General features: G+C 34.9%; 12 protein-coding genes across 16 annotated transcripts in view; 5 read left to right on the top strand and 7 right to left on the bottom strand.

Annotated features, from left to right (window-relative positions):
- Positions 1 to 10,416: 10,416 nt before the first annotated feature.
- On the top strand, positions 10,417 to 13,137 carry LOC109180076 (probable pectate lyase 18). The gene is made up of 4 exons (XM_019329576.1): positions 10,417 to 10,618; positions 11,224 to 11,967; positions 12,279 to 12,417; positions 12,522 to 13,137. Exons 1-4 carry the CDS (start codon positions 10,500 to 10,502, stop codon positions 12,741 to 12,743), a joined length of 1,224 nt encoding a protein of 407 aa, XP_019185121.1. The 5' UTR covers positions 10,417 to 10,499; the 3' UTR covers positions 12,744 to 13,137.
- Positions 13,138 to 20,407: 7,270 nt separating this feature from the next.
- LOC109180077 (11-beta-hydroxysteroid dehydrogenase 1B-like) lies at positions 20,408 to 22,085 on the top strand. Its single transcript, XM_019329577.1, has 6 exons — positions 20,408 to 20,628; positions 20,738 to 20,930; positions 21,003 to 21,088; positions 21,170 to 21,301; positions 21,408 to 21,575; positions 21,789 to 22,085. The coding sequence occupies exons 1-6, from the start codon at positions 20,446 to 20,448 to the stop codon at positions 22,077 to 22,079; spliced, it is 1,053 nt and encodes a 350-aa protein (XP_019185122.1). The 5' UTR covers positions 20,408 to 20,445; the 3' UTR covers positions 22,080 to 22,085.
- Positions 22,086 to 22,486: 401 nt separating this feature from the next.
- LOC109180010 lies at positions 22,487 to 27,854 on the bottom strand. Its single transcript, XM_019329495.1, has 3 exons — positions 27,687 to 27,854; positions 27,338 to 27,548; positions 22,487 to 27,255 (listed from the first exon to the last, which is right to left on the bottom strand). Exons 1-3 carry the CDS (start codon positions 27,852 to 27,854, stop codon positions 22,487 to 22,489), a joined length of 5,148 nt encoding a protein of 1,715 aa, XP_019185040.1.
- A 3,322-nt stretch (positions 27,855 to 31,176) lies between these two features.
- On the top strand, positions 31,177 to 33,511 carry LOC109179999 (pentatricopeptide repeat-containing protein At3g48250, chloroplastic). The gene has a single exon (XM_019329479.1). The coding sequence runs from the start codon at positions 31,251 to 31,253 to the stop codon at positions 33,150 to 33,152; it is 1,902 nt and encodes a 633-aa protein (XP_019185024.1). The 5' UTR covers positions 31,177 to 31,250; the 3' UTR covers positions 33,153 to 33,511.
- A 1,649-nt stretch (positions 33,512 to 35,160) lies between these two features.
- LOC109180064 (protein NBR1 homolog) lies at positions 35,161 to 70,464 on the bottom strand. 3 transcript variants are annotated; one of them, XM_019329563.1, is made up of 8 exons: positions 39,426 to 39,918; positions 37,709 to 38,426; positions 37,141 to 37,414; positions 36,909 to 37,035; positions 36,575 to 36,826; positions 36,282 to 36,431; positions 35,556 to 36,173; positions 35,161 to 35,470 (listed from the first exon to the last, which is right to left on the bottom strand). In XM_019329563.1, exons 1-8 carry the CDS (start codon positions 39,447 to 39,449, stop codon positions 35,375 to 35,377), a joined length of 2,259 nt encoding a protein of 752 aa, XP_019185108.1. In that variant the 5' UTR covers positions 39,450 to 39,918; the 3' UTR covers positions 35,161 to 35,374. The 3 variants fall into 3 exon arrangements, with proteins under 3 accessions (XP_019185108.1, XP_019185106.1, XP_019185105.1); XM_019329561.1 differs by lacking the exon at positions 39,426 to 39,918 and adding an exon at positions 70,405 to 70,464 and having other exon boundaries at positions 37,141 to 38,426; XM_019329560.1 differs by having other exon boundaries at positions 37,141 to 38,426.
- Positions 70,465 to 72,638: 2,174 nt separating this feature from the next.
- On the bottom strand, positions 72,639 to 75,805 carry LOC109180075 (plant intracellular Ras-group-related LRR protein 1-like). The gene is made up of 3 exons (XM_019329575.1): positions 74,918 to 75,805; positions 73,719 to 73,885; positions 72,639 to 73,610 (listed from the first exon to the last, which is right to left on the bottom strand). The coding sequence occupies exons 1-3, from the start codon at positions 75,788 to 75,790 to the stop codon at positions 72,959 to 72,961; spliced, it is 1,692 nt and encodes a 563-aa protein (XP_019185120.1). The 5' UTR covers positions 75,791 to 75,805; the 3' UTR covers positions 72,639 to 72,958.
- A 3,842-nt stretch (positions 75,806 to 79,647) lies between these two features.
- On the bottom strand, positions 79,648 to 84,365 carry LOC109180004 (C2 and GRAM domain-containing protein At5g50170). Its single transcript, XM_019329486.1, has 8 exons — positions 84,004 to 84,365; positions 81,907 to 83,298; positions 81,552 to 81,835; positions 81,325 to 81,441; positions 80,991 to 81,253; positions 80,724 to 80,898; positions 80,060 to 80,332; positions 79,648 to 79,949 (listed from the first exon to the last, which is right to left on the bottom strand). The coding sequence occupies exons 1-8, from the start codon at positions 84,350 to 84,352 to the stop codon at positions 79,755 to 79,757; spliced, it is 3,048 nt and encodes a 1,015-aa protein (XP_019185031.1). The 5' UTR covers positions 84,353 to 84,365; the 3' UTR covers positions 79,648 to 79,754.
- A 3,775-nt stretch (positions 84,366 to 88,140) lies between these two features.
- LOC109180005 lies at positions 88,141 to 90,875 on the bottom strand. Of its 2 annotated transcripts, XR_002054036.1 has the most exons (3): positions 90,651 to 90,875; positions 88,290 to 88,509; positions 88,141 to 88,257 (listed from the first exon to the last, which is right to left on the bottom strand). XR_002054036.1 is itself a non-coding variant. In XM_019329487.1 (2 exons), exons 1-2 carry the CDS (start codon positions 90,792 to 90,794, stop codon positions 88,351 to 88,353), a joined length of 303 nt encoding a protein of 100 aa, XP_019185032.1. In that variant the 5' UTR covers positions 90,795 to 90,875; the 3' UTR covers positions 88,147 to 88,350. The 2 variants fall into 2 exon arrangements, 1 of the variants encoding a protein (XP_019185032.1); XM_019329487.1 differs by having other exon boundaries at positions 88,147 to 88,509.
- Positions 90,876 to 95,895: 5,020 nt separating this feature from the next.
- Positions 95,896 to 96,718, bottom strand: LOC109180044 (early nodulin-like protein 2). Its single transcript, XM_019329529.1, has 2 exons — positions 96,461 to 96,718; positions 95,896 to 96,337 (listed from the first exon to the last, which is right to left on the bottom strand). Exons 1-2 carry the CDS (start codon positions 96,645 to 96,647, stop codon positions 95,985 to 95,987), a joined length of 540 nt encoding a protein of 179 aa, XP_019185074.1. The 5' UTR covers positions 96,648 to 96,718; the 3' UTR covers positions 95,896 to 95,984.
- Positions 96,719 to 104,416: 7,698 nt separating this feature from the next.
- LOC109180065 (DEAD-box ATP-dependent RNA helicase 20) lies at positions 104,417 to 111,394 on the top strand. 2 transcript variants are annotated; one of them, XM_019329564.1, is made up of 10 exons: positions 104,417 to 104,676; positions 104,838 to 105,340; positions 105,430 to 105,609; positions 105,712 to 105,873; positions 105,991 to 106,145; positions 106,689 to 106,781; positions 106,900 to 106,985; positions 108,070 to 108,296; positions 110,682 to 110,915; positions 111,027 to 111,394. In XM_019329564.1, the coding sequence occupies exons 1-10, from the start codon at positions 104,615 to 104,617 to the stop codon at positions 111,128 to 111,130; spliced, it is 1,806 nt and encodes a 601-aa protein (XP_019185109.1). In that variant the 5' UTR covers positions 104,417 to 104,614; the 3' UTR covers positions 111,131 to 111,394. The 2 variants fall into 2 exon arrangements, with proteins under 2 accessions (XP_019185109.1, XP_019185110.1); XM_019329565.1 differs by having other exon boundaries at positions 104,423 to 104,676; positions 111,033 to 111,394.
- Positions 111,395 to 117,307: 5,913 nt separating this feature from the next.
- On the top strand, positions 117,308 to 117,967 carry LOC109180074 (60S ribosomal protein L27a-3-like). Its single transcript, XM_019329574.1, has one exon. The coding sequence runs from the start codon at positions 117,344 to 117,346 to the stop codon at positions 117,788 to 117,790; it is 447 nt and encodes a 148-aa protein (XP_019185119.1). The 5' UTR covers positions 117,308 to 117,343; the 3' UTR covers positions 117,791 to 117,967.
- Positions 117,968 to 125,826: 7,859 nt separating this feature from the next.
- Positions 125,827 to 127,448, bottom strand: part of LOC109180073 (transcription factor MYB86-like) — an 8,179-nt gene continuing 6,557 nt past the window's right edge. Inside the window, exons 3-4 of the mRNA XM_019329572.1 lie at positions 126,957 to 127,086; positions 125,827 to 126,659 (exon numbers count right to left, since the gene is read on the bottom strand). Coding sequence (XP_019185117.1) covers positions 126,011 to 126,659; positions 126,957 to 127,086 — 779 coding nt within the window. The 3' untranslated portion in view covers positions 125,827 to 126,010. The remainder of the gene's footprint in view (positions 126,660 to 126,956; positions 127,087 to 127,448) is intronic.

Raw genomic sequence — 127,448 nt, 5'->3', positions numbered from 1 at the left:
GATGATTATGTTTTCCATTTAGAAAACAGTTTTTAAGAGTTATTTTCAGTTTTCAAAATGGAAAATTGTGCTAGTAAACATGTTTTCTGTCCTCCAATTCTCTAGTTTTCCAGAAAATTGCAAAAAATTTTCTGTTAGTAAACGGGTCCTTAGGGTTTCTCTAATCTCTCTCGTCTTTGGTTTTCGAATGCTCAAATTTCTACACGGTCGCAGCCTCCGCGAAGCAAGTGGATCGGAGGCGGCGTCCGCGCGATCATCTTCCCCTGCCGCCATCTCCACCGCAGACAGCATCCGCCTTCACCGTCTTCTCTTCAATTCTCTTCCTTCGCCACTGGTTATGCCTTGACCCACCCTTCCTTCTCCACTGCTACTGGTTGTTACTCCGTTATTATCGCATTGTAATTTCCCTTTGCTTTGTTTTACTGGTTTAATTTTGTTTGTAGTTTCTGTGTTTTTCCTCTCATTGTTTTAACAAGTTTCTTCCTCTCGTTTACTTGGCGAGTTCTTTTTCATAAAGCGTGAAACGATAAAACTGGTCATGACGTATGCGAATCTCATCTTGGGTGACAAACATGACATATGATGAAAAAGAGACTCCGATCCTCTGAACTATGATATGCAGTTCAGCTCGATGGAGATATTGTCAATGGATAGCAGAATGTAAATAGATACTCAGGTGGTGTGCAAGACTATTCAACTAGTGTCAGTCTTGGGTACGTTTGAGCAAACCATTAAAGAAGCTTTAAGTTCGTCCAAAGAATTCAGCTTCAAATTTGTGAAAGAGTCTGCAAATCAAGTTTTCTGTAGCATTGCTAGGGATGTTGTTTCTATGTCTGACTGTAAGGAATGTTTGACCATTCCATCGATCTTTATTGTAAACGTTTTAGCCTATGATTAATGAATTAGCTTCTTTATTTAAAAAAAAAATAATTTAGGAAATTAAACAGATAAAATAAGTCATCAAACTATACTATATTGTGCAATTAGATCTTTATCTTTAAAAAACTTAAGAATAAGGCCGGGTCAAATAGGTCACTCAACTGCACACCAAACTGCAATTAAGTCATCGCACTAAGAAAAGGCAATTAGGTCCTTGAACAATGCAAACTCATGTAAATTAGACCTAAAATTACATGTTTACCTGAAAGTTTGCTGGTGTGGCAGTTACCGATTTTAAAAATATTTTTAAACTAATTTTAAATAAAATAATTAATTAAATTTTATATATATATAAAAAAAAAAAAACCGAAGAGTTAATTAATGAAATGATCCATTGACTATAGCAAAATTACAAATTTGGTCCTAAGTAAACGATGTCTGACGACTAAACAAACAGAAGACCAAATTGATTAAGATTTTTAAAATTGAGTGACTTAATTAGATAAAAAAAATAGTCAATGACTAAATTGATAATTTTATTATAGTCAAGGGACTATTTAATTAAGTCTATTCCGACAAATGTTGGTGTAGAGTATTGGGATGGTTAAATTCCAAAAAAAATAAAAAATAAAAAATAAAAAAACATTGTGGTGAATTGAGGAGTAGAGCGACGGAATGATGAAGCGGGCAAGGGGCGGCCAAGTCAGCAACAATGGATTTGGGTGCTGTCGGTTTGTTGTGGTCGTAGGATGGAGTCACGGCGCAGTTAGCGGCCGAGGAAAAAAACAATGATTTGAGAGAATTGGGAGGAGATTTAGGAGAGAATTGAATTGATATATCCAAGACAAAAATGGGGGCAAAGTGTTGGACCCCATCAACTTTGATTTCTTGGGCAAAAGCATGTGCAGGCGTCATGAGATCAGAGAAACATGTCATTATCTTCATAATTCAATGAAGCATAGTAGCTAGTGTGTGATGATTAATTAGACTTTGAGGTGATCTTATAATCGACCTAAGAAATGCATGCTTGCTTGCTTGTTTAGCTTAGCTTCATCCCGGGCCAGCTACCTTCACATGCATAATACTAAATTCTTGACTGCGACTCCTCGCTCGCAGTCCGGTCAAATTCCGTTTTTGAAGCTTCCCTGGCAACCAATTGTCCTACTACCTTCCACTTCAATGTTAAATTAGTTGTTAATTAATGTTGATCTTAATTAGTCAAGTGGGAGCTGGATATAGATGGTGATGAGGAATATTCCCCTAGCTAACCTACATGTACGTATCACATACTTCTTTGGTACCTGGTTGGCTTTTCGAGAGGAATTAGTCTTGACCATAACCAACTTTGAAGCTGACAAACCTGACCTAAGCTAGGGAACGAGCAAAGGCGGGCTTTGTAGCCAAATAGTCTTCGCCTGCCTGAAGCCTGAAGGTTCCGCCCCAACCATTTCAGCTTGGAACGAGCTGTCCGATCTTCTCCACTTAGAAAGTTAAGTCTTTCTCCCCTTAATTAGTCCAATTCGTTCACGGCAGAAACGAGAGCATCAGGAATCTTAGTCCACGTGGCATGGAGGGAATCAACAAAGTTCCCGATCTTCCCCTATGTATGGATCACACATGTCGCGCATGCCGAGCTTTGGACACGTGTTCCCTTCACCCCCTATAAATACTACATTAAATACTAGAGACAGGGACTTTTGGCATTTCCCATATAACCATTGTCTGGTTGGGACCCTATGATCCACTGTCACTTTTCTTGAGTTCAGTAGCTTAAACCAACAAGCAGAAGATTAAAGGATCCACCTACGATTCGACTTATTAGCTGTGCATATTTGTGATCCTATCCGTATTTAAATTACCACATCAGATAGATACAAAAACATTTTTTTTAAATAATATATATTGTATTAGCTAGTTTCCATAGATTTTAAAAGTTGAAGATTGGACTTAATTGAGATGTTTAGCATATAAAGTTATAAGTTTGCATTGTTATTAAATCATAAAGTGAAGTTTCGTTATTGAGATGAAAGTAGAAAAAATATGAATAGTTTTTAGGAGAGAATAAAATAGAATGGGAATAATATTTCATTTGTTAGCTAGCTAAACGAAAAGATATAAGATTACAAAATAAATGATATTTTAGTGATTTAAATTTTAAGAATAGAAAAAACAATTGTCATATATATATATATATATATATATATATATATACCAACATTATCTATATTAAGAATATATACCTGTATTTGGGTAGCATGTACTATGTTGGAATAAGGCTCAAATTAAGCACTGAACGTAACCTGAAAATGCAATTAAACCACAAAACGAAAAAAAGTGCAATTAAGCCATTGAACACTCCAAAAACATGCAATTTCACTGAACACTCCAAACGTATGCAATTTCACCGGATAGCAGGTTACCTGCTTACGTGGCAGCTGAGTTGTCATTTTAAATAATTTTTAATATTTAAAAAAAATCAAAAAAAAATTAAATAAAAATAAATAAATAAAAAAAACAGTGGCCACCCCGGCCGTCCTTTTTTTTTTTTTTTTTTTTTTTAAATTTAAAATTTATTATTAAAATTTATTAAAAATTATTTAAAATATTAAAAATGTCAACTCAGCTGCCACGTAAGCAGGTAACCTGCTAAAATTGATGGTAACCTGCTATCAGGTGAAATTGCATACATTTGGAGTGTTCAGTGGTCTAATTGCACTTTTTTTTTTTTTTTTTTTTTTTTCATTCAGTGGCCTAATTGCATTTTCAGGTTACGTTCAGGGGCCAATTTGAACCTTATTCCTACTATGTTTTATACGGGAACTAATTCCATTTTTGATCCTAGATTTATAGGTGACAGTTTACTTTTAGTCCCATTTTATTAGAACATTCATATTTGGTCCTAGTATTATTATGGCATGGGCCATTATATTTTTGGTACTCTATTAACAAAATAGTTTTAATGCCGTTAAATAAAAAGTCATTTCGGTATTCAATTACGGATTTTTTTAAAAATAAACATAAAAATATAATGGGATCAACTTGATCACTTTGTATAAAAATGATCAAAATGTCTTTGCATTTAGGACCAAATGTGGATGTCTTTTTATATGTTTTTTTTTTTTTTGGTCAACTGGTACCAAGTTGCTCCTATATGTGAGAGGTGGTGGGTTCGAACTTTGGTGGAGGCGATTATAGTGATATTTGATTTGATGTAGTAGTTTGTATATGTAAGTATCCTCTTCCCTTATAATAAAATATATATACATATATAATTATTTAGTAAATGGCAATGGCCCTACGTTGCTTGTTTCTCAAGGGTAAATGGAGATATGATTGCCAAAAAAAAAAAGAAAAAAAAAAAGAGGTAAATGGAGACAGTAGAAAAGCTAGAGGTCCCATGCAATCCAGTAACTTTATTCAGTGTTTGCCAATTCAATGATATCTTAAAAAGTAAATTTATTTCATTAAATATCATGTGTAAATTGTCCTTTTCATTTTTTTTATTTTTTATTTTTATGTTTGTGTCCACAATCAATGAGAGTTAAATTTGTAATCTTGTAATTACAAATAACCCGGCGAAACTCACTACTGGAAATTATTGAATTTCCGACCACCTGAAAGTGATCTTAAATCAAGTTGAAAGCAAAAAGTGGTCGGAAATAGCAACAAGGATTTTTTCGGATACCAAAAGTGGTCAGAACAAGACTTTCGACTTGATTTAAGATCACTTTCAGGTGGTCGGAAATGTCAGAATTTCCAGTAGTGATACAAAGTGGTTCTCCCAAATTAAATATAAGAGGTCATGCGTTTGAGTCTCCTTAGACTAACCAATCCAATAGTTATGCTGTGGAAACGTGTTCATCATGCGCATGGTGAACACATGGGTAGATCCATAATTTCTATACTGTAGATTCATAAATTTTTATATTTTTTTTTGAAAACGTAGATTCATAATTTTGTTTTTCATTTGTTGTTAACGGGATAGATCCATAATTTCTAAGCTGTAGATTCATAATTTCTATACTGTAGATTCATAATTTTCATACTGTAGATTCATAATTTATGTACTGTAGATTCATAATTTCTGTAACAACAAATGAAAAACAAAATTATGAATCTACGTTTTCAAAAAAAAAAAAATATGAATCTACAGTATAGAAATTATGGATCTACCCCTGTGCTCAGCATGCACATGGTGAACACGTTTTCACAGCATAATTTGCGTAACCAATCTGGTTGGGCTTCTCCTTTGATTAATTAATTATCTATAAATTTTAATAATTTACTTATAAATTTTTTCGTTAATAAATTTTATTTTTTTTGTATTGTAATTTAAAAGTTTTTTGGGGTATAAATTACTATAATTAAACACATTTCGTAATACAAGAAGGGTATATTAAGTTAAAATAGAAAAACAAATACTAGACTACATACATATACATATACATATACATATACATTGTATATACATAAAATAAATAAATAAATATGTCCCTATCTTTTACAAAACAAAATAGAAATTACAAGACATTTTAGTTATATTAAATGGTTTAAAAGATTAAAAAAATAAAATTATTTGAAAATTGTCCCTTATTTGCTCTGTTAATTATAGATTATAGCAGCACTAAAGGTAATAAAACTAAAATATATTATGTCGCTATTTAGTAATAACCCATAAATCACATAGGAAAAGTAAATAGCACTATGAAGAGTTTGTGCAATGGGCTCGAGCATGATGATTTTGAATAATAATCAATTACGTAACTTTTAAGTACGAGAATTATATTACACCTAGTTGACCATTCATTTCAGGATAATAGATGAATTTTTAAGTTTTAACACACACTTGTTGTATTTAAAATATAAATAAATAAATGATTTATAAAGCCTTTATTGAGAAGTGGCACATGCAGCTAGTGTCGGTGTTAATCTTGTTCTAATTTGCTTTCTAGAAACTAATAATAGCACACATTTATAGCTAATCAAACTATGGAAGGACTAAATGATCATTTCCATGCTAACATAGACAATACAGATTGATTGGCATGATGAGTGCCAAAGTAGAATGCATGATATTTTGCCTTTAAAAAAAAAAAACAATTAATTAAGTAGCATGTAATATGTGTACTACTTATATTTTGATTACTTGTAAATTAGTTGGGAACAAATTCTACTTTTAATTGTTGATTATTTTGGCATTGTTAGTTTGTTACTTCCAAGCCTTTTTTTAAAAAAAAAATAAAATTATTTTTATATATTTTTGACTTGTATTTGATTGTCACAATTAATCTACTATTTTAATTTTTTTTATCATTTAATAAAAGACTACCTATAATATGATTAATCTAGCGTAAGTAGAAAACTTAATGTATCAAAAAAAAAAAAAAAAAAAAAAAAAAAAAAGATACATGCAGCCTGGATGGTCAGCAATCATAACACACAGTGCCACGCGGAAAATACTACATGTATTACACCTCTTACTCCTAATTTATACTCCATTTCACAATTTTTTGATGTAGACATTTTTTTTGGACTCACATTGATGAAAATATTATATCATTATTTTTGCCACATCATGGAGTAAAAGTGAAGGAGTAGAATTTGAGAGTACATGTAGTAGAACTCGTGCCACGCACACACAATCAGATATATTATGCTTAGCTGGAATATGTAGGAACCGTTGGTAGGAAAACAAATAATAATCAAATAAAATTGACTATTATTTTTTGGAAAGAAGGGAAGAAAGATGAAGAAATTTGGCTAGTGTTTGGTGTTGGGTTTTTGCAAGAGTCAAGTGAGCACTCTTTCCTTAAAACCTTATTTGCCACCTCCCAAAGATGCTAGGAGCGTTGTGGCCTAGGCTTCCCAAGATACGGCTATGAATACAGGAGGCTAAAGAAGGAGAAACGAGCTCGGGCCTTTTTCAGTCTCTACTAGTTGGAATTTGATTTGTACACCCACACCCCCCCCCCCCCCCCGCGCGAGAGAGCCTCTATGCTATACAATTCTACAAGCTTCAAAAGAGCTCTTGTATATAAGGGGGGAAAATCTTCATTCCAAAGCAATGTGGGACAAAAGCTCACTTTTTCCCTTCATTTTCCAACTTAAATGGGTCTACTTTGAAAATCAATATCTCATTCACCCATTATCCGTTTTGAGCGTACAATATATCGATCTCTTCGTCTCACTACGAAGAATCCGAATCCACTTTGACCCGATCCAAATTGAAAGTGGACCTCACTGATAATTGTACCACAAAATAGTCACTTAACATGTCATTTTATGCCATTTTAAGCTATTTTTTCCAACAGAATATAATGGAGTTTAGAAATATATCCCTCCCTTTAATTTGCATGATATGATGCCATGCATTCATGGGGTTGCCCTTTCAACGATATCGCGCGTGTATGTTTCGGTTTTGAGTTTTGAGACAATAGCAAGCTAAGCTGTCCTTAGCTTGTTATATATGTACGACTTCTTCTATCTCTAGAAATTAAACAGCTAAGGCCATGATTAGTAGACCTGGTCATGCTCCAATTTAATCATATTAATTAAGGTTTGAATTAGAAGGACTATGATTAAGGTTTATGTTTCTATTTTGGCGAACTTAATTAGAATTGCTAATATAACGCTTTGAATCATTAAGAAAACCAAAATTGAAGTTTAAAATTTCAAAAAGATAAGTAGATAACTTAATATTGACAAAACTAAGTGCAAGCCCTTTTTTAAAAATATATTGTAATAATTTAAAAATTAAATACAAAATTCAATTTTAAATAATGAAATTTAACTTTTTATATTTTAATCTTTTATTTAAAATAATAATATAAATGATTAGTTGTATTTAAAAAAAAATTGTTTAAAAAAAAAAGATTGGTTAACCAATGATTCATGAACCAAAACCGTTGATTATTTAACCGTATAGTTACGGTTCTTGGCAACAATGAATTGCATTACACCCAAGTCTAACGTTTAGTTTTTTTTTCTTGACTCTATTTCAAGTTAGTATTTGTTTTATACTTTCTTTATCTATTATAGCTCAAAGAGTTAATACCCCACCACCGGAGTTTAATCTTATGACTTTCTTTCAATGAGAGTCATAAATGTACCATCCGAGCACAATGTGCTTGTCATTTTTATTTTTATTTTAAAAATTTCAATTTTCACAGTTTTCTTCATTTCCATTTTGCATCATAAAAACATAAAATATGCCTATTAGCATTTATTTTTCGTACCATTTTTCAAGGTAGAAAATATGAAATTATTTGAAATTCAATTGTTTTCTTGATATTAACACACAAATATTAGTTATTAATGATCGAATTAATTGTCAAGTATCTTATAATTTGATGACGTTACTCTTGCTTTCTATAAGAAATGTCTCAAGTTCAAGAATATCACATCCCAAGTTTGATATTCATTTTCTCCCTCCCACTCTTGGAGTCTCAGTTCTTTCTCTCTTAATTTATTTTCCCAACTTGAAGTTAGTACAAACAATAACATACTAATTACTACTTTAATTGAGATAGACATAATAGAAATAAGAAGGTAATAATATAATAAAGTAGGTGTATTTGGTAAATAGCTGTTAGCTGATTGTATTAGTGAGTTTGATTAATTTTAAATTAACTGATAACTGATTAATACAAAATGACTTTATCAAAAAACTGTTTTGTGCAGTTTTTTGTTTGTTACAAAAAGTTAATTAATCAAATACTTATATTAGTTGTTTAACCAAATTAAACAACTGATAATAGTTAAATAAGTTAAAATTGGTTGATAAACTAACTATGCTACTAACAACGTGGGAGTATTTTTCATTATTCAAAAATTTTTACAATACATTAATGAGTGTGGAGGAAGTGGGAGTGTATTTTATTGTCGGATTTGCCCCAAAAGTATGGAAAACAAGTTTGAGTTATAAGCCTTATATTCTCCCATCCATCAATGCTTTTGGGAATGCTAACACTCCTGAATTGCAACAAAATGCATGCGGCAAAAGCTACGCTCAAGGATATCTGTCCAAGATGACATAATTAAATAATCAAATTAAAATAATACAGCAAAAATCATGAGAGAAAAGTAAACATTTTGTTTTATTTACAATCAATTTATACTATTGTATTGTTCTAAGTATTTGTGTATAGTAAAGTATAATTCCTTATGCGTAGAATATATATATATATTATAACTAGATCAAATCATATTATATGATGAGTCATATAATTACAAATTGTAACTTGTAAAAAAATATGAACATAAAAAGTTTTATTCCGAGGCCAGTATAAAATTTCAAAAGTGTTTGCTGCTCGTGATTTTTTAACTAGGTATAGTTTTGACTATTAAAATCAAGTTGCTATCATGCCTTATTTGAAAAAGTTCTCCTAATGCTCATTACTCCCATCATTTATGGCATACTTGGTTGGTATATACAATTTGTGCTAACCTCAAGTTTTCACACGGCTTAACCCCAATCACCCCCTCAAATGTATAACGCAAAATATAAAATAAATATAAGAGCCAATAATAGAACGCACATTAGAAACTACTCTCCTTTTTAAATATGATTGTTCAAAGTTTTTTTTTTTTTTTTTTTTTTTTTTTTTCTAAGAGCATCTCCAACCTATTTAACACCAAAAATCTCTACCAAATGTCATATCAAAGAGAATATTCTCTACACCAAATTTTATTCATCTCCAACCAAATGTCACATCAAATGTTATTCAACACTAAAATAATATGATTTCTCTAATTTTAAATTTTTATTAATTCAAATTTAATTAGTTTAATATAAAATATAATTTGTGATGTAAATAATTCATTTTTAGTAACAACATTTTTATGTTGTTGTTATGTTTTATTTATTTAATTTTTAATAATTTATATTCAATATTAGTCTTGTTTCAATTTTCTTGATGAGATTTTTCAAATGATATAATTTATTTATAATAATATAATATTTACATTTAAGTATATTTAACAAAATATATAAATACATAAAAACAAAATAAAGGATACAAAGGAATTAACAAATTAAAGCATGGGCAAAAAATGGGAATTAAACATATTTTTAGAAAATGCCGTGGATGAACAGTGTCGCGCCATACATCAACGCCAAAAATTTTGACATTTTGCCGCTGAGATGCTGCACGTTGGAGAAGTATGTTTTGTTGCGATGGTGGGATGATGCTAATATTTGCAATTTTGGAGATACCTTAGAGATGTCTTAAGAGATAGAGCTATCCTCACTCGACTGTTAAAAGTTAATCGGTAGTTAGAATTCCTCAGATATATAAAGAAAAAGATAGGCTTTTGCAGTATAGGTAAATAAAAGTCGGTTTATGACTTCACCACCAAGTGCTAGATTTAAGGTAGAAAGCATAAAAAACACATCTTAACTACTGCAGGCTCAACGGCCAAAAACTACCAATAAGGTGGTGATGGAATCTCCGTAAAACATGTAATTACGAAGCAGAAAATGTCCCCACAAATTGCGCCAATGTTGGCCGCCCCTTTTCCCTCTTTAAAAACCCCTCCATCCGCCTCATTCCTTCTATCCCCCACTCTTCTTTCCTCAACATAACATACACTTAGTTTCCTTCTTCAATACAACCATCACAATGAGACAACACACAATGCCAATCCTCCTCTTCTTCTTCTTGTCTTCTCTTCTTCCTGCTTCCCTCGTTGCCGCCTCCGCCGTACATGATCCCGACGCCATTGCTCAACAAGTCCATAGGTATATTACAACGTACTTTTTTTATACACGTATAAGTTCGCGTACATCTTCTTAAAAATGAAACTTTTTCGCCCTGTGTGTCAATCAGACAAAAGAAAGGAAAATGGTGGGTATCAAGTGACTAAAATGCTCCATGTTCCTTTGTTGACAAAATGGGCGCCATTAAGGTGATTAAGGATACAAACTTGTAACCACAAGGTCACGAGTTCAAATCCTAACCTTCTTGATTTGAGCCAGTTAGTTATGAGCAGTCTAACAAACTGGTTTATTTCATTGTGATTCTTTACCGGTTAAGGTCACAAGGTAAAATTTACCCAGTATTACACATCCTCCAGTAGTAGTTGCAACGAGTTGACGTTGTAGACAAGTGTTGCATTTTTAACTAAATGTTTATTAGTATAATGTCGGTTAGTATAGCTAGCAGCCTAGCACATGCAATTCCCTGGCTCTGCCGAAATTTGGATTTATAGTTTGGTGGCGTAATTTGAACGTTAAATATAGGTGGTCGAGGTTGACGTGAGTGGACATATAAGTCAAAATAATGTTTCATTATTGTTATTTATGATTTTTTTTTTACAAAAAAAAAAAAAAAAAAAAAAAAATAGGAGCATCGAAAATGCAACGAGGAGGAACCTGGGCTATCTGTCGTGCGGAACAGGAAATCCGATCGACGACTGCTGGCGCTGCGATCCCAACTGGGAGAAAAACCGGCAGAGGCTCGCCGACTGCGCGATCGGGTTCGGCAAGAACGCCATCGGCGGGAAAGGCGGGAAGATTTACACGGTGACAGAATCCGGCAACGACGACCCGGTGAACCCAAAGCCGGGGACTCTCCGGTACGGCGTCATCCAGGAGGAGCCGCTGTGGATCATCTTCGCTCGCGACATGGTGATCCAGCTGAAGGAGGAGCTGATCATGAACTCCTTCAAGACCATCGACGGGCGCGGCGCCAGCGTCCACATCGCCGGCGGGCCCTGCATCACGGTGCAGTACGTGACGAACGTCATCATCCACGGCGTCCACATCCACGACTGCAAGCAGGGTGGGAACGCCATGGTGAGGTCGTCGCCGACGCACTACGGGTGGCGGACGCTGTCGGACGGCGACGGGGTGTCGATCTTCGGGTCCAGCCATATCTGGGTGGACCACTGTTCGCTGTCCAACTGCCGGGACGGGCTAATCGACGCCATTGAGGGGTCCACCGCCATCACCATTTCCAACAATTTCATGACTCACCATGATAAAGTCATGCTTTTGGGCGCCAGCGATTCCTACGTCCAAGACAAGAACATGCAGGTCACCATTGCTTTCAACCACTTCGGTGAAGGCCTTGTTCAAAGAATGCCCAGGTAATCATCATACCCAATCCCCTTACTTTAACTTTTTAATTCCTTTCATTTTTTTTTTAGTAATAACACCCTGTAAGTCCGCTAACTGAACCAAACACAAAATAAAACAGATGTAATATCTGTTCATATATATTTTCTAAACGTATTTCTGTGACATCTCATTTGAAAGAGTCCCAGTTATACAGTTCGACCACACAGGTATTTGGCAAATTAAAAATAATATGAATTCAATGTAACTAGTATAACAATAAAAAAATAAATAAACTTTTGAAATTGAATACTTTGTAGTAATTGTTGCTTTCATACGACAGGTGTCGGCACGGGTACTTCCATGTGGTAAACAATGACTACACCCATTGGGAAATGTATGCTATTGGAGGGAGTGCTAACCCAACTATCAACAGTCAAGGCAACAGATTCCTTGCCCCTGATGCCAGGTTTAGCAAAGAGGTGGGCTCACATCTATAATAAACTGTATTTCCTTATACAAGTATAATAGTAGTATTACGGTTCGATGACAGGATACAGAAATTTTAATTTTTGAATTTATATAGGTAACGAAGCATGAGGATGCACCGGAGAGCGAATGGAAGAATTGGAATTGGAGAACAGAAGGCGACTTAATGTTGAACGGTGCGTTTTTCACGACATCGGGTGCAGGGGCCTCGTCGAGTTATGCCAGGGCTTCGAGTTTGAGCGCGAGGCCTTCTTCGGTTGTTAGCTCCCTTACTTCCGGGGCCGGTTCGCTTTCTTGCCGGAAGGGTTCTCGATGCTAACTATTTACAAATTATGATATATACAACATCTTGTTAAAATTAAGTTATGCTAAATATGGGAAATGTTTTTAAATTAGGAATATAATTCAAAAATTAAAGGGAGGGAAAGGAAATAATTAAAGAAGTGAAGTAGTCTAGCTAGCTAGGGATTGACTACATGGATTTTTCATTCAATTCCCTCCAATTTTTCACTTTTGTTATTTTAATTTTGTTCTGTTATTTGACTTGATCTGGTTGGGAAGTACAACCTCTGCACGCTGCTCAAGTGCTCTGGCTTTATTGTTAGCTGCATGCACAGTTTCAATTCTTATTGGATTCTGAGAAAGCATGTCCAGAAGTGTTGAGATATATACATTTTGTTTTATCATCAATATATATGTTTTATTTTAAACTCTCCCACTCTCTCTCTCTCTCTGTCTTTTTATCTGTTTGTGTATTTGTGCGTGTGTGGTCATCAAGAAATTGGGAAAGAATGAAAGGGTTCAATGGAAACAACAAAATACAAAAACAGTGGGATCAAGACAAAGGTAAAGACTAAAGGTAAGACATGCACATAATTTAATTTACCTACCAAAAAAGCAATAATCTATAGTGATGATGATAGGGTAAGCTCAACAACCTATGCAATTCAAACTAGAGTTAAATGTAGGACAGGTAACTCAATGTTCAATTTATTAGTTGGAAGGATCTTTTCCTTTTTTTTTTTTTTTTTTTTTTTTTTTTTTTTTTTTTTTTTTGGTTATACCACGAACGGTCCAAAGCAGGCTTTAACTATATGATGCATCTTTAAACTCATACTATATTCAAACTAATTTTTTCATACGAAGGGTTCAAACTTTCTATTAAGGGGGCGTTTGGTTCAGGTTATATAACATAACCAAGGGAATGTGACATTCCAAAGCTCACATTCCGGTGTTTCCTCCACATAGGATTTTGAAGGGAATGTGATTCCCTTCAAAATCTTAGGTAATGTAAGATAACCTTGGTTATGTTAGTTTATTATATATATATATATATATATATATATATATATATATATATATATATATATATATATATATATATATATATATAATTATTTTTGTAATTATATATATTTTTTATTTTTATTATGTTATGTTAGCATATAAAATAATTTTATTTCTCAAGTTCAAGATTTTAGTTAATATTTTAAAATCATGTAATTATATATGATACCGTTATCTTATTTATTTATTTTAATTTTTAAATTTATTAAAATATATGGAAATATGTTAAGAATATTATAGTGTGTATAAAAGATAACCCTAAACCAAACATCATTATATTACATACCCCAACTTTAACCAAACACGGAAATCTAACATTCCCAGTAATCTAACATTCCCAGCAATCTAACATTCCCTAAGGTAATCTGATATTCCGTGAACCAAACGACCCCTTAGAGTAAAATGAAAGTGTATATTAATTCACAGAAACACATTACAACATAGGGTTTAAATAGGGAAGGTTCTAACAGTTTTGCACCAAAACTACAAGAGGGAAAGTATGACAGACTAGACTAAATTAACTAAAATAAATAAATATAATAAAATATATAAAGACATTATGCTTAAAAGATGAGCTAGAGTGCACGGTCACACACATCAACCAAACTGATTATTTTTACTTCCTATTTAATGTGAAAGTAGTGGGTTTTATCTAAAATAAATAAATAAAGATTATCACATGTAATAAATTTTACAGTGCATATCCCTTTCAGTTTAAATTGATATGATGTCCTACTCGGATCATTCTCAATATATAATTCTAATTGACAAATTGAAAACATGTGGTCAAATTAAAAAAATCAATAATATTTATCACTCTATATATAAGTCTATAATAAATACTGTAAATTCTCTTTGAATATGAAATCAAAATATTTCTTTTATACATTTACTGCTCTAATTCATAAAGGAAAAAATTGAAAATATATCTTTTTTTTTTTTTTCTATTCAAGATAACTTCCCTGGTGTTGAGAAAATAGTTTGCTTAATGAGCCTTCAATTCTCTCGTGAAAGCTTTTCGAAATGCTTCTTCTTCTCCTAAATACTGTCTACTGAACCATTGAATTAAGTTTATGCGGACAATTTTTCGAAATGCTAAAACTATTGAATTGCAACGAACTCAACAAAATGCATGCAGGAAAACTGGAAAAGGTACGCTCAAGGGCATTGAAAAAGAGATTGTGGATCTTGAATGCAAGCAATTTCCTAATGGTTCCTACTTAATTTTAATTTCAATTATTAGTCTGGATTAGAAACAAGATCTATGCTAGAAATAATAAAGAACAAGAAAAAGAAATGTAAAAAGAACCAGACAACAATAATTATTCACGAGAGCTACACTCCTACGTCTGCGGAGCCACTCACGTAAGCCTAATCCACTAGATGATCAACAAGGAATACAAGGGGAGAGTTCAAATACACACTACGATACACACTACTACTCCAGCGTACTCTTCATCATCTCAGCCATCTTCAACACAGCCAAGGTGTCTTCAACAAGCTGATATAATAATAGAAATAACTAGAGGAGGACTTGAAGAGAATTCGATAGATATATTATATTTCCTTAAATCTTCAATTTGATAGAAAATCCAAGATAGCTATTTATAGGAATGAATTGGAACTTCTTTGTCAGAAAATGTGCAGCCACCAAATCCTCAAGAGAAGCTGCACCACATGATTTAGATCACCACTAAATAGCATCTGAAGATTAGATAACCACTTTTGAAAGAGTTTTCACCCGTTCTGGAGCGCATCCTGATTGTGATCCAGAGCCTAACAACTATTTTATTTGACAACTAATTAAGCCAACAAAGTGGGTCTAGTGTGTAACATTTTTTACACTTGCATCGATCCAATTCAAATACAATAGTAATCATGATAGTGAAGATAATTTTATTTTATTTACATTCAATTTATAATATTGGATCATTCTAAGTATTTGTCAATTACTAAAATATAATTTGTTAAGCATAAAAATTCCTTTAGGGTGTGTTTGGAAACGCAGAAAATGATTTTTGAAAATCATTTTTCGAGTTTTGAGTGTTTGGTAAGTAGGAAAACACTAAAGTCAATGGAAAATGAAGTTGGGTCAATGGAAAATAGAGCCATTTTTATGGAAAATGACTTCCCCTTTTTTTTTTTTAGGGGAAGTCATTTTCCGCTTCATCCTTCTTCTCCGCTTCTTCCTTCTCGACATCACTTCTTCGATTTTGGACATCGCTTCTCGTCATTGAAAAATCAAGGGGAAACACAAATTCTGGATTTCCAAGTCAGAAACCAATTTGGTTTCCGACTTGGAAATCCAAGTCGGCGGAAACCAGAAAATGGCTCTCTAGTTTCCGGTCGGAAACCAGAGAGAGCTTCTCTCTGGTTTCCGACCGGAAACCAGAGAGCAGCTCTCTTTGGTTTCCGGCCGTGGAAACCAGAGAGAAGCTCTCTCTGGTTTCCGGTGGTCGGAAACCAGAGATAACAACGGAAACCAGAGAGTTTTGTACTCTCTGATTTCCGTCATTTTTTGTTTTTGAATTTTTTTAATAAATAATATTATTTGATTTTAAAAATAAATATTATTATTTAAAATATTATTGTAAATTTTATATATTTTAAACAAAATAATTACTTATATAAAATGTGTAATTATACAATTCTACATCATTTCCAGAAAATGAGCCAAACACCAAAAGACAGTTTTCCATTGTGTAACCAAACACCGGAAAGGAAAATGACTTATGGAAAATGAGATTTATGGAAAATGACTCATTTTCCAAAAGTTATTTTCCAGAAGTCATTTTCCTGCTTTCCAAACGGACCCTTAATTTAATAATCTTGATATTTTGAAAGAATATTAATTTTGGCATGAGTTCATTACTTTTAGCTCTCCTGACTATCAAATTGCAGTTAATATTTGAAAGTAACAATCTAAAACCACTTTTATCATAAGTCATTGATCTGTACAACTTGTATAGTCTAGACTTAAATAATATTTTATGAATGTGACTTACCCTAAAAATAAACAAAGCTACATTTTTTTGAAAGGATAACAAAGCTACATAAGTAGTGAACATCGAGAATAAAAAGCTAGGCATAAACTCTTTATGTTTATGAATTTTAATTAAAAGAAATACAATATATATGGTGTATTTCTCTCTTTTCTTATTTTTTCATGGGGAAAATTTTGGTACATATATATACATAAAGGTAAAGCATTTATTATAAATTTAATTTCTCAGAAATTTCACAAAAATTAATTTTAAAAATGTTCAGAACAAGAATATAAAGGCATAAGGTAAATGTGTCTATACAAAAGTTTTTATCCACAACATAAAATGGAAACTTATTTATGTGAGGGAGGGAATAGTACTATTAACAAATAATTTTTTTTTAAATATTTAATCTAATAATTTGGTACAATTGAATACTTAACGAAACGGTAAGATTAAAGGTTGGGTCGAGCATGATTCTGAAACAAGGCTGATATTAGTCTTATAATAATGAGGATATAAGGTGTAAAAAAAAATAAAAAATACATTTGTTAGCATTTTTGACATCCGTTTGTTAGCATTTTTGACATATAAGGTTTAGGTAAGGTTGTTGAATTTGGTTTTGATGGGACAGAAAGTGGAGTAATTAAGTGCTACAATCTTGTTTTAATGGATGCCGTGATATATGGCATTAAATTGGGTGCATATGTATCTTGTGCACCCTCCATACACCATAATAATCAATTAATCTCAAAGCTGGACATATTTGAAAATAATTTTCTAGAAAATTATTTTGTGAATTGTGTTTTCAACAAAATATCACAAATTTCCTCATTCTTTGTTACGTTGTCCCCAAAAAGTTGAATCCTCAACTCTAAGGGCCCGATAAAATATTTGATCTGAGAGGTTATTGTGCACAAAGAGCTTCCTCACTTTGAGATTTTGCTTTTATAGTATCACTGGTGAGACTCAATCCCAAATATTTAATTTGTTCCCAAACTCCACCTTTGTGACCAAGTGAGCTGTCCATGCGGACAAAATTTCCTCATTCTTGACCAACCAAAATCATTAATTAATGACTAACATTTACATGTGGATTGTGTTTTCAGTGTCTTTTAGGTTAACGTCTCATTTCATGTACAGCACAATTAGGTATGATTTTATTTATTTTGAACCATAATTTTTAAAAAAATAATATTTTATATTGTGATATGTATATCACTATATCTCTTGCTTAAACAAACAAAGTAAGCTATTAATGCATGTTTTCTTCTATGTAAGCCTATTAAGGAGACAAGGAATGACATATATTACATACTTGTGATGAATTGTCTTTGGTTGTATTGGTAGGAAATAACACAATAATTCAAAATAGAGGTACACAATATCAATTGGAAAAAACCTTCTTATATTCATTAACATTCTACATATATACATTATTAGTCAAAAGATCTACAGGGCTTAGGCATATATTTTGCTTTTAACAACTTCTATTTCAAATGCACTAATGCCATTTGATGTTGACTACATAAAAAATTATAGAATATTATTTAAATTTGAGGAATTTTTCACCCATTAATTTTTTTTTTTAGAATGAACTCTTTAATTATATTTAAATACGTATTATTATTATTATTATTATTATTATTATTATTATTATTATTATTATTATTATTATTATTAGTGCTCTGATAATTTAGAAACGACCAATAAATTAAAGAACATTGAATTGATAATTGTCAAATGAAACACTTACTATTATGTCAAAAAGTATAGCTATTATTTAATTAAGGTGCATCTTTAATTATTTATATTTACATAATTATTGTACTATCATGATATTTTAATAGCATAATATTGGATTTGGCCATTTAAATTATTTCTGTTCAGTAATCTTTTAATTGTTTGAGCTATTATGTAGCTTACCAAACCCTTGCTATCATTGCTTCTAGCTAATTAAAGTCTCCTCCATCTTTTTTTCTTTTCTTTTATTTTGTTGGACTAAGTTGTACGTAATTTGAACATTTGTCTCAAAAGTACAAAACAAAAAAAATAAAAAGTTATCAAAAATAACCTAACGTCTTGATAACATAAAATCACAAATAATTCTAGAAATCAAAGTAATCTGCAATCAAATAAAGTTAATTATAATGCTCTACATAGACCAGCCAGTCAACCTTACACAAAAAGTGTATTAATGTTTGATCTAAAATTTAAAAGAACTAATTTGTCTTATCAATATCTGGCAGAGACAATTGCACTACTCCTAAGAACATCATCACCCCACAGACCTTCAATCCTAGCAATGACATCATATATATCTTTATGTGATTGAATATATACATTTCATAAGTTAGTAATTACCAATCAACAAAGATGATCCATATGCTTAGTTTCATTAAAACGTACCACATTAATAGCATCATATCCCCTCAACCAAATTTCAGAAGTAGCATATCAAGCATCAACCAGTTACCCATATAAATTTAGTCATCAAAGTCTCCATTCTGGATTTTTATGGGGATGGTATCACCCCTAATTATATTCCACAATTTGGGTTTATCAGTTTAGCCACCCATTATATTTTTCAAGCTCTAATAACAGTAGATAATCCTAATTTCATTATCTATATATGTTCCAACCATGATTCACAAGCTCAAAAAAGTATTCAATTGAGATTGATTAGGATGTCAATTGGGTCAGCCCGCTGAATTTTGGGCTAGTCTTACAAGACTGTTGGACTTATCAGTTTGGGTTACGTTAAATGGTATTTTTTATTTTTTGTTTGGGTTGAGTTGGCCCTAACCCTATACTGTGGGTTGTCGGGCGGACTAAACCATTGAACTAAAACTGAAAAATGAGAGTAGGTATCCACATTCAATGGAGCGGGATGAGTTTTGAAAAAAATCCACTCACGACGTCGACACTCGACAGGTTGGAGGGATATTGATAAACTTATGTTGTGTATGTGTGTGTGTGTATATACACATATCTTCTAGGAAGCCCGCAAGTTGGTCCATGACCCGCACGGGCTAACCCGTGTAGCCAACAATTCGCGGAGGCTAAGGTCGTGAAACCCGTATTTTCGCAAGTAAAAGATTTTAGGTCCTAACCTATCCCATCGCAGGTCGAATTAGGACTAGTCTGCAAATTTATGCCCACTTTGACAACCTTAATTGAGATTGCATGCATCTTTAGATCAGCAAAGTAAAGGTTCATTGGTGAGTGGATCTTTTACTTGTTTTCTTTCATCTCTGAAAAGAAGAACCCTTTCATCTATGTACATAAGTAATATTTAGAAAAGTAAAATAAAATAAGAAATATCTAACAACCCAAATAATAAGTTGATAGAATTAGAGAGTAGAAAAATAGCACAATAGTAATAAAAACTAATTTCATTCTTACATACTGATTCAAATCTATTTTATTACAATATTTTAAAAAAAGAAATGAGAAAAAGCTTCTGCATTTATCTTTAATTTTCTTCCTAACAATTCATATCCATTATCCATTGAAGGGAAATTGATAGTTTTTGCTGGAGTGGCAATGCACAAAGACACGTGGCGTTTAAACCTCAAGCGTTGTTGTAGTATTTAATTGCCACGTGGTCTCCAGTAACAGTAATAAAAGCCCAGCCGGCAGCCCCCCAGTAGCTAGGAGGCCACCGGAGAAACTCCTTAACTCCGATCCATGGAATTGATTCACAAAATACTGAATTTTCTTGCAGCTATCATCACACTAAATGCCCTCATCTTCTTCTCACCGCCCTATCTCATTTTCAAGATTCTTCACTTTGTCTTGCGTTCTGTTTTCCCGGAAAACGTCGCCGGGAAAGTCGTTGTCATCGCCGGAGCGTCGTCTGGCATCGGCGAGGTACGTGGGAACTACTGAAACAGTTCGTTAGTATCTGATGTAGTATTTCTTTACATTATTATTATATTGAGGAATTAAAAAATATATATGAATGTTTTTTGTGTGGAAGCACTTAGCGTACGAATATGCAAGGAGAGGAGCATACTTGGTTCTAGCGGCAAGAAGGGAGAAGAGTCTTGAAGAAGTTGCAGAAAGAGCGAATAGGCTTGGCTCTCCATATGTTATTACCATACGCGCAGACGTTTCTAAAGTAGAAGACTGTCAGCTTCTAATTCATGAAGCCATCAACCACTTTGGTCAATGTAAGATCACACTGGAGACAATTCTTGGCACAGTGGTAAGAGTTTGATCCTAACAATTTTGTTTTGTTTCAGTGAATCATTTGGTGAACAATGCTTCAGTAACACCGCTAAGCATGTTTGAAGATGTGAATGATATCACAAACTTTGCACCTTCAATGGTAATTCCGATCCATGTTAGGATGAAACGTACGTTTATTTAATCAAATGATACTTATTCAAAATCAAATATAATTGTGTAGGACATAAACTTCTGGGGATCAATTTATACAACCTATTTTGCGATTCCTCATTTGAAGAGAAGTAAAGGCAGGATCATTGTGATTGCATCATCTGGGAGTTGGCTAAACGCTCCAAGGCTGAGCTTCTATAATGTATGTTAACTCTTCCATCTCTCTCATATATTCTTCCCATTAATCTGATCTGTGCATATTCTCTCATGGTTTATTTATTATGCTCAAATGGTCTTTGCTATTTTAGGCAAGCAAAGCTGCAGTGGTAAGCTTTTATGAGACCTTAAGAGTAGAACTCCTCCGATCAGATATTGGAATAACCATTGTAACCCCGGGGCTAACTGAATCAGAAATGACCAAAGGAAAATTTCTGGGGAAATCAGGAGAAATGGAAGTTGATCAAGAAATGAGAGATGTAAGCTAAGCTAAGCTAACTCTTCCCCTTTAAATTTAGCTGGATTACATCATGTTTGATTATGAGTATAAATATGTGATTGTTGGGCGGAGGCCAATGAGGGTCAAGTCCCACACCACACCATGTGTTCAGAGGATTATTGAGCAGAGGCCAGTAAAGGAAATAAAGTTAACCATTTGCTACTAGTGATCTAACAGTGATCTTTTCCATAAGGTTGAATTGAGTGTGGTGCCAATAGAACCAGTAGAGAAGTCTGCAAAGGCAATGGTTAACAGTGTATGTCGAGGAGACAACTACTTGACAGAACCCTCATGGATGAGAACCACATTCTATTACAACCAATTTCTCCCAGAAGTAATAGAATGGTTTAGCCGCTGGCTGTTGATCACTAAACCTGGAAAATCACCAACACAAGCGCTGGGCAAGATAATCCTAGACCAGACAGGTTTGAAGACCATTCTGTATCCAGATTCCTTGTTATCCCCTGAAATCAAACTCAACTGAGAAACATACAAGTAGTATTTATAAAATAGTCCATGTAAAACATACGAGTACAAGACAACATAAATTAAAGTCATCAAAAGTGATTGAAAATCTATTTTTCATAAGCCCACATCCTTAGAGCTGTGTCTTCCACAATGATATTTTTAACCACAAAAAGTGCCCAATACATTAACGATAACATCATTTTGATAAGAGAATGCAAAACAAAATATGCAAGCAAACAAGAATATGAGTCGTTGGAGCTTCACTTGCCACCGCACCCCACCACCATTGCGTTGCGAAATCTGATTTTACAAAAATGGAAGGAAATCAGTGCACAAATAACTCTAAAATTTGAGATTATTGAGATTTGAAAATAACAGAAAACATTTAAGGAAGAGAAGAAAACATACCAACCAACCAAGAATCTATTGAGCAGGAAGAACAGAAGACAGAAAGAGTTCATCTTCCTTAAAAACCTGAAGGTTGTTTATCTTCATCAGGAAGCCGATAGCTACTTTATCAAACTTGAAGATGAACCCCAACCTGATGAGTTCAGCAAGCTCACGCAACGCATCTTCTTTCTCCCATAATATCCCCTTTGAAACTTCTTCTGAGTAATACGTAGCATATTCCAGGACACCTTGGTAACCATCCGATTTCTCAATCTCTGCAATGAAAAACTTGGATCTCTCTCTCTCCCACACCATCATTCTCCTTGCCTTAGCGATAAGGATTTTCCCAGACGAGAGTGATAGCCTATACTCCACTGCAATTGCTTCTTTCAGCTTCAGAAAGCTGGTGTTCACGAGCCGCCTCACTAACTCGTGCCTCTTCTCAGCTTCCATCTCCAGAGAAGGCTGAGCTAGGAAACCAAGAATGAGAGTGAACATGGTTTTCCCAATGAAGGTCATATCCGGATTGGCCACTTCCAGCCCCGCACACTCGATTGAAGAAAGTCCCATATTCTGGGCAGATTCTGACAGAGCCCCAACACCAATTTCTGTGTAGATATTGAGAAGCTTGGTTCTGGGCAGGGATGGCAGGCTTGGCTGGGGGTACCAAACAAACAGAGGATCCACACAACTTTGTTCAAAAAGTTCCTTCTTGTAGAGATCGTCGGCTATAAAAACGTCGTTTCTGTCAAGCAACAAAATCCCATCATCATGGACTGAACAAACAGGAAGTTTGGATAGATTCTCTGCAACAAGTTTCTGTGTCTTTGAGCTCCAATGGTTTACTATGAACTCCCAAAAGGCACAGCACTCAGAAGTCAGTAATCTCCTCTCTGCACACTCCCATTCCTTCCAAAGCTTCAAGTAGTGTTCCAGACTAGGATTGCTATTAACTCCCAATCGGCTGAAGAAAACCAGCAATTCATTGCTGTAATACTTGTCTAAGACAAACAAGTGTGAACCAAAAAGATTGGTTTTATCATGGAGAACACAATCCTTAGGACTCACCCACTTTCCAATATTCTCCCCATTGGGAATCCATATCTTTGCACTTTCATCACTGCTATGAACCCAACCGTTATCGTTCAAGTAAGTATATATCCGATTGATAGTGGCACGATTAGAGTGCGCATCAAGGTAATCAGCAACCAAGGAGCAACCTTCTTTCGCATCAACCACTACCCCCAAAGACTCAAGTTCTTTCGTGTATGACAAAAAATCTGGGCTGCCATAAAACTTGTCATCTATAAAGGGTCCATCTTCTTGCTTCAGCCTACCATTCCAACTAGAACCAAATAGCAAACACTGTTTTGGAGATCGGTAACCTGCTTGAGTCTTGATCCACTTATGATCGAGTTTCTCCAAGAGAACAGAGATCAGATACTTGCCAACATCCTCTTGTAAATTCTTTAAGCACAGCAGAAGTGAACACGCAACAGAAGGTGAAATTTCACTAGGATTCTTGGGCAATCGGAGCCCTGCAGGAACAAACTTTGAACCTTTTCTGAAAGTGGTAGAGACACCCATACTATAAAGCTCCGCTTTGTACTCAAGAATGCCCTGGTCGTAATAAGCATCATCAAGAAATGGTAACAGAGAGACAGAAGAAATGGCTTCCCAATCTTTACCAAACAAGATGCACTCTTTGGGTGTACATGCACTACCAAGTCTTGTTCTAAGCCACTTCACCTCTTGAATAACTTCCCCTATATCTTCATATGACTTTAGTAAATTCAAGCAGTTTGCTTTCTTCAACTTCCTGTAGCATTCCAGGAGGGAAAGTGCACTGCTCTTACTCAACGTGCATTTGGATGTCTGCTGTCTAAAAACTTGCGCGAATGACTTACTAACAGCCTCAAACCTAGCCACCACACCCAACATTTGAAGCTCATTCTTGAATGAACTGATTTTACTCCCATAGAACTTCTCGTCAATACAAGGAAAGACATCGAAAACCTGAAGAAGGCAAGCCCAGGTTGGATCTGGTAGGAAACATTCAGCAGGAGATCTGAATCCATTGCTCACAGTCTTTAGGCATCTATTGCCCGCGAGGGCTATGCATAGACTATCAGAAGAACATAATTTTAGGTGACCAATACAGGTTAGTGCCAGGAGAGCTACTTCAGCACTTAGTGAAGTCAAGTTGGCTGAAGGTTTCAAGTTGGAAACAACTAGCTGGAAATGACTTCGATCATAATTAAACCCATAAGTTACACCAAGAAGCTTGAGTTCTTCCTTGTAAGCAAGAATCTCCTGACCATAATGATTTTGATCAAGAAATGGGATGTTGCTGATCTGTGATGCAGCAGCCCATTCCTTATCAAGAAACACAGATTGGCCTGGGGTCTTGTTGCCTTGAGTTGTCTGGACCCAACTCTTATCTTTGATACTGTTGATGAAGTTGTCAGCAGGGAGAAATCTAGATCCCAAATACCTAATGAAATTCAGCATCGAAATGACATCACCTTTTGTCAATGTAGAAGAAGCATACAGAGACATAAAGTGCTTCCCAATAAACTCACTGGCTTCCTTTAGCTCAGACATAACACCAGCAGTTCTCAGAGCTTCTTTATACTCCCCAGAAATCTCATTACCATAAAACTCCCGATCAACTAATGGAATATCAACAGGCAAAGATCTATTCTGCAAATGATCTCCCCAGGACGAGGAAGGTAAGAAGGATTGTGATGGGGGCCTGTAGCCAGGATTACCACATACACGCACTCTAAGCCAGCTTCCTTCCCTTATGCATTTCAAGAATCTCTCCGGAATCTCTTTCTTTTCCATTTTACCAATCCAACCTAAAAGCAGGAATGCATTATCCCTGGTTAGTGGGGAAGCCATACTGGATAGTGAAGCATCTGGAGGAGGTAAATTCGGAATATCCAAAACACCAGCATAAGTCTTAAGAAATGGAAGGAGCTCTTCTTTCTTGGAAGACACACCAGCATATGTTTGAGCATGCAAATATTCTCCTCCCAGTTCAACATAACCCGCTTTTTTCCATGGATTTGATGAACCAAGAAGCTGCACCCATTTACTTCCATTTGCAGGTACAACAACATGTTTCGTTTTAGTGGCCACCCGCCCATAGTCATCAACAAGCGGCATGTCAACACCAAGCGAACAAATTTGTGTGGCAGACAAATGCTTGTCCTTGAATGAGTGATACAGGAAATGAGCATATGCAAGGACAAGCTTCCGGTCATGAATCAGTGAGTCCCGGATCATAACTGCATAGTCATACACATCTACAGACCTCACACCCACTTTACTGCAAAGCCAATCAAACACTTTCTTCCACTTAGAAGGGCTACTGTGAAGTGCTTTCTGTGTTGATTCAGCAATGAAATATCCCTCAACGCAACGAAACTCCCTATTCCAACTTATCTGCCATGATACTACACCTAAGCCACTGCACAGAAACAGCGTTAGATGATCAGAATTAACGCTACTCAATGCCACATGCAGGTTACTTTCAGTATACTTCAACAATGGTACGTTCAACATACTCGTGTTTGAAAATGAACCCCAGTTGTCAGCAACAAATAACAGAAGTTCCAGGTATAGATCCTCTGAGACACCCAAGACAAGATCAGAACTCTGAATGCACCTCGAATACCACCCGTCTTCTACATACTTTACATCCAAAAACTTCAAAACCTCATTGTACCTTTCCTGATCAAATGCTTGATTTAGAATATATTTTCCGTGGGAAGAGATGTTGAGGAAACTAACCCCCTGATTCCTTGCCTTATCCACCAACGTCCAAAAGGCAGGCTTTAGCCTTCCAACTTGATTTGGTTTTCGAAAAAACTTCTGTGTTGTATATGACTGACAGGGCATAATATCCTCCTGGAGAAGTTTCTCTCTGATTGAGTCTTTGATGGAGTTAAGAGTGGAATATGGAGAACCTTTAAGTGGCAGAAAGTTAAACATATGAACGAGAGTAGAAGTGGGAGCATCTTGGTTGGCTTTAACTAAGGAGGTGAATGCTGCTAAGAAGGCCACAGAAACACATTCGAGAATTCCCTTATTCCATTTGTTATCCAAAAGAATTGCCTCCCTGGACGAGGATAGCAAGAAGTCAGCCTGAATAATGAAGGGGAAGTTGGTGACCATTTCTGTAGGAAGAAAGGCATAAATCCCAGGAGAGATATTTCCACGGTTGAGGCGTTCTCCATAAGGAAACGCAAGGGTGATCGCCCACTCATCAACCTCCATTCTCCTACCAACTCTGCATTCTTGCTTAACGGGGAATCTTTGCCTCCACATATGGTAACTGCACTGTCCATTGCTCCCAGCAGCCTTTTCGTCAGCAGATAAAACCAGCAAGAAAGACTCGGCATCAATGTTTTTCTTCCTCACAAGATCTTTCTCGCTTGAAATGGATACCGCACTAACAGATTTAAGCTTTGGATCCTGGTTTTCTTCCCTGACCGAAAGCGCCCTTATCTTTGAAAGAAACAAGAGAAGCTCAGGATGGATGCTTGAAAGCTGCTGCTTCACCGGCGCCACCTTGTCAGACTTGAGCGGCAAAACCATTGTTGTGGTATGGCGTTTCGTTGAAGAACCATAGATTTGGTTAATCCGTCCAAGAATAGGGTTGCCATCCACCCATTCTGGAACAATAAACCCAATACCGCAATGCTCGCACGGCTCCTCGCTAAATCGAATCTGGTAACCATTACTAAAAATGTATGGCCGAGCAGTGATCAGAAACACGCTCTTGAACCCAATCCCTGAAACACGTACACTGGATCAGAGAACTCTATCCCATACGTTCTTATTCTTATAAATGAATAAATGAATGAATAGCAAAACCTTTCTCGCCAATATAGCCACTCTTGCGTTTGCCTTTCTTAGTGGAACGGCCGACACTACAAATGGATTCAACGTTGTTGCTGGAAAACCCCTTCTCGTTGTTGAATATCAAGAGAGTCGCCTTGGCTCCCGTCTCCGTTATGTCTTTCGACGTGATCACGAATTCCAGACTGGGTTTCACTCCCTCATCGTACTCATTATCTTCAGCATTCTGCACACCATCCATGATCCATCACTTACGTCTTAAGAAATGGACTAATTATTAGCTACTAGCTACAAACTGGCATGAACTACTGAAGAACAAAAACTAAAGGACATTTTAATTAATAGATATAAATATATAATGTACCTGGATGATTTCCATGAGAAAGTGGACATCCTTTGAGTAGAGCTCGGCGGAAAGGTTTTTAACGGCTTGATGTAGGTCCTCTCTGAGAGAGTTTGGGTCTCCTTCAATTGAAAATTTTCTTCTGCGGATATCCTCAATGTGATCCTTCGGACTCATCACCATCGCCATACTGCAAAAAGGATATATGATCGGCGGCCGGAGTAGCTAAAGCTTAGTTGGTGAAGGGCTGATGAGACAGTAGTGTGAAAGAGGCGGAAAATTTATACAGCAATGGAAAGACAGACAGCACTGGAAACTGGAGATTATGGATGTAGAGGAAGCGGGAACCGAAGGGTCTACGTCTATATATCATAACAGTATATTATTCGATGTTTTCTTGGAAAATGAATGATAATCGTAATATTAATTAGTCCTTAGCATTAGATTATATTCAAGACTTAGATCTTGTGGTGAACAGTGAACTGAGTTGCGTACTTGCGTTGGAATTGTATGTATGCACGTTGATGACGACTGACTATCCCACTTTAATTTGCTATATTCAACTCCCAATCTACTCAAAACGTACTCCTATGGATAAGTAATAATATTTTGACAGAAAATATAATTCTATTCCCAACCTTTACTTCCTCTCACAAAATTTCAAGATGATTGAAGATAACTGCAAAATTATGCTCAGTACGCTAAGTAAATTGAGTACAATAACACATAGGCTTATATAATCAGATCATCTTCCGATATGCATACATTGACGATATATATTTAAATGTACCGCTAGAAATTGATAGTCCCGAGTTTCTCATGACACATAATCTATGTCTGATCAATTCTCATAACACAATATCTCAGATCAATTCTCATAACACAATATCTCAATAATAGACTATAGTCTCATGGTTGAATCACATGCCCCGAGTAATTGCTCTGCTCCAGTCCCTATAAGTCTACTGCCCTGTCCATAATTGAACCACACAAGCTGCCTTTATGCTCCCAAGACCCTAATTCATAAAAACTACCACCTTTCCATAGGTAACATGATTACCATAAACAAAACATGAAAGGTTTCCAACCAAACATGATTACAAAAAAGCATAGCTTTGTCCGCATGGACAGCTCACTTAGTCATAAGAGTGAAATTTGAAAAGAATAACCAGGAATCGAGTCTCACCAGTCATGGGAGAAATCTCTCAAGGTGATCGCCCCTTGCTCCTTGTAATATTTTGACAATAAATATTGCCAATACAAGTAAAGGAGTAAAAATATGTTCCCCACACACACACACACACACACACACACACACACACACACACACACACACACACACACACATATATATATATAGTATAACTCTATTTTGACATAGTTTATACTTCAAGTAACTTTTCAATTGATTAAAGAAGTGTTTGAAAAATGACATATCAATCAAAATTTGGTTCGAGAAGTAGATATGCCAAAATGGGTTGAGTTGTATGAATTCCCAACATTATGAGACCAAGCCTGACCCGATTAACCCACGGATTACAACTTAAACAGATCAACCTATATATAACCAATTATTATACCGTGCACCATATTGTGCGCCCTAAAAATCCCATGTTTTGTATGTACATAATTGTATAATAAAATACATATAAACTCCTAACATAATACACATAATCTTAACATAATACATAATATATATAAACTCTTAACGTAATACACATAAACTCTTAACGTAATACACATGAACTCTTAACACGATACACGTATACTCTTAACACGATACACATATACTCTTAACATAATACACATAAACTCTTAATGCGCATAATGCATTGTGCACGATATAATTTGCCATATATAACCACCACCCACCTCACAATTTGTATAAAAACATATTTTGTTGTTGGAATAAGGGTTAAATAGGTCATCGAACTGCACACGATAATGCAATTAGATCATTGAACTCAAAAAAATACAATTGAGTCCCTAAACTAACCTATTTCAAACAATTTGTTCAATTTGCAGGGTTTTCCCCCTTTCTAACAGGTCACCCAATTTAAAATATTTTTTAAAAATAATTTTTTAAAAATAATAATAACGGAACGTCTCCGCCAGTCCGCCAGAGACGAAGATACCCATCCTCGTCTCCGGTTATGGAGACGAAGAAACCCATCGTCGCAAGTTTGGGAGTAATTCGTAAAAGAAAGAGGGATTCCGCACTTTGCAGGTCTATGAGTAAAGAGATGCCAATATTGAAATTACTAAATTGTCTCTATATTTAACACCAATTTGACGGAATAACAAACGGATGACTAAATTGAGCAAAAGCACAAAAGTCTGAGACTACATTGGGTCACCAAAGTTGTTTAAAACGAAATTGAGAAAAACCACTATAGTCAATGACTATTTTGGGTATTAACTATTTTAACTACACTTCAATTTCATTTGATAATATTGTTGTGTTTTTCAGTTCCATTTCTCATACACACTAGTTGCATTATAGCAATCCCAAAGTATCATTTTAATTATACTACAACTTCATTTGACAATATACACTAGTGTATGAATTCTGTTTTGTAGTTTCATTTTCCACACACTAATTTAATTATAATAGTGCTGAAGTATTATTTTAATTACACTCCACGTTTATTTGACAATATATGTTATTGTATGACTCTGGAGTTTAGTTTCATTTTTCACACACACTAGTTTCATTTTTCACACAAACTAGTTTCATTTAACACCATTAAAGTATCATTTTAATTATACTACAATTTCATTTGACAATATACATTGTTGAATTTTTTTTAAAAAAAATATACATTATTGAATGAGCTCTGTTTTTAGTTTCATTTTTCACACACATTAATTTAATTTAACAATATTGAAACATTATTTTAATTCTAATATAGTTTCATTTGACAATCATGATCCTCATAGCACTATAGATCGAGTAGTTATGCTGTGCATCCGTATGCACCATGCATGGTTCACACGGATGCAAAAACGACGTCGTTTTATTAAAAACGCGCGTCTCCCCTTACAAAAAAAAAAATCATGTTCGATTCCCAGCAACAGCATTATGTTGTTCATTCATTCTAGAATTTTAGTTCATAGATTATGGAATTTTAGTTCATTGATTCTGGAACTATAGTTCATCGATTCTGGAATTGTAGTTCATTGATTCTGAAATTTTAGTTCATAGATTCTGAAATTTTAGTTCATTCATTCTGAAATTTTTAATTCATAGATTAGATTCTGAAATTATAGTTCATCGATTATGGAATTATAGTTCATCGATTATGGAATTATAGTTCATCGATTCTGGAGTTTTAGTTCATATGTTGTTGCTGGGAATCGAACCTGAATTTTTTTATAAGGGGAGACGCGCGTTTTTAATAAAACGACGTTGTTTTTGTATCCGTATGCACCATGCAGATGCAGAGCATAATTTGCCCTATAGATCATGGTCACTATATAACAACTGATGACTGAACCCTGTGGGTCTCGAACTCTCGGGTACGGATCCAAATTAACTTTCAAATTAAAACTAAAACCTGGAAAACCCAAGCGCAGCCTCCAGCAATGGCGGCAGCCATGAATCGAGCAAGGAGAACACTGGCTTCCCTTCGAGTCGCAAGCTCTCTCTTTTCTGATCGACCCTTCACAAATCACTCCACTCATACTCAGGTGACTCACTTCTTCCATCCCTCTCCCTCCTATTTCTCTCCATTTCGCACTTCTACAAATATAATATTTAATGCAAACCAAAAGCTCTTCTTTTCGACAATGCACGATTCAGTCATAGAGCTTGTGCTTTCAAATGATTGGTCCGCTAAGTTCGAGAAAACGCTGTCGGAAAGATGTGGCTCTCCGTTGAGCCACGAAGCTGTTATGTATTTGTTAAAAAGGCTCACTAAAGACCCCAAAAAAGCTCAAAAATTCTTCAATTGGGCTGTGAATGCTAATAGGTTTGAACCGAATTCGTCTGTTTATAGCTTGATGCTTAGGATTTGTGCACACAAGGATTCGATGAAGGAGTTTTGGGTAATTGTTAAGGAAATGAGAGAGAAGGGAGTTTGTATTGATGGAGAAACTTACAAATCTATATTTTCTAGCTTCCGCAAGTTGAAAATGGATACTGATGCTGCTGCTTTGGAAAAGTTTCACAAGCTTATGATGAAAGAAAATGGTACTTCTGATTCGGTAAATGAGGTGGTTGCAGTGATTAAGAGTTCAGATTGGGGATACGAGGTGGAGAAAGAATTGTTGAGTAAAAAAATCTTGCTTTCAGATAATTTTATACTTAGGGTTTTAAAGGAACTTAGAGATGGGAGGTGTCCTTTGAAGGCTGTGAAGTTTTTCAAATGGGTTAATGAAAGGCTTGGTTATGATCACAATGGTGTAACGTATAATGGGATTCTTAGGGTTCTTCCCCAAGAAGAATCAATCGAAGAGTTTTGGAGTATGCTGAAGGAGATGAAGACTGCTGGTTATGATATGGATCTTGATACCTATATAAAGGTCTCGAGGACTTTTCAGAAGAATAAGAGGTTTAAAGATGCTGTAGAGCTTTATGAGTATATGATGGATAGCCCTTATAAGCCGTCAACTGGTGAGTGTGCTATACTTTTACGAAGCATTGCAGCTCGTGTTCCTCCCGATCTTGATCTGATATTTAGGGTCGTGAAGAAATACGAGGAAGCTGGGAATTCACTGTCAAAGCCGATTTATGATGTTATTCATAGGTCCATGACTTGCCTGGGGCGATTTGATGAAGCGGAGAAAATCATGGAAGCCATGAGAAATGCAGGGTATGAAGCTGACAACATCACTTACAGCCAACTGATTTATGGACTTTGTAAAGCGAGGAGGCTAGAGGAAGCGTGTGAGGTAATAGATGTAATGGAAGGACAAGGATGCAATCCCGATATTAAGACTTGGACTATTTTGATTCAAGGGCACTGTGAAGCTAATGCAGTCGATAAAGCTTTGCTTTGTTTGGCTAAGATGATGGAGAAAAATCTTGATGTGGACGGTGATCTATTGGATGTATTGATAAATGGTTTTGTGAGTCAGAGAAAAGTAGTCGGTGCTTATGAATTGCTAAAAGAGATGGTGAAGCAGGCTCAGTTGCGACCATGGCAAGCAACATATAAGAACCTGATCGAAAAGCTGTTGGGGGAAATGAAAATGGATGAAGCATTGGATCTACTTGGTATGATGAAGAAGCAGAATTATCCACCTTTTGCAGAACCTTTTTATCGGTATATTTCAAAGCTGGGGACAGTGGAGGATGCAATGGAATTTCTCAAGGCATTGAGTAAGGGATATCCATCTGTTGCAGCTTACCATCATGTTTTGGAATCCTTCTTTGAAGAGGGTAGACACTCCGAGGCAAAGGATCTTCTTTACAAGTGCCCTCACCATATTCGTAAACATCCTAAAATTTGCAGCCTTTTTGGTTCTGCAAAGATCACCAGTTGAAGTGTGCTTGTGACTATTCCCTCAGGTCAAGACAAGAAACTGAAAATTAGGTTCACGGATGAGATTGGTGCATGAGAACACTCTGATTCATGATGGGGGCGAAGCTGTACGAGGTAAAGGCGTAAAGCTGCCAGAGAAGTATTTCATGACACGACTCGTTTGGTATGTAGGTTCATTGAAAAGCTTTGATGAAGTTTTGGAAACTGCAAATTGGTTTTCATCTTTGGTTTAGCTTTTTACTAGAGATGATGTACAAGGAAGGCATAGCAAGCTTTTAGCATCCTTTCATTCAACGCATTAGTTTGGTTGTTGCAGTTTCACTCATAATATGAAAAGAAAATGTTTTACAGGATTGTCAATTTCTTCCCCAAAATGTTGAATCCCCAGGATGATGTAAATTATGATAAATGGTCAACAGACATGGTTAAATATAAATAATTGGTTCATAAATCAAAATGTTTCGCAGAGTTAACCCCGCTTAGGCCATCTCCAACCCATTACACAACATTCTGCACCAAAAGAAATATTCTCAGAATATTTTTACACTAAACTTTTATTCATCTCCAACCCATTACACCAAATTTATTTCTACACAAAAATAATTTGTTTTCTCATCAATTATAACTTTCATTTTTTACTTTAATTTTTTAATATAAAATTTAATTGTAATGCAAATAATATTTTTATTCCACAATAATATAACATATAACAACTATTACATTCAATTTTTAAAATTACCAATCGTTCCCACAAATGCTCAATCAATGCATTACGAAGTGCATAATATCTTTTATTTGTCTATGTCGAGTAAGAAATTCTTGAAATAGAGTAACTTCATCTCTACGTATATCAACTTCAATAGCCGGCGCTTCTCTCCAACGTTGTATATCCGCTTACTCATCACGTTCATCTTCAATTATCATATCGTGCATTATGATGCAAGATGTCATTATATCATGTAATACACGTTTATCCTAAAAACGTGTCGGTCCCTTGACTATTGCAAATTGTGACTGAAAGACCCCAAACGTGCCGGTCCCTTTAATTTTATGAAAATTATGTTTTTAATTTTTAATTAATCTTATATATAATATTAGGCTTGTTTTAATCGTCTTGATGCAATCTTTCAAATGATATAATTTATTTTTAATTATTCAAATTTTATGTTTATGTATTTAACAAAATATGTAAATCTATAAAAACAAAATAGGGATACAAAAAGAATTAATAAAAAAGGCCAAGGGCAAAGTGAGAATAAAAATTTTTAACTCCATTTGGCGCCAAGCTACAGTGAGCGCCATATTTGGCGCGCACTGTAGACAATCGACAAAATGGCACCACTTTTGACGCTTCATTGAGTACTTCAGCGCCAAAAGTAGCACTGTTTGAGGGAGCAGATAACGCTCCCTTGGAGAAGGTCTTATATATAGATTACCACTTTAGGTTCAAACTTGAATTGACCTAAAACAATATTTGAATAATGTACACAAATATACTTATATACCTAATAGCTAAATGGGTGCATTTGACTAGTTGATAACATTAATTGATTGCAAAAAATGTTTGATAAATTAATTATTAGTCGATACTTGATTACATACAAAATGACTTCTTAAAAAAACTGTTTGAAAAAATTACTTTGATCAACTTTTTAAATTTTAACATTTTAAAACAATAAATTGTTACAAAAAGCTAATTAATCAAACTTAGTCAAACAACTAATAATAATCAAATAAATCAAAATTAAATCAAAATTAACTGATTAAATTAACTATGCTACCAATAGGATCACTGCCAACACCCTTAAGCATAATTAGATAAATGCAGCAATGGTGACAGAAATGTATTATTATTATTATTATTATTATTATTATTATTTGAAGAAAAAATTGGTGCATTTTACATTACAACTATGGTGGGTGATATGACTGACAATAAGATCCAAAATATTACACAATCCAACAAATAACAAGCTAGCTGCCCCAACATCATGCAAACTTGCAAAGCATAACAAAGTAATAAAGTTGGTAGTCATTATTATTGGTATGCATTAAAATTTAAAACATCCACTTAGAGTAGCAACACAAGCCATACATAACATGGCTTGCTAACTCAAAACCACATCACATTCAACATATATATATATCACAACTTCTAAGACGCACACACCCAACACCACATAATATTATTATGAGATTGATAGATAGATATACTCGAGAAAACTACTTCTCTCCAGAAATAAGATCCATGACTACTCGCTTTATGCTTCCACCATTCTTCATGAGGAGTTTCTTGTTCACTTCCTTGTCACAAAAGCCCTGAAATTCACAACTCAATATTTTTAGTTCAGTTCAGGTAGAATTCTTCAAGTATAAACAAGTATTCATTCATGCTTTAACCTACCATTTCCTCCAGCTCTTCAAGGATAGGGTCCCACTCAGAAACACCGCAGAGATCATCCACCGACTGCTGTAGATCATACTCATTCATCCTCAATATCTCCTTGTTCAGATCAACCTGTTTGAAACCCATCGCCTCAAGTTCCTTTAGGAGGCTCAACTCCACTTCATTGCTATCTGTCACATCCTCAGAAGGTTTATCCACATTCATATGAGGTGGTGGTGGTGGTCTGGCAGGTGCCACAGCTGGTTCAACATTGGAGAGATCGACAACAGGATACGAAATTGATGAACCCCCGGTGGTTACAGGAGGAGGAGGAGGAAGATGAGGAGCAGGTTGTGCTGTGCTGTCAAGACCGACAAATAAGCTGTCATTTATAGGGAAGTTGACCTCCTGATCCTTCATTGAGTTTGTCCCCTCAACAACTGGCTCAACCAACTCTGCAGATTTGGAAGAGACATTAGGCTCCCTGTGGCTCTCTTCAACCAGTGGTTCTGGATTCACGTTAATCATTTCTGGGATTCCTATGCTGCTGCTGCTTGCGGGAGGGAGATTCAAGTTCAAGCCACGAAGATTTTCAGGCACTGGCTTCTTTACTGGCTCCATTGTGGAAGTAGCAACCTGCATTACAGGATGAATGGTGAAGAGCTTAATACAAAAAAACGATACCAGATATGTGTTCACTAATAGTAGCCATCACATACAAATGATACTGAAAGGCTTTCTAACCTGGATAAGCACCCAAACACGTTGACCAAACTTTTGGCCTGATGGTGAGGCCATCCTCCAGTACGAAACATAACGGCCTGGAAGATTAGGAGCAACGAAATCAACTGCCACATCAAGCTCGTGTTCGACAGGCAAGCCAGCTGCAGTGATCTGGCAACCACAACAAAAAAAAAAAAAAACATTAGTAACAAAATAAATAAACACTTTGATGCAAGAAGACAGGAGCTTAAAATTGGGGTTTAAAAGAAATGGCAGCTTAGTAAAAATCAAATTAAGAAACTAAGACTGCCCACCTCCAGTTCAACAGAAATTGCATCACTTAGTCTATCTCCGCCAATCCACACAAGTTGGGTACCTTGTGGCCAGACAAAATTACCATTGTTCCTCATCCTCCATATTTTGGTAAATTGGGTCAATGGTGCAATTATGGTACCATCCAAAATATTGACATCCTGAATAAAACGGCTGTCAAGTTTAGGTCGACTAGGTTTCACCCCAATTCCCCTAAACATGTGTGGCGGTGCTGTAGATCGCATCCTGGCATGCTGTAGATTGAAGAACAGAATCTAAGAAAGAAGTTTAAGAGATGGAATAACTAAAGAGGGCTTAAGAGAGAGATTGTCATACATGATCACTTAAGCCCCTGAAAGACCAGGGGTGCCGATAGTTTACAGGGCGGTCTATTCTGATGTAGTCTTGTGCACTGCTTCCCGTTTCAGCAAAGCAGATGCTACACAGGTCATAGTCATCTTTTCTGCCATTAAAATAGAAGTATTACAATACAATTGCTTTCTAAATAAATAAATAATAGATGACAAAGTTTATCAATACAAGGTATAGTTGAAGTCAAGTTGCTTACACTTTAGACTTGAACCTAGGGCCAGTTATTGGGTGAACCCCACAACCATCACAACGAACCCCCTTATGGAATATAGTACCATTCCCAACACTGTGGCTATGGCTTCCTTTCGGAGGGACATCAAAGGGAACAGGCAGGGGTGAAAATGGGTTATCGGCTGTGGGCACACCACTGAAAGGACACCCACCCGTAAAACTCAGACGAGGTTGTGGGCCTGAAGACCCAAAATCACCCCGTGACATCTTCCTTAAAGAACCACCAGAACTTGAATCACCTGAGTCCCAAATAGACCACTTCAGATGATCAGAATCTGTAGATACATTCAGATTGAAAGAACCAAATCCAGTACAGTCTCTAGTATTATTGATATTGTTTCCATTAAAAGAGGGAGCACCAGGGTTCGCAATACCAAGAGCCTTTCCAACTAGACTACTATCACCAAATTTCTTACCTCCAACCCTTTTGCCAACATCAGACTTAAACACAGTAGGTTCAGGATCACCTACTGCAGATCCAATCAAAGGTTCATTCAGATTAACAGAGACAGTTTTGGGAACAAAGGCCTCACCTTCAGGTACTTTCGTAGGGTTTGGTCCACTTGTTTTCAAGGATGCCTCACTACTAGGTTTCAAGACCTCATTCACAATGGCTTCCATTTTATTAGCCGTGGTGTCTAGAAACACCTCCGATGGAATATCATCAACCCTTGGACCACACTCAGTCACACCACAAGCATTACCAGAAGGTTGCTCCTGTGAGCCAGATTCATTCTTACTCTGGGTCTCTTGTGGCTGGTTTAGATAGGATAAGCCTACCTTTGAGAATGCCTCAACGAGCTCAGAAAGGACAGGGGGGGCAGATGATGTAGCTTTAGAAGCCAAGTCGGCAGACAGTTTAATGAGTGTTTCACGCACAGGCTCAGGCACTGCCTTTAAAAGTTCAGAAACACCAGCATTCATGTTCTGAGATGTAGGCTGCATGGAAGGAGATCTCAAGGGAGTAGAAGATCCACTGGATCTTGATGAAGGTCTACCACTCCTCTCAGAATTCAGTTTCACTGTAATTCTAAGGGGATCCAGCTCCTGTTTCACAACATCTTTCAAATCTTCATTATCTCCCAGTGTTACCACATCATCATCTTCATCAATATAAGTAAGAGTGATTTGAACATCAGGAGACAAGTTGAAGAGATAAAGTATCTTCTCCCTCAGTTGATCTATGTCAAGAGCAAGCTTCTCATCAACAACACCAGCATTGAAACGCCGGAGTGTCTCTCCATACTTAACCTAAAGTGCATAGTGCATAGGATACAGAACAAATATTACCAATTTAAGTAATTATAATTCATGGGTAAGAATGTCAACAGAGGCAAATACTAGTACTAGAATAAGAACTATGATAAAGCATGCATTAGATGAACCACAAAACTTAACACACAAAAGGCACTAGCCAAGTGAAAGTTTTCAATCAAAGAGGAACAAAGAATCTTTCAATCCATAACATAAAATTACTACTGCCCATAAAATAATCAATTGTTAGGAAAACACTTCATATACACATATATACCCAATAACATCTGCTTCAATTATGAACACCATCAATGAAAAGCCAAGTATCCAGCAAATCAAATCATCAAGGCTCATAAAGCCATTACATCACATGGGATTATGAACTACAACTGCTTCATGGATCAAGTATCACCACAAGTCTACAAGCTAAAAGCAAAAAGACCTTAAACTAAAGAAGAGCACTCTTTCCCTGCCATAGAATGGAAAGCAGGCACTTCATAGTTCATGATCTTCCAAAAAGCCCCTTTATTAAACTTCATTATATCTCTCCTCAGCCTAGGCCTACAAGTATCTCACAACAGCTGATTCACCGATACAAAAATGTGAAGCTATAATTCTTGCTTTTAATTGATTATTATGCACACAGAAACCCAAAACATCACTAATATACTTTTAAAATAGTTAATTAATTCCTGGGGCACAATGAAAAAGAAATCAAATCATCATTAAAAATAAATAAAGCTTAAAAGGTTTTTTTTTTTTTTAAATAAAGAAAATTGGAATGAAGGACAAAAAAAAAAAAAAAAAAAAAAAAAAAACAACGAGAATTATCCTAAGATCAATGAACTTTAAGACCCTACGAGTTTAGCTCAAATAAGTGGCGTATTCAGGAACAAGAAAACAAAAAGACGATTATCGAACACTAAATCAACAACATTAAAAACAATAAAATTAGAACAAATCAAGAAAAATCGGAATCATGGGCAAAAAACAAACCTTGATGACAATTGAAGTGTCCATAGCAACGGTCAGCAAGCTTCAGATTACTCCACTAGACTCCACTCTGATTAGATAGCGTTCCAGGTGAACCGCAAAACAGCAAATATGTAATTTTGTTTTTGTTTTTTTAATAAATTCGGGATGCAAAGAAACCTAAACCTAGAATTTACAAGAATTCTTCAACGAGCAAAGCGATCGAAACGGCGAAGATAAAACAGAAATTGAAAGATTTTACCGCAGACCACGCGTAGCCGTGAGCCGCGCTTCTATCTATACCTAAAACCCTTCTCTCAAATCTCAATACAGACTACTCCGTATCATATATACCTGGTTGTTTGCCGTCTGTTTATATATATATACAATGAAACTTATATTATTGTTGTTGTTGCGAATTTCTTGGTCCCAAAGATAACCACTGCGCTAAGTAATGAAAAAGTCTATCAAGTCTATCCAAGAAATCATCCTGTGTAGGTCAGAACATCTTAATCGATATGGTTTCTACGTAACTCTCTCCCATTGGAAGATGTAGTGGCACAAAAATTAGTCTCCAACATTATATAATAAATTGATAATCAATTGTCAATGACCTGAGTGACAAAAAGTGACTTTTAAATAAGAAGTTATGAAACAAGTGGCTTGTAATTCACTGGTATCGGATTGCTCCCCTAAATAGGAGGTGATGGGTTTGAATTTCGGTTGAGGCAAGTAGTGTGTATATGTAGGATATATCTCCTTCCTTATAAAAAAAAAATAAGAAGTTATGAGTTCAAGCAACTAGGTGTGATATTAACTATTAACTATTTGTACTTTAATAACAAATACTACATTTAGTACTCAAAAAAAAAGGGAAGTGAATAGTGCAATTGGGTCCCCTAAGTGAAAAAATCTGCTTCATTCAAGAAGCCCCCTTAAAATTGTTCCCAGGTTAAATCCATATGGTGTTGACACGTGTCTTTCTTATTTTATTTATTAAAATAAATGTTTTTTATTTATTAAAAATATTATTTATTTGGGATAAGTCTCTGGCCTTGGTGATTAACCAATGGAACGAGATCACAATGGCGTTCCAGCGGAGGTGGAACCCCGAGATCACAATGGCGTTCCAGCGGAGGTGGAACCCAAGAAGCACGCAGCGGATGAGCACGACAGTAGCTATGCCATAGACGAAGTCGGAAGCCGGGTGGTTGAAACTCAACATAGACGGTTGTTGCAAAGGTTTGGGAACAAGAGCGCGATGTGGAGGCATCCTTCGCAACCACTTTGGGGATTGGGTGCGGGGCTTCACGTACAACATCGGCTCTTGCTCAGCGGAATACGCCGAACGATGGGCCCTCTTGCTGGGGTTATGGATGGCAGCAAGATGGGGCGTTCACAAGCTGATCATCGAAAGTCAATCCTTGTGTACTGTCCAAAGCTTTACAGATATGGACAATGGGATTGAGAATGGGTGCAATATTCTGAAATTATGTGTTTGTGAATGCCAGCATTTTCAAGCCTTGGCTATTAAGCAGGTGTCTCGTACCCAGAACCAAGCTGCCGACCGAATCGCCGCGACAGCTCTTTCGCATGACCTGGGGGCAAGAGAGCTGTTGGATATGCCTAGCATTCTAGAAGACGTGATATGGGAGGACAAAGTTGGAGCTAGAGCGAGCAGTACTGTCCAGTACACTTGATCTTTCGGCCTCACTGCCGCTAGCTTTTCTTCACGGGTTTTCCACCCTCTTCTTTTCCAAAAAAAAAAAATAATTAATTAATCAATTAAAATAATAATAATTATTAAAAATATAAAATTTAAACAAAAAACAAAAAAACAAAAAAAAAAAACAAAAAAAAAAAAAAAACCACCAGTTGTCCGCACCGGACAGCCGGTGGTTGTCTTCCTTCTTCATGGACAGCCGTGGCCGACCGGCCACAGCAGTCTAAGGAAGACGGCTACGGTTGTCTTCTCCGGTAGTTTAGTTTTTTTTTTTTTTAATTTTGTTGTCGCCGGAGTTTTTTCGTCGGAAAATATCGCCGGAATTTTTTGACCGGTTATTACAGGTGAAAAACCTGTTATTGGACTTATTTGACTCAAAATAACAAGTTAAAGAGCCTAATTGCACATTTTAAAAGTTGAAGGGCCTAATTGCTCTTTTGCCTATAGTTCAAGGGTCTATTTGACCCTTTTCCCTATTTTTAATTTCTAATAAATAAAAAAATATTTGTTTTAAAAAATAAAACAAAAGGACACGTATCAACACCATATCGATTTAACCTGATAAACAAGTCATATTGGACTTAATTGAACAATTTTACCGGTTTAAAAGACCTGAATGAAGTTTTTTTTACTTAGGGAACCCAATTGCACTATCCACTCGACTTATGGGGCCAATTTGACATTTTTCCTAAAAAAACAAGTTATAGATAAGAGAAATTCTGAATAATTGCTCTGATTTATATACACACAATATTCCTTTAAATATGATAATTATGTAACATGATCAAGTGTTACATCTACTTGTTAGAAAGGTTAACTTTTTGCTCGGCACAAACACTTTCATTGATAATTTTATTATTCTTCCAAAGGCTGAACCCCAACCCTAATTGATAGTTTTATCATGATTCAATTAATTGGGTGATTCATATTTATAATCTTTAATCAATATCAATATTCAATATAATATAATATCAATAAGAAAACTCTAACGCTTTACATATTAAATATAAATTTATTTATCCACAAACACGAACTCAGAAGAGAATCTATTGTGTAGCGCATGAAGAGACTCTTATAGCACGTTTGGTTCACAGAAATATTTGAAGGGAATGAGAATGTTATTCCACAAGAAATGAAATAGGTAAAGAATATAATATGAATTGTATTCTATTGTTTAGTTCATTTTTAAGGAATAGACTTCAGTAATTGTATTTCAGTTTTTTGGTTGATTAAAGGAATAGGTTTTAAAGACATAAATACCCCTATACAAAATAATAATAATAATAATAATATAATTATGATATACTGAATGTTATATATATATATTTATTTATTTATTTATTTATTTATTTATTTACATTATATGCATGTGTGTAAGAGAATAACAACAACAACAATTATTATTATTATTATTATTATTATTATTATTATTATTATTATAAAAATACATATTTATATTGAGTTAATACCTAAAATCGTCCTCGACTATAGTGGTTTTTCTCAATTTCGTCCTAAACGACTTTGGTGACCTAATATTGTCCCAGACTTTTGTGTTTCGCTCAATTTAGTCCTCCATTTGTTATTCCGTCAAATTGGTGTTAAATAAAGGGACAATTCAGTAATGTCAATATTGATCTCTCTTTGATAGCCAAAAAGGGAATCATCATGATGGTCAGAGTACGTGGAGACCTCTATGCTGGTCGAAACCGCAGGAAAATTTCGTTAAACTCAATATTGATGGCTCTGTATGCCTGAATTCGTTCAGGGCCAGCTGCGGAGGAGTCATTAGAAATAGCCTTGGTGAGTGGAAACATGGCTTCTTATACAATATTGGAGGTTGCTCACCGCTAGAGGCCGAGGCATGGGCACTCCTCAAGGGAATACAGCTACTGGTACACTTGGGATACGGGAAAGTGATAATTGAAAGTGATGCTGGCGAGATGGTTAAGTACATGAATAATTCCAGGCCTCCCTCTATTGCAGCTCATAATATCCTGGAGGCCTGTAAGAAAGAATTGCGCTGCTTTGAAGTTTGCCGCATCGCTTCAGTCTTCCGCGAACAAAACCAAGTTGCGGACTACCTTGCTACCCTTGCTAGGAACTCTGCCAATGGCATCCAGCTGCTGCCTAATCCACCAGATGGTGCCTATAGCTTTCTTGAAGATGATATAGAGGGCATACCATCATGGCGCTATGTAAATACTGGCACTGATTCTTTCTTTTGAGTTCTTTGGGTATTCCCCTTCGTAAATAAATTTAAAATATTGATCTCTCTTTACTTTCAACTTGTGAAGTGCGAAATTCCTCTTTCTTGTACGAATTACACCCAGAATTACTCCCGGACCTACAAATCAAATTTTATATTAGCAGTTTTAGGAGTAATTCTGGGAATAATTCGTAAAAAAAAAAAAACAAAAAACAAAAAAAAAGAGATTTCGCAGTTCACATGTCTATGAGTAAAGAGATGCCAATATTAAAATTACTGAATTGTCTATTTATTTAACACCAAATGGACAGAATAACAAATGAGTGACTAAATTGAGCAAAAACACAAAAGTCTGGGACTAAATTGAGCGAAACACAAAAGTCTGGGACGATATTAGGTCACCAAAGTCGTTTAGGACGAAATTGAGAAAAACCACTATAGTCGAGAACGATTTTGGGTATTAACTCTATTTATATTTATATTTGTTTCTCCACTTGTCCCACATCGGTGGGAGAAGTAAGGAATGGAGCCTTGAGGCTCCTATAAAAAGAGACTCCAGGCTCTATAATTTCAATTGCAATGTCCATCCGCTTGGCAAACGAATGGACATGCTACTTAATTTAGGAGTATATAATTTTTATATCTAAAAACATAATAAGCCTCAATTAAATTTATATCATTGATCATTGATTTATGTCTTTTTTTTTTTTGTATGCAATTAAATGTGTACATTTTACTTTAAATATTGTACATTTTAATGTTATTAGACAAAATTACCCTTACATCGTTATAACACTATTAGTTTTTAATTCTAACATTGATAACACATCATTATTACCATACACCTATATCTATCATATCTTTTTTCTATTTTTGATTATCATTTTATTAAAATTATTATATTTTAATTTAATACTTAATTATATTTTAATTAAATTTCTATGAATGATAAATTATATATGTGTGTGTGCAAAATACATATATTATTTGTGTATATATAATTCAAATTATAATTTTTAATTATTTGTATTTATCAATATTTTAATATTAGGCATGAATTTTTGCGCATCGTGCGTACAAAATGCTAGTGTATATATATATATATATATATATATATATATATATATATATATATAAATGTCAATGTCATTTTGAGAAAAGACTTTTCTTTTCTCAAAATATCAATTGCAAACGATGCAAAATATGTGTGTGTATATACACACTAACACACACATACATACAATTTATTTAAATATATATTTATTGATAGATCAAAATTATAATTAATTAAATATATACATTTATATAATACATTATATTTATTAAATATAAATATTAAATAATGTGCAAAGGATATTTTTGGTATTTGTGATATAAAAGCTATTCCTAAGAACATGAGAATAGCTAATATCACCCTTAGAAATAGCTATTCCCCTTGCAAAGTTAATAGCTCATTCATAGGAATATTATTCCAATGGCAAAATGACCAAACCAAACAATGGAATATGTCTATTCCAAGAAATGGTATTCCATTCCTGACTTATTCAATGAACCAAACATGCCATAAAATAATGGTAAGCTAAACTCATCTTTTGCCATTCAAATGCTCCATTTATTCTACATAATAGGTGATTTCTATGTTGTTGATAAGGTAGAAGTTAATTCTCTAGTTATTGAAAGATTGATTGTGCAAAAAGTACATAACAACAATACTGTATTGACAAATTCTCTTTATCAACAAATGTCACCAATTTTAATTTTTTTTTTAAAAAATTATTTGATTGGGTTTCCCTCTAATAGCACACACCTTAACGGGGCATTTGTTTGGAAGGAAGGAATTACGTGGGAAAGGAATTGCAATTTCATGGGGGATGAATGTTGGAAAAAATAGCTTAAAATGGCATAAAATGGCATGTTAAGTGACTATTTTGTGGTACAATTATCAGTGGGGTCCACTTCCGATTTGGGTCGGGTTAAAGTGGATTCGGATTCTTCGTAGTGAGACGAAGAGATCGATATATTGTTTGCTCAAAACGGATAATGGGTGAATGGGATATTGATTCTCAAAGTAGACCCATTTGAGTTGGAAAATGAAGGGAAAAAGTGAGCTTTTGTCCCACATTGCTTTGGAATGAAGATTTTTCCCCCTTATATACAAGAGCTCTTTTGAAGCTTGTAGAATTGTATAGCATATAGGCTCTCTCGCGCGAGGGGGGGGGGGGTGCAAATCAAATTCCAACTAGCAGAGATTGAAAAAGGCTTGCTCGTGTGCGGTGGCACCTGGGGGCACGAATGTCGTTCGAAAATTGGCTGGCCTTGCGGGCTAGTATCATTTTCCAACTGGTATAGCCACTTGGTTCGGCCAGAACCGAACCGAGAGCATTTTCCAACTGGTATAGCCACTGGCCTTGCGGGCTAGTATCATTTTCCAACTGGTATAGCCACTTGGTTCGGCCAGAACCGAACCGAGAGCATTTTCCAACTGGTATAGCCACTTGGTTCGGCCAGAACCGAACCGAGAGCACCTACTCTCGTGCTACAAGAGAGCAAGAGAGGTTGTGGTGCACCGAGAGCACAACTCTAGTGCAACAGAGTCCACGAGAGGTGCAAGGGCCGAAACTGGATGAGGTCGAAAGTTGAGACCGAACCCTGTACGCTAACGGTCTGGAACCCCAAAGTTCTGACTGTTGAGGGGATTGAATTCATCTGTTACGGAATTAATTGTCTATTAATTCCAATTTTGAATTCTGAATTCAATTCCCAGGTAGTGGCCTGCTGTTATAGCTGTTGGAAGGCAGCTTTAATGTCATTTTTAATTGTCATAATAAAGGCTATTGGCTCCTTCAACCCTATATAAGAGAGGGTAGAGGCAGTAGAGTTTTACACACAGTGAGAACAGCAAGAACACTGCACGAAACTTTTATTTTCCAACCTCAAAATTCTGCTTCTACTCCTCTTCTTAGCCATACTGTGTTCATAACCGTGTCTTGCTTGCCGGATTCCTTGTTTGAGTGCTCAAACATTGAATCACTAGCAAGTTTTATCCTGGGAAGCCTAGGCCACAACGCTCCTAGCATCTTTGGGAGGTGGCAAATAAGGTTTTAAGGAAAGAGTGCTCACATGACTCTTGCAAAACCCAACACCAAACACTAGCCAATTTTCTTCATCTTTTCTTCCCTTCTTTCCAGAAAATAATAATCTTATTTTTGATTATTATTTGTGTTTTCTACCAACGGTCCCAACAATGAATTACTGGGAATAAAGTGAGAATTTAAATTTCAGTGTTTGGTTTGCATGAATAAAATTGCTGGGAATTTCAATTTCAATGTTTGGTATACATGGGAATTGAAATGAAATAAGTAGTATAAAGATCAAAATGCTCATTGTTGTCATGCATTAATTTTAGGTTAAAAAGAGGAGGGTAATTTTTTTTTTTATTTTTTTTGGTGGGGGAGGGACATGGGATTTTAATCTATAAAAATGAGGGAATTACAATTCCTTCCAACCAATCTAAGGAGTTTAGTGACCTTTGGAATTAAGTGGGAATGAAATTTAAATTCCATCCAACCAAACGCCCTGTATATGTTTTTAGTTTTTAGTTTCTTTACTCATTTTTATTTTGTTAATTTTTTCATGTGTAAGGAAAAAATCAAGTCAAAAATAGTACGGCTTAAATCAAAGATCACTTTTATTTTTTTATTTTTCTATGTGTAAGAAAAAAAAAAATCAAGTGAAAAATTAGTATAGGTTAAATCAAAGATCACATTTATAGACAACGGAAATTCTATCTATTACATAGTTTTTGTGATAAAGAAAATCTATCTATCTATACTATATATAAAAACAAAATCCTGTAATTTTAACTTCCCGCCCAATTCCTAAAAAATCTCCCTTCCTAATAAAATATATTAATTTCTACTTTCCCATTCGTACACTAATTCTGCGTCAAAATTCTATTCTAATATTATAAAATTGTGTAATACAATTCCTATTATAATATAAACTATATATAAAAACAAAATCCTGCAATTTTAACTTCCCGCCCAATTCCTAAAAAAATCTCTCTTCCTAATAAAATATATTGATTTCTACACTAATTCTGCGTTAAAATTCTATTCTAATATTATAAAATTGTGTAATACAATTCTTATTCTATACATCTATACTATATATAAAAACAAAATCCTGCAATTTTAACTTTCCGTCCAATTCCTAAAAAATCTCTCTTCCTAATAAAATATATTGATTTCTACTTTCCCATTCGTACACTAATTCTACGTTAAAATTATATTCTAATATTATAAAATTGTGTAATACAATTCCTATTCTATACATCTATACTATATATATAAAAAAAAAAAAAAAAAATCCAGCAATTTTAACTTCCCGCCCAATTCCTAAAAAATTTCTCTTCCTAATAAAATATATTGATTTCTACTTTCTCATTCGTACACTAATTCTGCGTTAAAATTCTATTCTAATATTATAAAATTGTGTAATACAATTCCTATTCTATACATCTAAAAATTCTATTCTAATATTATAAAATTGTGTAATACAATTCCTATTCTATACATCTATACTTCTATACTATATATAAAAACAAAATCCTGCAATTTTAACTTCCCGCTCAATTCCTAAAAAATCTCTCTTCCTAATAAAATATATTGATTTCTACTTTCCCATTCGTACACTAATTCTTCTGCGTTAAAATTCTATTCTAATATAATAAAATTGTGTAATACAATTCATATTCTAATCTATACTATATATAAAAATAAAATCCTGCAATTTTAACTTCCCACCTAATTCCTAAAAAATCTTACTTCCTGATAAAATATATTAATTTGTACTTTTCTATTCGTACAAAAATTTTGGATTATTCACAACAAAAAGTATTCTTTTATTTATTTATTTATTATTTCGAGTACGAATATTTTTGTCATATGACTATATATCCTTAATCAACAATTTGAATATAAATTCTTATATAATTTCATAATCCAACCAAACAATTATATTCCTATTTAATTTATCCTCTATATCATTCCTTTGTAATAATATTCTTATTCTCTCTATTTTGAATTTTAATTCTGTAAACAAAACTCTACGTAAGTGATCGGGATATTTGCATTTATTGTTAATCTATCTATATTTATATATAAAAACAAAATCCTGCAATTTTAACTTCCCGCCCAATTCTTAAAAAATCTCTCTTCCTGAAATATTGATTTCTACTTTACTATTCGTACAATAATTATGGGTTAAAATTCTATTCTAATATTATAAAATACTGTAACACAATTCCTATTGTAATCTATCCATCTATCTATACATCTATACTGTATATAAAAACAAAATCCTGCAATTTTAACTTTCCGCCCAATTCCTAAAAAATCTCTCTTCCTGATAAAATATATTGATATCTACTTTCCTATTCGTACAATAATTCTCGGTTAAAATTCTACTCTAATGTTATAAAAATACTGTAATACAATTCCTATTGTAATCTATCTATCTATCTATACATCTATACTTCTATACTATATATAAAAAACAAAATCCGCAATTTTAATTTCCCGCTCAATTCCTAAAAAATCTCTATTCCTAATAAAATATATTGATTTCAATTTTCCTATTCTTACAATAATTCTGGGTTAAAATTCTATTTTAATATTATAAAATACTGTAATACAATTCTATTGTAATCTATCTATCTATCTATATATCTATACTCTATACTTATATATAAAAACAAAATCCTGCAATTTTAACTTCCCGCCCAATTCCTAAAAAATCTCTCTTCCTGATAAAATATATTGATTTCTACTTTCCTATTCGTACAATAATTCTGGGTTAAAATTCTATTCTAAAATTATAAAATACTGTAATACAATTCCTTTTGTAATCTATCTATCTATCTATACATCTATCTATACTATATATAAAAACAAAATCCTGCAATTTTAACTTCCCGCCATATTCCTAAAAAATCTCTCTTCCTGATAAAATATATTGATATCTACTTTCCTATTCGTACAATAATTCTGGGTTAAAATTCTACTCTAATGTTATAAAAATACTGTAATACAATCCCTATTGTAATCTATCTATCTATCTATCTATCTATATTATATATAAAAGCAAAATTCCGCAATTTTAACATCTTACCCAATTCCTAAAAAATCTCTCTTCCTGAGAAAATATATTGATTTCTACTTTCGTATTCGTACAATAATTCTGGGTTATGGGTTAAAATTCTATTCTAATATTATAAAATACTGTAATACAATTCCTGTTGTAATCAATCTATCTATCTATACATCTATACTATCTATACTATATATAAAAACAAAATCCTGCAATTTTAACTTCCCGCCATATTCCTAAAAAATCTCTCTTCCTGATAAAATATATTGATATCTACTTTCCTATTCGTACAATAATTCTGGGTTAAAATTCTATTCTAATGTTATAAAAATACTGTAATACAATTCCTATTGTAATCTATCTATCTATCTACACATCTATACTATCTATACTATATATAAAAACAAAATCCCGCAATTTTAACTACCCGCCCAATTCCTAAAAAACTCTCTTCCTGATAAAATATATTGATTTCTACTTTCTATTCGTACAATAATTCTCGGTTAAAATTCTATTCTAATATTATAAAATACCGTAATACAATTCCTATTGTAATCTATCTATCTATCTATCTATACATCTATATCTACATTATTATATATAAAAACAAAATCCTGCAATTTTAACTTCCCGCCCAATTTCTAAAAAATCTCTCTCCCTAATAAAATATATTGATTTCTACTTTCCTATTCGTACAAAAATTCTGGGTTAAAATTCTATCCTAATATTATAAAATACTGTAATATAATTCCTATTGTAATCTATCTATCTATCTATCTATACATCTATACTTCTATACTATATATAAAAACAAAATCCTGCAATTTTAACTTCCCGCCCAATTCCCAAAAAATCTCTCTTCCTGATAAAATATATTGATATCTACTTTCCTATTCGTACAATAATTCTGGGTTAAAATTCTATTCTAATATTATAAAATACTGTAATACAATTCCTATTGTGATCTATCTATCTGTCTATCTATACATCTATACTATATATAAAAACAAAATCCTGCAATTTTTACTTCCCGCCCAATTCCTAAAAAATCTTATTTCGTAATAAAATATATTGATTTCTACTTTCCTATTCGTACAAAAATCATGGGTTAAAATTCTATTCTAATATTATAAAATACTGTAATATAATTCCTATGTTAATCTACATATCTATCTATACATCTATCTACTATACTAATAAGCGCCCAAGAGAGTTAGGCCTATAATGGGTAGAAAAAATGGCGGTCACAGATTTTAATCAAATGAATTGCTCAAATTGATTAAAAGATTGATCAGATTTAAATTTTACACTAAAATTTCCTAAAATACCCACACACCATTACTAATTCCGTTAAAATTTTAAGAATTGCCGTTAGTTCACCGTTAACTTAATCATTGATTTCAATAAAAAAAAAAAAGTCTTAGGTTCGAACCTCATCCCAATCAAAGTTGGCATAATTAGTACTCTATTTTACTCTTATTAAATTATATAAATATAAATAATAATTTAGTAGTTACAACAAAAAATAATACATATGCATTTCTTTAATTTAGAATTATGTGTCCACAATACCTTTATTCAAAAAAAAAATTATTCATTATCAATAAATTAAATAAGAGAAATAATTTTATTAGTTATATTGTCTTTATTTTTCTTCAATATAAAAATTCTTTATATTCAAATTTATTAATTGATTATATTCACTACATTGTCCTTACAATGTCTTTATTTAGTGAAAAAAAATTTATTAATTATCAATAAATTAATTAAAAGAAATATTTTCATTAGTTATATTGTCTTTATTTTTCTCAAATGTAAAAATTTTTACATTCAAATTCATCAATTGATTATATTCACTACATTATCTATTATCTTTTTTTGTGCACTATTTTTCTAATTAAATATCAAAGCTATAATACAAAATAATGCTATATATTTATTTACCAAGTATTTTATTAATGCCATGAAAAAATTAAAAAAAATATAATTAATAAAGCCAACCATATTAACTACTTGAGAGATTTTGTGACAAAGAGAGTATTCAAATCACACAACAAATTGAAGTGACAACTACCTCGCAATGTCCTTGTTTGACAATCAGCAGTTAACGATTAGCGTTAGCGGATTATACTAGCGGATTTGACCAGCGAATTTATTTAATTATTAACATTGGGTAGAAAAAATGACCGCCAAATTATTAAATCAAATGAATGGTTCATATTGTTCAGGTTTTAATTTTTTTCTTTTAAGATTTTCTAATTTATCCTTAATTATATGATTATCCATTTAACTTTTCCGTTAATTTACTGTTAGTCTAATTCTAATATTAAAGTCTAATATAGAATTATAACTACATCATTAATCTAATTCTAATATTAAAGTCTTAATAGAACTTAACCACAAATACTAATATCGGAATCTCCTCAAACAATATTAGTATATATTTAATATTTTATGCCCTAATTTTTATTTGTTCTCCCTTATGTCCCGTATTTGGTTTCAACCATACCTATACAATTATTTTATTGACAATTATAATCAATCTTGACTATTTTATCTTGCATTTGTAAACTTAGAATTACCTATTTAACCCGCACGGGCTTAGCTCAATGGTTTAGTGGGTAGTATTTGGGAGAATAAACCAAGGTTTGAACCTCGGCGGCGGCAATGCGGGAATTATGTCCAAAGTGGGCAGATTCCTTGTGCGTATCAGCATTTGGCCCTGTCTGCTGAACCATTGAGTCACCGTGATTTGCAGCTTCCCACAATGCTCGGTCGGGTCGGAGTGTGGGGGGCCCTTGGGGTTGGGGACTCAACCTTTGGGAGAAGAATTACCTATTTAAATACGCAAATTCAACCTTCAATTATCTATGCATGAACAATTTCAATATAATCCTGCCTTAATATACTTTAAAGTACTTATTTAAAAAAAAGCATTGGGCATTATCCCAATCTCGCAATGCGCGTAAAAAACTAGTACTATATATAAAAACAAAATCCTGCAATTTTAACTTCCCGCCCAATTCCTAAAAAATCTCTCTTCCTAATAAAATATATTGATTTTAACTTTCCTATTCGTACAAAAATTCTGGGTTAAAAACAAAAACAACACATATACATTTTGGGTTAATATTTTACAAACCCCCCTAATAATAAATAATAATTTTGTGAGCGGGAAAGACAAAATATAAAATAGTGTAAAATCTCTCTTCCTGATAAAATATATTGATTTCTACTATTTTATAATTTCAGGATTTTGTTATTTTATATTATATATAGTATTAATATAAAATACTGTAATACAATTCTTGTTGTAATCTATCTATCTATCTATACATCTATACTATATATAATAACAAAATCCTTAAATTTTAACCTTCCGCCCAATTCCTAAAAATTCTCTTTTCCAAATAAAATATAATGATTTCTACATTTCCATTCGTACAATAATTCTAGGTAAAAATTCTATTCTAAAATTATAAAATAGTGTAATACAATTCCCTTTGCACAATCTATACTATATATAATAACAAAATCCTGAAATTTTAACTTTCCGCCCAATTCCTAAAAATTTCTCTTTCCCAAATAAAATATAATGATTTCTACCTTCCCATTCGTACACAATAATTCTGGGTAAAAATTCTATTCTAAAATTATAAAATAGTGTAATACAATTCCCTTTGCACAATCTATACTATATATAATAACAAAATCCTGAAATTTTAACTTTCCACCTAATTCCTAAAAATTCTATCTTCCCAATAAAATATATTGATTTCTACTTTACCATTCGTACAATAATTCTGGGTAAAAATTCTATTTTAAAATTATAAAATAGTGTAATACAATTCCCTTTGCACAATCTATACTATATATATAATAACAAAATCCTGAAATTTTAACTTTCCGCCCAATTCCTAAAAATTTCTCTTTTCCAAATAAAATATAATGATTTCTACCTTCCCATTCGTACACAATAATTCTGGGTAAAAATTCTATTCTAAAATTATAAAATATAGTGAAATACAATTCCCTTTACACAATCTATACTATATATAATAACAAAATCCTGAAACTTTAACTTTCCACCTAATTCCTAAAAATTCTATCTTCCCAATAAAATATATTGATTTCTACTTTACCATTCGTACAATAATTCTGGGTAAAAATTCTATTTTAAAATTATAAAATAGTGTAATACAATTCCCTTTGTACAATCTATACTATATATAATAACAAAATCCTGAAATTTTAACTTCCCGCCCAATTCCTAAAAATTCCCTCTTCCCAATAAAATATATTGATTTCTACTTTTCCCTTCGTACAATAATTCAGAGTAAAAATTCTATTCTAAAATTATAAAATATTGTAATACAATTCCCTTTGCACAATCTATACTATATATAATAACGAAATCCTGAAATTTTAACTTTCCGCCCAATTTCTAAAAATTCTCTCTTCCCAATAAAATATATTGATTTCTACTTTCCTATTCGTACAATAATTCTGTGTAAAAATTCTATTCTAAAATTATAAAATAGTGTAATATAATTCCCTTTGCACAATCTATACTGTATATAATAAAAAAATCCTAAAATTTTAACTTACCGCCCAATTCCTAAAAATTCTCTCTTTCCAGCAAAATATATTGATTTCTACTTTCCATTCGTACAATAATTCTGGTTTAAAGTTGTGAAGTGTTAAAAGTTCGGCATGGCATAACTTATGACTCGGTTTTCTGTTTTGGACAAATGTTTTTTTGAAATTGCGTATTTTTTCGAGATCTATCCACTGCAAACTGCCGTAAGCGGTTTGGTCCACCAATTTCTAAAAAAATTGCTTTATTAAATAGTTTCTATGAAAAAACTATGAGAACCTTATGTTTCATTAATGAATTTTTAAATTTTTTAATTAAAAATTGTCCCGTGCATTATTTAATAATCTCTCTTTATAATTGGTCAAATTATTTAATTATGGTAAATTAGGGAATAATTGATGATGGTAATAGAAATTCCAGAAGAATATAGAATTGAAGTATATTTTATTATTGTTATATTATTATTGTGACTCACGGAATACAGTACAAGAATATTTAATTATGGTTATATTATTATTGTGTACCTCACGGTCATTATATACTAACAAAACTTGAAAAGAAACTAATAATAATAATAATAATAATAATAATAATAATAATAATAATAATAATAATAATATAAGTGGTAATAATAATAGTAAGAATATTAACGTAAGAATTATGATATAGAATAAATCGTAATAATTAATAACTATAGTCTTGGATTAAATTTGGAATTGTCAGAAAAGATAAGCGACCTCTGGTGAAGTTAACTCTTAAATAATTATTTATTGATTTAAATATTCTTAATATATTAAAAAAAATTACATTCCGTGCATCGCACGGGTGAAAATACTAGTTAATTATAACAATTGCATTAAATCTGTTGCAGATTTTTCTGGCAAATGCAATTTCTATCAAAAGGTAAAAGTGTATCTCTTCAACATCTATTGTTATTATTATCTACTATACTAATAAGAGCCCAAGAGAGTTAGATCTATAATGGGTACAAAAAATGGCGGTCAAATTTTTTAATCAGATGAATGGCTCAGATTGATCAGATTTTAATTTTTCCTTAAGATTTACTAATTTATCCTTAATGAACATGATTATCCGTTAACTTTTCCGTTAAATATTATATTTTCCGTTATTTTCTGTTAGTTCACTGTTAACTTATTCATTGATTTCAATAAAAAAAAAAACATTGGGCATTGTCCCAATCGCGCAATGCGCGTAAAAAACTAATTATTATATACTAATAAGAGCCAATAAAAATTAGGCCTATAATGTGTAGAAAAAAAATTCGTCAAATTATTAAATGAAATGAATTGTTTAGATTGTTGAGATTTTAATTTTTCCTAAAGCAACCATAAAGTCATGTTGGCAATTAATAACATATATTTTCAAATGAAACTATATTATAATTAAAATAATACTTTAGTATTGATATAATAAAACTAGAGTGTGTGAAAAATTAAACTAAAATATATAGTCATATAATAATATATATTGTCAAATAAACCTAAAATACAATTAAAATGATACCTATTTTATGATTTACGTTGCTATATGAACCATAGTTTGCTGTAAAATTTGCAAATTTGTAGGACTGAAAATAATAAAGGATCCTCACGTAAATCACACTTTACGACATACGGAATTACGGCGTATTTATTATTTTTGTAATTTTTTATTGGATATATATATATATATATATATATATATATATATATATATATATATATATATATATATATAGAGTGCTGTTCATATGTGAACTTGGGATTAAATGTGAATGTGTGCACTTGCATCATCCGTCCATTCTTTTATGATCCACGCTCAAAGATGGGGGTGCATGGCCACTGTGTGCATTTGTCCCATTGGATCAACCCCTGTAGATTGGGTTGTTGTGTTTTACTTCTTCTTTTTTTATTTTTATTTCTATTTTTATTTTTATTTTTATTTTTAAAGGGAATGGTTTTGTTCTTATTTGACTCTTCCTCTCAGACTTACTCCCGTATTTGTCGATCGAGCTCACCGAGGAACCCCACCGCAATCCATACCGTACAGGCGATCGATCACCGAACTCCCGCGAGGTCTAATGGTATCAGTCGCCGGTCGAAGCGCGGGATGTCTGGCCGCCAGTTACCACCTCTCACCCCTCCGTCGGGGGGGGGGGTCTCGTAAGGTTGCATGCGTGTCCCGATCGTTCAAACGGCGGTCGAGTCGCCGGCCTACTAGCTCCGGCGGGGTCGGGGTAGCATCCAGGGTGTTGACACAGAGGAGGCTGGGGCGGCTACTAGGTCAGAAAGGTGAGTCTTTTTCAAATTTTCTCACTGGGAATTTTGGGATGCAATGCTTTATTTTAGCCGTATTTGTAAATTGCAGTTTAGAATGTATATTTCTTAGTTTATCTTTTGTCAAATAACAACCAAAGGGGAAATTGTTAGTGTGAATAGATTTGTTAGAACCCCATGTGTAATTGGAATGAATATTATGACAAAATAGGATTAGAGGAGTCAATTGAGTCCATAGGCTTAGATAGAATATTCCACTGTTAAACGCACTGCTTCAAGGGATACTTAGACATTGGGAGTCAAAGTCAAAGATAGAAGCAATTAATGACTCAATAACAAATTGAATGAAGACACCCATTCTGATCAAACAGATAGGATTAAAGGCCTTAGATGAAATTCAAGAAAAGAAGAAACAATTAGCCTAACTGATGAATATAAATAACTGTTATTTTGTTTGTATTAGTATATAGAAAATCTAAGATAAAATATATACAGAAAACACTTTGAGGGAAAACGTTTTGAGAGACATGATTTACAGAGAGGAACACTTATTGAATATCATATGCACCTCTAAATCAAGAGATTGAATACAAAGATCAAAGCTGGAGTATTAAATTCGTATGTGCTGATTTGAAGGTTTGAAGACTGGTGTATCATTTGCACTACTAAAGCTGTTTTTGTTTTACTCTTGTACCCCAATTTTGTGAAAGGTTGTAGTGCAGCGGTAGTGGGTAATGTGTAAGATTTGTTTCTCGTTTAATATAGGGTTAGTCTTCCAAAAGGGGGTTGTAATAGGGGCAGCGTATTCTAAAACATAATTAGTTGTATATATCCAGTGCACTACTGAAGCTGTTTTTGTGAAAGGTTGTAGTGCAGCGGTAGTGGGTAATGTGTAAGATTTGTTTCTCAGTTGATGCCATTTTTTGATGTGTGCAGTACTGCCGGTTTAGTGTTTGAAAACATAGGTAGGAGTCAGTTCGGGGACTCAATATGACTTAAAAAATCTGGGTTTACTTTTTTGCTGCATGTATACCATTCTTTAACTGTGGTAGTTGTGTAGGTATTGCGGACGTATAAAATGGTTTATGCCCTTCTCTACTTACCTTAAGTTGGTATCATTGTTATTAATAATGTGTTTGGTGTACTTGCAGATCACGTGCCTTAGTGTGTACCTGGATTCCAAGATGCAGGGTCTTCGCGCTACACGCCTTCAAATGATGAAACCGAAGAGGATGCAGATGGCGTGGAGGAATACCACGTCATCATTGGACTCTGATGTCTGCAGCTAGGGAATGCCATGCAACTACTGAATTTACGCCAGCGCTACATGCACAATATTTTGCTAAGCATGGTTAATGCCCATACAAACAGTATTGCAACGCTTGTTGCGGTGTTTGAACGTAAAAGATTGGCGCATATGCATCGGTGACCAGCTCCAGGTCTCAGCCGGGAATAAATTTTTGTAGTAATTAGGCCTCAAATCTGGGTTTTTTTTTTAAGTGGTATCAGCAGTTATGGCTTGAATATTTTGGTTAGATTATCTTAGGGGTCTGTGGTCATTGAATACTAACTTTATTATTAAGGATGGGCAGTGCAGTTGGATTGGTTATTCTATTACTCGTTTTATTCAGTTTTCTTCCTTTATTAATCTGATTAGGGGTTTTCGTCCTTTATTAATCTGATTAGCGGTCTTTAAATGCAACTGATTTTAGAGTTATTACCGTTTGGTTCTCATGATAGTCATGCTGCCTTTCCCACTGTTTGTTCGAATTTTAGTCCTCCCCACGACAGGCTTTCCTGGAAAAGCAGATGGGGGATACAAAATTGGTGCGCATGAATTTAAGTAAGCGGGTCTAAGTGCATAATGTAAGTAACTGAGTTTTCTTTACTAACTATTAGAACAATGCACACAGTTCAATCAATTTGTTCAGTCCGAACACCAATAAAATCAAGGGAATTGGTGTGCACTCAGCCTAATCTTATTTACTTTCTTAGTATTAAACCAGTAGGATCCAGGTTACAAGTGCATAATTTAGGGACTCTAGGGATGTAGTTAATAAACTTCAATCTTATTACGTAGTCTACGGTGCACTGTACGTTGTAATGAAAACCACAAATTGACTAGTGCACTCAACCTAATTTTATTTAACAGTAGGCCTTGTCTGAATATAAGGCTTATTTGATTTTTTAACGCATAGTATTATTCGATCTGTGTTTGTGTTTCTATGTGCAATCTCAAAGTCTTGTGTGAATACCAGGCTTAATCCATTTTTAAAGAGCACTTAGAGGATGCATTTTGATTACCTATATAAAAACAGTGCACCCAGTAAAAAAAGGGGATAAATAATCTGATGTTATTAAAATGGGGTTAACGAATTATAAAGTAAGTAAATTGAATCGGATATATGTGGGAATAAAAAAAAAAAGTCAGTTTAGGATGAGATGTCAGCACCGTAATGGATGTAAGAAATAGGCTGTATATGCGCAGTTGTATTCCTTTTCAAATACGGTGGAGGGGAAGTTGCGTGATAGAGCAATGTATCCCATGGTGCGTGGTGTACTGTACAGGCGTGCACTTACAACTATGAGCCCTACGATCTAATATATCAATGCTCCGTAGTGGTTCACTAGTTCGCACGTTAATAATGGTTCGCACCAGAAAAATAGCCTATATATATATATATATATATATATATATATATAGGCGGGTTTAGGTGCGGCAGTGTCTTACGGTGCGGTTATTTCTTACGGTGCGGCAACACTAATAGTTCAACAAATATGCACCATCAACGTTATGAAAATACACCACACAAAACAGAGTAAACAGAGCCCTGCATCACCAAACACACACCATTAGGTGTGAGTAAAAACACCATACACTGTTCGGAAATACACCATTGGGGGTGGTGAGTTATATGGTGTATTCTTTTGAGCCTGTTGTGTATTTTGTGATGTTTTATTGCATTTTATTGTGGTGTGTTTTTATTACACTGTTGGTGCATATTGTTAACACTGTTGGTGTATTCTGGAATTTGACCGCACCGCCGCACGGTAAGACCCCGCCGTATATGAGCGCTCTTATATATATATATATATATATATATATATATATATATATATATATATATATATATATATATATATATATATATATATATATATATATATATATATATAATTAAAATGATACCTATTTTATGATTTACGTTGCTATATGAACCATGGTCCGCAGTAAAATTTGCAAATTTGTAGGACTGAAAATAATAAAGGATCCTCACGTAAGGAACATCACACTTTACGACATACGGAATTACGGAGTATTTATTATTTTTGCACTTTTTTTTTTATTGGATATAGGTTCAAATGTGGTTGATACGTCCTTGTGTGGTTAAATATGAATCATTGATATGTTTAAATCAACATCTAGGATTATCAAAATTAAAAAAAAAAAAAAATACAGTGGCAATTTGATAATTTTTACATCTAGGTTAAATTTAAGGTGTGTGAGTTCTGTGCTTAATGTGAGTAATTGTTGGAACTTAAATGCATGATTTTCTTTTTAAGGTGCGTGAGTTTTGTGTTTAAGGTGCGTTGTGTTTCTTCTTCAAATCTGGAACAGAACATAAGGCAGCAGAGGGTAACGGGCACTCCTTGCCTGCCACCCTTCTCCCTTTTGAATTAAGGGATCTGAGTCACGGGTCTCCCAGACCCCTAGCTCAGACCCTCAAGAACAAAACTTTTGAATTGAGGGGTTTGCCAGACCCCTAGCTCAGACCTTCAAGAACAAAACTTTTGAATAACAAACCTTTTGAACAAAACTTAAGGTGTGTCATTTTAACACGTGTTTGAAGGTGCACGATGTTAATACTTAATGTGCATCAACCCGCACGTGAAGCTTTAACCGCACCTAAACCCTTCAATATATATATATATATATATATATATATATATATATATATATATATCTATATAGGGTGCAGATCCCATGAGACCCCCTTATTAAATGAGATGGTAAGATGAGATCCCATCCATTTATAAATTTGTAATGTAAGGATGAGATTGAATGAGAAATATAGTGTAAATAAGGTCATAATTTAATTAGGAGGGTTAAAGAGTAATTCTATTAATGTGTTAATTTTGGTTAGAATTAGAATGGAATCTTTGAATTAATGAAAGACCACAAATATAATGGGAATAATTTTTAATCCATTATGGTTAGTAGCTGTACCACTCAAATCGCGAACAAAGGGTGTTGAAGCGCAAGAACATTGCAGAAGTTGAAGATGGTGACTACTATCACAGGTATGAGGTGCTGCCTTGATTTATAAATTGTTTTTGGACGTTGGTCTGTGCACTGTTGACCGACGGCGTGTGCGTAATAAAACGTAACGAATTTATTTTTGTGTCATGTGGGTAATAGTGTGTGCAATTAACTGTGTATGTGCAATTTAAGTGCGTAAATATGATGTGCGTATGATTGGAATGACGTATGATTTTGCTGGTTTGTGCATGAAGATAGAATAGCGTAAGACATGAGAAATTGGAAAAAATTTAAACACGAGTGGAAAACCGGTAGTCTGCATTGTTCATTTAAATAAATAGATAAATAAAAGACATTCAAAGAAACGGCAAAATTGCATCAATTCATCCGCATCAAGCCCATCATCCGAGCCATCCGAATCCCAGTCTGGTTGGGCAACAGGGGGTGCTTCAACATCCTCGGCCGACAGCAATTGTACAGCCTCTACCGCATCTTCAACATTGACACCTAGTCATACCAAAATTAATGCACAGTTACCAAAAAAAAGTTACCACAACATAGTAAAAATAATTATCATACACCTGAGCACACACTTCTCCCCGCCCCCCAGCGCGCAGACCTAAATTTGGATCCTAACAACCTAATATTACACACAAGCTTAATACCTAGAACGCACCCACTTCCCCTCACCAGCACACCCACCTAAATTTGGATCCTAAAAACACAACATTACGCACAAGCTTAATACCTAGAACGCAGCCACCAATTACTACTCCCAGTATTACGCACAAACTTCACATCAATAACGCACACACTAATTACTACCATATGCTCTACAATATTTTAATAAATGTGAACAACAAAAGTCAATGACGATTACCTTTCAAAAAAAAAAAAAAAACCAATGACGATTAAAGCTACCTGTCAATATACTAAAAATACACAATAATAATAATAATAATAATAATAATAATAATAATAATAATAATAATAATAATATTCCGAATACTTAAAACAAAAATAAATTATTGAACCCCAAGATTCAAATATGTTCAACAAGTGCACACACTTGCCCTCACCAACGCACACACCTACATTCAGATCCTAAACACCCAATAGTACGCACAAGCTTAATACCTAGAACGCACCCACCAATTACTACTTCCAGCATTACGCACAAACCTACATTCAGATCCTAAACAAATTCGTTACATTTTATTACGCACACGCCGTCGGTCAACAGCGCACAGACCAACGTCCAAAAACAATTTATAAATCAAGACAGCAGCTCATACCTGTGATAGTAGTCGCCATCTTCAACTTCTGCAATGTTATTGCGCTTCAACACCCTTTGTTCACGGTTTGAGTGGTACAACTACTAACCATATTGGATTACTACTTATTCCCATTATATTTGTGGTCTTTCATTAATTCAAAGATTCCATTCTAATTCTAACCAAAATTAACACATTAATAGAATTACTCTTTAACCCTCCTAATTAAATTATGGCCTTATTTACAGTATATTTCTCATTCAATCTCATCCTTCCATTACAAATTTATAAATGGTCAAGATGTCGTCTCACCATTTCATCTTAATAGGGGTCTCATTGGATTCAATATCTATATATATATATATATATATATATATATATATATATATATATATATATATATATATATATATATATATATATATATATATATATATATATATCATTTCACAAACGATGTAGTAAAAATTTCTTAACAACCTTATCAAATATATATGATATCTAATCTACTGATTATCTGTGTTATTAATCTAGTATTTTGTATAGCAAAATCAGGTTTTGAAAGACTTATATGTCAAGTTTTCATTGTATAATATTAGTATTTTTCCTATTTTTTTTAAAGGAGTATTTTTCTTTTTTTTTCTTTTTTTTTTTCTTTTTTTTTTTTGGATATAGAAGAGGGTTGAGCCTGTGATAAAGAAGCCAGCTACAAAGAGCAACTCAGCTAAAAATGCCTGTGAGAGTTAGTGGCTCCCACGCTGTCCTCCCAAAGCACGTCCTTGAGGATACGAGGCATATCTGGTTGTTCTCGCACCCCAAGAGCATGAAGGAGTGAAGTCGCGGCCATGCGGTCCGCAGCACAATTCTGGTTCCGAGATACATGTTTCATCTCCAGGCCCTGGAACGCCGTACATTCTTGTGCGCATAGATGCAAGATATTACATCCTGTCTCCTCCCCTCTGGTTGCTGTGTGGAAACCTTTAACGGTCCCCAGAGAGTCACTCTCAATAACTATCTTCCGTACACCCCAATTCGTTGCCATCCTCAGCCCCAAGAGTAATGCCCACCGCTCTGCCGTACAAGAACCTAAGTGGCAAGTAAAACCTCGTTGCCATGCCCCACGGTGGTCGCGAAGAACTCCGCCGCAGCCCGCTCTATTCTCTGCGCCTTTACAGCATCCATCTATGTTTAGCTTCATCCAGCCCTCTGCCGGCTTCGTCCACGCAGTCGTCTCCGCCCTGCGCTTCCCGGGTTCCATTTTCGTTTGAAAGCTGCCAAAACCTGCTCCCATTGCAATTTCACCCATGCCACCTTCTGGTCCAGAGTTGGGCATTGCCCTCTGAAAATCCGATCGTTTCTCCAGCGCCAACACCACCAGAGGCTGATGTTGAAGAAAACCGGCCAGTCCTCCACCTCATTGAGGCCATGAGTTGCCCGGAGGTTGGCCGTCAACCAGTCGTCCCAAGGCGCCGCTCCAAGCCCCGCCCTCGCTCTCCTTGGCATGATTCTATCCCAGAAACCTGCGACCATCACACATTCTCTGAATATATGGTTAGTCGTCTATGGTTTCCCTGCACAAAAAGAACACGTATTAGTTTGAATAAAACCTCTTTTAAATCTCTCCACATTGGACATAATGCGTCCATGTTTCACAAGCCACAGAAAATGGTTAATTTTGCTTGGCACACGTAGGTGCCAAATAATATCCCAGTCTGGGCTGGCACAAGTCGCGTCTTCTGGAAGACGCGCCCTGTATGCGGATCGCACAGAGAATTTCCCAGATGGTTCGCCCAGCCATCCCCAGTCATCGTGCACCCCAGCGTCCTCAATCAAAGTAATGGCGTGAATTCTCGAAAGCCACTCCTGGTCTAGGAAACCTTCTAACAAATGCCAATTCCACCCCACACCCCTGATCCAATAATTTGCCACCGAGGCGTACAATTCTGGGAGGGGTATCGGTCGCTTCATATAATCATACAATCGACTGCCTTGGACCCAAGTGTCCATCCAAAACCTCGTATCTTTGCCGTTGCGTACTACTCTCGTTAAGCCGCTATCAACGACATCTTTCGCGCCTGTGATTCCTCGCCATGCGTTAGACGAGTGCCTGCTGGATTGCGCCATTGAATATTTACCTTGCAAACGCGAACCCAGAGCTGGTCCCGTTCCTTTTTCATACGCCATCCGAGCTTCGCCATGAATGCTGTATTAAACTCCTGGCTTCGCTTAATACCCAGGCCTCCTTCAACTTTACTCTTGGTGACCGTCTCCCACTTGACCAGGCTCATCTTCCTTGTGCTACTATCGCCACCCCATATGAACCGTCTCGTTTGGGCCTCGAGCTTCTGGCAAACACCCCTCGGCAAAGACATCGTTTGCATAGTATACGTTGGGATGGCCCCCAGGACAGATTTCGCAATGGTAACTCTTCCTACGAAGTTCAGAGTCTTCCCACGCCATCCTTCTAACCTGCTCGTCACACGTTCAAACAAACCCGAAAAGTTAGCTTTAGTCACTCGGCCGTGCAAGGATTGAACTCCTAGATATCTGCCCAAATCCGTCGTGCATGGTATGTCCAGCTCGCGAGATATTGCCTCTGTCAAGACAGGGTCAGTATTACGTGAGAAAAAAACCTAAAACTTCCCTAGGCTTACTCTTTGGCCTGAAATGGCGCAGAAGTTGTCAAGGCATCTCCGAATGGTCGACACCTGTTCTAGAGAGGCTTCTAAGAAGAGGACCATGTCGTCAGCGAAGCAGAGATGTGATAGGGTTGGTCCAGATGCCGACAAACGCACCCCTTTCCAGTTCCCATTTACCACCTCCCGGGATATACTTTGGCTTAGCTTTTCCATGCATAAAACGAACAGTGCTGGAGACATGGCGTCCCCCTGACGGATGCCTCTCCCTGGCCTAAACGGGTTCAAGCGTGCTCCGTTTCACACAATTTGCATATCCGCCGTCTGGACACATTCCATAATTATACGTGCCCACGCCTCGGAGAAACCTGCATCAACAAGAGTGTCGTTAATAAAATTCCAGGAGAGACGGTCATACGCTTTTTCCAGGTCAATTTTGATTGCCATGAGCCCTTTCTTCCCCTTTTTGGTCTTCATAGAGTGCATCACTTCTTGGTACACGAGCACATTATCTGAAATCTGCTTCCCTGGGACGAAAGAGCTCTGAAACGGGCCAATCAGCTTTGGGAGGATGATTTTAAGCCTGTTCGTGATTGTTTTGGTAACCACTTTGTAAAGGACATTGCACAGGCTGATCGGTCGGAATTGTTTGATGGTCTCCGGCATCGCAATTTTTGGGATGAGAACCAGTAGTGTAGCATTGCTGCCTTCAGGAAGCTTGCCCGTTTCTAGAGCCGTTTTAACCATATTAAAAATACTCTCCCCTACGATTGGCCACTCGTGTTGGAAGAAGGCCGCATGCAGTCCATCTGGACCTGGAGCTTTCATGGGACTCATGTCAAACAGGGCGTTTCGAACTTCGTCCATGGTCACCCTCCTGTTGAAAATGCGCCAGTCGACCTGGTTTAAGTGCGGAAACATCCCTCGGTCGAAGGTTGAGCCCGTGCTTGTCCCCTCATCTTGAAACAAGCGCATATAGAAATTCTGGACATGGTTCCGCAGCTGGTCCGGATCATCTATCCAGGTCCCCTCTTCGTCTTTCAGGCTCAAGATGTTCTTTCGTGTTTTCTTCACTAAAGTGACCGTGTGGTAAGACTTGTTGTTCTTGTCCCTAGAGACTATCCAGTCTTCCCTGGATCGTTGATACCACATAAGTTCCTCCTGGTAAAGAACATCTTCCAACTCCAGCCGTAGTTTCTTTTCGAGTTTAAGAAGGCCCCGGTGAAAAAACTGCGCCATGCTGGTTTGGATCCCGGAGATGCGTGCCATGAGCACCTTCTTCCTCAGCTCGATACTGCCAAAGACTTCCCTGTTCCATAAAGTAAGGTCCTTCTGGATTTTCGTGATGTTGTCTTGGAGGCCCCGATTAGTGTCCCATGCCTGCCTAATCACATCGCTAAACGAATTGTTAGTAAGCCAGGCAGCTTGGAACTTAAAACAAAAATTTACCTGGCCTCCGCGTGAGGCGGTGGATTGGAGCAGAATCGGTGCATGGTCCGATCCCATCCGTGGAAGATGTCGAACGGCAGCCTCGGTGAATCTTTGGCGCCATTCCACACTGCAAAGTGCCCTGTCGAGTCGGGCCCCTTTAACATTCGGGCCTTCGGTGCCCCGCATCCAGGTCAGCTTGGGCCCACTGAAGCCCAAAAATTTACCTGGCCTCCGCGTGAGGCGGTGGATTGGAGCAGAATCGATGCATGGTCCGATCCCATCTGTGGAAGATGTCGAACGGCAGCCTCGGTGAATCTTTGGCGCCATTCCACACTGCAAAGTGCCCTGTCGAGTCGGGCCCCTTTAACATTCGGGCCTTCGGTGCCCCGCATCCAGGTCAGCTTGGGCCCACTGAAGCCCAAATCCACTAGGCCCTCATCATGGACCCAATCAACAAAGTCCTCGTTCCTCTGAATCGACGACACTGAGTAATTTAACGTCTCCTCCGCGCAGGCGACATCATTGAAGTCTCCCACTGCTACCCATTCCCGGAGCATCTGTCTTTTCCTTATTCTGAGTTCATCCCAGAGTCTTTTCCTCAAGTGATGGGTCGGGCTTCCATAGACGACCGCCAAGCCCCACGGTTCATCCCCGGACTCGTGTACCTGCATGAGAATAAATTGTGAGTGAGAGAACTAGACCAGAATTTCAACCGACTTGATCCAAAGCACCCATATCCCCCCGCTGAAGCCCACTGCCTCGACTCTAATCCAGTCCGAAAAACCCAGCTTTGCACAGAGTGCATCTGCTTGTGCTCCCGACACCTTCGGCTCCACAAGTCCAAGTATCTTAGGCTTGTGGGTGCGAAGAAGATTTTTTAGGATGCGATGGAAATTCCTTCCTCCAGCACCCTGGCAATTCCATATGAGACTGATCATAAAAAACAAAATCAGAAAAAAAAAAAAAAAAAAAAAAAACCAAATCCATACGTTAAATCAAACAACAAAAACTGAAAAACAAGAGCAAGAGACAAAAACGTCAAAGCCGTGGAAAAGACACCAGAAGCCAACGGAGCTTAGGAAACGCCATCGCGCCCACCTACCCCTGTATTCTCCATGACCCCCTCAAGCTCCATCACGACGTCTCCTTCCGCATCAAAGCTTCGTGGCGGGTCCGTGTGGTGTTCCTTGGTACTCTGCCAGACCGGGGACGGTATGTCTGCTGCCAGAACACCAGCATTAATTCTTGTCGATACAATGGATAGCCCACCCTGCTTGACTCGCACCACTACGTGCTCGTCCTCTTCTGCCGCGCGTCGAGACGTTTCCCCGTGCACTCGCCTTGTTTTACTACCGTTTTCCCCCATTTTTGACCTTGTTCCCTGGGATCCCCTGGGCTCATTTGCAATTTGTGTCTCGCTGATCACTACATTTGGCCTCCGTTCTCCTGTGCCCCGTGCTGCTACCGGTGCATTTTGTCTTGTGGAACTGACCTCTATGGCGTTGATGTTATCCCCCTGTCTTTGATCATCATCTCCGGCTTCTCTCCCGTCAAATTCCACCCTTTCCTGCTCAGCGTTGGCGTTGTTGTCATCCTCCACTAGAGGCGCGAATTTAGACGCCTGGACCAGCGCGGCACTGCTACCTCCCCCCTGTCCGGCTGCCTTCCGTTGCGGGCGAACCGGAGGTCGTGCTCCTCCTCTTCCTCTCCTCGTAGGCGCGAGCATCCATGTGCCAAATGGTACTTTAGGATCTAGAGCCTCTGCCGGTACATTGGGGTTATGTTTCGTAGGTTTGAGACAACCATCCACTTTCCCGTCCCATACCAAAGGCGCTACTTCCGCCATCGCCTCCTCTGATGGTCGTAGACCCGGGCATGTCTCCTTAGTGTGGCCGTATAATCCGCATGCGAAACACACCAGGTGCATACCCTCGTAGGCCACATGTCTAACTTTCCCTTCATACGTAAACTTTGAGACCAGTGGCTTTCTCATGTCCAGCTCCACGCAGAATCTTGCAAACATTCCACGGGACACCAGGCTTGTTGCGTGATCCACCCGGATTATCCGACCGATGAGATTTCCCAATTTCCTGAGAAAGATGAAATCAAAATATTCAGCAGGTAAGTCAGGAACACGTACCCATACTAGTACCTTCTCCGTGGTGTCGTTGTAGGGGTCGAAGTCCAGTTCCCATGGTTTCACAATCAAATAGTGGTCCAGCACCATCCATGGCCCTTCGTACATTGCGAATTCCAGATCGTCGACTGATCCGAAACGCACCAGGAAATAGTCGTTCGCTATGGCTATCAATTCCATGTTGCTCTTTGGCTTTCAGATCGTTGTCAACTTGCGCAGGAGGTACGCGTAACCCACTCGGCGTCCCATCACCTTGATGATCAAAGCGTTTTTCCACGGCGCGCGGATCGCCTTTATCTCGTTTTTGGAGAGGCGGATCGTGGGGCACAATGGGTCATCACCCTCCTCTGGTTCCGTTGCATCGCTATCGTAGTCTGAATCCGAAGAATCTGTTTGCGCCTCATAGACAGACTGGATACGGCCAGTCACGGTCTCTGCGTATGATCTCCGTGCCACGCTTGTCCCGGCGGCTGTTGCTACTGGGATTTCCGGCTGCGGTGTGGTATCCTCCCAGCTGCATGGCGACTGTTGCTACTGGGATTTCCGGCTGCGGTGTGGTATCCTCCCAGCTGCATGGTGCCGGTGGAGTCTCAAGATCCACCGCCATCGCCATCAACGCATCCGCAGGTGTTTCGCATACCACCTCTACGCTCGTTGTTCTCTGGTCCCCTAGATCGCCATCAGCATTCCGAGATGCGCTCATGTCATCACCCCGCTTTGCCTTCTTCATGCTTGGCCTTCTTCGTACTCCTGACCAACAGATCGTGATCTTCAGCAGATCAGGAGAGAGTTTTCGCGATCGTTCTCCATCACCTATAAACAAGTATAATTAATATTTTTCCTAATTTGATACACAAAAAATTAGTTACTTTATTTTACAAATATAATTTAAAATCTTATTTGAAATAATGCTTTGATATACCTTTCTCAGCCTTTTGGCTAAAATCAAGTGTAGTATCTGTTCTTATCAGGTTAAAATCTTATTATCATTATCACAATAAGGCATATACTCTTTCCATACCATTCTAGATTCAACTAATGGGAGTTATTTACAATTTAATTTTTTATAATATAAGTTTAACATTAATTAAAATTGATAATATTTAGAAACTAAGTTAAAAATGCTATTTAAAAAAAAAAACCAAATTTAAAATTAAAAAAATAACAAAATACTAAAGAAAATAAGTAAAGAAGGTTTCATTCACTAGTCTTAGAAACCTAGAAAACCAATATGCAAGAATCAGTTTAGACAAAGAGGAAGAGGGCAACCAATGGTGGCAATAATGTTGATTACCAAACAAGAGTATAGAATTCAATGTTGTTAAGAAGATCCATAGCACTCTTGTTTAACTCTTCCAGTTCTTCCCTGAGAAGAACCACTGGGTTTTGATGAAGCTCTACCACTCCTCTCAGCATTCAGTTTCACTGTCATTCTCAAGGGATCCAGCTGCTGTGACACCACATCTTTCAAATCTTCATTATTCCCCAGTGTTACTACCTCGCCATCCTCATCGATATATGTAAGACTGATTTCAGCATCGGGGGAGAACTTGAAGAGATCCAGTATCTTCTCCCTCAGTTGATCTATGTCGAGAGCGAGCTTCCCAAAAGGCCCATATACTTCATCCTCAACAACACGAGCATTGAAACGCCTCAGTGTCTCTCCATACTTGACCTAAAGTGCAGAGTGCATAGGATATAGAACAAATATTAACAATTAAGTAATTATAATTCTACAAGCAAAAAGCAAAAAAGAACTTAAAACTAAAGAAGTGCACTCTTTCCCTGCAAAAGAATGGAAAGCAGGCACTTCATAGTTCATGTAATTTTACTTATGAATGTATTCACAAGAAATCCAAAAATACCCATAACTAAAATTATGAAGAATGATCTTCCAAAAAGTCCCTAACATCTGAGTGTTAATTTTAGAATAGGCATACCAGTATCTCACAACAGCTGATCTGAGATAAAATGTGAAACTCTTTATGAATATCAGCACAGAAACCCAAAACCCCACTAATATACTTCTAAAAGAGTTACGAAATTCCTGGATCACAATGAAAAAGAAATCAAACCATCATTAAAACAAATAAAGCATTAGAAAAGTTTGTTTTTTTAAATCAAGAAAATTGGAATAAAGGGTAATCCCCAAAAACACAATGAGAATTATCCTAGCAAATATCGTATCGGAGTAGTATGAAAGATCAAAAGAACCCTAACACCAAATCAACAACCCACACATACACTGAAAAGAATAGAATTAGAAGAAATGAAGAAAAAACGGAATGATGGGCAAAAGCCAAAAACCAAACCTTGACGACAATGGAGTCCATAGCGAGAGTCAGCAACCTTCAGATTACTCCACTCTGATTAGATAGCGTTCCAGATGAACCGCAAAACAACAAATATGTAATTATTATTATTTTTTTTAATACGGGATGCAAAGAAATGTAAACATAGATTTACAAAAATTCTTCAACGTGCAAAGCGATCGGAACGGAGAAGATAAAACAGAAACTGAAAGATTTTACCGCAGATGAAGCGTAACCGTCAGCCGCGCTTTTTTTTTTTATCTCTACCAAAAACCCTACAGAGTATCGTATATGACAACCCGGATGATCGTCTTCTGTATGTGTTAATGTGTAATTGTGTATGCTAATATTTTCTAATTTCTAGGCGCGAAATCTTGTGCCAAAATGCCCAACTGTTTAAACTTAATTACCAAATTATTTTCTAAATAAATAAATGCATGGTAAATTTAGTTCTTTTGAGTAAGGATGTTAGTGAACGGAGCTTTGGATAAATTGTTTGTGTTCGTGTTTAGTAAATATTCGTTTATGTTAATTTATTAAGGTAAACAAACATAAATGAACAATTTTTAGAGCTCGGTTCATAAACGAACAGAGTTTGAACAGTTGTATGCTCGTTTACTAAGAACTCGTGAACAAGCTCGTTTCTATTCGTTTAATAATGTTTAGTGTTGACGAACATGTTCATAAACAAGTAATTAAACACATATATATATATTAATAGTTGTATTGTTGTTTGTTAGGTTCTTGTTTGTGAACATAGATTATCTAGTTCACAAACGAATTGTGATCATGAACATGAGTCTGTGTTTGGTTATTAAGCATTCATAAACATGAACGGACGTGTTCGCAAACATTAATGAACATGTTCATGAATGTTAATAAACACTAATGAACGCTTAACAAACAAACACGGACGCGATTTTTAAAAATCTTAACAAACGAACACAAAAACTCCAAAAATTTTAACAATCAAACAGAAACAACTTTCGTTCGTTTATATTCAGTTCATTAACCGTCCTAGTTTTGAGTTGCAAAAAGGTTAGTTATTCACCTAAGATGAATTTTGTGTAAAAATAAAAGAAAACAAAATCATTGTGATATATATATATATATATATATATATATATATATATATATATATATATATATAAAATTTTAAGTGAGGGTATTTAGTATTATACTACAATTAGTTTGTCTTTTGTTATTTGAGAATTATGTAGCTCCCATTGTTTTCATATGGTCCAAGATTGAATATGTTAAATATATGTATAAGATTTATAGAGTTTAGAAAAATAAATAAATAGAGTTTAGATAGGGAGAGAAAGCATTTAGAGTTGTTGAAAATAAGTTTATAAATATGAGAATGGAGGAATAAATTTCAAGTATTTATTTATGAATGCTACTGAATCTATTTCAATGTAGTATAAGAATCTGTCTATAATTGCGAAGTACCAAGAATCTGTTCATAATTACTTTCTCAACCTACTGAAGCAAAAAAAGTCAATATCGCATTTACTAAGGCTCAAACTCACAATCAATTATATGGGAGTCCGACATTGGTGCTATTAGACCACAAGGTCTTGGCATTTTAACTATTTATATTTGAGAAGAGTTTGTCTACAAAAGTAATATTATTGCATGGCATTTTAAAACTTCCTAAAAGTTTGAATTAAGTAGTCCCTTGACTATTAATATTTACAAAATTTTTATCATCGATTTTTAATTTAATCATAAATGATCTACTAACTAAATTGATTTATTGTTGAGATAAGCAAATTGGATTCATAAACTTAATACGTTAAAAGTTCATCATTAGTAAAAATGTGAATAACCAAATTTTACATTATTACCTTTAAATTTGATATATAAAATGTGAATAACCAAAATTTACATTATTACCTTTGAATTTAACATTTATATATTGATATTTAACAAAATTTAAAACAAAATCAATAATTAAACTATTAAAGCCTAAAGGACTATGTATGGTCAAACTGAAAATTGATAAAGGCCAATGAACCATTACTGAAATTAACACTTAAATCAAGATAAAATACACCCCCTTGGTTTCAATTGGCACTTATATTTCTTGTATCCAGTTCCATCTCAAAGTGAATAGAAAGCAAGTTTTAGGTTTATATTGAGTATTGGAAAGACAATGTCCTCTCAGTACCCCATACAAACATAAAACTTTTCAAAAAGTTTTAACCTAGTACTTAATCACTCAACACCGATACCAACAAAAATTTCCAAAAATGTATATGCTATTTCAATATAGAAAGATAAGCTGTTTAATCTGATAGCAAACAAATCCTGTAGGAAGTTGGACCTTCGGTTGGCATTTGCTTATGACAAAAGCCAAAGAGCTGAGAAGGAAGCTCATTTATGGCCTTACAAACTATATGAAAGCTTCTGGCAACTAGGTTACAAGAAAGAAAAAGGAATTGTTCACTTCACATAAGAAGAAAAGCCAGCCGCAATTTTATGTATCATATCTTCAATCTTCATTGACGCAGACAGAAAAACATAGGGAAAACTTACGCGGACACTGAAATCACAACTGCTGATTGAGGTAATGGTCAGCATCAGAGTTCCCGCTGACACCCAAATAGCCAGTAAAAGACTCAGAAACATTTGAAACAACCCTAGTGAACCATGTAGCACTACGAGATAATATGCTTTTCGGTGTTTGGTCCGCCGTATCTTCTTTCGTGTATTGCCGCTCTTCTTCCATCAACATGTCAAGTCGTCTTTTAACCATATAAGCTTTCACAGCTTGGATTCCTTCATTTACAACCTCCTTTGGAGGAATCACAAGAGGGTTCTGATCCACATTAAGCTTGGTAAGATTGTCAAGTCGGGAAATTGAATAAGGCAATTCACGGATTTGATTGTTGCTCAGATCAATCTCTTTGAGATTGCTCAAATCACCAAGAGAATCAGGAAGTTCGGTAAGATCACTGAAATTACTGCTTAGGTTGAGGATTTCAAGACGTGACAACTTTCCAATTGAATGTGGAAGTCCTCGAAGCTCATTGAAATGCACATCTAGAACACGCAAGGACCTCATCTCACCAACAGATGTGGGAAGGGAGCGAAGCTTGTTCAAGAAAATAGAAAGTTTTTTAAGATTCACCAGCTCATACCCAATGTTGGTTGGCAAGTAAGCGAGTTGATTGAAGCTTGCATCCAACTCCACCAATGATCTAGAAAAAGCATGAAAATCAACAGTATTAATGCAGAGAAAGATATTGAGAGCACATGATCCTGATGGGTAGGGATGGGAAGCAGCTTTTGCAAGTACACAAGTTTACCTGCATTGGCAGATGCTATCAGGCAAGGCAGTTAGTTTGTTACTAGAGATATCCAAGATCATCAAATTAACCAGGAAACCAATGGAGTCTGGAAGTGACTCCAAAATATTATAAGAAAGATAAAGTTCTTGGAGGTTCTCCAGACCTGAAAATGAATCAGGAATTGCCTGGTTTCATCAAAAAAGCAAGACAAACATCAGAAACAAAGTATACAACAAAGGAGTAATTGCTATTGAATTGTTGAAACAAGACTTAACCATAAGACAAACAATTCATAGGCAATTCAATCTGCACTGAACATTAATAGATATCAATTGTTCAATGTTGGATCACTACTCACTGTATGAAACTCATAGAATTGACTATACTGTCTTTACACTTGTATATACATTTAAGGGTCAATGTGTTAGAGTTAAACCAAATACTCCACTATCAAATGAAGGGCATTTAATAGTTTTGTTGCCTCTAGTCTGGCACCAAACAAACAGAGAATAGTAAAATATGAGTTCTTAACATGCTGACACTAAGCACTCTATGTAATGGTCAGAAAAAGTGTTCAAATAAACATTTCAAGATTCATATAAAAACCTTGAAAGTCAGGAAAAGAATTCCATTGATACATTTTTAAAGAAATAATAAATTAACATAAAGAAAGATTACATAGGGAAGGTAAAAAAAGGATCTCTCCAAGAAATGTAATAAATAATCACCACATGCAACAAACAATAGGTTTTTTTTTACACTAGAATTACATGTGGGAAATCTCATTCCTTTACAAGTAGCCAGTGTTGGTTGGTTTTAACTTGTAACTTGAAGCATTGATAACAATTTACACAGCTGCTGTTCTAACTTTTATGTATCATCAATCAAGAAAGATTGAACAACTACATAGAACAACAATGCAATTTTATAAATTGCAGCATATTTTCAGAATTAGCTTTCCACATTTTCTGCTACTGCCTATTGCATAGAATAGACCCCACATTTTCACTATGAACTAAATGCAAACATATATATGTGCTGAAAATGCACTCATCTGGTCAAATCAATGAAATTTAACATGCCTTACAAAAATACAATATATCTATAAATTCAACAATGGATAACTTAAAGTCATAAAAACTTGCAAGGAGCTATAGACACATCAGAAATAAAGTCGCAATAATTTTGTCAACAAGAAATTCCAAACTGAAGATTACCTCAAGCTGATTGTTGGACAACTTTAGCACAACCAAGGAGCGAATTCTCCCAAAAGCTTCAGGCAGCAACGTCAATTGCCTGCCAGATAAATCAACTTTCTCGATTGCTTTCCCTGATGCCTCCTGCAAAATCGCCACAACTTCCTCATTCACCGCCAGCTCCTTACCTCCCGATTCTTCCAGCGCTATGGCGGACACATCACCTCCGGCGAGAGCCACCGCGTAAATTTTCTCCAACCTTTTCTCCGCCTCTTTCAACAGCACAGCGTAGGACTTATGCGCGTCCTCCAACGCAATAACCGTCTTGTGAAATTCCTTCTCCTTCTCCGCCTCCTTCCTGCACTCGGCCTCCTTCTCCGCCTGCTTCGACCTCCACACCTGCGGATCCACCTCCGGCGGCCGCGGCGCCAGCACAATCTCCTCCAGCTTCTTAGCCAGGGAAGCATCGATCCCCGTGAGCTTCATCTTTGCAGTGTCCACCGCCTCGTGATCCGGTTGTTCGCCTAGGGATTTGAGCATAGATCGCGCCTGCGATACGTCGGCGACGGCGAGCCGCATGGCAGCAGCAACCTTCGGATCGGTGAGGTGGGGCATCCGCTCGGTGAGCTCGAAATAAGGCTCCTGCGCCTGCGGCGACCTCGGCTTCGGTTGCTCGACGTCAAATTCATCCTCTCCGGCAGCGCGTCGGGGGACGATGCTCGGGACTTTGGACATTACGAAGGAGAGAATCGGATAGTTATTAGGGTTTGGATCCATTTCTCCGGCAGTGATTTCGTGAAACGCTGATCGTCTGGTTTCGGTTGGAAGTGTAAATCGCTTTTCAGAAGTCGGAAGGGGCATGTAATGTAAAATATCAACGCCAGAAGATTCCATATTTCGCTTTAACCACTGTTGATTTAAATAATTACATATAGACCTCTAAACTTCTTTTTTTTTTTTGGGTACATACCTCTAAACTTTATATCTCTACTTATCAACTAGAATTTCACTACCGTATTTCTCGATCAAATTTGAGAATTTTCTATTTTTCCTATAATAACTTTTATGGTTCTCAATAATTTTTTATTTTTATATCATATTTATGTACCAAATAATTTTTATGGCTCTCAAAAAAAAATCTCTTACATTTTTAGGTTAGACCGACTCTTTGTGCTTCAATAGATTGAAAAAGTAAATATGAACAAATATTACATTGTAATATAGTCAATAGTACTCAAATAAAAATTGGATTCACTAATGAGTATTTTTGGTAATAAAATGAGTAAAAGTCATGCTAAATTTGCATATAATTTAAAGCGTTTTACTATATGAACTCTAATATTTATTATTGTAGTATTGTGACAAACAATGATAAGTTATTTTCATTATATGAAAGTTTTGAAAGAAGTATCTACAACAAGTTTGTAGTTATTTTATGTAAATGGCGTAAAATAATATTTTTTGAATGCTATTGACTCTTACTTTAGGACACAGAGTCAACAACGCCTCATCATCTCAACCTAATGAAGGACACAGAGTCAACAACGCCTCCACTCCTAAACATCTCATCTCAACCTAATGAAAGACACAGAGTCAACAACGCCTCAATATCTCAATCTAATGAAGGACACAGAGTCAACAACGCCTCCACTCCTCAACATCTCATCTCAACCTAATGAAAGACACAGAGTGAACAACGACTCCACTCCTCAACATCTCAACCTAATGAAGGACACAGAGTCCCTAACGAAGGACACAGAGTCAACAACGCCTCCACTGATGCTCGATCTCATGACCTTCCACATGGGAGAGGTCACTACATGTTATCTGAGCACAAGGTGCTTGATAAATGACGTAAAATATAGTTTAAAATATAATTGACTAATTTTTGTCCTTTGAGTGTCAACTTTTGTCAATTTTGATCATTCGATCTGATAAATTTTCTATCAAATGAATATTTGAAATAATATCAAACACATAATTTCATTATCCAATCCCTTAAATCATCTCAAATTCAAAGAAGGAAAACCTAAGTCATCCTAAATTATGAAGTGCAACAAGAATACATTTTAGGGTGTAAAGATTGTTGAAATCATTTGGCGAATAAGTGAGGGCCAAATTGTCATTTTTCCCATAATAATTCTGCAATTGTTAATATAGATTCAAATATCAACAGCATCCCTTCATAAATATTGTTATGTACAGATATAAATTATTTATTTTAGATAATAAACTTATGAAGTATAAACCTTAGTTACTCTCCTGTTAATTACTTCCTCTATCCATGAAAAAAAGAAAATCATTTTAAGTATAATTAATTTATGAGTAGTGCTACATATTCACAAAGAAAATGTGTTTTAATGTTATTGGAATTAATTTAGCGTAAGTAAGCGGAAAATTTAATGTATTAAAAACAAAAACAAATAAGATAGTGTATGGTTGACTTTCAAAAAAAAGATAGTGTATGGTTGAGGGTAGCATTATGTTATTCTTCTGCAGTATCTATTCATACCTACTTTTTCAACCGCACAAAGAATCTATACAACATCCTACATAGAAAAACACATTGGTGCCACTAGACCACAAGGTCCTTAGCACCAATAAAATATGATTATATTAATATAATATTATATATTTTGTATAGAGATGTTTATTTCTTTTAAACACATATTTCATTTCTATTTCTTAAACCAATAAAATACTAGAAATCTGGAATAACATTTCTAAAGTTTATTATTCTAGCGAACCAAACAATAAAATATAATTCACATTTTATTTCTTGTCTATTGCATTTCTTATGGAATAGTATTCTTGAGAATAAACCCAGGGCCATGGCGCCCTGCACAGGCTTAGCTCAATGGTTCGATAGACAGTATTTAAAAGAAGAGATTAATGTTTGAATTTTGGTGGTAACAATGTGAAGATTATGCCTAAAATAAACATATTCTTTCTGTACACTGACATTTACATATTTCTAAGGGGGCGTTTGGTTCACGGAATCTTGGATTACCCTAGTAATCTGAGAAAGGTAATCTTAGATTACCATGTTTGGTTGAGGTCATCTGCGAGGGAAGGTAATACAACATTACTGCCACGTCAGAAATATGGTAATGTTGGAGGTAATCTGATTACCGAATTTTTATTAGGTAATGTGAGATTACTTTTCAATATTTCAAAATTGCCCTTGTTTATTCTTCTTTTATTCACAAGATTCATCAAACTCCATCAGACGAGAGACGCTCCATCTTTTTTTATTATTATTATTATTATTATTATTATTATTATTATTATTATTATTGAATTGCATCTTTCCAGTAGCATTCCATCATTATTATTATTATTATTATTATTATTATTATTATTATTAATCATAATTATTGAATTGCATCTTTCCAGTAGCATTCCATTATTATTATTATTTTTATTATTATTATTATTATTATTATTATTGAATTGCATATTTACAGTAGCATTCCATTTATTATTATTATTATTATTATTATTATTATTAATTATTATTATTATTATTATTATTATTATTATTATTATTATTATTATAAGCATCTTGTTAAATTTTGAATTATGAAAAAAAAGACTTGCAATTTACACCTTTCAATTTATATGAGGGCATTTAAGTAATTGATGTAATATACTCTAAAATATACCCTTCAACCAAACAAGTTAATGTTACATTCCTGTAACTTTAACCAAACACATCAGGTAATCTTACATTCCCAAAATCTCACATTACTTATCCCAGGTAATAGGATTACCTAAGGTAATCAAAGATTCCGTGAACCAAACGAGCCCTAAATACTCTATGTGAAGAGTTTTGAAGTTGAGGATTTAATCTTTGAGAGAAGAATAAACTAGAGGTTAGGTGTTATTGTATGTTAACCAAATACCAAGGGCCAGGGGTTAAATGAAATATTCCCTTTCTAGTAGATTAGTAGTGGAAAGGCTATGCGCAACGTGGAAGGCATTTAATACTCGACGTCCGCTCCGTGCGGATCGGAATGCTCCAACCACCAATCCCAAGACGCCAGCCAAATTCCTGCAGATGAGATGCTCCACTTTTTTTTTTTTTTTTTTCAATCACTAGTAGAGTATTAATGTAGTTATTGGATGCCCAACAAATTGAGCAAATATCTATTTTGATCTATAAATATTAGTAAAATGATGATTTTGATATACATATTTAATTTCTACTAATTTTCATCTATCATGTTAATCATCTATTCGTTTAAAACATGTCGAAATATGAAATTATTAAAGGTATTTTCGTTCATTTCAAATAAAGTTAAGACTTAAGATCAATTATAATTCGTAATTTTCTTGTAATCGACCTTAAGGTTTAAATCTCTTTATTCATGATTAAATTGAAAATGACAAAAGTATTCTTAAAATTTTAGATTTCAACATGTCTTAAACAGAAAGGTAATCAGCGTTATAAAATTAGGCACTAAAATGTGGACAAAAATTAGTATAAGATCCACCACTTTTAGTTTAATTACTTAATTTTACATTGTTTAGAGACCTAATTATAATTTTTAAGTTCAACGGCCCAATTATAACTTTGTGAACACTTCGACGATCTATTTAACCTTTATTCTCAATTAACTGCAGATATTGAATATGTGATATAATCTAAAAATTATTTTGACCAAAATCTACAATACAAGGTATACCATGATCGCATGGTATAATTTGCCTGTGTAAGAAAGTCCAGAATAGCCTGAACATTTGTAACTAAAAAGCAAAACAAAACAAAAGTGGGTTAATCTCCAGTGTAAGAAAGGCCAGAATAGGCTGTGCAAGAATGCCATAAAAATGACAACATTTTGCAACAATAATGCTTCTAGCTAGACAGAAAAACCTCTCTTCCAACGAACTCTATCATCTCCTTCACTCGCTGACTAAATTTTCGAACAATGTTCTTCGTTATTCGGTCCTCTAGTTTCGTGTTCTTCAGCCACATTACACCAACATAAACATCACACCTGCAAGAGTTGCGAGCCGCAGAACAGCTCTCCACCTTGTATCTAAGCTGGACCTGAATGGGGAAGAATACACGTTTTATCCTATTTGAATCAATAATCCATTTACCAATTACCAAACAGGACTATAAAAGAAGTTTTTCATTTTCTGGGAAAGAAAACACACTTGGTAGTGGTCAGAAAACGGGACACCATGAATGGCCATAATCTCGTTCAGAATCCATCCGGCATCATTTGCATGTACAGATTTGCGCTGCGTGCTAGTAACTTCAACTCCAAATATTGAGATAAGGCGGTTTAGTTTGTAAGAGACGCGTCTTTCATAAACATCGGGTTCAATAAGCTCCCACGAACTTGTCACGTAATTGAGGCAACCGGATTTGCTCATTACTTTATGTTCCAAGTCTCCTCCATTAAACATCTCCATTAATGATTTATGCTGTAAAGTCAAGTAAATTCCGATATTAAAAGCAGGAAGTATCAAATAACACTGCAACCCCAAGGGATACATAGCAGTATAGCACTTCTACAGACAAAAAACTTCACCAAATCATTTTTTAGCAATCCAAGCAACACGTGGACCATAGTCTCTTTTTATCGGGTGGCGCAGGACACGCCCCTCACGTGTGCGGGCCAGACTTTAAGCAACACGTGGACCATAATCTCTTTTTATCAGGTGACACGGTGTGGAGATTCGAAATAGGTAATGGGGTTAGCTTTGATACCAAATTGAAGCATGTTGCTCCGTCGCAACAAAAAGTCTAAACTAATAGTTGGACTACACATTTATGTTTATATATAGAGAAATGATCGGAAAACAGTGCACTTACATTCATGGGAAGATCAACAGAATAAACCTTGGACATGCTTACATCTTCAACGATTAAATAGGACCCAGTTTCTTCAGGCAATACATTATTCTCATCCTTGTACTGCTGCTCTTCTGCAATTTGTGCTTTCTGGTCAGGTATACATGCCCTCGTTTTCCATAAGGCCATTATTGTCCTGTTAACACATATCAGTATAATATCCTTGACATAAGCAAAAAGTAAAGAAAATCATCATTTATCTCATAAAATAATTAGGAAATAAAATACCTGCTAGCACCACCGAAGGATACAAAAGAATGAAAACAGAAATGCAGCCTGCCTTCTTCATCTATAGACTTCGCTCCATTTCTGGCATCAGTGCCCCGATCTTTGTGCAAAATTATGACTAGAGAAGGGCTACCCATGGTTGAAAAGGATGGAGGAAGAACATTAATCTCTTCAATATCTTCCCAAAGGAAGAAAAACTTGGTTTTGTGTCCAAACAAATTGGCATAAAACCCAACTATTCTAGTCGATAGAAAGATCCGCCCCTGCAATTACAGAAGGTGTCATATATTCGAATTGGCATAAAACCCAACTAGAAATCAGCATTGGATCACACCTGCAGTGGCAATTTTCGTTTAAGCGAGCATGAGAAATCGTTGATTAGAAATTCTTCAGGAGGCAATCCGAATGTTTTTTGAAATGTAGAATTCCTGTGTGGTGACCGGAGGTTCAACTGCCAATGACAAAACTTGGAAGCTTTAACATTTTCTATTGCTTGTATGATTCATTAATAATCGAAATAACAACAAAAACAACAATGAATCTGTTCAGATTTAGTTATACCTTCTTTCCAACTTCTTTTTCCATCTTTGTCAAGTTATCTCTGATTGTCTCAACTCCATTATTGTTGTTCAAGAATATCCTCAAGTGCAGCTTTGACTGTGATGATTGAGCAATTTTACCACCAAGAGGAAGCCACAAATCTGCCAATTCTGCCGAAGTGTGCTTCAAGAAATTGATTTCAGCGTGCCCAAGTGAGCGAGCTTGATCAAATGGGCCATCGAAATCGAAAACTTCGACATCCAACATTGAGGGTGGTTCTTCTGCAGGTTCAAACTCCAGTATCTCTAAGAAATAACTGAGAAGTTAAACTAGCCCATGCAAAAAGTACAGAAACCGATAAAAAACAAGTACTCACCATTCCACTGAGGATCGAGAGTTTGGAGCTGGACAGAGCTCGTTCTTGATTTCCCATTGCAGGTAAAGACCACAAATGGATCTGGAAATCCCGTTGGGTCTAGAGAAGCTAAGTTTGTCCCCTCGATTAAAGCCACGGTGAGCACCCATCCATCACCATGTGCTCTGACTCCATGATCACTTCCTCTTCGCAGTCTAGCTTCTACAAAATGTGCAATCATGCGATAAACCTGCTCCAAATGAAGAACTAGGATTCCACATGTGATAATTTCACCCACACTATCTGGCAAGTCAAGACCGTGAAATTCTAACCCTTGGAGCTGGGTTGATCTGGATAATAAAATGTGTATAGAGAAATATAAAACTAGAAAAGCGGTGGAGACTACAGTGAAATTGCAGAAGTACTCTCTTGCCAATTCTAAATCCGAAGGATGTTCGCTTGGCAAAGTCGCCAATAGATGACCGTTATCTAAGACCTCAGCAGAGGTTATTACTTTACAGTGTTGAGCAAGAAATCTTGAAAACTCCGAAAAACTGTCCTTTAATCCCTGCTGAGTTCCTCCCTCGATCACTGTCTTCATCATGGTGCTTTTGCAAAACTTAACCGCCCAGGATATTACAAGGTGAGTGGACTCTTCTCCAGAACGTAGCCCTGGCCCAGGCATTATATTATATAGCAATTCAACTTTGAAAGTACTCCCATATGGAACATCTGGAGTACTAACATCGACCAGAACAGCAAACTCTTTTCCATCACCTTTAAGGTATGTTTGCTCCTCGGTGGCTTGAACAGACTTAACCAATTTCGTTGCTCCCTTTGTGTATGTCACCACCCGTGTTAAACATGACTTGTTATCCGATTTCCAAGTCCAAGGTCCCTCTTGAACATCTTTAGTACCCTGCAACTCCGCAAGCTCCCTCCTAAACTGTGAATCAGGAGCGAAAAGAAGCATATTAAAATCCTTTGGTGGCAGAGCATATGTCTGATCCAAAAGAATTCCCCCCTGCAGATTTTCTGGCATTTCTCTCCCTTCAGTTCTAGACTGCAATAGCTTAATTGCTTCACAAAAGCTTTGAGTTTGACTCCTCGTGGTTTCCTGTACATTGTCTTCATAATCTGAAGGTATGCTGGATAACTCAGAAGAATTATCTTTCTTTGATCCTTCTTCATTACTTTTTGATGATTCCTCGTTCTTATCAAACAACTTCTCTAAATGGCCAGCAATGGACTTTATCAATTGTTTCCCTTCCAAAACTTTTTTGGGAGAAGAAACTTTTATCGCATCCACATCCTTAGAAGTTTCGCTTCCAACACTTGGTTGTACAAAACAAGCATGATTAGTGGATAGATCGTGGCCCTTGCCATGCAAGGAAAGTGTAAGAAGAATTTTCCCTGGGTTGGTAGAAAAGTTTAGCAGCTAATTATATGCATAAATTACAGAGATTAAATTTAGGAACTATGACCAAGATACACATATAGCTGAATAAACTATATGGAGGAATAATCAAATCTAATGCATTTATGTCAATACCATAAGAGCAAGATACATCAAACCAGACTTTCTCCATCATGGCTTCCATAAACCTTAATTCTACATCAAACAGTTGATCACCATAACTAGTACACAAATTATGACACTGTTTGGTAACATAGTTAGCTTATCAGCCAAGTTTGGCTTATTTGACCCCTATTAGGGGTTTGACTTGGTTAAACATTCCATATAAGTATTTTGATTAATTAGCTTTTTGTAACAGCTTATTACTCCAAAATGCTAAAATTCAAAAGCTCGATTGACTTTTTAAAAAAGTCGTTTTCATGTAATCAGCTATCGGCTAACAACTAATTTACCAAACATCTTTCTACAATCCGCTAATGTTATCAGCTACTCAACCTCACTAACCCAATCAGCTAACAGCTAACAACTATTTAGCAAATTGCAAACACCCCCTATATGATTAGCAGATGGTGAGCCCCTAGTGAAGTGAACCTTCGCTATGATCAAACTGAATTTCACCCCCACTTCACCTAAATGTTCATTCATCAGGTAGAACCCAATACACCAACTAGAGAAAATGAAAGAGGAAAAAATTAACTAACCATCATCTCTGTCAATGGATTTACCATTCTTGGGTCTTTGAAGGGAGAACCAAGTGGGTGGCAAGTTCTGATTCTCCTCTGCAACAACAGACCAAATCGGAATCTTGACTCGACCCACTAAATCCCCCGACCCATTGAACAACCCGGAATCCCCATTATGCTCATAAACAGACAGAATCAGTTCTTCCCCCAACTCACCGGCCCTGAATACAAACTCCTCCTTCCACACTGGGTCTGTGGTGTTCTTCAAAATCCTTGTCTTGGACTTGAACTTCCCGAGCTGCAATTTCACGTACGAATCCTTCACGCCCAAGTTTCTTCCCTCCAACAAATACACAAACAGCCTCATTTCTTTTTTTTAGGCAAAAGAAAAAACTTTGGTTAAAGCTATATAGGCTATAGGAAACGTGGGAGAGAGAGGGAAGTGACACGTGGCAAGGCATATAATCTTGGGAAGCGCAAAAACGGTTTGTTTGGCTTGGTAGCAACGGTAAGCATCAAAGTCTACGTGACACGTTATATTGAGATAGAGGCTCGAGAAAATGACTCAATTACAACATTCTCAATAGTGTTAATTTTTTGACCAATAAAAAGAGAGAATGAAGATAAAAAAAAAAAAAAAAAGGAAAATAAAATAAGAAGAAAAATAGAGAAAATAAATATACTCTAAGTAGGTGCATGTAGTGCACGTTTCTACTAATTAAGTTTTTTTTTTTTTTTTCTTTACTCTCAGTGTAGTTTCACCAAAAAAAAAAAAAAAAAAAAAATCAAATTTTCTGCAACCACATTTTTCTTCTCTGCTCTCTCCCTCCCCCTCTTGAGTTGTTATGCTGTGAAACCGTGTGTATCATGCATGATACACACGATTGCAAAAACGACATTGTTTTGATGTCCGACTTTTAAAAAAAAATCAGTTTTGATTACCGTTAACGGCGTTATATTGTGCATAATTTGAACTATACATCCATAACTTCATAATTATAAATTCATTAACTTCATAACTATACATTCAAAATTGCATAACTACACATCCATAACTTCATAATTATACATTCAGAATTGCATAACTACACATCCATAACTTCATAACTATATATTCAGAATTGCAACTATACATTAATAACTTCATATATAACTATACATTCAAAATTGCATAACTACACATCCATAACTATACATTCAGAATTGCATGCATAACTACACATTCATAACTTCATAACTATACATTCAGAATTGCATAACTACAGTTCCATAACTTCATAACTATACATTCATAATTGCATAACTATACATCCATAACTTCATAACTATACATTCAGAATGTGAAATTATAAAATTATAAACATATGTTTACGTAACTAATGACAATTGAAAATATTTTTTTAAAAAAATAAAACGAAACGACGCCGTTTTTGTAATCGTGTACACCATACATAGTGCACATGGTTGCACAACATTGTACCCCTTACCCACCCAAAGGAAAAAATTCACTCCAATAATTCTATTATGGTTGCTTTAGATGTGATTGGTTGTGAGATTTTTGTTTACATAATTGGATTAATTACAATTATTTTTTAAAAACTAAGATTGTTGAAATAAATTGTTATTGAAATAGTTCGTTTACTTTTAGGGAGCATTTGATTTAAAGTATTTTATATTACCAAGGTAATATAGAACAGTACTGATACTGACCATGTGGGTCAAGGACATAGAGTCTCCAAATTTTTGGATCCTAAACTTATATATATGTGTGTGAGCGCGTTCACATGGGAAGTCCAAACGAAAACAACCTCTTCAAAAAAAAAAAAAAGAAGAAGAAGAAGAAGATGACGGATCTTAATTGGTATTGTCTCAGTTCACTGCGTGAGATTAAAAAATAACATAGCAAATTTGTTAATGAAGCACACAGAGTCAACAACGCTTCCACTAAGGCTCAATCTCATGACTTCTCACATGAGAGAGATCACTACATGCCATCTGAGCACAATGTGCTTGACTTTTTTTGTTCTTTATTCTTCTTCTTCTTGCTATTATTATTCTTTATTACTGTTCTTCACAAGTTAGAGGCCTGCAGACAAACCTGCAATTCAACACGTTATTAGCACGCTCAATACACCCTAGTGAACGGTAAATCAGTAATTATTTTTTAAAAAAAAAAAATTATACCTAAATCACATATGTTTATGATGCTTTGCTCTTAATAACTTTTTTGGGTTGAATCTCCATTAACTCTATGACCGGAAAGTTAAAGCTATCATATATACATGATCTATTAGGTTGTGGATTAATGTTTAATGCGTTATCTGTCATTATAAATCATAATCGTTGCCAAAATGAAAATCTATAACATATACATGTAAGTCTAAAGGCATATCACATATGATTATTTCAACTGAGATTGCAATATCTGTTTAAAGACTAAAATTGTCATGTTTGAGTCACTTGTGTAAAAGTAAGTCTAATTTGGTATATATGAGCTTTTTTGTGTTTAAAGTTTTTATTGCTTTTACTGTATACATCTATCAATTCTTTTTAGGTAAAATAATAAGCCAATTATGTTTTTTGACATGGTGGAAAAAATGAATTGTTTAATTGATTTTCAGAACTAAAATAAGCATTTGTTTGTGAAAAAGGCAAATAATGTATGATGGTATGATAAGAATTTGCCTTAGCATTGACCTATTTGAGATGCTTCTTTTGCTTACGAACTTGCAATGAATTATGTTCTTAATAGATCACACTACGAGTATATTGTATTCTTCTTTGCTGCACCACTATTTTCAAAGATAGATTTTGAATGATATTTCATACATGTTCTATGAGGAAGATCTAGGACTGTCCTAGCTAGCTGAATAATTGAAACCATTATTCACTAATGCATTAGTCATGGCTAATTTTGGGTTAGTTTCAATTATAAGTTCTTGGTTACAATGCACCCCTTAAGTGTTAAATTTATTTGCATAAAATTTGAGGCATACCTGAAAAATTCTGATTGGCGCAGCTTAAAAATTAAATTCGTGAAAAATACCTTTTGAACTTATTTTGGTTTGAATTTTTTTATGGATAAGCTAGACTTGTGGTATTTAATGTCTGTAAAAAGATTTTGTTAAAAATATGCTTTGGTTGTTCCAGAAAAATTCTATAAAGTTTTGGCAGTATGCTGCCAGTTATTTTTCTGTATGGCGCGTTGGAAAAATTTTCGAGAAAAATACTTCTAGACCTTGGATTGGCCTGAAAATTTTTGTTCATAATCTAGACTCGATGTACTTCTTATTTGGTAAATTTTGTGTCAAAATGAGTTACCGTTTTTTCCCAGAAAGTCCTGAAATCCAGGTCAAATTTCAGAAATTTTCTGCCAATTTCAATTTATCTTGTGTATCGTGCTACTTTGTAATGTTTTGATGCTTGTATGAAACTATGGACTAACATGAGGGATTGCTTGAAAGTGCTGTTTCTGAGTCCTAAGAATAGGAATGAATGAGTCCGGCAACAAACATCTGCTAGTTATATGGCATGAGCAATTAGGTCTTTTAGGGCAAACATAACGAGTGAGATATTGGAATTTCTTACCCATGAATAAATTATAAAGCATGTGTGAAGGAGAAATTACCAAATTATCTATTTTTTTGGGAGATATTTGTATTATCTATTTTATTTGTATTATTGTGTTCGAATTATATAAACATATATGCTCTCTCATGTTGTCATCCTTCTAAACAATGTTGCCAACACTTTGATATAAAATTACAAAGCGCTCACTTTGTACAAAGTTCACTAAAAACATGACTCGAGACTGATGCAACAATGTACACTCTTAGCACGCACCCTTAAAAGGTAGCGAGTAATGTACACTCCTAGCACGTACCCTTGAAAGGTGGCGAATAAATTTTAAGGAAAGTGTAGCACACACAATTTGCATTTCGTTATTGACCATTTAAGATTATTTTTTAAGAAATTCAAATCCTGCTTTCATTTATTTTATTTTATTTTATTTTATCGACTTATTCTTCAACACTCATGAACTGCCATTGCACAACATAAAAGTTGCTTAAGAGTAAGAGTAATCGAGACAGAATTTCTTATGATTTCTAATACTCGATTGGCCTGGGTATAATTTGAGAACGAGCTGAGTGTTGATTCAAGAGCTCGAATATGTCCATTGTCACTTAAAATTTTGAAGTAATTGTTACATGATACAAAGATTTGGTTTTTAATCAATAAAGTATTGGCACCAAATGCAGAATTACAAAGTCAGCTGAGAGTGCATAAGCGTTGGAAAGAACTCAAAGAAGCAGAGCAGTCTAAAGCATAGTTGCGTTGGATGAAACTTACGACGTTTTATGGCAGTCAACCGGTTTCCTGATCGAAGTCATCACCTTCAGACTCTTCTCCATTATCAACATCGTCATCCTCGGCTTCATTGTCAAAATCTTCTTTATCGTTATCAACTACATTGGTCTTCCCGATCACAGTTAAGTTGCTGTTAATCTTTCCGATCTCACTGCACTGCAATTATATATAAAATAAAATGAAATAAATCATCATAAATGAAAGGAAAAAGACCAGACCAAAGATGATGATGATGATAATAACAACACTCTATTGTAAAACACATTTGCCTCTATGAACAAATAAGAGCAACAAACTTCGAAACATAAACTCCTTCATAGCCCGAGTTGGGCAATGTCAATATTGTGTAAATTTATGTATCCAAAAAAATAGTATGCACCTTTCAAAAAAATAAAAAATAAAAAATAGTATGCTGATCACCTTAAAACCTTCCAACCACTGGATACTTAGGGTGGGAAACAGTGGGTTCCGAGTTCTGACACACTTTTTTTTTAATACTTAGGGAGGGAAACAGTGGGTTCCGAGTTCTGGCACACTTTTAAACATTATAAAAATTCTTTTTCTTTTGGTGGCTAAAACTCTTAAGCAAGGAGATGAAAAGTGAACAACATGAAATAAGTGGGTAAACTAGGGACTAGGGAGATAAAGATGGAAAGAAAGATGAAGATACAACATTACAACTATATTATACTAAACTGAATAGATATGTCTTTCCTATGTGCCTCCACATAAAAAATCAATGTCCATACATTCCAAATAAGGAGGCAACAAGTAGCTTTACCTACTAGTATGCTAATGCTTCTCATGCAACTTCAGATTTTGCATTTATAACCAATTTAGGTACAAGGATTAGGCAACAACACTAGTTACCTAGTGCTGATAAATCCCACTAGCCTATGAATTTGAACAGCAACTTGTCAAAGAACCGTTGATACTAACTGATGAACAAAGAATGGTATGCCTATCCATTCATTGCACCCATCAGATTAACACTTTATATATTAAATTGTCTCCTAAAACCTTCTCATTCTTTTCCTATTTGAAACCAGAGGATTCAACTTCTATGTCTTACTCTCTTGACTTGTCAAAAGCATCTCTTCCCAAACCCCACATTCCTCCCTCCACGTCCTTACACTGTGTTACCATCTACAGCCACTTTCCCTTTCTCACCACCAAAGCTGTTACTTTGCCTCTCTCCCTCGCCATTTTGCTCTTTCATTCTTCACCTAATTGACCACAATGCAGTTATGCACCTACCACCACACAACCAAGACTTTAAAACTGACCTTCTCCTTTCAATCCTAGCCTATCTGTCCATGCACCCCCACCCACCCCACCCTCCAACTCATGGAAAATTCAACAAAAGCTCCACACACCCATCATATCCAATATCCGAACTTTTTTCTCTTCTGTATTCGGGTTAATTCAGAAACCAATAATCAAGAATAAAAGTCAGCATAGAAGTCTTATTTTCAGAGTTATAATATATGTAAAAACGAACTCCATTATTAGTGTAACATGATACATGATGCTAACTTTTACTCACTTGCTTGCATGAATGCATAACATAGCTGCATAAACTGGCAGTCAAAATCCAAAGTATTCCCCATACAAAACAACTTCATGTTTCAGTTAATTGTTAGCTCCAAGTATAACAAAAAGAATTAGTCAAACCAACAAAACGTCTACAATAACCTAGCAACATACTAAGTAATTCCACATCAAAACCACTTCAAAAAGCTAGTAATCCCCACCAACTAGCAATATCCATTTTTTGAAAACTAAATGACTAATGCTGTTTATAAGACTTTCACATTTACTCATTTGATTTTCACAAAACAGACAACATTGGACTCCTTTAACAAAACCCTAATAGTGGGAATAAACGTAGAGAAGTTCTGCTTCTGTCAGTCACAAAATAAATTTGGTCAAATTGAAACTAGAGGATGCAAAAGTAATACTTCAAATAATTATAATACATAAATCTTAAATTTCACCAAATAGTCAAAAACCATTTTCCAATTAATCATTTTAATTTCGCAATCAATTCTCATTTTCAGTGCAAATAAAAACGAAATAAGAAGAATTAATACATATTTCCTTCAAACGTGAGGCAACTAACAAATTTTCAAATTTCTTAAGTTCTATCACTGTAATCCAAGTTTTCAAAAGCAGGAACATAGAATCAATTCACAAATTCCGGAAATAATAATCTACGTGTAAAGACAACGAAATACAGTAGTACTATTTTTTAAACCTAAAAGCTAAAAATACAAATAGCGATTAAGAGTATAAACCTTTTCTTCAAAATCTGACTCCTCCATGGCAAGGAGGAGCTCATCGCTCTGGGGATGGGGCCACTGGGCAGGAAGAAGATACGACGTCGGAATTGTCTCAGTAGACCAAGGGTACTGTAGCATGAATGCCGGAAACTGCAACATTCTATCCTTCCCTTTGAATCCGCCTCGAAACTCTTTTCAAAATGCTTTGAATTTCTCGGATCATTTTTGCGTTTTACGAGTAACTTTTAAATGAACCGATGGCTCTCTTATTACGGACTTTTTCTTCGGCCCAGAAGGCCGAACAAATATTGGACGGCAATTTATATCATACGCCACGGCGCGCGTTGCACTATGCGCCCAGATGCAAAACGACGTCGTTTTAATTATTTTTTTTTTGAAATTTCCCGTCCCAGTGAATGGCAGTAGTTTTTTCTTAAAAAAAATAATCCGCTGTTCAAGAATGTACATAATGTTATACTAGAATACACATAATGTTATACATGAATGTACATAATTATATAACAAAATATACATACTCTTTTTAAAAGATAATACACATAATCTAACATAATACATAATAAACATAAACTTTTAACATAATACACATCAACTCTTAACATAATACACACGAATTTTCTGATTCGGATGTACATAATTGTATAAAAAGAATGTACATAATTGTATAAAAAATATACATAACTGTATGAACCAATACACATAACGTTGTGAATAAATACACATAACGTTGTGAACAAATACACATAATCTCAGCAACTTCCTGCCGCGCCTTCCAACACTACCCCAAAACAACGTCGTTTTGAGAGGCGCGCGGCGCACAGTGCTATGTGCGCCGTGGTGTAGGATATAACGATTGATATTGGACCGTTTGGTTAAATGCTTCAATTTTAACGGTAAATTATACTCCGTAACTTGGAACTCGATCCATGTAGCAATATAATTCCTTGCGGCAAATTATGTTGTCCATCTGTATGCACCATGCATGGTGCATTACGGATGCAAAAAACGACGTCGTTTTGCATAAAACGTACGTCTTACTCTAAAAAAAAAAAAAAAAAAAAAAAACAGTTTTGATTCTCAGCAACAACATTATGTTATTTATTTTTAGTTCATTTATTTTGGATTTTTTAGTTATGAAATTCTGGAAGTGTAGTTATGCAATTTTGAAAGTATAGTTATGCAATTATGGATGTGTAGTTATGAAGTTATGGATGTGTAGTTATGCAATTCTGGAAGTGTAGTTATGCAATTCTGGATGTATAGTTATGAAATTATGGAAGTGTAGTGAAATTATGAATGTGTAGTTATGCAATTCTGAATTTTTTTTTAAAGTTAGACGCCAAAACGACGTCGTTTTTGCATCCATATGCACCATGCATGGTGCATACCGATGCACAGCATAACGCTCCATTCCTTGCCTATGAAATTAAATTCAGCAAATTTTATTGTGGATCATGGTTCAAAATGATACCATTTCATTTAATGAAATGAAACAACACACGTTTGGCCATTTCAATCAACTAATTTTTTTATGGCGTATTCAATCTACAGCACAATTAAAATATCATTTTGATTTAATTATAGTTTTATTTGACATTATACACTCAATATGTGAGACCTGTTATTGAATTTTATTTTATATTGTTGAGCATATAACCATTAATGTGCAATCCAACTATCTGCTTAGGCTTTTAGTTGAGATGGAGCACATGCCTTAGTTTGGTATCAGAGCCAGACCATAGGTTAGTTGAGATGGAGCACATGCTTCAGTTTGGTATCAGAGCCAGACCGCAGGTCATGGGTTCGAAGCGACTACGGTCCACGTGTTGCTTGGAACCCACCGCACACGTGAGGGGGCGTGTTGAGCATATAGCCATTAATGTGCAATCCAACTATCACCTTAGGCTTTTAGTTGAGATGGAGCACATGCTTCAATTTATACATACTATAGTTTTATTACACCACTAAAATATAATTCTAATTCAACTACGATTTTATTTAACAATATTTAATCAAATATGTGAAACCTATTATTTGGTTTCATTTTATATATAATGTAGATTCATTACAGTATAACTAAAGTATCATTTTGATATACATACAATTTCATTTAACAATATAAAAGTAATATATGAGATGTGTTATTCAGTTTCATTTTATACATACTGTAGTTTCATTACAGCACAACTAAAGTATCATTTTAATTCAAGTACAGTTTCATTTGACAATATACATTTAATGAAACATGTTATTCAGTTTCATTTTAGATATACTATAGTTTCATTAAAGCACAACTAAAATATCATTTTGATATAACTACCGTTTCATTTAACAATATACCCTCAATATATGAGACTTATTATTCAGTTTCATTTTAGATATATTGTATTTTCATTTTATTCTGATCGCATCATTAACACGTGATTAGTAATGGTTGCCATTTCCATTTCTTTTTACTTAAAAAAAAACGATGATGTTTTTGGACCATGGTCCACCATAAATGATTAAATTTTGTTCTGTTAGTTCTTGACCCACTAGAAAAAGTAATCAGCCACCGGAGAAATAAATTAGCAAGCCTAGAATAATATAATTCTTCTAAAGCGCTCACTTTAGTCATTGGTGGTGTTTGGTAAATGTCGGATACTCGGATCTGTCAAGTCAAAACGTCAAAAGTCATGGTTGGTAACTCATCTATTTGGAGCAGAGGTTTGCTCCAAATCACTAAGAATGTAAACACTACTCTTAGGCTCTTAGCAGTGTTTACACTTTGACATTTTGGAAAAAAAAATGTTCTTTCCTCAAAGCGCCCTTATACTTTAAAAAAAAAATGATGAGCCATTATAAGAGTATCCTCAATAGTGAGGATTTTGGTGTAGTTTTTTGAGGAGTTTCTTTAAGTGTGATTATGAAAGAGAAATGGGTAAAGAGAGAAAAAAGAAAAGGAAAAATAAAAAACCAAAATCAAAAGCTGAAAAAAAATACATTTCTCTTAGAGTTGCGCCTCACACGCGTGAGGCGCAGCTCTCTTCCCCATAATGGGAACAACCATCTCTGCAAAATCTCCACACCCCCAGGGACGGAGCCATAAATTCGGTTGGGGGGGGGGGGGGGGGGAAGAAATTGGGACGGATTCAGAAATTTTTTTCAGTAAAGACGAAAAATTAAATCAAAAGAGATAATTTAAAAAAAAAACACATCTCACTATTAATATAAAAGAATGTTATATATATGTGTGTATTAAATATTAAAAAGCTATTAAAAACATGACGGTGTTGAAACCACATGGTCACATCTCATTATTTATATAAAAGAATGTTATATATATGTGTGTGTATTAAATATTAAAAAGCTATTAAAAACGTGACTATGTTGAAACCATAGGGAATGAGTCAGAAAAATACTATTGAAGCCAACTATAAAATTATGTTAATATTAAGATTTGAACCCTTATCCTTTATCCTTTATATTATCCTTTATATTATTATAGCTCAACATTTGCTCAACCAATTCATCTAAATTAACTCATGTTAACATTAAATAATTTTATTTTACTAATACTAACACATGTACTATATATACATATATACATACAAAAATTATATATGGGGTGAGGGGGGCAGCTGCCCCCCCTTTGGCTCCGTCCCTGCACACCCCACCATCTCTGCAAAATCTCCACACCCCACCATCTCTGCAAAATCTCCATATTTAACTGAACACGCTGATATCTAGTTTCTGAAAATGGAACATACTAATCCTGCGAGAGGAGTGGACCTCCCAACACGATCCTGACCCGCCGGACCATAGCAAGACCTTAATCTCTTTCTTCCAACTCATCTTTTATTTCTTAAAACTTGTGCACAACCCCTTAATGGGATGCCCTAAGGCCATTATATTGCTTTTTTTTTTTGAAAGGAAAGGCCATTATATTGCTTTTATCAAACAATGTCATTATATTGCTTCTTGTCAATCCTTCACGGCCCAAGCTCCTAGTTAATAGCACATTATATGGCTACTATTATTATATGTTCATGTAGCAATGTGGATCATTACAAGTTAAATTAGTACAATTTCACTATAGATTAAAAGTTATGTTGGTTTCTCTGTGATTTTTGGCCACTTGGTTTGGGTGAACAATAGGCTGAATTCCATTGATTAATCAAAAAAAAAAAAAAAAAAAAAAAAAAAAAAAAAACCAAATCAAAAAAGTTGGCTTAAAGGGATGTCTTCCTAATTCGTAAGCTTCACCATATGGTTGTCCCACTTGACCAAGTTTGGACCATTTTATAATTTTCTTACTTAATGTATTTAGTTTATTTATATAAATAATTGTACTATAAGAACTGGAAAAATAATACTCCGTACATGTTAAGTTCAATTTTTCACAAAATTCATACTACTCTCTCTTTATATATATTGTTCCCAATGAACTCTCTCTTTATGTATGTATGTATGTGTGTTCTTCTTCATTATAAAACTCAAATAATATATTTTCTATTACTTCTGTTTTCTTTTTTCAAAAAATCTGTTTTCAAAATTTGGTTATGGAGTATAAAATTGTCTTTTAAAACATTTATCGAAAATTCATTATCTTCATAGGGATTGACAAATTAAATGTTCCTTCCCTATGTATTCATGGTCTAAATTCCAATGGTGATTTTAAATTGGTGTCTTTCTGAAAGATTTTGTTTTTGAGATTTTCGCTTTTGAAAATAATTTGGTGTATTGTTTTTCTAAAAATTTCGTAGTAAAATCCGAAGGGAAAAGCATGCCAAGTAACAAAGTGCTTAGATGGTTGGCAAATAAGATTAAAAATTATTAAAATATTTTGTATTATTCGTTCTTTAGAATTTTAATTATACAATACAGTTCTGTATTATTTGTTCTTTAGAATTTTAATTATACAATACAGTTCTGTATTATTTGTTCTTTAAAATTTTAATTATACAATACAGTTCCATCTAGATATTATACTATTTGTTCAATATATTTTCCTTCAATTCTACATATCCATCTGAAGAAATTATTATATTTCTCAACATTAAAAAAATCGTGAATAAAAACAATAAAACATATTGAACTGTCACAATATTAATTACAGGATTAAAAGTGGTCGAATTTAAGTATTTAACTACTCCGAATTTATTAATTAGTTATTGACATTAAACTATATTTATATTGTAACTTACCAACATTAATTGTAATAAACACTGAAGTAATATAATAGTCCTAGTAACAAATTAAAATTCGATTCAAAATTAACGCATAAAATTAATACATTTCCAAATTCCAACATTCTACAACCCTTTAATTCATATCCAACCCAAAAAACCCTTAAACCAAGCCAATCACCACTAAGGCAAATCCCCATAACATCCCAACCGAGCCAGTAACCAGCGATGTCGGAGCAGCAGACTTGTTGGGGGCCGGCGGCAGCAGCACCGGCGCCGGCGCCGGAGAAGAGGAGCTCGGCGGCGGCCTGGGAGACAGCACAACAATGACCATCTTCTCGCCCTTGTCGCAGTTATCAGCTTGACCACTTATGAAGAAGAATTCACCCGGCCTGGTAAACGTGATCCTTGAATGCCCATCGGTTAGGTTGTGGATAGGGCTTGTCTTGTTGCAGTGATAGTAGTCCCTTTTGTGAACTACAAGAACAGAATCTTCTCCTTTCTTGTACTTGAAAACTGCCCACAAACATTATAAACGATAAACAAAAACATTATAAACAAACACAAACGATAATCATTGAAGACTGAACAACTAATGAACTAATGGTATACAGAGCCAGTAGTACTGAAAAAACGTACTAATTGTATCATTGACTTGGAAGCGATTTTCTCCGGCCCAACGGTTTAAGCCATCACAAGGTTGCAAAACCCAACCATCATTGCCACCAACGTTGAAAGTATAAGCTTGGGAGGAGCTAGTAAATCCCATAAGAAACACCAAGAGGGAACCAAATAGAACAATGTGGGACTGGGAATGGGACTCCATCACTGAGAAAAGCTGACAATACAATCTTTGAAAGAAATTAAACCTGGGAACTGTACTATTTGCCAATTGTAGGAACTAGGATGTTGGGGGTATGAATGAGATTATGAGAACGGGGAATGAGTGAAAGGAGAAGTGAGTGGGGAGGCTTAAAAAGAGGCCAAGAAAAGATAGCATTTATGATTTTTAATTTTTTACCGTTGGATTAAGGTTTGAAATTATGGGAGTAAATAGAGAGGTAATGCAAATTGTAATTAGTGTCATAATTCTTGGAATAATGTCCCTTGAAAATAGTTAGAATGAAGTTGAAAAGACAAACGGACGGTTATGAGTCTTCTGCTCACGTCTCAAAATTGTGGTTGCCAACATATGCATTTCACTAACGTCGCCATTAACTAAGTGAAAGCCAGAGAAAAAAAAATGATTTTCCATCCAAGATTTGGTGTTGGTCTGTATTTCTTTTCCCAAAATTTGAATACTCAATCCCAAAGACCTCTAACACTCCGATTCTACAGAGCATGTAGAAGAATGTAAATCACGGTAATAACTCAATGACTCAACATACAAGACCAAATGTCGATGTGCATAAAGAATATGCTCACTTTATGCATAATCTCCACATTTGGTCAGTATTTTTGTCCAAAGTAGTTATGTTGGTCCACTAACTTGGTTGAGATTTTAAGTGTTTTTTAAATCACGATTTTGATTGAAAAGTTAATCAGAAATACTTTTACTTACTAACAATGGGCTTTTACCAACCAATATGTGTTACTATTGACTTTGTTACAATGTATCTATCCATACATATAGAAATCTGTAACATCTCATTTAAGAGAGCCACAGTTATATCGCTTCAACACAATATTTTTGGCGTGTACAACTTTATTAAAAGTACATATTCAGTATAATAAGGGGTAATGCTCATTGCATTTGATTTAAATACTTGTTAAAATTTAGAGAGTTGCGTGAGTTGTAGTACAAATACAACAACTTACCAGTAATTATTTAATTTTAGTGTAAACCACAATGTGGTTCAGGTCTACCCGATTCGTTCTAAGGCACAAAAACTGATCCAAAAGGAATTGAATTTGGGTTATCTTAAAATTCTTTTTACAAAGAGAGCTTATTTGTCACTTAAGCTACCATATTGGGTTAATTAAATATTTAATTTAGTTTATATGGAGTAAGAGCATCCCCATTAGGGGGATTGTTCATAGTTTTTAATTAAAAAAAATTACCACCATGGATGAAAGAAAATCAAGTGAGAGACTGCTAGAGATCCTCATGCAAAGAATGAGATTTTTGTGATCCCAATGCAAAGATAAAGATAACAATTGATTATTATTTTTCTTGCATTGAAAATCTCTTTTCATTTTATTTTTTTTACTTTTTTTTCTTTTTTCTTTTTCCTCCTCGTCTCTCCTACTTGGCACCTAAAAAACCACACTAAAATCTCTATTATTGAGAATGTCCTAATATTCATCACATTTGATTTAAATACTCCGTACTTGTAAAAATTTTGAGAACTATATGTGACACCTCATTATTATATATATACACTCTAAAATTGTTACTTACGAGGAATTTGGTTTGAACGAATCAAAAGTGGAATGAACTTTAATAAAGATAACGTTAGGTGTTCATACATCTACCACTTACAAGTAAGTTTGTAAAGGCACATAGAGATGGAAAATTTGTGAGTAGTAGATGTAGGGGCACTATAATTGTCATTTTCCTTTTAATAAATGTAGTTTCACTAATTAGTAATAAATTTAATTAGTTTGAATCAAAATTATTGTTGAAATTCTTGTTTGAACATATACAATATGAGATCTGAGTCAAAGCGGAAAAAAAAAAAGAAGAGTAAATTAAATCGTATAAAACTAGAGCTTAGGTGCAAGAAATGCGAAATTCCTTAGGCAAGTAGTGCCGCTTTTAGGGTCCGATTGGAAAGCAGGAAAATGACTTCTGAAAAATGAGTCATTTTCTAAAAGTCATTTTCCTTTCCTATGTTTGGCTGTACAACGGAAAACTGTCTTTTGGTGTTTGGTTCATTTTTCAAAAAATGAATAGAAAAATGATCAAAATTGTATACTTCAATTAATTTTATTTCTTCAATTACTTTTTACTTTTTATATCATTTGATAAATTTATTTTTTAAATTTTATACCCTTCTTCTACTACTTCTTCTTCTTCTTCCTTGACTTGCAATTCATAAAAATAGAGTAATTCAATCAAAACAAATAAGCACATGAACCTAAAACAATAACTTCCATTTCTACACAAATTAGAGGAATTGATTTCACAAATAATAATAAAAAAAATACTTAGAAAGAGAAAAAAAATTCCCAGATATAACTAGTTTCCGTCCACAGCCGGAAATCAGTGGATTTGGTTTCCGGCTGCGAGCCGAAAACCCAGAGAACTGGTTTCCGATGCGGAAACCTATTGTTTCCGCAGTCGGAGAGGTCGGAAACCAGAGCCTTTGGTTTCGATGCATAAACCAGTGATGAGGAGGTTTTCGGTAGAATTTTTCTGGTGATGGATTTGTTGGTGGAGCTTGTTCTTGCGTTGATGGAGGCGTGGAGATGGCAAGTGTTGCGTTGAATGAAGATGGAAAATGACTTCCCCCAAAAAATAGAGGAAATCATTTTCCGGAAAAGTGAGGTGATTTTCCATTGACTTTGGGTTATTTTCCTTTGACTCCTATTTTCCTTGCCTAGCCAAACACCAAAAACCCGAAAAATGATTTCCAGAAATCATTTTCTGGGTTTCCAAACACACCCTTAGTATTTTACCGTACGATCATTTTCACAAAAAATATTGTAACTGAATATCATCCAAAAGTCATAAAATCAACTAGTGATTCAATCCGTTAAACGGGAAGGTCAGTACCTAGTACCCACAAAGAATTATCCCTACAAGAGGGTGAAACTCCACACTGTGACTATCATGATTCTTAAACATTAAGATACTTAAATCTCAATACTAATGATAGAAAAATCAAACCCAATACTAATGATTAAAAATCCAATAAAAAAGGTTAATGGCAGAATATGGTGTGGCCGGATAATTCGATTTTTTTTTTTTTGAATACTACTGACTTTATTACAATACAGTATCTGTTCATAACTACTTTTTTCAATGAAGCACAAAAAATCAATATCGCATCCAGTGAAATTCGAATCCACAACTTTCGATATAAGGGAGCAACTTGATGTCGGATAATTCGATATTATAAGCTCTTTTTTTAACTCCATTGTCTCAGGAAATAGATAGAAAACGAATTGATGGTGGTAGGCGTTATGGTTATGCAACGGGAGAAAAGTTGGCATGAGATGAGACTGGAGTGGATAAAAATGTAAGCGCAAATTATTATGTGGATTATAAGTCACATAGTGTTGTGTGTATCATATATAAAAGAGTATATTTTAATATACCGTAAAAATAATGTACTTTCTCTCAATACAATGTACATTTTTAATATATTAAAAATATATTATTTGTGTACTCAATGTAAATTATTCGAAAATCTTTTAAAGCTCATTTTGTAGTTCAATGCGAGTTTGTCACATAATATTTCCCAATATATATATAGTATGCAAGCGGTTAATCTCAACTTTGTATATAAAACACACATATTCATAGAGAAAAAAAAAGGGAACTTGGATTAAATCTTTGACATAATTGTTACATTTTATTTCTAGAGCAATAAATTGAGATTGTATATCTATTCGTAGTTGAAAACAATAATTGGTTCAAGACTTGTAATTCATTCCACGTTTTTCATAAGACTTGAAGGCGTAAAAACAACTCTTGTGATGGTAACACTGGTATTGAGGGTAACACTTCCAAGATAAAATGATTACAAAGAGTTGTACTAATCCATGTAGATATCCGCCATGTATTATCAACGTGGATTGGTGTCGAATTTCACCAGTCGACTTCAAGGCTCCTCATCGAACTAAGCGTTCGTGAATTCCTTCACACGAGGACAAAAACTTGTGTGAGACCGTCTCACGGGTCTCAATCGGTGAGACGGGTTAGATCTTTGGTTAATGGATCAAGTATTTGATTAATGAATCAGATCATTGACCTTATTAATCAAAGATCCGACCCGTCCCACGGATTGAAACCCATGAGACGGTCTCACACAAGTTTTTGCCCTTGTGTGAAGGGATTCACTAATGCTTAGTTCGATGGGGAGCCTTGAAGTCGACTGGTGAAATTCGACACCAATCCACGTTGATAATACATGGCAGGTATCTACATGGATTATTACAATTCTTTGTTATCATTTGATCTTATCGCATGTATTTTGTACATTCTTGATGATTATAGTAGATTGGGCTAGATGGGGCGAAGATATTATCAGAATCATGTTCTCCCCGAAAGATGTCAAACTCATCTTAAACATTCCATTAGCTTTGCAGCAGAGACAAGATAAAATCATTTGGTCAGCAGAAGATGATGGATGCTTCACCGTGAAAAGCTGTTACAATGCAATCAGAGGCAACTTACAAGAAGCAGATACCAAACCTTGGGTAGCTGTTTGGCAATTAAAAATCCCTCCAACAACTAAAGTCTTTTTCTGGCGGGCCTGCACGAACAGCTTACCAACCAAAGATCTTCTTCGCAGGAAAATGGTGGATTGTGATGAGTTATGCCCTATGTGCAACATTGCTAATGAATCCATCTTTCATATGTTGGTGGATTGTGCCTTTGCTAGATCTTGCTAGAGGCTTTCAGGCTTGCATCTCGGTGACCCAAGAGACCTCTCCTTCCCTGCTTGGGTGAATCACAATATTTCTAGTCTTGATAAAGGGAATCTCTCACTGTTGGTGCTGGGTTGCTAGGAAATTTGGAAGCAGGGGAATGATAAGGTTTGGAATAACTCAATCAATCTTCATGAACTTCAACTCATTAGAATGGCCAAGAGCTTTTTTTAGGGGAATGAGAAGAGGTCAAAAAATTTACTTAGGCCTCAAATCAAACTGGTCCCAACCCATCGAACAAGTGGACATACCCGCAGCGGGGTATGATGAAGATGAATGTTGATGCGGCGATTAATAGCAACAGAGCAGCTATGGGCCTTGGGTGCGTGATTAGAGACGATGATGGAAACTTTATTGTAGCTCGTGGAACTCAATGGAGAGGTAATTCCACTCCCAGGGAGGCTGAAGCAGTCGCCATTTGTGAGGCTGTAAGCTGGCTAAAAGCACACAACTTTGATAATATGCAGGTCGAATCTGACTCCCTGCAAACTGTCCAGGCCATAAAAGCGACGAGCGGTCTTTCTTCTTTGCACTTGATCATTAATGATATTAAACACATGTTAGATGATTTCAGTGATGTGTTTGTTATGTTTGTTAAGAGATCAGCGAACTAGGCAGCCCACTTGTTAGCTAGGCACTCTAGATCTTTGTCTGACTCCTCGGAATGGTTCTATAACCGTCCTCTTATCATTTGTAATGCATTGTTATCTAATTTAAGTTAATGAATTTATCTTATTTTCAAAAAATAGTAGATTGGGCTTGGCCCAATTCACTTTTGGATCTCTACTCTTTGTCCCAATTGTCCATGGAGTAGTTATGATGTGCACCAAATAGTTATGATGTGCATCTGTATGCACCATGCATGGTGCATACAGATGCAAAAACGACGTCGTTTTATTAAAAACGCGCGTATTCCCTTTAAAAAAAATTCAGGTTCGATTCCTAGTAACAACATTATTTTGTTCATTCATTATGGAATTTTAGTTCATTGATTATGGAATTATAGTTCATCGATTATGGAACTATAGTTCATCGATTCTGGAATGAATTAATTTCACTTTTGGTCCCACGACTTTAGTGGATCTATCACTTTTGGTGCACAACTTTAAAAATTTTCAATTTTGGTGCCTAACTTTGTTGTTTTTATCAATTTTGGTCCTTTCAACCAAATTGACGACGAAATATTGCCGGATTTTATATTTTTAGGGGTAAAATCGTCATCCCAATGAAACATCTTCAATATCTAAACAAAATCACTCTAAAATCATATCTATAAGTGTTTGATCGATGAGAATAATTGGAAAGACGGACAGAAACTAGACACAGATCTATGAGATTTATAGCATCGACGATTGCCAAACTCTTATATTTCTCTTAACATGATTTTTCTTTTGTTTAGATATTGAATATCTTTTCTTGGGATGACGATTTTGCCCCTAAAATGTAAAATCCAGCAATATTTCACAGTCAATTTGATCGAAATGACCAAAATTGATAAAAATAACAAAGTTAGACACCAAAATTGAAAAAATTTAAAGTTGTGCACCAAAAATGATAGAAACTCTAAAGTCGTGGGACCAAAAGTGAAATTAGTTCATTCTGGAATTATAGTTCATCGATTATGAAATTTTAGTTCATAGATTATGGAATTTTAGTTCATTCATTCTGAAAATTTTAGTTCATAGATTAGATTATGGAATTATAGTTCATCAATTATGGAATTATAGTTCATCGATTATGGAATTATAGTTCATCGATTATGGAATTATAGTTTCGAACCTTTTTTTTTTTTTTTTTTTAAGGGGAGACGCGCGTTTTATAAAAACGACGTCGTTTTTGCATCCGTATGCACCATGCTTGGTGCATACGGATGCACAGCATAATTTGCCATGTGCACCCGTATGCAAAAACGACGTCGTTTTATTAAAAACACGCGTCTCCCCTTTAAAAAAAAATCAGGTTCGATTCCCAGCAACAACATTATGTTGTTCATTCATTCTGAAATTTTAGTTCATAGATTATGGAATTTTAGTTCATTGATTCTGAAATTATAGTTCATCGATTCTGGAATTGTAGTTCATCGATTCTGAAATTTTAGTTCATAGATTTTGGAATTTTAGTTTATTCATTCTGAAATTTTAGTTCATTCATTCTGGAATTTTTAGTTCATAGATTAGATTCTAGAATTTTAGTTCATAGATTCTGGAATTTTAGTTCATCGATTCTGAAAGATTAGATCCTGGAATTTTAATTCATAGATTCTGGAATTTTAGTTCATAGATTCTGGAATTTTAATTTATAGATTCTAGAATTTTAGTTCATCGATTCTGGAATTTTAGTTCATATATTGTTGCTGGGAATCGAACCTGAAATTTTTTTTTTTTAAGGGGAGACGCGCGTTTTTAATAAAACGACGTCGTTTTTGCATCCGTATGCACCATGGTGCATCCGTATGCACCATGGTGCATATGGATGCACATCATAATTTGCCTCAATCATTATTGTGTGGGCCATGGTCCACACAAGTTGTGTGGACCATATTTTGTTTATTATAGAATAGTGTACATTCAGTACAAAAATAATGTATATTGTATACATGGAATATACATTATTTTTATTCTGAGTGTACATTATATTATATAATATACATTCAATACAAAAATAATGTACTTTTAGTATATTAAAAATGTACTTTTTATTATGGTCCATGATCCATACAATAATTTGCCAATTTGCCTTGTCCATGGACTCCGTTTATTCTCTAAACCCAATAAACTATCGTCGGATTTTTACTTTTTTTGTCCCAATTGTTCTTAGGCTCAAGCCCATCACAATGATCACATATAATTATTTTTCTTTTCATTTTTATTTTATAACTTATTATTAAAATATGTTTACTTTTTAATTATTATTTTTAAGAAGAGATATAGCCATATAGGGGCTAAAAACCCATTTTGAGAAGAATCTTAAATCTTGAAAGTCGCCATTGAAGAAATCTCCCATTTACACATTTTGTGTTAGTATTATTATCTATAAATAGAAAGAAACGAATACGTAATCTAAAAATCGTGACAATCTACATTGACGAGTTCAATAGAGCAAGCCGAGGAGACTCTAAGGAGGGAAAATCGTTCTCGTGTCTACAATTTGGAAACCCTAACTCCAATCCATCTACCCTGCTAGGTTGCCACTACAATGTACAACCCTAATTACGATTCCAGATACGCTGACTCCAATTCCTATCGTCAACGCAGAAGGTACGTCCCATTTGTGTTAGGCACATCATATTCGTATTACGTATATAGAATTTGTTTATGCGCTTGAATAGAGTTATAAGTGTACAGATCTCTTTAATCTGCTATGAAGCTTAAAACTTTCGCAGTGGATGTTTATGAATTTTGTGTTTCTTGATTTTTAGTGATCTGATAGGGCCACCGCATATAGCCGGTGGAGCTGCCTTAAGTAATAGCCGTGGTGCCCCAACTCCTTATGGAGGTCCTGTGGTGGCTCCGCCACGTTATTCAGGGTTCCCTTCTTTCCAGACTGGTGGGAATGAGGATCGAGGTGGTGCTGGGCGGGGATTTGATTTGAGCCGAGGGGGTAGGGCTAGTGGGAGGGGGTTTGATAGAGGACACGGTGGACGTGGAGGTGGGAGATCTGGATATGATGGAGGGCGAAGTGGTGGCACAGGTAGGCATGGGGCACATGGCAGGGGGCGAGATGATTTGGATAACATTTCCCTTCCAAAACAAGATTTTGGAAACTTGGTTCGCTTTGAGAAGAACTTCTACTCTGAGAGTCCATCAGTGATGGCAATGACTGAGCACGAGGTTGCACTATATCGTGCAAGGCGTGAGGTTACAGTTGAGGGCACGGATATCCCAAAGCCAATTCGAATGTTCCATGAGGCAAACTTTCCTGGTAATACATTTGCTCTGACTGTTTATTTCTCAATTTTAATTGTATTAGCATTCTATGAAGTATTTTGTTTAATTACTTTTGTTTTATAGCGTATTGCCTTGAGGTTATCACAAGATTGGGCTTTGTTGAACCCACAGCCATCCAATCACAAGGATGGCCAATGGCCTTAAAGGGCAGAGATCTGATTGGCATTGCAGAAACAGGTTCTGGAAAAACTTTGGCGTATCTACTGCCTGCTTTGGTTCACGTCAGTGCACAACCACGATTGGGTTAGTACTTTTTCCATCTTCTGTTACTTCTTTTAGGCTGAGCATTACCTTTCCTTGGGTTATCATTCATGTTTTTTAACAAAAAAATAAAATAAAATATAGTGCAAGGTGATGGTCCCATTGTGCTAGTATTAGCTCCTACAAGAGAATTAGCTGTTCAGATCCAAGAAGAAGCTGTTAAATTTGGATCACAAGCAAATATAAGAATCACATGCATTTATGGAGGTGCTCCAAAAGGACCTCAAATACGCGATCTTAAAAGAGGTATGCATTCACCTATAAGTCATTTATTTAATTATTACTCCGTATATATTTTCCTCAGTCCTAAAAGTTTTATGGAATAAGATGGGTGAAAATGTTTGAAACTTTATTGTATGACAGGAGTTGAAATTGTCATTGCTACTCCTGGTCGGCTGATAGATATGCTAGAATCTCAACATACGAACTTGAAAAGGGTGACTTATCTTGTTTTGGATGAGGCTGATCGGATGTTGGATATGGGGTTTGAGCCTCAAATCAGAAAAATTGTTTCCCAGGCATGGATAATACTTTATACTTCAATTATTTTATTTTTATTTTTATTTTTCAAGTACTATGTTTAATAATTTTATCATTTATGTACTATGTACTATTTGAGTCATTCCTGGTACATAAACTGAAAGCTAATATTTAATTAATATTGTTCAAAGGCTTAATGTAGGTTGACCACCTAAATAGAGAAAATCCATTCTGTTAACCTTGGGGTTAACTTAGTTCCCAAACTTTGTGGCCACTAATTCCCCTCTTTGTTTTTTCACAATTCCCACCAAAATGCTGAGTCTACTTAGCAAAATGATTTGTGGTGTTACAATGTTGAGGGACTAAATCCCAATGTTAATGGTATGTGTTTTCCCCTGTATAATGGAAAGTTTGGGGAGTTAAAACCAACTTTTCAAAGTTTAGGGGTTCTATCTATATGTAAGAATCATCACAATGCAGTTTTTCTTTTGTTTTCTCTATATGCATTTTGGTTTATGCAGCAATTATTTTGTTTATAGCTTGACTTGCTTGAAATTGAGAGTTTTATCTGATCAATGCAGATTCGACCAGATAGACAAACACTGTATTGGAGTGCAACATGGCCAAAGGAGGTAGAACGATTGGCAAGGCAGTTTCTACACAATCCTTACAAGGTTTTTGACCCCTTGTTTCATGTTTGCATATATTGTAGTGTGCAAGTGCATCTGTATCTTGTCAAAGTCTGAGAGACGAAGGTGTATTTTACTTTTGGTTAATGCCTTAAACTTTCAGGTAATCATTGGGTCTCCAAATTTGAAAGCAAATCAATCTATAAGGCAAATTGTTGAAGTTGTTACAGATTCGGAGAAGTACAACAGGTATTATCTAATAACCTCAAGGTTGTGCCCTTATTTTTTGAGAAAGGGAAGAGGGCCAAATAGACCCTCGTACTTGTTACGTTAATGCAATTGGGCTCCTAAGCTAAAAATATATAGAAATAGAATTGACTCCTTGAATCTCAAAAAGTCATGCCATTGCTCCAATTAGCTGGTTGCCTCCTGTAATGATTCAACAATGAATGGTTTGGGATATTATGTGGATTAAGTAGCTAATGTGTTGATGATGATGATGGTTCTCCATCTTCTACTTGCAGAGTCTTCTATGTCCTTTGCAATAAAAATCAAGAATAAAAAGCAAACAAAAAAAGAAACCATTCTTTCTTGAAAGCAAATCGCTTAAGAACGTGAGGAGCAATCAAGCCATTCTTCTTCAGCCTTGAAGCTCCCAGAGAATTCCATTTCTTTAGCGTTAACTATGAGGGAGAATTTTATTTATTTTAAATTTTAAATCACTAGAAAGTAAAAACCCATACCTCAAATGCTTGGATGGAATAGCTAGAATTGTGAAGAGAAGATGCCAATTCCTAGCTGATATCATCCATGCCAACAAATCCAACCACGTTTTTAGAAGCCATTATTGCACATGGCAAAGCTTTAGATGAGTAGTGAGAAGTGAAGAGGGGTACAGTTGAAGCTTTGACCATGGTGAAAGAAAGGTGAAACAGATGGCTGTGGATGTGATAAGCTTTGACCACTGGCACTTGATGGGTAGTGGGAATTTAGGGTAGGCAATTTAATTTACATTCTAAGTTTACTCAGCGCAAAGGAGAATATCCATGTCAGCTAAATTATAAAGGGAAAATCCAGCTTTTCAATTTCAAATACCATGTCAACAGGATAATTTGAGGCAACTGGCTAATTGTATGAATTTTGAATGCTCAAGGAGCCAATTGTATGTTTTTGAGTTTAGGTGTCCAATTGCATTATTGTGACAAGTACAGGAGCACATTTAACTATTATGGCATTATCCCTTTGGGAAATGATAAGACTGTTCTGTTAATCTGCTATATAACCCTTCATGATTCTTTTCATTCAAAAGTTGATTTCCCGTTGCACTTGCAAGGTTGACTGGACTTTTGAAAGAAGTGATGGATGGAAGCAGAATTCTGATATTTGTGGAGACAAAGAAAGGATGTGATCAGATCACAAGGCAACTAAGAATGGATGGATGGCCAGCTTTATCCATTCATGGCAATAAAAACCAGGACGAAAGGGTCTGGGTACTGTCTGAATTCAAAAGTGGTAGAAGTCCCGTAATGATTGCCACTGATGTTGCTGCACGCGGTCTTGGTAGGGTTGTGAATGCTTAGACTTAGGAATTTCTGCTCTCTGATCCTAGGTCTTTAACACTAATACTTAGAAGAGTCTCCGGCTGCTGTCCACTTTCCTGAGAATATAATCTGTGGTTTGGGTAAAAATAGTTGGGACTATGCGTCTATGCCTAGTATGTGCTAACCACTACTAATTTGTTTGCACGAGTAGAATCTAGATTGCATTGACACAGGTGCATGTCTCTCATTAGACACTAACACATAGAAACATGCTTTTGAAAGAGTTGAAAAATGCTGAAAATTGTAGTTTTATTCTAAGAACAAACTTAAAAATATCAGGCTATGGATATAGTCTATTGCATGCTGGATACATCTGATGCGTGCAAGTGACTAACATGGATACACAAGCTTCTTACTAATATCTCTTCTTCACAAATGTAATAGTTTTTAAGGGTCTATTGTTTAGAACTCAGTTATCTGAGACTTAATTAATTTGCTTGAGAGTAGGGCAGGAAGAAGTAAGAACTCCATGCTAGATGCTTTTATTTTGATAGGTTGCATGCTAGGTATTTGTTTGATGCTAGATGCTATACACTTTGATTAATGACACACTTGACTCACTTTTCAACATCATTGACTGTTGCTTCATGTTACTGCATATTACCAAGGGCCTAATTTCTATTATTGTGACTTTGAGGAGGATTCACAAAGTCTTGGGAATTTATTTATCTTCTAAAAAAATATGAGAACTAGGAAATGGTCAACTGCAAGCTGGATGCATTCTTTGCATTAAAGTGATGTAGGATTTAGAACAGCCATCACAACACTCACATATTATTCCCGAGTCATCATTTTAACAGTAATTTGGGGATTCAAAAGTGTTCCTTGAAACATGTTAACCGGTAGCACAGAGTGCTTGTGCATGCAAGTGATAGACATGATGCATTGACCCATTAGAAATGTTTGGTTTCTTAAGATTTATTTGCCTGTAGATAGTGTGAAATTTATTAACTCCCAGGATTAACTGGAAATGGGTACTTGACTAACAGGAATTTGGATAAAATTTTATTCTTGTTCAGTTAACGGACTTGGTTTCAGTTGAATGGGTGGTTATATTTAGTTCTCCATTCCATCCTTTTAGTTGGAGTTCTGATGGAATGAATTCTTAGAAGTTTTAGTCAACCATTGGGTATTTTTGTATGGGAGATTGGCTTCTCATGATTAACAGTTTTCTATGTATTATTATCATTATACAAACACTACATGCATATGATTGCATAGTTAAAAGTGGTATATGGGCAATTGGTTTCTCATGGTCAAAATGGAAGCTAATAAGATAACATGAGCGTAAAGTAGCAAATGTAGTGATTATGTCCGACTTCACAGTGGTATTTTTAATTGAATATCATGAGACCTTTTCAATCTTTTTATGTTTCCCTGACAGTTAGCTTCAATCTGCATTAATTAAATTCTTGACAATCAAGCTTTTCAAAATTTCTAAAGACTGTATGTTCAAGAGGACCCTTGAATTGCACATATATTCCTTTGGAAGAAACTGTGTGGTGCAGGAGCCTTGCACATTGACTATCAACTCTATAATTGAGATGACCTCAATGGGTACTAGTGCTTGGTTGTAAGGCTACTGAAATTAGCTAGTCCAGTGGAAAGAGTGTTACTTATCTATTGAGAATGTATTGTGCTTTCATGCATTAGAGGATGTCAATCCAAACTTGGGATTATCAAAAGATTAGAATTTAGAAATAAAAATAAACAGAAATTGGCATAAAATGTGGTGGGGTGAATATGTTCATCTCATTTTAGGAAAATGTTAGATCTCATGTTTCGTCAATCTTTTAATTTAATTTAATTTTATTTTTTAAATTGTAATGGAGTATCAGATTTCTGATTTAGGAGGGGGGTATGTGTGTATGGTTATTAAACAAGGCAATATGATAGGTTATATTAACTGTTCTTTCTGTGTTGTACCAAGAGGTTTACCGGTGGACTATGTTTATACAAATTGGGTTTTTTTTTTTGGCATCCTTGACTTTTGGACCAGAAATGGTATGGTTCCAGTTATTGGTTCTAAGATTCTAATTTCTAAAGAATATGCTTGAGGTTAATGCTGCCCATCCACAGTTAACAAGCTGATTGTCGTGACAGCCCGGTTGACTCACAAGATTATTTAATGATTCATTATTTCATTTTTGGAGTTGTGGTGGTGGAGCTGCTCCTTATCCCTGCAAAGTTAAGGTGGGCACAATATATTAGGACTGTATTATCTTACACACAATCACTAAGATCTTATTAGTGCAGGGATAAGGTAGCAAGTTGCGAGTGTATGTGTGATCATTTTATTTTTTTTCAGTGTGTTCTTGATCTGATGATTGTTATTCTTTTGTAGATGTGAAGGACATAAAATGTGTAATCAATTATGATTTTCCTACTTGTCTTGAGGATTATGTTCATAGGATAGGAAGAACTGGTCGGGCGGGTGCCAAGGGAACTGCATTTACATTTTTTACCCATGGAAATGCAAAGTTTGCCAGAGAACTTGTTAAGATCCTTCAGCAAGCAGGTCAAATTGTTCCCCCTCAGTTGTCAGCATTGGCATGCCCCGGTGGTTTCAGCTCTGGAGGTATGTGTTATATATATATATATAGTTGCGGTTAGTGCCTTACAGCCAATGTTTGCCAGTTATAATACCGACGAGAAATGGTGCTGATAGATTGAATTTGATTTTTCTGAGCTTCAGGAAACAACTTCCGCTCTAGAGGGCGGGGAGGCTTTGGAAACCGTGGGTCGATTTCGGGATCTAATACAGTTCCACTTGGAGCGAAAAGACATTGGTAGTATTATACTGATCCTCCATAGATGTGTTGTTCACACTAGAAATAGCACATTCATGATAGTTCAGAGATCCCCTAGTCTTGTGCAGTACTAGAAATAGCTTACCCAGAAACTGAATTACTCCTCCTGAAAGCTTATATATTTGTTTTCTAAACTGTATTTCTAGTAGAATGCAATCCAATTGCTGTTTATTAACCTTGAAAAAGGTAGAGTTTGGTTTGCTGAAAGGATTTAGCGAACTAATGAATGATATTTCATCTATTCTAATTTACATTGTTCTATTTTTTTGTACTAGTGACTCTATTATAATGTAGTATCTGTTTATACATACTTTCTCAATCTATTGAATCACAAAGAGTCAATACTCTTAGCTCTTTTCGGGGGGTCCGAACCTGTAACCTTCCATTTAGGAGAAGAGAGTTAGAGGCTCTAGAGTTGCAACTACTTGACACATGTCCAATTTGTTATTTATGATCAAATTAATTTTTCTTTGTTTATTTAACTTGTTAATAAAATTTTAAAGTCATTTTAAATTTGACTTTTTTCGTGTTTATAATAAAAATTTTGATGTAATTTTTTAATATATAAATTATAGATTAGTATTAAATTTGATATTAAACAAAAATATTGTAAATAATTTGAGTGAAATCTTGTCATTTGAATATAGTTAAAAAATATGAGGTAAGAAACTGTATCATTCTTTGTTTAACTTAACCATTGCGTACAACATCAACACCATACCATTAAGAGCTTTGGGGGTCGTTCATCAAAATGGAGGATTTTATGAAACAGACCATTAAAGAGGTGGAAGAATAGAAAATGGAAAACTTATTTACTAAAATTATCTCTCTAATTGCCTAACTCTTTTCAATTTTCTAACTTTATGTATACTTTTGAAGAATTGGTGTTTGAGTTTATTCTCCGAATGGAGAAATGGGAGATAACACGCGTGAATAGTACTTGATGTGCGAGGTCTGCGGTTTGATTCCTGTTGTGCACATCTGACTTTTTCCATTTCATTTTCTCTTTGCTTTCTTTCGTAAGTTTCGTTCTTCTCTATTACCATTACCATTACTATTTTTATTTTTATTTTTTTCATTTTTCTTCATCCTTATGCACACATATTTTTTGTTGTTGTTGTTGTTGTAGAAATGCACAAATGATATATGTGATGATTGTATTTAATGAAATCAGAAAATTAGAGAAATGAAAAACTGGAGGAACATGGAATGAAAATTAGAAAACTAGAGAAATGGAAAATTGTAGAAATGGAGAAGGAAAACTGGAGAAATAGATAAATAGAAAACTGGAAATGAAAAAACAGAGAAATGATGTAAACGATACCTTAATTGTTGTTGGATTGTAAGTTGCCAAATAAGACGAAATTCGAAGTTAAGAAATAAGAAAATGAAAAACATTAATACAAAGCTATGTCATGGTCTCATGGATGAACCATTATATTATACTCCGTAAGTAATAAGTAATTTCACGAAGAGCATCAATATCAGTGAATAATAAGAGGTTATTGGAGCAGTGTTTGCTTTGGTGGTGGAGAGAGAGAAGAAATAGGTTGGCCTGCAAGGGAGGGTTATTGGAACAGTGCAAACCATTGCAAAATTAGGACCTGCTGTGCGCGTTTCGTGCATAGCAAATAGCTACACAGGCGCTTGCGTTGCACGCGCCCGCTGGCGCGACAGAGCTGTAATATATATATATATATATATATATATATATATATATATATTTATTTATTTATTTAAATCAATTTTGTTTTTTTTTTCTCTCCCCTCCCATATTATCTTTTCTAATCATACTTACAAAAACCCTTCAAAGATCACAAAAAAACTCCACCATTATGGATGATCTAAGATGGACACAATTAGTTGACATGACATCCCCTCTTCCTAAGATTGGCCGTTGCATTTTACTTTTTGAAAAAAGGTACAAATATGCCATTGAACTATTTGGAGTATAACAATTAAGTCATTGAACTCGAATAAGCTCTAAATTATTCATTGAACCCGAAAAAAAAGAGCAATTAACATTTGTAGTAGGTTAACAACACGTTTGCGCTGATTGAGATATCATGTATATATTTTATTATATTATTATCCTACTAAGCATTTGACCATCTTCCTGAATTGAGCAAGAGTCAAAATGAAATAGGAAAATCCTATTTCTTATTCGAATTCTAATCTCTCCTTTGAACAAGCTAGTTTTTTGGCTTGTTAACCTGCTAAGGGCATCCCCAATAGATACTTTTACAAGGATTTTGGAACAGTAAAAATGAAATGTTGAGTTTTTAACAAATGTGGGGGTTGGATTTTGAATGGTATTTTTCTCCTGCCATACATAGATTTTTGTGGGCCCTCAATTGGTGAGAAAAATAATAATGCAGCGCATCTTTGCGCGTCAGGCGCAATTATCGCGCCCAGTAGGCGCGTGATAGCACGCGCCTACTGGGCGCGTAAAACACAGCTTTTACAGTTTTTTATTTTTATTTTTTTGGGCAGATTTCATTTTTTTTTGCTTTTTCTTTTTCTTCTCTTTTTTTTTTCTCCATCATCTCTCTCCTAGTTAGCACCTAAAAGACCGCGAAAAATCCATTGTTATTGAGGATGCCCTAAAAATGTTAATTGCTCTTTTTTTTCCAATGTTCTTGGATGAATTTGGAGCTTATTCAAATTCGATGACTTAATTTCTATCTCCAAATAATTTAATGGTCTATTTGTAAATTTTCTCATTTTACTTTCATTGCTTCCATTTCAAGGGCGCAATTGCATAGGTGCGTAGAGTGGATGTGTGGGTAATCATAGCAAGGTAATTGTGGCCTAGTTATGCCCTGGGCAATTTATATCATGGTCTAAACGTGATTGCATTCAATTTGTGTTTAGGATGAAGTTCATGTCCAACAATATGGTGTAAATAGGAGTCTACAGACACAGAAATACGTTAGAAGTTTACAATTATACGTTTAGCATAACGAAGTGTTTACCTATTAAAAAATAATCTATCTTTACGCAAAATTACTATTCGAATGAATAGGAAATAAATTCTGCGTGTGTAGACTTATTGGTGTAAATAACGTAATTTTATATTAGTATTATGGGAAAATTGCACTTTTTCCCCCTGAGTTATATACCTATAGCATTTTTTCCCCCTAAGTTATTGAAGTGGCTGTTTTTCCCCCTGAAATATTAAATGGACATATTTACCCTTAAACTAAATATTTAATTTATTTTTTTCTCCAACAAATTATGACCATAATTTGGTTCAAACTAAACAAACACTATAGCAACCAAACCGGAATATTCCAATTACAATTTAGAATCGAAATTCGATATTTAGAGTTTATTAAAATCGTGAACCGGAACGGACGGTTCATGTTCCGAAAAAAAATAAAATACATTTATTGTTGAATTTAGACTATTTTAAAATAAAAAATAAAATTTTAAAATAAAGACGGTTCAAAACCGCGAATCAGATCCGGAACCGCCGGTTCACGGTTCAAGATTCAATTTTTTGATACATAATTTTAATAAATTGACATTTAAATATTGGGTTCTAGATCTGAATTATAACCGTAAACTATTAATTCGATTGCTTTAGTATCCGGTTCAATTCAAATCGAACCGTGGTCATCCCTACGTATACGCAATAATTTGTTGGAGTAGTAAAATAAATAAAATGTTTACTTTAAGGGTATAAATGTCAATTTAATATATCAGGGGGGAAAAAGCACCACTTTTAGAATAATTGAGGGGGCTAATGTGCTTACCTAAATAATTGAGGGGGAAAAAGTGCTATAAGTATATAACTCAGGGGTAAAAAGTGCCATTTTCCCTAGTATTATTGGTGTAAATCTATACTATTAATAAACAATTATTTCCTTATAAAATTACATACTCCCTAATAATTAATAAATAATTATTTCCTTTCTTACACAGAATTTACAAAGAATATTAGCAATTAATAGATATTAGTTACTTTCCATGTAAAAATTTCTTACCAATTAAACTTTATTAATTCTTTTACCAATAAATTAATTAATTAATATTAACAAAAATTTGAGCTGAAAAGTTGAAGAGAAGAATTTTACTTTTATTAATAGTATAGTATAGAAGTATAGATATAGATTCTAAGAAATTAGGGATACTATACTACTATTAAAATTAAAATATTTTATAAAACCAAATATACTATATTGTATCAAACAAATCTTATACGTCTATTAATTATATATATATATATATATATATATATATATATATATATATATATATATGTGTGTGTGTGTGTGTGTGTGTGTGTGTGTGTGTGTGTGTGTGTGTGTGTGTGTGAATAATAATAGAAATTCATAAATTTTTTAATTAATGGCCCAACCTAGTTGATTAAATGTTAAACTCAATAAAAATATAGGGACACAAAGACTTTATTTTTTTATTTTTTTATTTAAATATTCTATCTTATACGAATTGGAGTAGTGACGGAATAGCATTGTAGTTATAAATTGTATTACACTATTTTATAATATTACGCAAACTTTAATAATATATGACTGTTTTGGACAGGGAGTTAAAATGAAGGTCTAAATTATCTTAGTAGTGGTGGCGTTTAAAAATTAGAATACGTTATCAAGGGTGTAATAGTAATTATACATGGCATCCGTGAAACTCTAGCATCCCTCTTGCAATAGTAATAATAATCGTGGATGAAAATTGGTAATAAAATAATAGTCGTGGATGAAAATTGGTATTAAAGATGTTGATCAAAATTGTCATTTTGCTAATACTCATGGGACTAAAATTGATATTTACTATTTTTGTTAAATATAGAAAAAAGAATGAATAAAAATCACAACCTATATTCTTTTATTGAGTTAATACCTAAAATTGTCCTCAACTATAGTAGTTTTTCTCAATTTTGTCATAAATGACTTTAGTGACCTAATATAGTCCCAGACTTTTGTGTTTCGCTCAATTTAGTCATCTGTTCGTTATTCTGTCAAATTGATGTTAAATAAATGGACAATTCAATAATATCAATACTGACATCTCTTTACTTTCAACCTTCGAAGTGATAAATCCCTTTTTTTGTACGAATTACACCCAGAATTACTCTCAGGCCTACAAATCAAATTTTATATTCGCAGGTTTAGTAGTGATTCTGGGAGTAATTCGTAAAAAAAGAGAAATTTTGCACTTCACATGTCTATGAGTAAAGAGATGCCAATATTAAAATTACTGAATTGCCTATTTATTTATTTTCAACAAATGGATGGAATAACAAACGAGAGATTAAATTGAGAAAAACACAAAAGTCTGAGACTAAATTGAGTAAAAACACAAAACTCTGGAACTACATTAAGTCACCAAAGTCGTTTAGGACAAAATTAAAAAAAACCATTATAGTTAAGGACCATTTTAGCCAATCGTTATATCCTACACCACGGCGTACATAGCACTGTGCGCCGCACGCCTCCCAAAACGACGTCGTTTTGGGGTAGTGTTGGGAGGCGCGGTAGGAAGTTGCTGAGATTATGTGTATTTGTGCACAACGTTATGTGTATTTGTTCACAACGTTATGTGTATTGGTTCATACAGTTATGCGTATTTTTTATACAATTATGTACATTCTTTTTATACAATTATGTACATCCGAATCAGAAAATTTGTGTGTATTATGTTAAGAGTTGATGTGTATTATGTTAAAAGTTTATGTTTATTATGTATTATGTTAGATTATGTGTATTATCTTTTAAAAAGAGTATGTATATTTTGTTATATAATTATGTACATTCATGTATAACATTATGTGTATCTAGTATAACATTATGTACATTCTTGAACAGCGAGTTTTTTTTTTTAAAGAAAAAACTACTGCCATTCACTGGGGCGGGAAATTTCAAAAAAAAAAAAAATAAAACGACATCGTTTTGCATCTGGACGCATAGTGCAACGCGCACCGTGGTGTAGGATATAAATTGCCCATTTTAAGTATTAACTCTTCTTTTATTAGTCAATTAAAACATAACACATATAATACAAAGTAAAAAATAACCCAAATTACCTTAGTAGTGGTGGCGTTTAAAAATTAAAATACCTTACCAAGGGTGCAATAGTAATTATACATGGCATCCATCAAACCCTAGCATCCCTCTTGGCAACCTGTATAAATTTCTCAACACACACAGCTGCGTAACTACTGCTTGGAGAGATGACGACCCGATTCAAGAAGAACCGGAAGAAGCGCGGCCACGTGAGCGCCGGTCACGGCCGTATCGGCAAGCACCGGAAGCATCCCGGAGGCCGCGGTAACGCCGGAGGTATGCACCACCACCGCATACTCTTCGACAAGTACCATCCAGGATACTTCGGAAAGGTGGGTATGCGCTACTTCCACAAGCTGAGGAACAAGTTCTTCTGCCCTACCGTCAACATTGATAAGCTCTGGTCTCTGCTCCCGACGGAGGTCAAAGAGAAGGCCGCCAAGAGCAAGGACTCCGCCCCTGTGATTGACGTCACCCAGTTCGGATACTTCAAGGTTTTGGGTAAGGGTGTCTTGCCGACGGCTCAGCCCGTGGTCGTGAAGGCCAAGCTTATCTCGAAAATTGCAGAGAAGAAGATAAAAGAAGCCGGTGGTGCTGTCGTTCTCACGGCTTAGGTTTATTTACTTTTGTTTTAATCGAGTAGTTAATGGATTTTGATGAACTTAAAGTTTATTTTGAATTTCTTATTGAGACTATTATGCTTCAGTATATTTTGAGTTTTCTTTTATAGCAGACTTTTCTGTAACAATGTGGGTGATTTTCTCATTTGTTTATGGAGAAACAAATTGTCTTATATCTTCTTTAGTCCTTTTCTTGATAAAATTGATTCTCTGTTCTGTTTATGGATGGTTATGTAGTGAACCTCTCTGAACAGATTGACTCCAGGTTTTAGATTGTTTATCAGATCCCTGTGCTATTTTCTGTGGATTTCCTTTGTTTCTGTTAGATTATAGACACCCATACATGTTATTGCTGCCTACTTTTAAACATTGAGAGTATATGCATTGCTGGGTTAATGGATTGATTAGGGAAATTTTTACATTTCACCATTGTAGTATTTTTACTTTTTGCTGTGTTGTAGGTTCTTGGGTGACTTGGCTGGTGAGTGAATTTAATGACCATTTACTTAGTTACATGTTATCTTTGCAGTATGAACTATGAAGCTATAGGATGGCATGAATACAAATTGTGAATTCTGGATTGTGGCATGCATAGGCCATCTTGGAATTCTCTTGTATTAGCTATTCTTGAGTATCTATTTGGAATAATAGGTCTTGTGTCATATGAATTGGGTGGCAGGGTAGGCTATAAAGTCTTGAATTTGTGTTGTTCAAGTATCTAAATCTTGAATTTTTGGTGTTCCAAGTATCTAAATTTTGTATTTTTGGTTTTCAAGTATCTTGTTGCTTTCTTGCATAATTAGAACTGCAAGTTCTTTTGATCTATGCTTTCTCCTAGCATCTTGTGTCTCTATTTAGCATTTTTTCCAGGTTACTGAGAAAGCACATGAAAATTGCACTAATGACTTGTTTAGCATGTTTTGTGACAGTGATTTTATTTGTTTGAGAAGGCATGCCATTAACTTTGTTGCCCAGTATGCTAATTGATAGTTTATTGAGAGGAATGATTGAATGCTTTGGCTACATTTGGTTCATGTTCAAATGTAGTTATTATTATTTTTTTTTGTTTAATTTAATTTAATATATTAGCATTGTGACATCTTTATGCCAGTTCTAAGTTGTAAGAGTGAACCAGAATGAACTTTTAGGAGATGGCTTGTGGAATAATTTTTCATTATTTCTAGATTAATCAAAGTTAATGTGATTATTACACCTTAAAATTTTGGAGGAACTGTGAACTAGGCCATTGATAATAAGTTTTTGGAATTTAGCTATAAATTAAAAACATGTGCTTAAACTAGCAAAACTTGTAATTCCTGTAACTTTTCTTTCTTTACAACATATCCAGTAGTTCCTTTTATTCCAGCAGAACTAGCTTCACTTGAATATTGTGTAGAGGTTACTTGGTTTACAAGGAACCTTGCCAATCCCAAAGTCACTCAAGTGCGCAACAAAATTGTTGTCTAAGAGTATTGCTCGGTTTCAAATCACAATGTATCAGTCTATCAGAGGCGTTCCAAAGCCGTTTAGAGGCGTTCCAAAGCCGTGATGGAGATACTCGAGCCCACAAGCCACATCAATCGCAATGTTCAATCTTTGGAACATGCTTAGTCTTCTAGGAACATGATTTTCATCGACAACTTTGTTTTCGTGTCGATGTAACCATTTCTCCAAGCTACTATTTTCCATGTATTTGTAGACAATGGCCTTGAAATCATTGCCATGATAGTCGATGCTTGAACAAGAAGTTAAAACCTTCACTAGGTTCCGATGCCTGATTTGCCTCAATGCTGTGCACTCTGCTATAAAATTCTTTGAAGCTCCTTTAACCTGAAGCTTTAGGACCTTAACAGCAATAGCTGTCTCGGTTTCATCTGAAATGCCTTTCTAAACCGAGCTAAATTTTCCAGAACCAATCAAGTTTTCTTCTGAGAAGCCATTGGTTGCTTTGCGCAGAGCTCTATAAGGCATTCTAGGGATATTATCTGTCCCCGAAGTCTCTGGTGGCGAAGAGGGTTTCTTCCTTTGTCTGTAGATAAACAGAAAAGCTGCCAGAAATGTGCAAAAGAAAGCCCCAACAGAGATACAAATCACTAACTTGAGTATGGCTTTGTGGGACTTTCGGGTGCATTCTGGTTTTCGAAGATTCCTTTGGTTGGAACCTCACCCTCCAAATCATTTCACCAGAAAATGAATTGTTCACCAGGCTTAAAATTCTCAGTCTTGATAATCGACCTATCTCTTCAGGGATTTTCCCTGTAAAGCTGTTGTTTTTGAGGTCAAGAAGCCTGAGAAAACTGAGGTTGCCAATGGCGGGCGATAACTGACCATTCAGTTTGGTAGAGGGAAGATGAATTCCGACCACTCGTTGTCTGTGTTTTAGGCCGCAAACTATTCCTGCCCAACTGCAGAAATGCATGGAGCCATGGACTCATTCCACCCTGTGGTGATATGAAGGGGGTCTAGCTGTATTCCAGCTTTGAATGATAGTAGGGCTTGGTGATCAGTAGTGTTGCCAAGTTTTGAGAAAGATAAGGAACAAAACAGAGAGGTAAAGAGGATGGGCATGAAAACATGTTTGAAGAGTTGGTCGGAAAGAGTTGAACACCACATTGTATGTAATATGTATGGAATTCAGGCTTAGTAATTGTATGGATTAGTGAGGGAATTGAAAGGAAATATATATACTCATAATTGCATACTTTTATATTGGAAAAATGCAATTTTCACATTATAAAACCACCCTATTCCTTCACTATTTGTCTATTTCGTGTTGATTTTTTTTTTTTTTCTCTCGTTTAAATTCCAAGTGAATAAAGATTATATTGTCAAGGATTTGAACTCATATGTTTGGTTGATTGTCTAAAATCAACCAAACAGAAAAAATAGTTTTACGAAGATGTAATACTAATTAGGAATAAAGTATTTGTTATTTATAAAAAGAAAGTGTAATAGTTTTATAGAAAAATGTAATACTTTTAGGGTTGTTTTGTCATTTAATTTTCAGATTTTTTTTGTGTTTGATTGTTCAAAGAAAATAAGGTCAAAGGACTCCAAATCTTTATTCTTTCATTTTTACTCCTTGACATGACAAGCAATATTAAGTTATCTTCATCATGTAGATATTGAGAAAAATATCTATATAAAAAATTTGAATGAGAGAATAAACATTGGAGTAAAATTTGGGTGCCCAAGAAAAATGATAAATGACAAGTGATGATCACTTTCAATATGCAACACTTACAACATGTTTAGTTCACGGAATGAATTTTGAGGTAATAGGAATGCTATTCCATAAGGAATGGAATATGCAAGAAATAGAATAGGAATTGTATTATATTGTTTGGTTCGCGGAAGGAATAGACAATAGAAATTATATTACAGTGTTTGGTTGGTTTAAGGAATAGAAATGATATATGTTTTAAAAGACATAAATACCCTTATAAAAATATGTGGCGGTGGCGGCGGCGATGAGGGTGGTGGTAGCGGTGGCGGCGGTAGCTATGGTGGCGGTGGCGGTGGTGGTGTTGGTGGTGCTAGTGGCGACGTCGGTGGTGGTGGCGGTGGCGATGGTGGTGGTGGTAGCGGTGGCGGCGGTAGTGTTGGTGGTGCTAGTGGCGACGTCAGTGGCGGTGGTGATGGTGGTGGCGATGGTGTCATAGGGTGTGTCGACTATCACAGATCTATTTAAGCAACACTCTTAGCCCTTTGAGGGACTTTTCAACCAAAGACATCAAGGAAACGATCCAAGACACTTTTGGGGACTTCAACCACACTTTGGTAGACATCTTTATACATCGGGAAAGCTTGGACACAAGATTTCTTCATGGAATAAAAGAATTTTTCTATGTTCTTGAATTCTTCTATCATTTATTTGATTTCTTTAATTTTTTGCCTCAATGTTTAGATGCTAAACTTTTGTAGTACTTGAATTTATGATGAACCATAGGATGAGTCTTTGTTCTTAATTGTTTTCTTGTCTTAATATAATTGTTTATCCTTTGATTCAACTGTATGTGTTCTTTAATTAATAATTGCCGACTTATTAAATTCATGTTTGGTGCATATATTTTGTGATAAAAATATCTTTTGTTTGTGTAGATCCCACATGATTGAAAGGATCGAGTGATCGAATTGTAACGCTAGAGATAGGCCGGATGACAATAGTCCTTTGTGTTTGAGTCAAATTATTCAATAGAACTCACAATTCTTTAATGAAATCTTTGAGGTTTTAATTTAGACGTTCTAGGAGAATTCATAGTTTCAAGTACCCTTTATTCACTAGTTGATTTCCTCAATTTTGTTTTAGATTATCCTTACTTATCTTGGTTATTGATTAGTCTTTTAATTTATTTTAATTTAACTAGTATTCTCACCCGTGCGATGCACGGAATGGAATTGTTGTAATATATTAAGAATATTTAAATCGATATATAATTATTTAAGAGTTAATTTCACCAAAGGTCGTTTATTTTTCCTGACAATTCCAAATTTAATCCTAGACTATAGTTATTAATTTATTCTATGTTACAACTCTTACGTTAATATTCTTACTATTATTATTAACACTTAATTACTTTTAGATATTATTATTACCACTTATATTATTATTATTATTAGTTTCTTTTCAAGTACTGTTAGTATATAATGGTCGTGAGGCACAATAACGATATAATCATAATTAAATATTCTTGTATTGTATTCCGGAGTTAATGCCATTTTTGGTCCTAGACTTATTGAGGCATTGACACTTTTCATCCTCCATAATAAAAATTGTCACTTAGTAGACACTGTTATTGGTCGTTGGTCAGTTTTGATCCTCCGTCAATGAAGCCGTTTGTTGACCGTGAATTAGAAGGGCTTTTATGTCTTTTTATGTCTTATTCTTCTAATCTTGTTTAGACCAGCGCTGCTGTGACTCCTGTGAGGCGAGATGGCGAGGCTTGGCGGCTAAGTAGTAACCGTCGGTAGTGAGTAGCAGCGAGGTTCTTCTCAGGCGAGTTGTAGGTACGGCGGCGAGCATACGAGGCAGTAACTCCTTCCGGCGACGGACCAGTAAGGCAGATCTGGCGGTGCAGCAACAGATCCGGCGAGGTTGGGGCCTTCACCGGTGGTTTTTGGTTCCGGCGAAGCAGAGAGGGCAGCAGGTCGGCGAACCCTCCTATGGTAAATAGCATTTGTAGTTGTAGATGGCGTGATGTAGAATTTGCACCTGTAACCCTTCCATATTGACCACAAATATCCTTCCCATCTCTCTCTCTCTCTCTCTCTCTGACCACAACTACTTGGTGCACAACCTCAAAAACTCTGTTATTCTACCTGAAATTCATTGAAGTTTCAAGCTGAAAATGTGGAATCCGCCGCTCCCCAAAAATCGCATTGTCTGAGGTGTTGGAATGGCCGGTGTTGACTTCCTGGCTGCTGTAGCTTCATTCCCCAACCCGGATGATAAAATTCGGAGCACCAGCTTTGAGGTTCAAGGAGGTGGTAACACTGGCAATGCTTTGATAAAACCCGGATGATAAAATTCGTCTTGGTCTTAATCCAAGGATCATATCTAAGGTTGCTGATGACTCGCATGGCGAAAGAATACTTGATGAGCTTGAAAGGGATGGTGTTGATACATCTTTTATGGTGGTGTCCAAAGGAGGAAACTCACCATTCACATATGTCATTGTTGACAATAAAAAAAAAAAAAAAAAACTCGCACGTGCATTTTCACTCCAGGATATCCACCCATGATATCTGAGGGTCTACATACCCAAATCAAAATTGTCTTCAGCGCTTGGAGTAAATATTGTCTACTTAGATTGAAGGCTGCATGAGACTGCTTTGATTGTAGTGCAGGAGGCAAATAGTAGGGGCATACCTATTATAGTTTATGCAGAAAGGTTAAGGGAGGGGTTGGGTGATATTCCTGACTTTGCTAGTTATGTTGTATGCTCGACAAAATTTCCACAGGCATGGACTAACGCCCTTTCTATTCCAACTGCACTTGTTTCCATTATCTTGAGATTGATGTCAAATGTAAAATTCGTGATTGTTAGTTGGGTGAAGATAGTTTCTTAATGTTAGAAAGGACTGAAGCGGATAACCTCAGTTTGAAGAAATAGATGTAGCAGTGACCAATGGATGGAGAAATACAAGGATTAGAACATGAAAAGACAGAAATACCGTGAGTCAAAATAATAATATAACAATAATTAAATATTGTTCAATTCTATATTCTTCTAGGATTTCTATTACCATCATTAATTATTTCCAAATTTACCATAATTAAATAATTTGACCAATTATAAAGAAAGATTATTAAATAATGCACGGGACAATTGTTTAATTAAAAAATTTTAAAATTCATTAATAAAACATAAGGTTCTCATAGTTTTTTCTTAGAAACTCTTTAATAAAGTATTTTTTTTAGAAATTGGTGGGCCAAACCGCCTACGGCAGTTTGCGGTGGATAGATCTCGAAAAAATACACGATTTCAAAAAAACATTTGTACAAAATGGACAACGGAGAAAAAAGTTATGCCTTGCCGAACTTTTGTTTTTATATATAGTATAGATTGTATTACACTATTTTATAATATTAGAATAGAATTTTAACGCAGAATTATTGTACGAATGGGAAAGTAGAATTCAATATATTTTATTAGGAAAAGAGATTTTTTAGGAATTGGGCGGAAAGTTAAAATTTCAGGATGTTGTTTTTATATATAGTATAGATTGTATCACACTATTTTATAATATTAGAATAGAATTTTAACGCAGAATTATTGTACGAATGGGAAAGTAGAAATCAATATATTTTATTAGGAAAGAGATATTTTTTAGGAATTGGACGGGAAGTTAAAATTTCAGGATTTTATTTTTATTATATATAGTATAGATATAGATTGTATGACACTATTTTATAATATTAGAGTAGAATTTTAACGCAGAATTATTGTACGAATGGGAAAGTAGAAATCAATATATTTTATTAGGAAGAGAGATTTTTTAGGAATTGGGCGGGAAGTTAAAATTTCAGGATTTTGTTTTTATATATAGTATAGATTGTATCACACTATTTTATAATATTAGAATAGAATTTTAACGCAGAATTATTGTACGAATTGGGAAAGTAGAATTTAATATATTTTATTAGGAAGAGAGATTTTTTAGGAATTGGGCGGGAAGTTAAAATTTCAGAATTTTGTTTTTATATATAGTATAGATTAGTTAATTGATTCATCAACACATTTTATGACTTGATCATGGTTAGTACTAGTACGCATTTTCGTTGTTGGATACAAAACTCTTACTCACTTTTCTATATAAAAAAAAGGATATAGGTGCACATGCCTAGTTGGATTTGTATAGTTATAAATCAGTTATCAATTCCTAACAAAGTGTAGAATTGCAAAATTCTTATCGAGATCCCTAATAATTGTAATTTCATGATGGGAGGGAATTGTAATAATTCTGTAGAATTGCAATTTCTTTCAACCAAATCATGGAATTGCAATTCCGTAGAGTTTGGTAAGAATGGACACCCTAGTCTTTTGTTTTTATCGCATAAAATTAATTATATTACTATACTTTTAGTTAAATTTTATACCCTAACTACACTTTTGAAAATGTTTTAAAAATCTATTCACCCCTTTAAACATTTTACTCGTTCATGATCATTAAGTATTACGGAGTACATTTTTACTCATACTACTTTTGAAAGAACAAGTAAGCAAAGTAATCCAATGAGAATAAAATGTTATACTTGTGATGACTTAGCTTATAGAAAAATATATTAGGAACATTTTTACTTAAAAAAAATTACATATTTAAGATCCCTCTTACCTAAAACAATTTAATCTCACATAAATTTTTGTAAAATAAAAAGTAGCTTGGACTAATAATGTTTGGAATTGTAAAATATTTTATTAATCTCAATCCAACTCTGATCTTCCCAGATCGAAAGAATACAAATTTTGACAAATTAAATCTAGCACAATAATTATAATAATTGAAGTATATATATAAAGAATTCTCACTGCTACCTCATCAACTCCCTCAAAGTTCCCATCCATGATCTTAAACACTGCACCTCTATATGTTTGTCTGCATACAAGCTTCTTCTTCCACTGTCTCCTGAAACAGTGAACTAAGCTCGTGCGAAGATCCCATGAAAATGAAAAAAAAAAAAAAAAAAAAGAAACTCCAAAAAATACAGATAGTTTACAGATTAAATTTGGTGCAAGACATGAAGAATTCAAGATTATTTTCCTCCCCACTCAAATCTTGAGGCAAAGCAGGCAATGAATATTCAGAGAAATCATGATCTGGGCTGTGACGATGATGAAGACCTTCTTGCAGCCATGAACACCCCTCACTTTTGGCACTGAATGGGAACTGATGATGAGCCGCCGACACAGAATAATCCGCCGTGTTGTTGTTGTTCTCGCAAGTTTCCCAATTTGGAAACGTTGCTCCATTATTATTATTAACCATGATGTTGCTGCTGCTGCTCATATTCTCAAAATTCTCTAAACTTGGCAGTAATGTACTGAACCCATGACAATACTGCTCTGAATTGTAGAGGAAGAGAGGATCGAAGGCTTGAGGTTCTGGGCGAAGGGCTTGCTCGAATTCGGAGAAGTTTAATGGGAGTGTGGGTTTGGGGATAATGGTTGAAGAATTATTATTGTGATCTTCTGCGCAACTCTTTGATGATGATGATGAAGTGTTGATTGTTTGTGTTATGATCGGCTTGTGGGTGTTTGGATCAATCCCTCGCTTTATCAGCTTCTTCTTCAGACATGAATTCCAGAAATTCTTTATCTCGTTATCTGTTCTCCCTGGTAGTCTTGCTGCAATTTGTGCCCACCTGCATGCATGCCATTCTCAAAAATATTAAATATATATGGAAAATAATTATCCTTATCCATATTATATATTCAGTGATTTCGTGGAGATGAGTCGGGTCAAGATAAAAATGTAATATTTATGTTAAAAAATATATTCTTGATTAGTATTATATTTTTATTTTGACTCGATCCAACCAGTCTCACGGACACTTCCACATACATAAGTTTTTGCCATATATTATAGACCGTTAGTATATTCTATTATTATTTTTTATTAAAAATAATTTCCTAATATTTATGGATATAGATTAAATTACTTGTTTCCCAAGACTTCATGAAGACCTAGTATGATATCCTCCTCTTCTGGTGAGAACAGTCCTCTTTTGAGATCCGGTCTTAGGTAATTTATCCATCTTAATCTGCAACTCTTCCCACATCTTTGCAAACCTGCATGTATATATATATCATCGCAAAATGACAAAAGAAATTAATATACAATGTCTCATACATATTTGAAAAAAAGAAAATATAATGCTAATTTAATTTCTCTGCTAAAGTCACTACATGGGTTTATCAATATTTTCATTTATCTAGCTTTCTAATTCTCTAAATTTTCTTTTTCCAACTTCATTTTAAAAGTTCAATTTTTGAGAAAAATAATGTTGGCCCTGGGTAAAATAGTTAGCCTATAAGTCAATTTTGACTTATCTGACCATCATTAGTTGTTTGACTTAGTTTAAAAATCAATATAAGTGTTTGGTTAATTAGCTTTTTGTACTCCAAAATGCTAAAATTCAAAAAACTACTCA

This window comes from Ipomoea nil, unplaced genomic scaffold (assembly GCF_001879475.1).
Source record: "Ipomoea nil cultivar Tokyo-kokei standard unplaced genomic scaffold, Asagao_1.1 scaffold0987, whole genome shotgun sequence".
Lineage (NCBI taxonomy): Eukaryota > Viridiplantae > Streptophyta > Magnoliopsida > Solanales > Convolvulaceae > Ipomoea > Ipomoea nil.
This window is presented reverse-complemented; position numbering and strand designations above follow the sequence as displayed.

Excerpts from the sequence above, each read along its gene's own strand:
- LOC109180077 (XM_019329577.1), top strand. The coding sequence starts at position 20,446 with ATGGAATTGATTCACAAAATACTGAATTTTCTTGCAGCTATCATCACA. Across the intron at positions 21,302-21,407 it reads CAAGGCTGAGCTTCTATAAT|GCAAGCAAAGCTGCAGTGGT; the intron begins GTATGTTAACTC and ends TTGCTATTTTAG. Across the intron at positions 21,576-21,788 it reads TTGATCAAGAAATGAGAGAT|GTTGAATTGAGTGTGGTGCC; the intron begins GTAAGCTAAGCT and ends CTTTTCCATAAG.
- LOC109180004 (XM_019329486.1), bottom strand. The coding sequence starts at position 84,352 with ATGAGGCTGTTTGTGTATTTGTTGGAGGGAAGAAACTTGGGCGTGAAG. Across the intron at positions 81,836-81,906 it reads TCTCGATCCTCAGTGGAATG|AGATACTGGAGTTTGAACCT; the intron begins GTGAGTACTTGT and ends GTTATTTCTTAG. Across the intron at positions 79,950-80,059 it reads CGTTTTCTGACCACTACCAA|GTCCAGCTTAGATACAAGGT; the intron begins GTGTGTTTTCTT and ends TTCCCCATTCAG.
- LOC109180044 (XM_019329529.1), bottom strand. The coding sequence starts at position 96,647 with ATGGAGTCCCATTCCCAGTCCCACATTGTTCTATTTGGTTCCCTCTTG. Across the intron at positions 96,338-96,460 it reads CCAAGTCAATGATACAATTA|TTTTCAAGTACAAGAAAGGA; the intron begins GTACGTTTTTTC and ends GTTTGTGGGCAG.
- LOC109180065 (XM_019329564.1), top strand. The coding sequence starts at position 104,615 with ATGTACAACCCTAATTACGATTCCAGATACGCTGACTCCAATTCCTAT. Across the intron at positions 108,297-110,681 it reads TGTTGCTGCACGCGGTCTTG|ATGTGAAGGACATAAAATGT; the intron begins GTAGGGTTGTGA and ends ATTCTTTTGTAG. Across the intron at positions 110,916-111,026 it reads CGGTGGTTTCAGCTCTGGAG|CTTCAGGAAACAACTTCCGC; the intron begins GTATGTGTTATA and ends GATTTTTCTGAG.
- LOC109180005 (XM_019329487.1), bottom strand. The coding sequence starts at position 90,794 with ATGTTGCAGTTTCCGGCATTCATGCTACAGTACCCTTGGTCTACTGAG. Across the intron at positions 88,510-90,650 it reads AGTCAGATTTTGAAGAAAAG|TGCAGTGAGATCGGAAAGAT; the intron begins GTTTATACTCTT and ends ATATAATTGCAG.
- LOC109180010 (XM_019329495.1), bottom strand. The coding sequence starts at position 27,854 with ATGGCGATGGTGATGAGTCCGAAGGATCACATTGAGGATATCCGCAGA. Across the intron at positions 27,549-27,686 it reads TTCTCATGGAAATCATCCAG|AATGCTGAAGATAATGAGTA; the intron begins GTACATTATATA and ends GATGGTGTGCAG. Across the intron at positions 27,256-27,337 it reads TGGCTATATTGGCGAGAAAG|GGATTGGGTTCAAGAGCGTG; the intron begins GTTTTGCTATTC and ends TACGTGTTTCAG.
- LOC109180075 (XM_019329575.1), bottom strand. The coding sequence starts at position 75,790 with ATGGAATCTTCTGGCGTTGATATTTTACATTACATGCCCCTTCCGACT. Across the intron at positions 73,886-74,917 it reads TGTCCAACAATCAGCTTGAG|GCAATTCCTGATTCATTTTC; the intron begins GTAATCTTCAGT and ends TGATGAAACCAG. Across the intron at positions 73,611-73,718 it reads GATAGCATCTGCCAATGCAG|ATCATTGGTGGAGTTGGATG; the intron begins GTAAACTTGTGT and ends TGCTTTTTCTAG.
- LOC109179999 (XM_019329479.1), top strand. The coding sequence starts at position 31,251 with ATGGCGGCAGCCATGAATCGAGCAAGGAGAACACTGGCTTCCCTTCGA.
- LOC109180064 (XM_019329560.1), bottom strand. The coding sequence starts at position 39,449 with ATGGACACTTCAATTGTCATCAAG. Across the intron at positions 38,427-39,425 it reads ACACTTCAATTGTCATCAAG|GTTAAGTATGGAGAGACACT; the intron begins GTTTGTTTTTTG and ends TATGCACTTTAG. Across the intron at positions 35,471-35,555 it reads TTGAAGAGCTGGAGGAAATG|GGCTTTTGTGACAAGGAAGT; the intron begins GTAGGTTAAAGC and ends TGTGAATTTCAG.
- LOC109180074 (XM_019329574.1), top strand. The coding sequence starts at position 117,344 with ATGACGACCCGATTCAAGAAGAACCGGAAGAAGCGCGGCCACGTGAGC.
- LOC109180076 (XM_019329576.1), top strand. The coding sequence starts at position 10,500 with ATGAGACAACACACAATGCCAATCCTCCTCTTCTTCTTCTTGTCTTCT. Across the intron at positions 10,619-11,223 it reads ATTGCTCAACAAGTCCATAG|GAGCATCGAAAATGCAACGA; the intron begins GTATATTACAAC and ends AAAAAAAAATAG. Across the intron at positions 11,968-12,278 it reads CTTGTTCAAAGAATGCCCAG|GTGTCGGCACGGGTACTTCC; the intron begins GTAATCATCATA and ends TTCATACGACAG.